The sequence below is a fragment of the Protomyctophum parallelum genome (genome assembly GCF_964188405.1).
Source record: "Protomyctophum parallelum genome assembly, chromosome: 14".
Classification (NCBI taxonomy): Eukaryota; Metazoa; Chordata; class Actinopteri; order Myctophiformes; family Myctophidae; genus Protomyctophum; species Protomyctophum parallelum.
In genome coordinates, this window is record NC_139709.1 from 24,560,560 (window position 1) to 24,704,738 (window position 144,179).

Here is a 144,179-nt window from a genome sequence, read left to right on the forward strand (position 1 = left end):
TAGCACGCCGTTTTTCATCATTTTTGAGGATTTGAAAAAAAATCAAAAATTCAAAAAACATGGGTTATAGCCCATCGTTTTTTGAATTTTTGAAAAAAATGTTATCCTCGTTTTTCATCATTTTTGAACATGGGCTATAGCCCCTACCGTACGGCATACTATAGCACACCGTTTTTCATCATTTTTGAGGATTTGAATTTTTTTTTTTAAACATTGGTTATAGCCCATCGTTTTTTTGAAAATTTGAAAAAAATGTTATCCTCGTTTTTCATCATTTTTGAACATGGGCTATAGCCCCTACCGTACGGAATACTATAGCACGCCGTTTTTCATCATTTTTGAGGATTTGAAAAAAAATCAAAAATTCAAAAACATGGGTTATAGCCCATCGTTTTTTGAATTAAAAAAAAAAATGTTGTCCTCGTTTTTCATAATCTTTTAACATGGGCTATAGCCCCTACCGTACGGCATACTATAGCACGCCGTTTTTCATCATCTTTGAGGATTTGAAAAAAAAATTAAAATTAAAAAAACATGGGTTATAGCCCATCGTTTTTTGAATTTTTGAAAAAAATGTTATCCTCGTTTTTCATCATGTTTGAACATGGGCTATAGCCCCTACCGTACGGCATACTATAGCACGCCGTTTTTCATCATTTTTGAGGATTTGAAAAAAAATCAAAAATTAAAAAAACATGGGTTATAGCCCATCGTTTTTTTAATTTTTGAAAAAAATGTTATCTTCGTTTTTCATCATTTTTGAACATGGGCTATAGCCCCTACCGTACGGCATACTATAGCACACCGTTTTTCATCATTTTTGAGGATTTGAAAAAAATTCAAAAATTCAAAAAACATGGGTTATAGCCCATCGTTTTTTTGAAATTTTGAAAAAAATGTTATCCTCGTTTTTCATCATCTTTGAACATGGGCTATAGCCCCTACCGTACGGCATACTATAGCACGCCGTTTTTCATAATTTTTGAAGATTTGAAATTTTTAAAAAAATTCAAAAAACATGGGTTATAGCCCATCGTTTTTTTGAGATTTTGAAAAAAATGTTATCCTCGTTTTTCATCATCTTTGAACATGGGCTATAGCCCCTACCGTACGGCATACTATAGCACGCCGTTTTTCATAATTTTTGAAGATTTGAAAAAAAAAAAAAAATCAAAAAACATGGGTTATAGCCCATCGTTTTTTAAATTTTTGAAAAAAATGTTATCCTCGTTTTTCATCATTTTTTAACATGGGCTATAGCCCCTACCGTACGGCATACTATAGCACGCCATTTTTCATAATTTTTGAGGATTTGAAAAAAATTCAAAAATTCAAAAACATGGGTTATAGCCCATCGTTTTTTGAATTTTTGAAAAAAATGTTATTCTCGTTTTTCATCATTTTTGAACATGGGCTATAGCCCCTACCGTACGGCATACTATAGCACGCCATTTTTCATCATTTTTGAGGATTTGAAAAAAAAAAAAAAAAAAAAAAACATGGGTTATAGCCCTTCGTTTTTTGAATTTTTGAAAATAATGTTATCCTCGTTTTTTATCATTTTTGAACATGGGCTATAGCCCCTATCGTACGGCATACTATAGCATGCCGTTTTTCATCATTTTTGAGGATTTGAAAAAAAATTAAAAATTCAAAAACATGGGTTATAGCCCATCGTTTTTTTAATTTTTGAAAAAAATGTTATCCTCGTTTTTCATCATTTTTGAACATGGGCTATAGCCCCTACCGTACGGCATACTATAGCACACCGTTTTTCATCATTTTTGAGGATTTGAATTTTTTTTTTAAAACATGGGTTATAGCCCATCGTTTTTTTGAAAATTTGAAAAAAATGTTATCCTCGTTTTTCATCATCTTTGAACATGGGCTATAGCCCCTACCGTACGGCATACTATAGCACGCCGTTTTTCATCATCTTTGAGGATTTGAAAAAAAAAATTTAATTAAAAAAACATGGGTTATACCCCATCGTTTTTTGAATTTTTGAAAAAAATGTTATCCTCGTTTTTCATCATTTTTGAACATGGGCTATAGCCCCTACCGTACGGCATACTATAGCACGCCGTTTTTCATCATTTTTGAGGATTTGAAAAAAAAATCAAAAATTCAAAAAACATGGGTTATAGCCCATCGTTTTTTTTATTTTTGAAAAAAATGTTATCCTCGTTTTTCATCATTTTTGAACATGGGCTATAGCCCCTACCGTACGGCATACTATAGCACACCGTTTTTCATCATTTTTGAGGATTTGAAAAAAATTCAAAAATTCAAAAAACATGGGTTATAGCCCATCGTTTTTTTGAAAATTTGAAAAAAATGTTATCCTCGTTTTTCATCATCTTTGAACATGGGCTATAGCCCCTACCGTACGGCATACTATAGCACGCCGTTTTTCATCATTTTTGAAGATTTGAATTTTTTTTTTTAATTAAAAAAACATGGGTTATAGCCCATCGTTTTTTTGAAATTTTGAAAAAAATGTTATCCTCGTTTTTCATCATCTTTGAACATGGGCTATAGCCCCTACCGTACGGCATACTATAGCACGCCGTTTTTCATCATTTTTGAAGATTTGAAAAAAAAAAAAAAAATCAAAAAACATGGGTTATAGCCCATCGTTTTTTAAATTTTTGAAAAAAATGTTATCCTCGTTTTTCATCATTTTTTAACATGGGCTATAGCCCCTACCGTACGGCATACTATAGCACGCCGTTTTTCATCATTTTTGAGGATTTGAAAAAAAATCAAAAATTCAAAAAACATGGGTTATAGCCCATCGTTTTTTGAATTTTTGAAAAAAATGTTATCCTCGTTTTTCATCATTTTTGAACATGGGCTATAGCCCCTACCGTACGGCATACTATAGCACGCCGTTTTTCATCATTTTTGAGGATTTGAAAAAAAAATCAAAAATTAAAAAACATGGGTTATAGCCCATCGTTTTTTGAATTTTTGAAAAAAATGTTATCCTCGTTTTTCATCATTTTTGAACATGGGCTATAGCCCCTACCGTACGGCATACTATAGCACGCCGTTTTTCATAATTTTTGAGGATTTGAAAAAAATTAAAAAATTCAAAAACATGGGTTATAGCCCATCGTTTTTTGAATTTTTGAAAAAAATGTTATCCTCGTTTTTCATCATTTTTGAACATGGGCTATAGCCCCTACCGTACGGCATACTATAGCAGGCCATTTTTCATCATTTTTGAGGATTTGAAAAAAAAAAAAAAAAAAAAAAACATGGGTTATAGCCCATCGTTTTTTGAATTTTTGAAAATAATGTTATCCTCGTTTTTTATCATTTTTGAACATGGGCTATAGCCCCTATCGTACGGCATACTATAGCATGCCGTTTTTCATCATTTTTGAGGATTTGAAAAAAAAAAAAAAATTCAAAAACATGGGTTATAGCCCATCGTTTTTTTAATTTTTGAAAAAAATGTTATCCTCGTTTTTCATCATTTTTGAACATGGGCTATAGCCCCTACCGTACGGCATAGCCTACTATAGCACACCGTTTTTCATCATTTTTGAGGATTTGAATTTTTTTTTTTAAACATGGGTTATAGCCCATCGTTTTTTTAATTTTTGAAAAAAAGTGTTATGCTCGTTTTTCATCATTTTTGAACATGGGCTATAGCCCCTACCGTACGGCATACTATAGCACGCCGTTTTTCATCATTTTTGGGGATTTGAAAAAAAATCAAAAATTCAAAAACATGGGTTATAGCCCATCGTTTTTTGAATTTTTGAAAAAAATGTTGTCCTCGTTTTTCATAATCTTTTAATATGGGCTATAGCCCCTACCGTACGGCATACTATAGCACGCCGTTTTTCATCATTTTTGAGGATTTGAAAAAAAAATTAAAATAAAAAAAACATGGGTTATAGCCCATCGTTTTTTGAATTTTTGAAAAAAATGTTATCCTCGTTTTTCATCATTTTTGAACATGGGCTATAGCCCCTACCGTACGGCATACTATAGCACGCCGTTTTTCATCATTTTTGAGGATTTGAAAAAAAATCAAAAATTCAAAAAACATGGGTTATAGCCCATCGTTTTTTTAATTTTTGAAAAAAATGTTATCCTCGTTTTTCATCATTTTTGAACATGGGCTATAGCCCCTACCGTACGGCATACTATAGCACGCCGTTTTTCATCATTTTTGAGGATTTGAAAAAAAATAAAAAATAAAAAAAACATGGGTTATAGCCCATCGTTTTTTGAATTTTTGAAAAGAATGTTATCCTCGTTTTTCATCATTTTTTTACATGGGCTATAGCCCCTACCGTACGGCATACTATAGCATGCCGTTTTTCATCATTTTTGAGGATTTGAAAAAAAAAAAAAATTCAAAAACATGGGTTATAGCCCATCGTTTTTTTAATTTTTGAAAAAAATGTTATCCTCGTTTTTCATCATTTTTGAACATGGGCTATAGCCCCTACCGTACGGCATACTATAGCACACCGTTTTTCATCATTTTTGAGGATTTTAATTTTTTTTTTAAACATGGGTTATAGCCCATCGTTTTTTTGAAAATTTGAAAAAAATGTTATCCTCGTTTTTCATCATCTTTGAACATGGGCTATAGCCCCTACCGTACGGCATACTATAGCACGCCGTTTTTCATCATTTTTGAGGATTTGAATTTTTTTTTTTAATTTAAAAAACATGGGTTATAGCCCATCGTTTTTTGAATTTTTGAAAAAAATGTTATCCTCGTTTTTCATCATTTTTGAACATGGGCTATAGCCCCTACCGTACGGCATACTATAGCACGCCGTTTTTCATCATTTTTGAGGATTTGAAAAAAATTAAAAAATTAAAAAACATGGGTTATAGCCCATCGTTTTTTGAATTTTTGTAAAAAAATGTTATCCTCGTTTTTCATCATTTTTTAACATGGGCTATAGCCCCTACCGTACGACATACTATAGCACGCCGTTTTTCATAATTTTTGGGGATTTGAAAAAAATTAAAAAATTAAAAAACATGGGTTATAGCCCATCGTTTTTTTAATTTTTGAAAAAAATGTTATCCTCGTTTTTCATCATTTTTTAACATGGGCTATAGCCCCTACCGTACGGCATACTATAGCACGCCGTTTTTCATCATTTTTGAGGATTTGAAAAAAAAAAAAAAAACATGGGTTATAGCCCATCGTTTTTTTTATTTTTGAAAAAAAGTGTTATGCTCGTTTTTCATCATTTTTGAACATGGGCTATAGCCCCTACCGTACGGCATACTATAGCACGCCGTTTTTCATCATTTTTGGGGATTTGAAAAAAATTAAAAAATTAAAAAAACATGGGTTATAGCCCATCGTTTTTTGAAATTTTGAAAAAAATGTTATCCTCGTTTTTCATCATTTTTGAACATGGGCTATAGCCCCTACCGTACGGAATACTATAGCACGCCGTTTTTCATCATTTTTGAGGATTTGAAAAAAAATCAAAAATTCAAAAACATGGGTTATAGCCCATCGTTTTTTGAATTAAAAAAAAAAATGTTGTCCTCGTTTTTCATAATCTTTTAACATGGGCTATAGCCCCTACCGTACGGCATACTATAGCACGCCGTTTTTCATCATCTTTGAGGATTTGAAAAAAAAATTAAAATTAAAAAAACATGGGTTATAGCCCATCGTTTTTTGAATTTTTGAAAAAAATGTTATCCTCGTTTTTCATCATGTTTGAACATGGGCTATAGCCCCTACCGTACGGCATACTATAGCACGCCGTTTTTCATCATTTTTGAGGATTTGAAAAAAAATCAAAAATTCAAAAAACATGGGTTATAGCCCATCGTTTTTTTAATTTTTGAAAAAAATGTTATCCTCGTTTTTCATCATTTTTGAACATGGGCTATAGCCCCTACCGTACGGCATACTATAGCACACCGTTTTTCATCATTTTTGAGGATTTGAAAAAAATTCAAAAATTCAAAAAACATGGGTTATAGCCCATCGTTTTTTTGAAATTTTGAAAAAAATGTTATCCTCGTTTTTCATCATCTTTGAACATGGGCTATAGCCCCTACCGTACGGCATACTATAGCACGCCGTTTTTCATCATTTTTGAAGATTTGAAATTTTTAAAAAAATTCAAAAAACATGGGTTATAGCCCATCGTTTTTTTGAGATTTTGAAAAAAATGTTATCCTCGTTTTTCATCATCTTTGAACATGGGCTATAGCCCCTACCGTACGGCATACTATAGCACGCCGTTTTTCATAATTTTTGAAGATTTGAAAAAAAAAAAAAAAATCAAAAAACATGGGTTATAGCCCATCGTTTTTTGAATTTTTGAAAGAAATGTTATCCTCGTTTTTCATCATTTTTGAACATGGGCTATAGCCCCTACCGTACGGCATACTATAGCACGCCGTTTTTCATCATTTTTGAGGATTTGAAAAAAAAATCAAAAATTAAAAAACATGGGTTATAGCCCATCGTTTTTTGAATTTTTGAAAAAAATGTTATCCTCGTTTTTCATCATTTTTGAACATGGGCTATAGCCCCTACCGTACGGCATACTATAGCACGCCGTTTTTCATCATTTTTGAGGATTTGAAAAAAATTAAAAAATTAAAAAACATGGGTTATAGCCCATCGTTTTTTGAATTTTTGTAAAAAAATGTTATCCTCGTTTTTCATCATTTTTTAACATGGGCTATAGCCCCTACCGTACGGCATACTATAGCACGCCGTTTTTCATCATTTTTGAGGATTTGAAAAAAATTAAAAAAACATGGGTTATAGCCCATCGTTTTTTTAATTTTTTAAAAAAAGTGTTATGCTCGTTTTTCATCATTTTTGAACATGGGCTATAGCCCCTACCGTACGGCATACTATAGCACGCCGTTTTTCATCATTTTTGGGGATTTGAAAAAAATTAAAAAATTAAAAAAACATGGGTTATAGCCCATCGTTTTTTGAAATTTTGAAAAAAATGTTATCCTCGTTTTTCATCATTTTTGAACATGGGCTATAGCCCCTACCGTACGGAATACTATAGCACGCCGTTTTTCATCATTTTTGAGGATTTGAAAAAAAAACTAAAATTCAAAAACATGGGTTATAGCCGATCGTTTTTTGAATTTAAAAAAAAAATGTTGTACTCGTTTTTCATAATCTTTTAACATGGGCTATAGCCCCTACCGTACGGCATACTATAGCACGCCGTTTTTCATCATCTTTGAGGATTTGAAAAAAAAATTAAAATTAAAAAAACATGGGTTATAGCCCATCGTTTTTTGAATTTTTGAAAAAAATGTTATCCTCGTTTTTCATCATTTTTGAACATGGGCTATAGCCCCTACCGTACGGCATACTATAGCACGCCGTTTTTCATCATTTTTGAGGATTTGAAAAAAAATCTAAAATTCAAAAAACATGGGTTATAGCCCATCGTTTTTTTAATTTTTGAAAAAATTGTTATCCTCGTTTTTCATCATTTTTGAACATGGGCTATAGCCCCTACCGTACGGCATACTATAGCACGCCGTTTTTCATCATTTTTGAGGATTTGAAAAAAATTCAAAAATTCAAAAACATGGGTTATAGCCCATCGTTTTTTGAATTTTTGAAAAAAATGTTATCCTCGTTTTTCATCATTTTTGAACATGGGCTATAGCCCCTACCGTACGGCATACTATAGCACGCCGTTTTTCATCATTTTTGAGGATTTGAAAAAAAAAAAAAAATTCAAAAACATGGGTTATAGCCCATCGTTTTTTTAATTTTTGAAAAAAATGTTATCCTCGTTTTTAATCATTTTTGAACATGGGCTATAGCCCCTACCGTACGGCATACTATAGCACGCCGTTTTTCATCATTTTTGAGGATTTGAAAAAAATTAAAAAAACATGGGTTATAGCCCATCGTTTTTTGAATTAAAAAAAAAAATGTTGTCCTCGTTTTTCATAATCTTTTAACATGGGCTATAGCCCCTACCGTACGGCATACTATAGCACGCCGTTTTTCATCATTTTTGAGGATTTGAAAAAAAATCAAAAATTCAAAAAACATGGGTTATAGCCCATCGTTTTTTTAATTTTTGAAAAAAATGTTATCCTCGTTTTTCATCATTTTTGAACATGGGCTATAGCCCCTACCGTACGGCATACTATAGCACACCGTTTTTCATCATTTTTGAGGATTTGAAAAAAATTCAAAAATTCAAAAAACATGGGTTATAGCCCATCGTTTTTTTGAAATTTTGAAAAAAATGTTATCCTCGTTTTTCATCATCTTTGAACATGGGCTATAGCCCCTACCGTACGGCATACTATAGCACGCCGTTTTTCATCATTTTTGAAGATTTGAAATTTTTAAAAAAATTCAAAAAACATGGGTTATAGCCCATCGTTTTTTTGAGATTTTGAAAAAAATGTTATCCTCGTTTTTCATCATCTTTGAACATGGGCTATAGCCCCTACCGTACGGCATACTATAGCACGCCGTTTTTCATAATTTTTGAAGATTTGAAAAAAAATAAAAAAATAAAAAAACATGGGTTATAGCCCATCGTTTTTTTAATTTTTGAAAAAAATGTTATCCTCGTTTTTCATCATTTTTTAACATGGGCTATAGCCCCTACCGTACGGCATACTATAGCACGCCGTTTTTCATCATTTTTGAGGATTTGAAAAAAAATCAAAAATTCAAAAAACATGGGTTATAGCCCATCGTTTTTTGAATTTTGGAAAAAATGTTATCCTCGTTTTTCATCATTTTTGAACATGGGCTATAGCCCCTATCGTACGGCATACTATAGCATGCCGTTTTTCATCATTTTTGAGGATTTGAAAAAAAATTAAAAATTCAAAAACATGGGTTATAGCCCATCGTTTTTTTAATTTTTGAAAAAAATGTTATCCTCGTTTTTCATCATTTTTGAACATGGGCTATAGCCCCTACCGTACGGCATACTATAGCACACCGTTTTTCATCATTTTTGAGGATTTGAATTTTTTTTTTAAAACATGGGTTATAGCCCATCGTTTTTTTGAAAATTTGAAAAAAATGTTATCCTCGTTTTTCATCATCTTTGAACATGGGCTATAGCCCCTACCGTACGGCATACTATAGCACGCCGTTTTTCATCATCTTTGAGGATTTGAAAAAAAAAAACAAAAAAAAAAACATGGGTTATAGCCCTTCGTTTTTTGAATTTTTGAAAATAATGTTATCCTCGTTTTTTATCATTTTTGAACATGGGCTATAGCCCCTATCGTACGGCATACTATAGCATGCCGTTTTTCATCATTTTTGAGGATTTGAAAAAAAATTAAAAATTCAAAAACATGGGTTATAGCCCATCGTTTTTTTAATTTTTGAAAAAAATGTTATCCTCGTTTTTCATCATTTTTGAACATGGGCTATAGCCCCTACCGTACGGCATACTATAGCACACCGTTTTTCATCATTTTTGAGGATTTGAATTTTTTTTTTAAAACATGGGTTATAGCCCATCGTTTTTTTGAAAATTTGAAAAAAATGTTATCCTCGTTTTTCATCATCTTTGAACATGGGCTATAGCCCCTACCGTACGGCATACTATAGCACGCCGTTTTTCATCATCTTTGAGGATTTGAAAAAAAAAATTAAATTAAAAAAACATGGGTTATACCCCATCGTTTTTTGAATTTTTGAAAAAAATGTTATCCTCGTTTTTCATCATTTTTGAACATGGGCTATAGCCCCTACCGTACGGCATACTATAGCACGCCGTTTTTCATCATCTTTGAGGATTTGAAAAAAAATCAAAAATTCAAAAAACATGGGTTATAGCCCATCGTTTTTTTAATTTTTGAAAAAAATGTTATCCTCGTTTTTCATCATTTTTGAACATGGGCTATAGCCCCTACCGTACGGCATACTATAGCACACCGTTTTTCATCATTTTTGAGGATTTGAAAAAAATTCAAAAATTCAAAAAACATGGGTTATAGCCCATCGTTTTTTTGAAATTTTGAAAAAAATGTTATCCTCGTTTTTCATCATCTTTGAACATGGGCTATAGCCCCTACCGTACGGCATACTATAGCACGCCGTTTTTCATCATTTTTGAAGATTTGAATTTTTTTTTTTAATTAAAAAAACATGGGTTATAGCCCATCGTTTTTTTGAAATTTTGAAAAAAATGTTATCCTCGTTTTTCATCATCTTTGAACATGGGCTATAGCCCCTACCGTACGGCATACTATAGCACGCCGTTTTTCATCATTTTTGAAGATTTGAAAAAAAAAAAAAAAATCAAAAAACATGGGTTATAGCCCATCGTTTTTTAAATTTTTGAAAAAAATGTTATCCTCGTTTTTCATCATTTTTTAACATGGGCTATAGCCCCTACCGTACGGCATACTATAGCACGCCGTTTTTCATCATTTTTGAGGATTTGAAAAAAAATCAAAAATTCAAAAAACATGGGTTATAGCCCATCGTTTTTTGAATTTTTGAAAAAAATGTTATCCTCGTTTTTCATCATTTTTGAACATGGGCTATAGCCCCTACCGTACGGCATACTATAGCACACCGTTTTTCATCATTTTTGAGGATTTGATTTTTTTTTTTTAAACATTGGTTATAGCCCATCGTTTTTTTGAAAATTTGAAAAAAATGTTATCCTCGTTTTTCATCATTTTTGAACATGGGCTATAGCCCCTACCGTACGGAATACTATAGCACGCCGTTTTTCATCATTTTTGAGGATTTGAAAAAAAATCAAAAATTCAAAAACATGGGTTATAGCCCATCGTTTTTTGAATTAAAAAAAAAAATGTTGTCCTCGTTTTTCATAATCTTTTAACATGGGCTATAGCCCCTACCGTACGGCATACTATAGCACGCCGTTTTTCATCATCTTTGAGGATTTGAAAAAAAAATTAAAATTAAAAAAACATGGGTTATAGCCCATCGTTTTTTGAATTTTTGAAAAAAATGTTATCCTCGTTTTTCATCATGTTTGAACATGGGCTATAGCCCCTACCGTACGGCATACTATAGCACGCCGTTTTTCATCATTTTTGAGGATTTGAAAAAAAATCAAAAATTAAAAAAACATGGGTTATAGCCCATCGTTTTTTTAATTTTTGAAAAAAATGTTATCTTCGTTTTTCATCATTTTTGAACATGGGCTATAGCCCCTACCGTACGGCATACTATAGCACACCGTTTTTCATCATTTTTGAGGATTTGAAAAAAATTCAAAAATTCAAAAAACATGGGTTATAGCCCATCGTTTTTTTGAAATTTTGAAAAAAATGTTATCCTCGTTTTTCATCATCTTTGAACATGGGCTATAGCCCCTACCGTACGGCATACTATAGCACGCCGTTTTTCATAATTTTTGAAGATTTGAAATTTTTAAAAAAATTCAAAAAACATGGGTTATAGCCCATCGTTTTTTTGAGATTTTGAAAAAAATGTTATCCTCGTTTTTCATCATCTTTGAACATGGGCTATAGCCCCTACCGTACGGCATACTATAGCACGCCGTTTTTCATAATTTTTGAAGATTTGAAAAAAAAAAAAAAATCAAAAAACATGGGTTATAGCCCATCGTTTTTTAAATTTTTGAAAAAAATGTTATCCTCGTTTTTCATCATTTTTTAACATGGGCTATAGCCCCTACCGTACGGCATACTATAGCACGCCATTTTTCATAATTTTTGAGGATTTGAAAAAAATTCAAAAATTCAAAAACATGGGTTATAGCCCATTGTTTTTTGAATTTTTGAAAAAAATGTTATCCTCGTTTTTCATCATTTTTGAACATGGGCTATAGCCCCTACCGTACGGCATACTATAGCACGCCATTTTTCATCATTTTTGAGGATTTGAAAAAAAAAAAAAAAAAAAAAAACATGGGTTATAGCCCTTCGTTTTTTGAATTTTTGAAAATAATGTTATCCTCGTTTTTTATCATTTTTGAACATGGGCTATAGCCCCTATCGTACGGCATACTATAGCATGCCGTTTTTCATCATTTTTGAGGATTTGAAAAAAAATTAAAAATTCAAAAACATGGGTTATAGCCCATCGTTTTTTTAATTTTTGAAAAAAATGTTATCCTCGTTTTTCATCATTTTTGAACATGGGCTATAGCCCCTACCGTACGGCATACTATAGCACACCGTTTTTCATCATTTTTGAGGATTTGAATTTTTTTTTAAAAACATGGGTTATAGCCCATCGTTTTTTTGAAAATTTGAAAAAAATGTTATCCTCGTTTTTCATCATCTTTGAACATGGGCTATAGCCCCTACCGTACGGCATACTATAGCACGCCGTTTTTCATCATCTTTGAGGATTTGAAAAAAAAAATTTAATTAAAAAAACATGGGTTATACCCCATCGTTTTTTGAATTTTTGAAAAAAATGTTATCCTCGTTTTTCATCATTTTTGAACATGGGCTATAGCCCCTACCGTACGGCATACTATAGCACGCCGTTTTTCATCATTTTTGAGGATTTGAAAAAAAAATCAAAAATTCAAAAAACATGGGTTATAGCCCATCGTTTTTTTTATTTTTGAAAAAAATGTTATCCTCGTTTTTCATCATTTTTGAACATGGGCTATAGCCCCTACCGTACGGCATACTATAGCACACCGTTTTTCATCATTTTTGAGGATTTGAAAAAAATTCAAAAATTCAAAAAACATGGGTTATAGCCCATCGTTTTTTTGAAAATTTGAAAAAAATGTTATCCTCGTTTTTCATCATCTTTGAACATGGGCTATAGCCCCTACCGTACGGCATACTATAGCACGCCGTTTTTCATCATTTTTGAAGATTTGAATTTTTTTTTTTAATTAAAAAAACATGGGTTATAGCCCATCGTTTTTTTGAAATTTTGAAAAAAATGTTATCCTCGTTTTTCATCATCTTTGAACATGGGCTATAGCCCCTACCGTACGGCATACTATAGCACGCCGTTTTTCATCATTTTTGAAGATTTGAAAAAAAAAAAAAAAATCAAAAAACATGGGTTATAGCCCATCGTTTTTTAAATTTTTGAAAAAAATGTTATCCTCGTTTTTCATCATTTTTTAACATGGGCTATAGCCCCTACCGTACGGCATACTATAGCACGCCGTTTTTCATCATTTTTGAGGATTTGAAAAAAAATCAAAAATTCAAAAAACATGGGTTATAGCCCATCGTTTTTTGAATTTTTGAAAAAAATGTTATCCTCGTTTTTCATCATTTTTGAACATGGGCTATAGCCCCTACCGTACGGCATACTATAGCACGCCGTTTTTCATCATTTTTGAGGATTTGAAAAAAAAATCAAAAATTAAAAAACATGGGTTATAGCCCATCGTTTTTTGAATTTTTGAAAAAAATGTTATCCTCGTTTTTCATCATTTTTGAACATGGGCTATAGCCCCTACCGTACGGCATACTATAGCACGCCGTTTTTCATAATTTTTGAGGATTTGAAAAAAATTTAAAAATTCAAAAACATGGGTTATAGCCCATCGTTTTTTGAATTTTTGAAAAAAATGTTATCCTCGTTTTTCATCATTTTTGAACATGGGCTATAGCCCCTACCGTACGGCATACTATAGCAGGCCATTTTTCATCATTTTTGAGGATTTGAAAAAAAAAAAAAAAAAAAAAAACATGGGTTATAGCCCATCGTTTTTTGAATTTTTGAAAATAATGTTATCCTCGTTTTTTATCATTTTTGAACATGGGCTATAGCCCCTATCGTACGGCATACTATAGCATGCCGTTTTTCATCATTTTTGAGGATTTGAAAAAAAAAAAAAAATTCAAAAACATGGGTTATAGCCCATCGTTTTTTTAATTTTTGAAAAAAATGTTATCCTCGTTTTTCATCATTTTTGAACATGGGCTATAGCCCCTACCGTACGGCATAGCCTACTATAGCACACCGTTTTTCATCATTTTTGAGGATTTGAATTTTTTTTTTTAAACATGGGTTATAGCCCATCGTTTTTTTTATTTTTGAAAAAAAGTGTTATGCTCGTTTTTCATCATTTTTGAACATGGGCTATAGCCCCTACCGTACGGCATACTATAGCACGCCGTTTTTCATCATTTTTGGGGATTTGAAAAAAATTCAAAAATTCAAAAAACATGGGTTATAGCCCATCGTTTTTTTGAAAATTTGAAAAAAATGTTATCCTCGTTTTTCATCATCTTTGAACATGGGCTATAGCCCCTACCGTACGGCATACTATAGCACGCCGTTTTTCATCATTTTTGAAGATTTGAATTTTTTTTTTTAATTAAAAAAACATGGGTTATAGCCCATCGTTTTTTTGAAATTTTGAAAAAAATGTTATCCTCGTTTTTCATCATCTTTGAACATGGGCTATAGCCCCTACCGTACGGCATACTATAGCACGCCGTTTTTCATCATTTTTGAAGATTTGAAAAAAAAAAAAAAAATCAAAAAACATGGGTTATAGCCCATCGTTTTTTAAATTTTTGAAAAAAATGTTATCCTCGTTTTTCATCATTTTTTAACATGGGCTATAGCCCCTACCGTACGGCATACTATAGCACGCCGTTTTTCATCATTTTTGAGGATTTGAAAAAAAATCAAAAATTCAAAAAACATGGGTTATAGCCCATCGTTTTTTGAATTTTTGAAAAAAATGTTATCCTCGTTTTTCATCATTTTTGAACATGGGCTATAGCCCCTACCGTACGGCATACTATAGCACGCCGTTTTTCATCATTTTTGAGGATTTGAAAAAAAAATCAAAAATTAAAAAACATGGGTTATAGCCCATCGTTTTTTGAATTTTTGAAAAAAATGTTATCCTCGTTTTTCATCATTTTTGAACATGGGCTATAGCCCCTACCGTACGGCATACTATAGCACGCCGTTTTTCATAATTTTTGAGGATTTGAAAAAAATTTAAAAATTCAAAAACATGGGTTATAGCCCATCGTTTTTTGAATTTTTGAAAAAAATGTTATCCTCGTTTTTCATCATTTTTGAACATGGGCTATAGCCCCTACCGTACGGCATACTATAGCAGGCCATTTTTCATCATTTTTGAGGATTTGAAAAAAAAAAAAAAAAAAAAAAACATGGGTTATAGCCCATCGTTTTTTGAATTTTTGAAAATAATGTTATCCTCGTTTTTTATCATTTTTGAACATGGGCTATAGCCCCTATCGTACGGCATACTATAGCATGCCGTTTTTCATCATTTTTGAGGATTTGAAAAAAAAAAAAAAATTCAAAAACATGGGTTATAGCCCATCGTTTTTTTAATTTTTGAAAAAAATGTTATCCTCGTTTTTCATCATTTTTGAACATGGGCTATAGCCCCTACCGTACGGCATAGCCTACTATAGCACACCGTTTTTCATCATTTTTGAGGATTTGAATTTTTTTTTTTAAACATGGGTTATAGCCCATCGTTTTTTTTATTTTTGAAAAAAAGTGTTATGCTCGTTTTTCATCATTTTTGAACATGGGCTATAGCCCCTACCGTACGGCATACTATAGCACGCCGTTTTTCATCATTTTTGGGGATTTGAAAAAAAATCAAAAATTCAAAAACATGGGTTATAGCCCATCGTTTTTTGAATTTTTGAAAAAAATGTTGTCCTCGTTTTTCATAATCTTTTAATATGGGCTATAGCCCCTACCGTACGGCATACTATAGCACGCCGTTTTTCATCATTTTTGAGGATTTGAAAAAAAAATTAAAATAAAAAAAACATGGGTTATAGCCCATCGTTTTTTGAATTTTTGAAAAAAATGTTATCCTCGTTTTTCATCATTTTTGAACATGGGCTATAGCCCCTACCGTACGGCATACTATAGCACGCCGTTTTTCATCATTTTTGAGGATTTGAAAAAAAATCAAAAATTCAAAAAACATGGGTTATAGCCCATCGTTTTTTTAATTTTTGAAAAAAATGTTATCCTCGTTTTTCATCATTTTTGAACATGGGCTATAGCCCCTACCGTACGGCATACTATAGCACGCCGTTTTTCATCATTTTTGAGGATTTGAAAAAAAATAAAAAATAAAAAAAACATGGGTTATAGCCCATCGTTTTTTGAATTTTTGAAAAGAATGTTATCCTCGTTTTTCATCATTTTTTTACATGGGCTATAGCCCCTACCGTACGGCATACTATAGCATGCCGTTTTTCATCATTTTTGAGGATTTGAAAAAAAAGAAAAAATTCAAAAACATGGGTTATAGCCCATCGTTTTTTTAATTTTTGAAAAAAATGTTATCCTCGTTTTTCATCATTTTTGAACATGGGCTATAGCCCCTACCGTACGGCATACTATAGCACACCGTTTTTCATCATTTTTGAGGATTTTAATTTTTTTTTTAAACATGGGTTATAGCCCATCGTTTTTTTGAAAATTTGAAAAAAATGTTATCCTCGTTTTTCATCATCTTTGAACATGGGCTATAGCCCCTACCGTACGGCATACTATAGCACGCCGTTTTTCATCATTTTTGAGGATTTGAATTTTTTTTTTAAATTTAAAAAACATGGGTTATAGCCCATCGTTTTTTGAATTTTAGAAAAAAATGTTATCCTCGTTTTTCATCATTTTTTAACATGGGCTATAGCCCCTACCGTACGGCATACTATAGCACGCCATTTTTCATCATTTTTGAGGATTTGAAAAAAAATAAAAAATTCAAAAACATGGGTTTTAGCCCATCGTTTTTTGAATTTTTGAAAAGAATGTTATCCTCGTTTTTCATCATTTTTTAACATGGGCTATAGCCTCTACCGTACGGCATACTATAGCATGCCGTTTTTCATCATTTTTGAGGATTTGAAAAAAAATCAAAAATTCAAAAACATGGGTTTTAGCCCATCGTTTTTTTTATTTTTGAAAAAAATGTTATCCTCGTTTTTCATAATTTTTGAACATGGGCTATAGCCCCTACCGTACGGCATACTATAGCACGCAGTTTTTCATCATTTTTGAGGATTAAAAAAAAAAAAAAAAAACATGGGTTATAGCCCATCGTTTTTTTAATTTTTGAAAAAAAGTGTTATGCTCGTTTTTCATCATTTTTGAACATGGGCTATAGCCCCTACCGTACGGCATACTATAGCACGCCGTTTTTCATCATTTTTGGGGATTTGAAAAAAAATCTAAAATTCAAAAACATGGGTTATAGCCCATCGTTTTTTGAATTTTTGAAAAAAATGTTGTCCTCGTTTTTCATAATCTTTTAACATGGGCTATAGCCCCTACCGTACGGCATACTATAGCACGCCGTTTTTCATCATTTTTGAGGATTTGAAAAAAAATTCGTTTTTTTTTAAATCCTCAAAAATGATGAAAAACGGCGTGCTATAGTATGCCGTACGGTGTGGGCTATAGCCCATGGTCAAAAATGATGAAAAGTTAGGATAAAAAAAAAATCTAAAATTCAAAAAACGATGGGCTATAACCCATCGTTCTTTTTTCATTATTTTCAAATCCTCAAATGATGAAAAATGGCGTGCCATATGATATGGGCTATTAAACGAGCGTCTAAAAATAGGATAAAAACGTCTAAAAATAGACGTCTAAAACACGTCTAAAAATAGACGTAAAAAAAAAAAAAGGCAACACGATGAGCAGAAAATGAAAATGAACCATGTAAATACAACACATTGAGCAGAGCACTGCAGGGACTTGAACCCTGTTCCGGTAAACCAGAAGTACCACAACCAATGCCTTCGTTTTTTATACTATAGCATGCCGTTTTTCATCATTTTTGAGGATTTGAAAAAAATGAAAAAAACATGGGTTATAGCCCATCGTTTTTTGAATTTTTGAAAAAAAAATTATCCTCGTTTTTCATCATTTTTGAACATGGGCTATAGCCCCTACCGTACGGCATACTATAGCACGCCGTTTTTCATCATTTTTGAGGATTTGAAAAAAAATCAAAAATTCAAAAAACATGGGTTATAGCCCATCGTTTTTTTTATTTTTGAAAAAAATGTTATCCTCGTTTTTCATCATTTTTGAACATGGGCTATAGCCCCTACCGTACGGCATACTATAGCACGCCGTTTTTCATCATTTTTGAGGATTTGAAAAAAAATAAAAAATAAAAAAAACATGGGTTATAGCCCATCGTTTTTTTAATTTTTGAAAAGAATGTTATCCTCGTTTTTCATCATTTTTTAACATGGGCTATAGCCCCATCCGTACGGCATACTATAGCATGCCGTTTTTCATCATTTTTGAGGATTTGAAAAAAAAATCAAAAATTCAAAAACATGGGTTTTAGCCCATCGTTTTTTGAAATTTTGAAAAAAATTTAACCTCATTTTTCATCATTTTTGAACATGGGCTATAGCCTCTACCGTAGGGCATACTATAGCACGCCGTTTTTCATCATTTTTGAGGATTTGAAAAAAATTCAAAATTATAGTCCAAAAGGCTCAAGAAGATACAGTATCTGACTGAAATCAAGACAAATGTTGTGGGAGCATTTAAGAGCAGCAAAAAATAAATGGACATTCATTTAGGAAAAAATTAAGTTATAAGTTAAATGTAATCAAAGGATAGCTTACATGCAGGGAATAAAATGGGTTTTTCATCATTTTTGAGGATTTGAAAAAAATGAAAAAAAATGAAAAACGATGGGTTATAGCCCATCGTTTTTTTTTTCTTTCAAATCCTCAAAACGGCTTGCTATAGTATGCCGTACAGTATGGGCTATAGCCCATGGTCAAAAATGGGATAAAAAACGTCTAAAAATAGAAGTCTAAAACACGTCTATTTTTAGACGTGTTTTAGACGTCTGTTTTTAGAAATTTTTATCCCATTTTTAGACGCTCGTCTAATAGCCCATACTGTACGGCATACTATAGCACGCCGTTTTTCATCATTTTTGAGGATTTGAAAAAAAAAACAAAAAAAACAAACGATGGGTTATAGCCCCTACCGTACGGCATACTATAGCACGCCGTTTTTCATCATTTTTGAGGATTTGAAAAAAAATAAAAAATAAAAAAAACATGGGTTATAGCCCATCGTTTTTTTAATTTTTGAAAAGAATGTTATCCTCGTTTTTCATCATTTTTTAACATGGGCTATAGCCCCATCCGTACGGCATACTATAGCATGCCGTTTTTCATCATTTTTGAGGATTTGAAAAAAAATCAAAAATTCAAAAACATGGGTTTTAGCCCATCGTTTTTTTTATTTTTGAAAAAAATGTTATCCTCGTTTTTCATAATTTTTGAACATGGGCTATAGCCCCTACCGTACGGCATACTATAGCACGCAGTTTTTCATCATTTTTGAGGATTAAAAAAAAACAAAAAAAACATGGGTTATAGCCCATCGTTTTTTTAATTTTTGAAAAAAAGTGTTATGCTCGTTTTTCATCATTTTTGAACATGGGCTATAGCCCCTACCGTACGGCATACTATAGCACGCCGTTTTTCATCATTTTTGGGGATTTGAAAAAAAATCTAAAATTCAAAAACATGGGTTATAGCCCATCGTTTTTTGAATTTTTGAAAAAAATGTTGTCCTCGTTTTTCATAATCTTTTAACATGGGCTATAGCCCCTACCGTACGGCATACTATAGCACGCCGTTTTTCATCATTTTTGAGGATTTGAAAAAAAATTCGTTTTTTTTTAAATCCTCAAAAATGATGAAAAACGGCGTGCTATAGTATGCCGTACGGTGTGGGCTATAGCCCATGGTCAAAAATGATGAAAAGTTAGGATAAAAAAAAAATCTAAAATTCAAAAAACGATGGGCTATAACCCATCGTTCTTTTTTCATTATTTTCAAATCCTCAAATGATGAAAAATGGCGTGCCATATGATATGGGCTATTAAACGAGCGTCTAAAAATAGGATAAAAACGTCTAAAAATAGACGTCTAAAACACGTCTAAAAATAGACGTAAAAAAAAAAAAAAGGCAACACGATGAGCAGAAAATGAAAATGAACCATGTAAATACAACACATTGAGCAGAGCACTGCAGGGACTTGAACCCTGTTCCGGTAAACCAGAAGTACCACAACCAATGCCTTCGTTTTTTATACTATAGCATGCCGTTTTTCATCATTTTTGAGGATTTGAAAAAAATGAAAAAAACATGGGTTATAGCCCATCGTTTTTTTAATTTTTGAAAAAAAAATTATCCTCGTTTTTCATCATTTTTGAACATGGGCTATAGCCCCTACCGTACGGCATACTATAGCACGCCGTTTTTCATCATTTTTGAGGATTTGAAAAAAAATCAAAAATTCAAAAAACATGGGTTATAGCCCATCGTTTTTTTAATTTTTGAAAAAAATGTTATCCTCGTTTTTCATCATTTTTGAACATGGGCTATAGCCCCTACCGTACGGCATACTATAGCACGCCGTTTTTCATCATTTTTGAGGATTTGAAAAAAAATAAAAAATAAAAAAAACATGGGTTATAGCCCATCGTTTTTTTAATTTTTGAAAAGAATGTTATCCTCGTTTTTCATCATTTTTTAACATGGGCTATAGCCCCATCCGTACGGCATACTATAGCATGCCGTTTTTCATCATTTTTGAGGATTTGAAAAAAAATCAAAAATTCAAAAACATGGGTTTTAGCCCATCGTTTTTTGAAATTTTGAAAAAAATTTAACCTCATTTTTCATCATTTTTGAACATGGGCTATAGCCTCTACCGTAGGGCATACTATAGCACGCCGTTTTTCATCATTTTTGAGGATTTGAAAAAAATTCAAAATTATAGTCCAAAAGGCTCAAGAAGATACAGTATCTGACTGAAATCAAGACAAATGTTGTGGGAGCATTTAAGAGCAGCAAAAAATAAATGGACATTCATTTAGGAAAAAATTAAGTTATAAGTTAAATGTAATCAAAGGATAGCTTACATGCAGGGAATAAAATGGGTTTTTCATCATTTTTGAGGATTTGAAAAAAATGAAAAAAAATGAAAAACGATGGGTTATAGCCCATCGTTTTTTTTTTCTTTCAAATCCTCAAAACGGCTTGCTATAGTATGCCGTACAGTATGGGCTATAGCCCATGGTCAAAAATGGGATAAAAAACGTCTAAAAATAGAAGTCTAAAACACGTCTATTTTTAGACGTGTTTTAGACGTCTGTTTTTAGAAATTTTTATCCCATTTTTAGACGCTCGTCTAATAGCCCATACTGTACGGCATACTATAGCACGCCGTTTTTCATCATTTTTGAGGATTTGAAAAAAAAAACAAAAAAAACAAACGATGGGTTATAGCCCCTACCGTACGGCATACTATAGCACGCCGTTTTTCATCATTTTTGAGGATTTGAAAAAAAATAAAAAATAAAAAAAACATGGGTTATAGCCCATCGTTTTTTTAATTTTTGAAAAGAATGTTATCCTCGTTTTTCATCATTTTTTAACATGGGCTATAGCCCCATCCGTACGTCATACTATAGCATGCCGTTTTTCATCATTTTTGAGGATTTGAAAAAAAATCAAAAATTCAAAAACATGGGTTTTAGCCCATCGTTTTTTGAAATTTTGAAAAAATTTTAACCTCATTTTTCATCATTTTTGAACATGGGCTATAGCCTCTACCGTAGGGCATACTATAGCACGCCGTTTTTCATCATTTTTGAGGATTTGAAAAAAATTCAAAATTATAGTCCAAAAGGCTCAAGAAGATACAGTATCTGACTGAAATCAAGACAAATGTTGTGGGAGCATTTAAGAGCAGCAAAAAATAAATGGACATTCATTTAGGAAAAAATTAAGTTATAAGTTAAATGTAATCAAAGGATAGCTTACATGCAGGGAATAAAATGGGTTTTTCATCATTTTTGAGGATTTGAAAAAAATGAAAAAAAAATGAAAAACGATGGGTTATAGCCCATCGTTTTTTTTTTCTTTCAAATCCTCAAAACGGCTTGCTATAGTATGCCGTACAGTATGGGCTATAGCCCATGGTCAAAAATGGGATAAAAAACGTCTAAAAATAGAAGTCTAAAACACGTCTATTTTTAGACGTGTTTTAGACGTCTGTTTTTAGAAATTTTTATCCCATTTTTAGACGCTCGTCTAATAGCCCATACTGTACGGCATACTATAGCACGCCGTTTTTCATCATTTTTGAGGATTTGAAAAAAAAAACAAAAAAAACAAACGATGGGTTATAGCCCATCGTTTTTTTTTTTTGTTTTTTTTTCAAATCCTCAAAAATGATGAAAAACGGCTTGCTATAGTATGCCGTACAGTATGGGCTATAGCCCATGGTCAAAAATGGGATAAAAAACGTCTAAAAATAGAAGTCTAAAACACGTCTATTTTTAGACGTGTTTTAGACGTCTATTTTTAGACATTTTTATCCCATTTTTAGACGCACGTCTAATAACCGGCTGGCTATTGCTCAGTGGGATGGTCAAAAAATCAAAAAACGAGGATAAAAAGAATAATAAAAAAATCTAAAAACGATGGGCGATAACCCATCGTTTTTTTTAATCCTCAAAAATGATGAAAAACGGCGTGCTATAGTATGCCGTACGGTGTGGGCTATAGCCCATGGTCAAAAATGATGAAAAGTTAGGATAAAAAAAAATCTAAAATTCAAAAAACGATGGGCTATAACCCATCGTTCTTTTTTCATTATTTTCAAATCCTCAAATGATGAAAAACGGCGTGCCATATGATATGGGCTATTAAACGAGCGTCTAAAAATAGGATAAAAACGTCTAAAAATAGACGTCTAAAACACGTCTAAAAATAGACGTTAAAAAAAAAAAGGCAACACGATGAGCAGAAAATGAAAATGAACCATGTAAATACAACACATTGAGCAGAGCACTGCAGGGACTTGAACCCTGTTCCGGTAAACCAGAAGTACCACAACCAGTGCCTTCGTTTTTTATACTATAGCATGCCGTTTTTCATAATTTTTGAGGATTTGAAAAAAATTAAAAAAACAATGGGTTATAGCCCATCGTTTTTTGAATTTTTGAAAAAAAGAATATCCTCGTTTTTCATCATTTTTGACCATGGGCTATAGCCCATATCGTACGGCATACTATAGTACGCCGTTTTTCATCATGTTTGAGGATTTGAAAAAAATGAAAAAATTAAAAAAATGATGGGTTATAGCCCATCGTTTTTTGAATTTTTGAAAAATAATTAATCCTCGTTTTTCATCATTTATCGTACGGCATACTATAGCACGCCGTTTTTCATCATTTTTGAGGATTTGAAAAAAATGAAAAAATGAAAAAAAAACCCATCGTTTTTTGAATTTTTGAAGAAAAAAAAAATCCTCATTTTTCATCATTTTTGACCATGGGCTATAGCTCATATCGTACGGCATACTATAGCACGCTGTTTTTCATCATTTTTGAGGATTTGAAAAAAATGAAGAAAACAATGGGTTATAGCCCATCGTTTTTTGAATTTTTGAAAAAAAGAATATCCTCGTTTTTCATCATTTTTGACCATGGGCTATAGCCCATATCGTACGGCATACTATAGCACGCCGTTTTTCATCATTTTTGAGGATTTGAAAAAAATGAAAAAATGAAAAAAATGATGTGTTATAGCCCATCGTTTTTTGAATTTTTGAAGAAAAAAAAATATCCTCGTTTTTCATCATTTGTATGTAGGACTAGTAGCATGCCAAAGTTTGTGCTATTGCCATAGAGAATGCATTGGGCTTTTAAGTTAAATAACTCAGAAACTATAAAACATTTCAAAGTAAAAAGTTCCAGCATGTGTCTCCACAGTAAGCTGAATAATAAAAAGTCTGTGTGAAGTTGGCCGACCGGCCAAGGCTCCAAAAAGACAGACGAGTCCAAGAATGCCCTTTTAGGGTTTTTTTTATTCACCTTTCCAGTCCCGTGCAGATTATGGTACAGTGCGGCCTCGGCAAAGACAATGACGAAAAACAAGATTTGGCCAAAATAACAGATGTACAAACAAACACACTTGAAGACAACACTACTGAACAACACCTAAAACAAGGAGAAGCTGTAACAGGCCATACCCTTACTTTCCAAAGGGCCCTGGCAGCTCTCACTTAGGCTGTTACCTGTGTGTCAACCAAGGTCTAACTCCCAAACATCAGCTGCGGTCTCCCCTTTATAGGAGAGAGACATACCAAACCATATCACAGCAAATTGGCAATTCAATTAACTCACCATAAGCATACAAAAGGCCAATGAGTTAACACACCATTACTGAAGGTTTTAACCTGAACTTAAACATGAAATTCCGGAAGTCCATTCATACACAAACTATAGTTTGGTTATAAATAAGATTGCTCTCGAATCAAACACCCCTCCTCCTCCTCTGCAGCACTTGGCACCTTCCCAGTCAACAGGAATGCCACTGCAGAGGGAGAGGTGACTCACAATCAATTCAACTTCACATCAATAAATACCTTTAAAACAATTAGTATCCTTCAGCAATGCATTTCAGTTACAGTATCAATAAATAGAACATAAACTTTACAACTTGAACCGCCACTTCCAAGCCGGCTAATTGATGATAATTAATTGGAAGCAGGTGTAGTAAAGTTTATGCCATGTCCCCAATCATTGTCTGTGTATAGGGCACGGGCTGCCCCGTGACAGTGTGAATGGAGTTTCTAGGTGAAAGTGATTTTTGACGTGCCAATGTCTGCCATTGAGCCCCATTGTAAATTTGAAAGCACTATATTTCTAAAACTATGAAACATTTCAAAGATTCCTTTTCAGGCAAACATGTCCACCGTAAGATGAACCTAAGTAGGCTAGAATGGGGTTGCTAGGTGTAAGTATGTAGGACTAGTAGCATGCCAAAGTTTGTGCTATTGCCATAGAGAATGCATTGGTGATGGGTGTATGAGAATGGGTGTTGCGGAGGATGAGAGGAATGCCTCTCATCCTCCGCAACACCCATTCTCATACACCGCTATACACCGCGAGGATATGGGCTATAGCCCATATCGTACGGCATACTATAGCACGCCGTTTTTCATCATTTTTGAGGATTTGAAAAAAATAAAGAAATAAAAAAAAATGGGTTATAGCCCATCGTTAAAAAAAAAAAAAATTATCCTCGTTTTTCATCATTTTGACCAGGTGCTATAGCCCATACCGTACGGCATACTATAGCACGCCGTTTTTCATCATTTTTGAGGATTTGAAAAAAATGAAAAAAATAAAAAAACGATGGGTTATAGCCCATCGTTTTTTGAATTTTGATTTTTTTTTTTATCCTTGTTTTTCATCATTTTGTATGTAGGACTAGTAGCATGCCAAAGTTTGTGCTATTGCCACAGACTAGAATGCATTGGGCGTTTAAGTTAAATAACTCAGAAACTATAAAACATTTCAAAGTAAAAAGTTCCATCATGTGTCTCCACAGTAAGCTGAATAATAAAAAGTGTGAATGGAGTTTCTAGGTGAAAGTGATTTTTGACGTGCCAATGTCTGCCATTGAGCCCCATTGTGAATTTGAAAGCACTATATTTCTAAAACTATGAACCATTTCAAAGATTCCTTTTCAGGCAAACATGTCCACCGTAAGATGAACCTAAGTAGGCTAGAATGGGGTTGCTAGGTGTAAGTATGTAGGACTAGTAGCATGCCAAAGTTTGTGCTATTGCCATATAGAGAATGCATTGGGCGTTTAAGTTAAATAACTTATAAACTACAAAACATTTCAAAATAAAAAAGTTACAGCATGTGTCTCCACAGTAAGCTCAATAATAAAATGTGTGAATGGAGTTTCTAGGTGAAAGTGACTTTTGACGTGCCTATAGAGCTGCCATTGAGCCCCATGTTAAATGTTTCAAATTTGAAAGCACTATATTTCTAAAACTATGAAACATTTCAAAGATTCCTTTTCAGGCAAACATGTCCACCGTAAGATGAACCTAAGTAGGCTAGAATGGGGTTGCTAGGTGTAAGTATGTAGGACTAGTAGCATGCCAAAGTTTGTGCTATTGCCATAGAGAATGTATTGGGCGTTTAAGTTAAATAACTCATAAACTACTCGCCTACTCTCCTTCTGCCTGACCCCCCCTCGCCTACTCTCCTCCTGCCTGGGGCCCCCTAACGGGCCTAACCTACTCTCCTCCTTCCTGGGGCCCACTCGCCTACTCTCCTCCTGCCTGACCCCCCCCCCCCCCTCAACTTCTCTCCTACTGCCTGAGGCCCCCTAATCTACTCTCCTCCTTCCTGGGGCCCACTCGCCTACTCTCCTCCTGCCTGGGGCCCTCTCTCCTACTGTCCCCCCTCACCTACTCTCCCCCTACTATGAATTCTATGGATATTATCTGATTTATCCACCGGGCCACTTAACGGCATACAGTCCTACTCTAGGTGATGGTGATTTGAACCAGCACCATCCTATGTTGGGTTTGAACCGGCAGACTTCTACTAGGTATTCTATGGATATTATCTGATTTATCCACCAGGGCTCTTAACTGCACACACTCCTACCTACTCAGCACCCTACTAGGAGTATGTGGACGGCATACTTCTACTAGGATATGGATATGGACAGTGTAGGTGATCTATGGATATGAATTATCCACTGTCTGTGATTTGAACCAGCACACTTCTACTAGGTATACTACGGATATCATTTGACTTATCCGTTGGGCCACTGAGGCACACAAACATGGGGGATTTCTGTGCTGCTTTAAAGTTTTCCTTCTGAAAGTCAGTGTGCAAAGCAAAGTGTCACATGTGGGGTTTGAACTATCCATCTCCCGATCATGTGGCAGCGTTCTAACACACTGAGCCAATGGTTCCAGACAATTCACAGTCACACTGCTTTTTTGTTTGTTTTGTTCTCCTGAAATTGGTCTTGAAAGTAAACGCTTGAACTCACCATCTCCCGATCATGTGGCCAATGTTCTAAAAGATCTGTGCTACTTGTCAGTGTGGAAAGTAAAGTGTCACAGTAAAGACTAATGCTGGATTTGAACCCTGGACCTGTGGATCACAGGCACAGCCACTCATCACACTGAGCTAAGTGCTGGTTACTACAAGATCTATAAGGGACGGGTCCATTTGGTTACCAACTCTCCATCATGTAGCTGGGGCCGGAACCCCCTCAAGGACCAGTGGTGGTCCCCAGACCACTGGTTGAAAACCACTGTCCTACAGAAATTCCTCTGCTGCATTGCAAACCTTGCAAGGTTCAGCACTGGAAATGCATGCATGAAATGCAAGGACATTTGAACAGATAGAGCAGTGCCTGGACACTGCTCATCTCCATTGAGCTGACTGATAATGTGTAAACTATTTCATTCTCCCTGCACTTGTGCTAGGAGACTCAATAACGTGTCACCCATGATGAAGTACCCTTCCTTGCAGACCATGTGAGGTAAATACACTTTATTATGACAGTAAAGCTTAATTTCTTTGACGACATCCGTGTGGCCTGATGGGGCAGCTGAAACTGGACTCTGCTACAGACTTGAGTGACATGGCTGTGACTGGTATACACATTACGTGTGGTTAATTAGATTTCCATATGCGATGAGAACCAGGTGTGGAGGGCTAATGGCCTGCCAGCCGTGGCCCTGGTGGTTAAAAAGGACAAAATTATCTGCTACATGTCAAGGACTCCTGGGGGCTGGGGCAGGCAGACAGCTACCTGCCACGTTTTTCCTCTTCTTTTTTTTTGCACTGGCAAGCAGTGGTGAAGTAATTAGGTACCAGGTATTTTTTACTTTACTGGAGTATTTTCAATTTCCAGTACTTCTACTCCACTATAGTATACTAGCTGGCCAGTGTGGCTCAGTGCATGATGGATGCATGGGTTCTGAGGTGGAGCTATAATTCCAGGTCCCTTTTATGAATATGTAGGAAGGTGCAAGTATCACCACATGTGAATGAATATACATGCCCAAACAGTGATAGCCTTTTAGTCCAAGATATAATGGAAGAAGAGATCAGGAGATTCACTTGTGGAATTGTACTGCTGTACTATTTGCAATTTGAAAATAAAGCATTCAACTAATCAATATTGTAGTCTAATAATACATAATAGTATGACGTTTTTCATGGTTTTTGACAATTATCGAAAATGGCCCTTGACTATAGGGCCAATTCATTTCGGCTAGGTGATGATCCAGTCTTCTCCATGTATGGCTATCCAGGGTTTGATGAGGTCAGTGTCGTGATCTTCATATATGGAGACCATAGAGCTATAAAGGATAGATACGGAACTGGAACCTCAATTTTGAGGTCCGGGCTTACGCACGTGACGTCATGAACGTCCGTCCATTAAAGTGCTGCAATTCCACATTTCGCCAAAGTAGGTAGTGGCATCGTCAACGTTGGATAGCCTTGGGGGCTTGATGGAGACGGCCATCTGGTGCCTTGACGTGTCACGAGGTGTGATGTCACAAGGCGACGGCGTGACCATATATGGAGGCAAGTTTTCACAGTAAACTGCGACCTATGGTCACAATAAAATGATGTCATGTTGCGGTGGTAAGTGACTCACCGCTCACCCGAACACATCACTCTGTTTTTCCTAACCACCGTTTTGGTGGTCACACCGTTTTGGTGGTCACCTTATACTGGAGTATGAATAGGCCTTAATTGGTTAACATGGTATTCTGATATAAACCCAAGCTGAGGCTCCATTGTGTAAAATGTACAGAATGGAATTATAGGCTACTTCCTCTCACTGTTGATAAGGACATCATCGGGCAAATAAGAAATTCACAGTTAAGAAAGTCATAGTAGGCCTAAGTAAGAACAGTCTCAATTGCCAAAGATAGACATCCACATCCACACACATCCACTAATTGGGCAATCCTAATTAACTCCAATTAGAAATGCAAATCAAAGAGCCACATCTTTGATTAACAAGCGCCTGAGTTCCTTGTTGGTTTGTGGCCGTCCTCTGTTGACGGGGATAAGAAGAAGAAAGTATAGGGACATTGGAAAACGTTGTAATTAATCTCTGAATGCTTGAAGTGAGATACTTCTAATTACTCCCCAGTCCCCTCCCCTCCCCACTGTGTTGCATCTCTCCACACTTTTGGACTAGCCAACTTCCCCTCGTTAGATTGGTTGCAGAGGAATTACAGCCTAATTACACAGAGAGGGCATTGGGATTCATCGGGCCCTGCGATTTGCATACAGGCTAATTAGCATGGGATGGAACTAATTACTAATAATTTAGCCAATTATACAGACCTCGGGTATCTCATTACAGTCTGTGAAGATACATCGGTATAGGCATATTGACGAGCATTCGCCCATTGTCGCAGTAGACCACCTGCAGTTTAAGAAGTTGATTGATGATTTGGGTTTTCAACTGACAAAGTATGGACTAATTTGACATTCAGTTCGTTTTAACAGAACAAAATGTGAAATACAAAGCACAGATACACAATAGGTTTGTAATACGATGGTATTCTATTCTATCTATTATCATAAAACAATACGGAGGATGAATAGCTTTCTGGATCATCGTCACTTTTGCAATCTTGCATGTCTATACTGCCCTCCTCTGGCGAATGACAACAACGGCACATTTTGGAACATTACAGATGCAGACGAATAATTAATATTTTCAACAGTCTCGGAAGCCCTTTATTAATTAGTTTCCCAACCTCACAACCATCTGAGCACTACATGACCTTTTTACAACATGGCTAACAATTTTTTACAAAATCAGATAAACACGATTATTTACAGGACTGTGCAAACACAAAATAAGGTCTCTCAAATGGACAGATAAATATCTAAAAAGGCATGCATAGGTCAGAGCTTTAGCAAGGTAACAAAAAAAATACTATTTGCATACACTCAAAAGGCTTTGTTTTCTCTCACATAAAAACATTAGCAACTAGGTTATGATTTGTAAATGCCAGTTATAACAGTGTTTCACAGTTCTTAAATACCAAATCCAAAGTTGTAGATATCAAAATGGCAAGTAGGCCTACGTGCCATTTAAAAAGGTAATTTATCCACAATACACAGTAAAAAGGTTGTCAAAGAGTTGTCATCACTATGGCAAAACCGAACACTTTGGCATTTCAGCACAGTCCTGCCCCAGGGGGCAGAGAAATAAAAGAAACACGCCTGGTTTCCAACACTGGTGGAAGATAAAAAACATTGAGAGATTAATTTCCAAAACTTTAGTTCAGACCAAAGATTTGCAACGATGGAACCTGAATTAACCTTAACCGATGTGGAGAGCATGAGATAAGTAGTAAGTACAGTAGTAGCTCACCCCCCAAAACAATGACTTGTTTCATATCAATTACACCTTGAATTCATGGAGATTATTTTATAGTCGCATTTCAGAGCCAATGATTTAATGGCCGGCGGAGTCATCGGTCAATCTCATTACGAGATTTGGTCATAAAATTATTGGCTTAGGAATGCGACATAAAACAATAGAATCTCCATGAATTCAAGGCTTCGTGGGGTGTGTAATGGATAGAAAATAAGTAATGTTTTGGGCGAACTACTCATTTAAGCACTCACAGCTGCTGATTCAGTTGTTGGATACAAAGAAACCATGGAGTGGAGATCACACCGAACATTCTTATTATTCCAGACAGTCTGTCGATTTGTTTTGTTTTGTTTTCTAAAGCTGGAATAAGTTGACTTAGCAGTGTGTAAGAGCTTGGAGGAAGAAAAAAAAACATATTTTGTTCATTCAAACAATTCACTACAGCTCTAATTCAAATAAAACGTGTCTAAAACCTCTGTAGAGATGTTGCATATCTGTTGTAGCTTTACATCTTTGCCTTCATTTGACATTTAAAATCTACACCATCAGCCTTGATACCTTTACACAATAAATTCTATAAACAATATGCCGGTATTTCACATCTCTCTTTTTTATATATATAAATAAATTTGCATATCACACCTTTTTGAGGGCCTGCGTTTTTCTAACAAATATAAATTCAACACCATCAAATGAATCCACACATTTCTTTACACATCAAAAGTCAGAAACTCTTGGCACCAATTAATAACAGCAAATAAGCTGTAATATTATAATATTTGCATAGTGCTAACGCTAACGGCACATATCGTACGTTGTGAATGAGTAATTCAGACCAACAGCAAATTGGAGCGAAGCCAAACAAGGTCTCTATTCACAGGTAGGATGAGGAATCTTGTTATTCTAAAACACCCCTTTTTTCCCCAGCATAAAATTATAGCATCACACTAATGTTTGATGAGATGATCAAAATAGGTGAATATTGAATAAACGTCTTTCTTCGCCTGCACTCCTAGCAGTTTGAATTGGACTGAATAGAGTCCCTGTGCTTCCCAGGTCAAACAATTGGTCATCATATGTATGCTCTTAACCCATTAAAACTGTTAGATGTAAAGGAAAGGAAAGGTACTATGTTTACCCATAGGGTAACTGGACTAAGCTCAATAACTTGTTTACAGCCAGGCCCTGCTCATAGAACATTTCATAGTAGGGGTTCAATGCCTTGTCCAAGGGCACTTCAGCGGTGGTAATTTTAACGTGCCGGTCCGGGGATACGAACTAGCGACCTTCCGATATCAAGACCGCTCCCCAAACCGTTCGGCCACCGCTGCCCCCCATGTTAGCGTTGGCTATTCAAAAAGAGCAGATATACAAGCAGATGTGAGCATATCTGCATTTTTTTTAAATTGGCCTCATGTCTTAATGGATAAAAAAAGAATAACAGTCCGCTCTTGAAGTTACAGTGTGAACACATTGAAGTCACCACTCACAGTCTGTATGCTCATACCATATCTACAGTATGATACCAACACACAGCGTCATCATCGGGTTACTGCACGTCCTTCGTGGTCACTGTCGTCGTTGCGCGCGGGATTCGGCCGTGGCTCCCGCTCAGCTTCTTGCCGTGAGAGCCCGGAGAGCCGGCCGACGCCAAAGTTCTGCCGCCCTTGCTGCCGCCCACCGGACTCACCGACGGGGAAGGAGGGGAGGGGGAGGAGGAAGAGGAGGAGGGGGAGTTTGGGGACAGCGATGAGGAGGTGGAGGGTGAGGAAGAGGAGGAGGTGTAGGATGAGGAGGAGGAGTAGAAGTTGCACTGGGCGTTGTTGCGGGCGTTGGATAGAGTGCAGGTGGTGGTGGTGCTGGTGGGGAGGGTGAGGTGACGCTGGTGGCTGCCGTCGCTGCGGGGGCCGCCACGGGGGCGGGAGGAGGGGCTCGGCAGGGCCCGGGAATCACCGTCGCCGCTAGCGTGGGATGGAGACGAGCCGGGGCTAGATGAGGAGGAGGAGGAGGAGGGGAGGAGACGACTCAGACTGAGAGATGGAATCAGAGACTTGTGAGGAGGCGATGGCGAGCTGACAGGAGGAAGAGGAGATGATGGAGGAGGGAGAGCCTGTTTGGAGTGGCAGGAGGAGGTAGCGGGAGGAGCAGAGGACAGACAGGAAGCAGGAGGCTGAGGAGGCGAGATGGCGTCTTTCCCAGACGAGACGCAGGAGGAGGAATTGGGAGGAGATGCAGAAGAGGGAGCAGGGGAGGAGGAGGGGTTTGGAGGGCAGAGAGGAGCAGACAGACTGGCGGAGGAGGACGACTGTTTTCCAGCACTATGGCACAAGGCTGGGATCTTAGAAGCAGGTAAAGCAAGGAAAGAATGGTTACTATCCCCACCTCTGCTGTTAGCCTGCGGAGAGAGACCGTGGACAGAACAGCCCAAATCAGCACATGGACTCAACATCCCAAAAGGGAAAAGGCAGGAGTTTCCAAACCTTTCCATGCCAAGGCCTCCCGCCCTCCCATATAAAAGAAAATAAAGTCTGCACACTGAAAAGGCTCTGATGTGTTTTTATTGCGTGGTCTACGTTTCGATCAATCAGATCTTCATCATGTCCTGATGTAGATCTTATGTGATCGAAACGTTGACAACGCAATATAAATACTCCAGGTGTCCCTGGTGGAACAAAATATTTCTGAGATGGGGGTCCACCGCCAAATAATCTTTGGGGTTCTTGACATGAAAACGTTTTGAGCACTGATATAGCAACATAATTATGTTTTTCAGAAAACTGTTACATTTCTTTTCCTCTTTTTTTTAGCATCAGCCTCAGGTCTTAATGGGTTAAACATATAAGAGAGGTGGTGGAGAATGATCGTGTTCAACAACTACTGTAGTACTTACGGTTGGTAATTATTAAGTAGTACAGTAGTCTTTACATTTTCACATGCTTATTGAAAAAAGTGACTCGGGGTGAAGTGGACAGTAAAACAGCACAGTGACGGGAAAAGGAAAAGCACAAAAGGAAAGTAAAAGACTTTAGAATGAACACGCCCATCCCGACCAGTGCACACACTGAATGACAATAGACAGCAACAAGTGCAGCAACACAGCACAGTGCATGAGCTGACAGACATTACAACTAGGGCTGGGACTTTAACTGAATTATTTAGATTTTGTTTTTTATATTAATCACACTTAGTTTTTGCACCACAGAACCTTTCTCACTGGACGAAATGAATGAAGAGTGTCGAAAAGGTCCAATGGGAGAAGAAGCAGATCAGACCGCTTTCCTCGGCTCAGTGGATGGGAAATTTATATTTAAAAAAATCACTCGTATACCAAAATCTTGAATTAATTAGATTAGATTTTAATCGAGTCCCAGCCCTAATTACAACTAAACCCTGTAAAGAAAACAGAAAGGTGCAATTCACTGAATAATGACATAAGAATGGACAGACAGGACTGGTATAATCTTCTCTTTGGTACAGAAAGTACCAACGCTCAATGTCACCATCATGTTCTGTTGAAACCAAACCTAACTAAAGTACACTGTGACCAGACAACCAGACTGTTGACAGATATGAACAGAGATTTCTACGTGGTAAATCTGTGATAGGACGGATGCCTTCACTCCTCAGGGTAGAACTATACCTGTCTGAAAGGCCTCTGGGGCTCCTGCAGGCTCTGCTGCTCCTTCTCTGGCGAACCAGAGGAGGAGGGCGAGTGGCGCGACCTGGACCGCTGTCCGGACGAGGGGGCGCGGCCGACGGAGGTCTGGAACAGAGGCAGTTACATGTTGGAAATGGGGAGTGATTATGTCATGTGGTGTGTTCACACGGGCAGATGCAAAGATACAGTCTACCATTCATTGTCAATCGAAGCCAGAGACATGAAGATGCAGATGTATCCGACGTTTATAGCTGCTGCAAAAGCTACAAATTGAAGATGAGCAGGGTTCAACTTCCAGATGCAAAGCTACATGCTGGATTGTTTTTTCTCAATCTCCCCAGCCGAACCGCCACAGACGTCACTTAGGGCCGATTCATACTCCTATTTTAGAGCCGAATAAAAGTCGGTTCGGCGCTGTAGAGCCTACAATGTGTCGTCATTTGAGGTTCGGGGGGGCGGGTACCGTCCTAAAGTTGGCTCTTCGGTGCTACTGAAAATTTCTGACGAGCCTAAATCATTAGTATGAATCGGCCCTAAGTCTATGGATGCACGATTGATGACGTCAACGACTGTGTGAGCAACAGATTTTACAAAGCGACAACGTGACAGATATGCTGTGATCTTTGCATCTTTGCAAATGCCTCATGTGAACAACAATACTGTAGATCAAGTAAAATGCTGCGTTTTGAAACGCACAACAAAGCAGGACTATTCTGTAGCATGCAAGATATGGTCACTATCGGGAGGAAACCTTGCATGTCCAAATCTATTGATGTTCCAATGTAGTTATTTTCTCACTAGCTGTAATATTTTTCATTGGTTAAATATTCATAAAACCCATATACAGATGCATTTTAAACCTGGCGGCCCTATTATTATTATTATTATTATAGGGAAACACTTTCAAATATTGCCAAAAATGTTTGCTACGTTTGTATGAAACTGTCATACAACGATAAAATTGAACATATACAGGTTTCTGCACGACAGCGACAGATTAGGAATACAAGAGAAAGAGGTGAATTGTTATTGTGACCACATAACAATTCATCTCCTAGCAACACCCACATTAGGCACACCGTGCATAAAAACAGACAGACGTTTTCAAAGCCATACATAATTTCTTTTCTACAAGGAAAATAATGAATGCAACATCAAAGTGACAGTTCTCCAATGAGAATGACATTTTGATACAGGTCCATCAGCCAAAGCACCTCCAAGCTATTCAATCTTAGTAGCATCTAGAAGAAAAATCTGTGCAGCAAACTAAATAATTTGTAATATTAAAGGTAACACATAATATTGACAGATTATCACAGATTCATTACATTTATTGAGATTCTACTTAAGTATTTATTTTGACATGAAATACATTTGTCACAATTTAGTGACAAATGCCTGAAAAACGACTATTATTATCATTACATTTCTATTCAGATAGCCAAACATTTGGAACATTTGTTATGTGCCTATGCGATAAGAAGGGACTCACTGATTAAATACACAAATTAATAGAAAGAACAGGAAAAAAATTTAAAACAAAAACACAATTAAAAGCTGTAACGGCTCCAAACTCACAATTAATTTGTGCATCACCGCTAGTAGTAAGATATAATTCATTTCGGGGGGTAAGGTCAATGAATTAAAGGTAGGATACATAGCAGCACAGACAGACAACATACTTGTTGCATTCAGTCAGTAGCAGCAGAGACCCAGCCACCAGCAAGGTTTAAGCAGTTAAGGGAAAAGGAACTTTAGAGCCATCAGACCTGTCTCTTCGCAGATGTAGCCACAGTCTCTTTGGCCTTCTTACTCTGTGGCGGCTTTGGGCCCTTCAAGATCTGAGAACCCGGTCTCTTGGAGGGACTTTTCGACCTTTCTCGCCTTACTCTGTCTGTGGGTTGACACCGGTCTTCTTTAGAAACTTTGGTAGGACTCGGAGAGAGAGGTGGCGAAGAGACGGCAATGTTGTCCACGCTTATTTCCAGCTGTTTGATGGACTCTTCTAGACTAGTTATTGAGTTGTATGCACTCCTGCAGAGCTCTTCTGTCCGAGTTGGTGACTTTGGATGGCTGGTGTTGATAGAAGACATACCGTTATTAAATGTGTCACTTTTCCCTGACTCTGTCTGTTGTTTCATGCTGTTGATCTCAAATCTATTGGTTTCCTTTGACTCCTTTAACTTGTTCTCTGGTGCTAACTCTTCTTCTTCCTCGTAGACCACAACCTCAAGAGTTTTCTTCCCTGATTTTGATGTTCCAGTTCGAATGGCCTGGCTGATGGCCGCTAGTTTGTTTTTGGGAAACTTAAATTTGAACTTCTTCTTGGTTTCTGATTTACAAGGAGAGTCTGATTTACCCTTGTCTTTAGTATTGGGAAATATACTACTATCAAATGTTTTTGGTTTTCTGTTCGCCGTCACCTCAAACTTTGCTTCGCTTGTTTCATTCCAACTCTGCTGACTTTCTTCTTCGCCTTGTTCCTCTTCATACTCAATACTTGCTAATGGTAGAATCTTATCCAGCTCCTCCTCAGACTCAAAAATTGTGGAAAGACGCTTGTATGCAGACTGGATGTCCATGGGCTCATTAAAGATGATGATAATAGGTTTATTGTCATAATCATCATGGTGGTCAGTGTCTTGCTCCCCCTGCTTTACGTTCTGCACCTCTGGGCTGTTGTCCTGGTGCTCAACGTTAGACTGCTCCTTTACTCGGTTCTTTGAGATCCGTAGAGAAAACCTATCAGTTGGGGGTGGGGGAGGGGGAGGACCCTCGTCATCAAACTCAGGACTCAAGCTACATCCTTCATCTGAATAACTCGATTGGTCTCTGGATGTCTGCCGTGGTGCCTCATGGTTCTGCTGTTGATAATTCGGGCTATCGGTGAAACTTGCTGAAGTTGAGGCAACATGTTCCATGTGGGTGGAACTAACAGCTATACACCCCTGACTCGGTTCTGTGTTATCTGACACCAACCCACCAGTTGGAACATTTTCTTTTTGTAAAGTTACTACTACTGTCAAATTTGACTTCTTCCCTTGCAGTGCAGTGTTTGGTGAAGACAACCGTTTATTCTCTACGTCCTCAAGTTTCTCATCAACATTTTGGCCATATTCTTTTGTTTGTAAAGTTATAATTGTTGTTAGCATTACCTTCTTGTCTCGTTGTACTGAGTTCTGGCTCTGTATTTGCTTGACCACTTCCTCCTCAATCCTCTCATCCCGACTCACCGGACTGAGGTCATCAAAAGTTTCTTTTTGTAATGCTACCACTGGTGGTAACTCGACTTTCATTACGCTTGGCACCTGTTGGACAATTTCCTCCTCATTTTTGCTCTGCTCAGGACTCTGCATATTGTCTTCAAGATCATTTTGTGTTTGTAAAGTCACAACTGACACTATGGTCTTCGCAGTTGGTACTGGGTTTGGGGAAGGGACCTTTTCGACACTCTCTTCATCTTCTTGGCAAGGACTCCTCGTGTCAAGAGTAGGATCATTTTCTGATGATGGTAGCTCAACCACTTTCTCTGACATGGCTATGTTTTGTTCAGGCAATTGCTGAACTAAATGTTTCTCTTCCTCAATGTTCTTATCAGGACAACTGGCATGTTTCTCAGGTTGTGTATCCTGCTCCAGAGCAATGTTTTGGACAGGCAATATTTGCTGAATCAAATATGTCTCTTCCGCAATTGTCTGATCGGGAAAACTGGCATCTTTCTCAGCTTCTTCTGTATCCTCCTCCAGAGAAATGTTTTGTTCAGGCAATTGCGGAACTAAATATTTCTCTTCTGCAATTGTCTGATCAGAACAACTGGCATCTTTCTCAGCTTCTTCTGTATCCTGCTCCAGATAAATGTTTTGTTCAGGCAATTGCTGAACTAAATATTTCTCTTCTGCAATTGTCTGATCAGAACAACTGGCATCTTTCTCAGCTTCTTCTGTATCTTCCCCCGGAGCAATGACAGGCAACTGAACCAAATGTTTCTCGTCCTCCATTTCCTGATCAGCACAACTGGCATCTTTCTCTGAATCTTGCTCCGGAGCAATTTTTTGGACAGGCAACTGAACCAAATGTTTCTCTCCTGCAATTGTCTGATCAGAACTGGCATCTTTCTCAGCTTCTTCTGTATCTTCCTCCAGAGCAATGTTTTGGACAGGCAACTGAACCAAATGTTTCTCGTCCTCTATTTTCTTATCAGGACAACTGGCATCTTTCTCAGCTTCTTCTGTATCTTGCTCCGGAGCAATGTTTTGGACAGGCAACTGAACCAAATGTTTCTCTTCCTTCATTTCCTGATCGGGACGACTGGCATCTTTCTCAGCTTTAGAATCTTGCAGTCCAGTTTCCACGGTCTGATTATCAGAGCAACCAACTTGGTCAGCCAACACTACGGGTTCCAGCTCAGAAGCTACCTGGTGGTCAGATGTTATTAGCTCATCAGGATGATGTTTTAGTTCAGGAGGATTTTGATTGGCCACCTGTAAGGGGAGCGGTGCCTTCTCTTCTTCTGGTGCTGGATTGTGGGCGGTCAGCGGTGCAGTGCCAGTGACATAATACATGACCTAAAAAGACCAGGGTAGGAAGGGAGAAATGAGAACTTCATCAGTACAGAATCCTGTTGCTTCTGTTCAAGTCTCAAGATCACAGAGATCTTGAAAGATCGAGTCTACGGTATACAGATTTGAGTCTACGGTAGATGTTTAACATCTACGGTGTACATGTTAAACAGAGGATTTGCTGTCACAATACTAGCTCCACGTAAAATGTTTTAGCTGGGATAATCATTTAGACTAAAGTCATGAAAAATGTACCTGATTGAACAAATGATAACACCACCAATTGAGAGAGGTGGATCCTGTAGTAAGGAAAATAATGTCCCATGACGGTATAATAATGTACATTATCCATCCATTAAAAAGGCAATTTAAGGACAAAAGAGAATTACCGTAGTTTGCTGGCCACATGAACTCTAGCATCCTTGTATACTGTATGTTATATCCAGCAAAAGAGGCAAAGAGATTTGCCCAAATACAGACCCCTGGGTTGCTCAACAAAATATAGGGTTTAAGTGGTTAAAAGATTAGAGCAGTGACTTTGAGCTGGGTAAAATTATTATAGCTTAGAACCCACATTTTACCTTCCCCATTGAGGTGAAGACAATTTAAAGTACTTGGGGAATTTTGTCTCCTGTGGAATTAGCTTTAACTCCTTCAGCGCCACCTGGTGGTCACCAGTTTAGGCTCTGAGTGCCAATTCTCCCATTATTATTATTATTATTATTATTTTTATTTTTAAATACGTCTTTACGGGCATGGCAACCAGTGCATAGTTGATTTAGATACGGGATGACGTCCCTGGCACTTAAACAGTAAAAAAAAAAGGAGAAAAAAAACAAAAAAACTCCTAGAACCATGTTGATTGTAGGGAGGTAGAGGAGATAGGAGGATTGTTCAAAGACTTAGCTTAAATCAGAATTTGCTACTAAAAGTAACACTAAGACTAAGTTGCTAAAATACTGTTAGTCTTACTAGAAATTACTAGGTCAGGTTTCTGGTTTAGGTTTAGGTTTATTCTAAGGGGGGCATGGTGGGGAACATTAGGTACGCTCCCATTTGTACTAGGGAAGAAACAGTGCATCTTACCCGTGGACTGACTGGTGGACCGCTGTTGGCATCTCTGCTGAACAACGGGTTGTCTTTCCAAAGCTGAATCTAATTAGTAGGACAGCATGTTAAAAGATGAACTGGGGTACGAATCACGACGGTTTCAATGAAGGTACTGTACAGCATGCTTTACTGTAGTTATCAAAAGAAGGACAGAGCAGCCAAGGTGGGTTAGATTACCGTGATCTCTTTATTAATCTCCCAACAGGCAGGCGACAGAGAAGTCCACAGGCACAATGGTGGAATGAAAAAACAGTACAGCCAGGAAATCAGCAGTTGAGAGTACAGAGATGAGAAACCGCATGGAATAGTGGAACATGTTCCTGGTTTAGCAGGAATCAGTGTTAACAGGAAGTGGAAGTGAAGATTTCAACAGAAGAACCCACAATCCTTCAGTTTTATCACTGGTTCAGAACCAGAACCATGCTGAACTTTTACTGAAGACGCAGAATGAGAAGCAAATGGTGGAGAAGATAGATGCCATTTACACCTAGTTTGGGAACCAGGGGAAACAGGGGGGGGGAACCAGATCCAACATCGAGGAACCAGAATCGGTTCCATCACGTTTGGAACCGTTTCGGGGACCGGTTTTATCACGTCAGAGCTGGTATGTGGACTTCACGTCTGCTATACATTACAATTACAGTACCGGTGGTTCTCAAGCCTTTACATTTCATGGACTCTGAGAGTGTACAAATGGAACCAAATGGACCCATTTGCTTCCATTTGTACACTCTCAGAGTTACAGACCTGTTACTGTACCCTCTACTGTAGGAATCGTTAAAGGGAACCATAATGGAATTGGACTGAATTGGAACTTTTTCTGAAATGTTGGATTCGGAATCCCAAGTTTTCAATTCACTACAGCGCTGACTTGTTATGTTAACCCGGGAATCCTTACTAGACATGAAAGATGCATAATTTATCCTCTGTGTTAGAAAATTAAGATGCATAAATAGGACAAAAAGAAATGCAGCTTCTTTGAGAGATTAATATACATCTATAAGCAGTCCAAATCAAAAGGACCAAGCATCTCATAGTAACCAATGACAATAACATTCTCAGGCTGAACAGTGTGTGCATGTGTGAGTGATTGCACATGTGTGTGTGTGTGTGTGTGTGTGTGTGTGTGTGTGTGTGTGTGTGTGTGTGTGTGTGTGTGTGTGTGTGTGTGTGTGTGTGTGTGAGAGGAAGCAAAAGAGAGTGCGAACGAGTGGGAGACAGAGAGAGATTGACAGTGAGAGAGAGAAAGAGAGCAATTTATCCGAGTTAAGGTTATTTTTTATTAGAGTTAGTATAAAAAACACAAAACAGGTGAGTATAATCAAACCAGTAATTATGCCTATAATTACTAATTATCGGCATAATTTATTAAATGTTAGATGATAAGCTCATGCTGAATATTAGAATTGTGGTGATTTTTGTTAGTTTTATACTGTTAGTGATTTATGCTCAGTTTAAATTCAGCAGTAAAGGTTCAGCGCAGTTAACAGATTGTCTGTCTTTACCTTGGGGTCAATCTCTCGGCTCTGAGGGTCAGAGGCTGAGAGGTCGACCACACATCTGCTGCCTATTTCTCTCAAAGTGTACTGCTGAAACACCTGGTTGAGAAGGGGTCAAAGGGGCAAAGGTCACTGGGAGCGTGGCGAGGTCGAGGTCCTGTCCTTTGCTACAGTAAGGTTTTTTCTGCGTTCACTTAGTTACTGAACATTTAAATCTCTGGAGTTTGATTAAGAGTAAAGGTCTGATCACACCAAGCACTATAACTAGAACGGTAACTGTGTATTGTTCACCATTGTCTGTGGTGCGGACTCTACAATCCACTTACATTAGAACCACTTTTAAAAACAATGTCATTAGTTCATAGTTAAAGTTATAAAGCCTGGGAGGTGAACGGCACTTTAGCACTTACTGTAGTGTGTGATAAATGTTTCAGGGTTGCAGAATTCTGACATTCCTGCACGGAATGCAGTCATAATCTGATTTATACTCGTGTCCTGTGCTGGAAATAGATGATCTACAAGCCCACAACACGTCAAATTGCGACGTGCTGAAGGCTTGTATAGATCGGCACATGATGGAGAACACATGTGGCATATTGTGGAAGCACTATGAATGGAAGCCTGATGTCTTACACAGACACTCTTAATAACCACCTTTCCTCCAACGTCCCAGCTGTGCTTCGTTATATCCACGTCCATTCACCCTAGAGCACTTCCATCAGACGGCAAAATCCCAAGAGTGAATTTAACACCAGAGAGGGTGTAAATGGACCTACATACTGTAGAAAGAACTGCCGGTCTAGCTCTCAGAGTTAAATTAAGAGATGGGATTAGCCTGGTATATCTTCCACCGGGTTATTTATTTGATTATATATCAGTTTTATCTGAAGGTCAGAGAAGTTAGTGTAGCTGTACGGTACGAATACACATACCTGCAGTTCCTTCATGAAATTGTCCTCCTCCTCTTCCTCCTCTTCTTCTTCGTCTTCCTCTGTGTCGGACGATTCTGTTGCAGGGACAGAGGCGGGGCTGGGGGCTGGGGCCGGGGCTGGAGCCAGGGCTGGGGCCGGGACTGGGGTCGGGACTGGGGTCGGAGCTGTGGTTGGAGCTGTGGTTTGAGCTGTGGTTGGAGCTGTGGTCGGAGCTGTGGCTGGAGCTGTGGCTGGAGCTGAGAGTGAGTGGGGGTTCGGGGGCTTGGGTTTGACTTCTGGGGGCTGCCGTAGGGGTTTGGGCTGGGGAGTCACGACCGTCTCCTTCTCTTCCTCATCCTGGGGGCAAACAGACAAAAACAATAGTTTGAAAAACAAACAATGTTTTTCCACACACACAAAACAATTAGCTTTTTCCCATGCTCTCAGTTGTAATAAATTTCAGTCAGAAACCGTTTATGAGAAAAAGCTTATTGGTCAAGTATGTTAACAAGTATGGTACAAGGGACACGACATGGTACTGTAGGTTGCTTAAACAACACAAGAATAATGTGGGCATATGACTAAAGAAGAAGATCTTATAGCAAAATAAAATAAAATCTCATTCAAAATATATCAGGAAGTGCAAAGATGATTCATTAACATGTTTCTTTTTTTGTTGATTTATTTTAGGAGGAAACAGAAATCCCATAACACCACAGGAATTTCATTAATCTAGTTTGTCTTATCCTGAAACAAATCTGGGACCTTGATCAAGCCCAGCCGGCTTGGTGAAGTACTGCAATATGCACGCCCGCCCGCCCGCCCGTACACGCACACGCCCGCGCCCGCGCCCGCACACACACACACACACACACACACACACACACACACACACACACACACACACACACACACACACACACATACACATACACACACACACACACACACACACACACACACACACACACACACACACACACACACACACACACACACCTGTGCACCAACAGGGTCTTTTCTGGTGAAGATGACCTCTCCTGACCTTCCTGTCGTGAGACCTGTGGAAGGGTAGAACCTAACAGAAGACAACAGCAGCAATAAATGCTGAAATTATTGTATTGTATTAAGTAGAACACTAGAAGCAATAAAACATATCAGTACAGTAAACAGTGGGGGGGGTGGACTACTGTACATTTCTGGTGTTAAGCTTAGACGTTAACAGGACCAGTTACAATTTGCAACATTTACAAGGTGCTCTTTTATGGCAGTTTTGAAGGAGGGTAAGGAGTCAAACTAACTGGTAGGACATGTTGGTGGCATGGAAGCATATACAGTACCTGCGAGGTGGCGGAGGAGGCGGAGACTTCCCAGTCTTGTCAGGACTCTGACTCTGGCGCTCCCTCTCCACACTGGGCCGGCGGGGTTTCTCCACCGGCGGCCTGCCGGCCCGCTCGGTGGCTGCATGGGGGACCGAGGAGGAGGGCTCCACAGGGGCCTCCGCAGGGGCCTCCGCAGGGGCCTCCGCAGGGGCCTCCGCAGGGGCCACGGGAGGCTGAGACACTTCTACTGGGGCTGAAGGAGACAACACACCACAAAATAAATGATATCGCTGTTGTCATAACAGAAACTTCTTATCTCCATACTTTAACTATTTGGCTCTTTTTTTGTAATTTAATTACCTAATTTAATGAACTTGATCATACTACAGTGGCACACAAAAGTAGCAGATCCACATGCTGTTTTGAGCTTGTAGATCTGATACTTTTGTGGAGTGAAGGTCTTTTGTCTTTATTTAAACCCAGTAGCTGACCTTGGATGGAGGGTTTGGACTGGGGGGTGTCCACCTCATCAGGCAGCTTGGCATCCTCATCCTCCAGAGGGTCTGACGATGTCCATGACTCCAGGGGCTGCTGCTCTCTGCTCTCAGTGGGCTGCTGCCCTGGAACTAGGTGAGCATTTGGGCAGAAATAGCATAACATTAGGCAAAAATAGAAGAGCATTCGGCAAACGCGTTGCAACCTGACGTGCCGCGGCAGTGGCTCAGGAGGTACACTGTAGAGAGGACACTACTTCGGAAGCGGAAGTCTCCTCCGTCTGTGTTTCGAAGAATCTTCGAGGACGACACTTCAGAGTGAGCCACCTCTGCAGCAGCACTATCGAGAGCGTTCTCGGGAACAGCACCGCCGGAGGAAGGCAAATCACGGAGTCATGCGAACAACGCAGCACGTCGTAGGAAGGGAGCTTCCCCCCTCCAGGATATACACGAGAGACGTTGTGTGGCTGAAAGCATCATCAGGGACATTCACCACCCCAGCCAGATTCAAACCGGCTGCGCAAGGACTGAGCCTGCACTCTTATCTAGCCCCCAGCGGCCCAGCCCTCATTTTTATACAGTACTCCCTACAACCAATCACAACAAAATGTCATAGTATCAATCGATCAATCAATCAATCAAATTATAACTTACCTTGCGGACTTAGGTCCAAGGCGGGCTCTGGCTCTGTGTCAGTCCCGGAGGAGGAAGGAGGAGGAAGAAGAGGAGGAGGAGAAGGATTATCTCTAGCGACTGATATCTCCAGGTCTGGAATGGAGCTCATCAGGCTGGCCTGGGCTGCTTGGAGGATCTGCTCAAAGTCTGTGCTGGTGCTGGTGGTGGTGAGGGGAGGCTGAGGAGAGGCTGTGGTTGGTTCAGGTTCACTGATGTTTGTGTCATTCTGGATGCTTTGGTTTGGTGTCACCTCACTCTGGTTCCCCTCTGGAGATTGTCTCTCTGTAGACTGTGGAAACACACACACACACAGCAGACAAACAAACAGACGTCCTTAGTGGGGGAAATGTGTAACTAATTCATACAAACAAAGACAATTCAAATATCTCTCACAGTCAAAAACGCAGCGTTAATCTATCCTTCTGAAACTGCTTGACTTTCACGTTGCAAAATACTCAATAGGAAATATTGAGTAGTTCTGCATGTATCAGTATCACTCCATTCTGTTCCATGGATGCAATACGTATGTACAAATCACTTTAAAACACGGCAGATACCGCAAGGGGTAAACTCCGTACAATTCCATGCATTTGCACAACAACTTCCTTGTTTTGCAGTTGCGGGGACTACTTTCTTGCATTAAAACTGTTTTAATTGGGGTATGTCTATGATTTTCATATTTCATTGTTGGCAACCCTTTTAGAAAAGCAATATGCCACGTGAGACCGTGGTTCACCGTGACTTTACAGAAGCTAACCTAAGAACATACATAGCTGTTATCCAACAACAGCCTCTTGTGTTTTAATGCTTTAGTTTATAACTGAGTGTGTACGAGAGGAACCCGATGGACCCTTACGGGTCTCTTTAGTTCCCTTTGTGCACTAACGCTAACACAGTGAACATCACACTAACCTCAGTGTCTGTCACTGTGTGCTTGTTGATGCTGGGCTCTTCTACTGACAGTGTCAGTGTTGTCTGGCTGTCTGCTGGTTCCGTGCTGTAGCATTCTGCAGAGGGCTTCCTCTTCTGCAGTGCAGGGCTGTTCTCTCTGCTACGTGGGCTCACCTTTGCACAGCCAAAACACCACTGGTGAAATATTTCCCCACAAATGAATGCTTATTGACGGGCAAGATAATAATGTTCATATACAAGGCAATGTGGGACCACTGACCAGTAGTCTAAACCAGTGGTTCCCAAACGTTTTATCGAGAATCAAAAGAGAAAATGTGATGTCACCACGACCCAAAGTAGTGAAAACAGTAAATCTACAAGCTCGTAGATCGAATCAAGAGTAGATCGGCTGACTTCTTAAGATTTTTCTTTGATTTCTTCATGAAATTACTGGTAAAATCATATATATCACAACCCAGTGGTTGTTGGATCATTAATACCTTGGCCACGGTGGGGGAGTCTCGCCCCCGGGTGGGGGTCAGCGGTGGGCTCGGGTGGTGGTTGCATGACTGAATGACGGCCGCTGCGGTTCGCACCTGGTGAGGCGTGGCGGGAGAGGCCGGGCCGGCCAACCGGCCTTCAGCCTGCGTCCCGGAGGAGGAGGGCACGGGGCTGGCGAGAAGCGGCCTGACCGAGGATCGAGGTTGGGGCTTGGGGGAGTTTTGAGGAGTCGGGCTCCTGATAAGACCCTGTTCTGGTTCCCCTGGGACGGGTCTGGCGGTGGTGGACTCAGGGAGGTGGGGGTGGCTCTCTGTCACATGCCTGAAGGAGGGGTTGAAAAGTGGAGAACATAGATTGTAAGGGTGGGATTTCCGGGTTTTTTCTTTTCTTTTTTGACAGAGAAAAAATAATTGATACGTATTCACAAGCGGGTGAGGGTGAAGACTGTTTGCACTTGAGCAGGCTCGAAACAGCAGTAATTTGTCAGATTTTAAACAGTTTAAACAGTTTTGACCTTGGTTATGGTGACCTATTTCATTCTGTGTCCCGACTGTCCAGAGTCTTAAATACTTTACAAAGATTTGCAGGAAACAAGTGTTGCACGGAGGCAGATATGTAGCGATAGTTTGTTTTTGCATTCTCTATTTCTTGCTAACTCCCCCAGATGTTGCTTAAACGGTTGTCGTTTCAGTTTAATCTGTCATATGGCTTCCGGTTCATTGCACAAGATAAAATGCTTAAAACATTACAGAAATTCAGTATAAATATGTGAAGACGAAAGTAGCAAGTGACAATATTATTATTGCTAGCATTTTCGGTGCACAACACAATGCACAACCAAGTCTAACGCAAGGACAGCGTAAGCAACACTAAACCAGTTTAGTGAAGTGTGTGTTTACATCCGGAGGCCACTGAGGGCCTCTAAGTGTGTGTTTACCTGCGGAGGCCACTGAGGGCCTCTGTGAGGGCCTTAACCCTCTTCAACATGCTGTCCATCCTGTGAGGCTCCTCCTTCAGGAAGCGCACCGCCTCCACCTCCACCCGCAACACCGAACGCATCTTCAGCTGCAACTCTGGAAACTCACCTGGAGATGAGGAGGAGGGAGGGACGGCGAGAAGTTAGCAGTGTTCATTTTGAAGGCAGATTTTGATGTCTTTTGAATAAAATTCCATTTAGTTTTAGTCATATTTTTGTCATCTGAAATGCTTTAAGTTTTACTCTAGTTTTAGTTGACTATTAAATATCATATCATCATCAGATTTTAGTCAACTAAATCTAGAGTTGTCTAAAATGCATTTTGACGGGCCATGATGGTGTCGTAATGCCTGATTTGTAGACCGCAAGCTACGGAAAATACCTGATCTACAACGTGTTGTGAGCTTGTAGATCGACTACTTACGTTGTGCAACACCCGCACACAAGTTGCACAACCAAGCATAGAATGAATTTTCTTAGTTCTACTAGATCTCTTCTCCACTAGTCCCTCTATAATATATTAGTCTAGTTTTTATTTGTAGACAAAATTGTCAATATAATTTAGTCATAGTAAATTCGTCATTTGTCAGTGAGAAAAAAGGTTCTAATAGCTTTAGTTGACGGCATTAACATTGGATGGAAGGATTGGGGGGGTGGGTTTGGACAAGGCAGGGTGAAGGAGGGACGTTTAGATGTAGGAAAAGACAAGAATGAGGGCATTACATTTTGCTTACGAAATTTTGTAACATATTTTAAACTGAATTGTAAAATATAGTTGACTGCATTTAATCCATCAAGGGATGGATTCAATGCAGTCAACTCTATTTTACAATTCAGTTATACTGAATGTACAGTAGTATGTACATGTGAATGTGAAGAATAGAGAAGAGCCCATTTCAGCAGAGTATAAAGAGATAATAGAGTAAATAAAAAGTGAATGATGCAAACACAGAAAATCACAAAGCAAAAGCAAGACAAACTGACTTTTGAGTGAAGCTAGGGCCTCCCCGACTCTCCTGAGATTGACTGCTCCCTCCTCCACATCCCTCAAGGTAACTGACGGCCTAGACTCCTGTTTCAAATGCTCCACGTAGCCCTCCAACTCACTGGGGGGGGGGGGGGGGAGAGAGAGAGAGAGAGAGAGAGAGAGAGAGAGAGAGAGAGAGAGAGAGAGAGAGAGAGAGAGAGAGAGGGGGGGGGGGGGGGGACGACAAATACAGACAGAGAAAGGTTAAATAAATTGCATCCCTATTCTGCATTCAGCATGTCTTAACAGTTTGACTGTTTTTTACGATTAACCCGCATTTTAATCAACCCCCCTTCACTGCCGAGATTGTTGTATTACCTTTAGAGCATACGCTGAATTATTTGGGCTTTTAATCCGCGAAAATCCATCAAAAAAAGCTCCCGTGGTTTGTTATGATCTGTGTGTAGCATCCACCATCTTGGTGCACCCGGAAGACGCACACAAGATTGGTTTCAATGAGGCGTTGCACCCAATGCATTTCCATTGGCCTCAATTTCCCAGAAGCCCTAGCAGCCCACAGCATGTGACGATTTCCGGTTTCGTCATCACAGCGAAGGCATCCAGTCTCATACTCCGCGACGAAGACGGATTTTCTTTTGATTCATTACATTACGGCGGATTAAACACATAAAACAAAAGGCGGGTATGTCCGATACGGCAGCGACATTAACCTGGAGTAATCCATTCCCGGCACGGAAACTGTTAATGGGCCTGAGCTTGTAGGATCAGTTATTTTTGGCAGACAGATTATATTTAACGAAAAAATCCTCCCCTGGTCAACAATGTATATAGGATTGAAGTGGTTAAGCAAGTGTGACTAGAGTTTGAATGATATTTAATACACTGTAATACCCATTTATTAACATAAGATGGCAGCAGGTATTTTAGGTGAACTGTTTAGGTGAAAAATTCTGCTGAGGCAAGATAGGAAAACTTGCAACACATGCTTTTATGTTTTTTGATTGCTTCCAGGGATTTCCTAATTATCCAAGCTTTCAGTTTTAGGAAACCCATTCAAAAAATCCATTGCATTTTTGCTTACTGCATCAGTCTGAAAACAAAATTGTCTACAAACATGGAATGTAAACTTTTCTGACACCTTTTCAGCAGAGAGCAGCAAAATGAATATAAGCTAGGTACTGTAGGTACAGTATGTGAGTGATACCTGAGGCTTACTGCATGTTATATCCCAGTGTTCTCCAAAGAGTTTGACTCAGAACCTAAATGTGGATCACGGGCAGATTAAAATGGGTCTCCATACTTTTTAAAGAATCATCACATGGTCAGTAAACGCACTGGAAATGTAGATGACCTAGTCCGTGATTGGCTCCCGCTAGTCATGATTGGCTGCCCCTAAGCCAATGGGATACTCTGAAACGGCGCCTAAGCCAATGGGAGTCTGAACCACTCGTGTAGCCAATCGCATAGTAGCGACCTAGTCATGATTGGCTGCCTGTATTAGCGACCACAGCATCTGACAAGTCAGCGGCTAATGTTATGAGCTAACTGGACACAGTGGACAGCAGGAAAGCCATAACAAAACACAGTGATTGAACAGACAACAGAACATCAGAAACTAACGAAAACCACAGCCACAAGCATAGAGCATAGCGGCCCATGACGTTGTGTTTAAACAATCAAGACAAGAGGCGATCAAGAAATAAATGTAATCACCCATGCCGACACAAACATGTCGGTCTAAACGTGTATTGATACGGGCGCTGCCCGGGTAAACAAAATTACGCGTTTTAAAGTGACTGTACACATTTTATTGGTCAATTGCCTTCCGTAACTTAGAAAAATACTGTAATTGAAGGCCTTAGTAAAAGATACTGGTTCTGTTCGGAATGTATTGTCTCCCGTCTTTCCACAAAATAATGGCTCGATAAGCCTGATTGATAAGGTGCTAGGTATCAATAAAAAAAATAACGAGCTCCATCCCTATATATAATGCCATTTAGGTCGACATCATGCTTGTGTTAATGTGTTGTGATAATAATATAGCAGCAGCAGCCTACTATAATATCATCATAGCAGCAGCCTACTATTATATCATCATAGCAGCAGCCTACTATAATATCATCATAGCAGCAGCCTACTATAATATCATCATAGCAGCAGCCTACTATAATATCATCATAGCAGCAGCCTACTATAATATCATCATAGCAGCAGCCTACTATAATATCATCATAGCAGCAGCCTACTATAATATCATCATAGCAGCAGCCTACTATAATATCATCATAGCAGCAGCCTACTATAATATCATCATAGCAGCAGCCTACTATACTATTCCAGTCAACTGTCTTCCTTCCGCCGCAGATATAAAAGCAGCTGGTATGACTACATGACACGTACAGTATGTCATCATTTATTGTTTTATGTACTGTAGCTCACCTTATAAAGTGTCAGGCTCAACTGTAGCTTTGGTCATAGTAGAATTGGGCAAATGTTGGTAGATCAGTCTATTCAGTTAACTATAACTTAACTTTGGTGAGGAAAATAACCTAATTTGAAAGTGTGAGTCTCCTAAACACGTAATTTGAAAGGTGCCATTCCTTCTAGTCCTGAGGTAAGATGACAGTGCCATTTGATCTGATGCAGAAACTAAAACTCGTTTTTATTATGGTGAATTGTCACTGTGTCGTCTGTAGTAGGCTCTGTGGTTAGTGAGACCAAAACATCGTAAAAACAAGTAAGTTGAAGAACCAGATCAGGGCTCATGCTATCCCTTCCAAGAATACTCAAGAGTATTGTGAGGTGCTGCGTTGACATACCACCAGGCAAACCAGTTTGACTACAGTATGTCTGTGTTTGAGTCTGAGAATTTTGTGTGTCTCTGTCTGTGTGCGCCTACTGCCTATGTGTTCAGAGTACAACCTTGGACACACACCTCAGGAGAAATGTGTGGGCTTTAAGCCTACAGTATGCTTTTATCTTACACTCACTCTATTGTTGATAGTGTGTATTTAGTATGCAGATTAGCGTTACTGAATACCATTTGAATACTTTAAAAATTTATATTTGTTTTCATTAGTTCCAGTATTAAGTTTGACTTTCAGTATGTCAGGGGCAACATGTAAGAATAGGTATGGTATAATTAGGGGTGGGTCCCGAATCTCGGGACCAAGTATGTACCGAACCGAACGTGCCTGGGTACCGGGTACCCATTACAATAATTCAATGTCGGTTCTCTCTATCGGTTCCCACAGACACTTGCAGAGGTGGAGCCATCTCTCTGCATGGAGTTAGTTGTCGAGGAGTCTAGAGACAGTGACACGCGCTGTGCCTGGCACTGAGGCAACATCATTATTAAAGTTTCTTAAACGTAATTTTCAAGTGAAGTTTATGGGAGGAAACTTTTAAGAGGGGACAGGAATCTTGCGTCTTCACTGCATATGTGCGCAGCACGCTGGCTGCGCAGCATTGAATCAACATGAGACAAGGAGAGAAAGCGTTGGTGCACTCACTTCGAGTGCGCACCTGTGTGTGTGTGTGTGTGTGTGATCACGGCGTAGGGTCCAGATACCCAGTCTAACTTCGAGAGGTGGCGAAAAAACAACAAAATATAGCCTACTTTGGGCAGCACTACGTGTGCATGTGCATGCACATTTCTGTTAGTAGCAAACCACAGCATGCAAGCCGCCTTTGTTTTCAATGATCCCCCATTGATGCGCTGCCCCCTCCCCTCCCCTCCCCTTCATTAGCGATGCTGATTTACACAGTCAATCGTGTGTGTGTTGCTCTCAGATCTCAGACATGCTTTTATTTGTTATTGGTAATAAGAGAAGTAGCCTACAACACTATTGCCCTGGGTAAATACAGAATCGATATTATATAGATACATTTAAAAGAATCACTATATTATCCACAAATGGCTCAATAAAGGAGAAGATGTTATACTATTCATTATACATGTCTTTAGTATACAGTATACACTCTGCTCTGACATGCCATGCAGACTGTGCACCACATGAGACTACATGAGACTATCTTTTTATTTTTTTCTAGATTTCTGACTTTGTGTTGCAGTGATGTGTTGCAGTGATGTTTATGTTGTGTAGTCTCTCAGGCATATTTGTTGTCATTGTCAGTAGTAGTAAGAGGTAACTGTAGTATCCACAAATGGCTCAACTGTTAAAGGAAAGGATGTTGGTCTATACTCTATTCATCCGTCTTAAATCAAAGTTTTAAAAATAAAAGCTTTGTGAAAAACAATTTACCTTAAGTTTATACCATTTATTTTTGTACTATATTATCCACAAATGGCTCAACTGAATGAGGAGGAAGAGGATGTTACACTATTTATTCATTACATGTCTTAAATTGACATTGAGCTTTTTTGTTAAACATTTGACCTCTTTTATATCATTTTGGAACCGAAATAGGGAACCGTTAAGAACCGGAATCGATAAGCAGAACCGGAATCGGTACCGGACTCGAAAAAATCCTAACGATACCCATCCCTAGGTATAATACAGTAGCAGTAACTCGGCCGTGCCATCTAAAACATATATATTGACAAGAAGGGGATGGAGGAGAAAATGGTCAAATTAAAATGTAATATGATAACGGTGCTTTCCCGGTTTTAATACGTAAACACAAAATGCATGTGCCTTGCCTGTTTAGTAGCCTATACCTTAGTGAAGCCAAAGGCTAATTTCCCATGTACTGTATGGTTGATAAAGTTTCTCTTCTCTTCTAAAATCAAACCTGACCTACTGCAGTGAGGAAATGTCTAATGGCCACAAATATTTCAGTCCGCAAATCAACTTTTCTTTTCTTTAACAGTTATTAGGACAGCAGCATGAGAAAGGTAACATCCAGGAAAAACAGAGGGACTGTGTTGAATCCCAAACCCCCACAGAGACAACCAGCAAGCAGCCACATGTCTTCTCTCTCACTCACACACACGTCTCACTCTCTCTCTCTCTCACACACACACACACACACACACACACACACACACACACACACACACACACACACACACACACACACACACACACACACACACACACACACACACACACACACACACACACACACACACACACACACACACACACACACACACACACACACACACACACACACAGTTTGAATATGGGAAGGCAAGCGTGGGAAAGAATGGAAAACAAAACAAAACAAAAAGTCGTCAACCAGAACATCTACACCGCGGCTCCCAAGCTGTGGGTCGGGGGCCACTGGGGCACCACACTGGGGGGACCACTGATCCATGCTATAAAATCCTGAGTGTTTCCTCAGGAAATACTGTATACTTTACAGGCCTTTACCGTTCATTCCATATCAAACTAGCACGCTGCACCACGTTAATGCTACAATCTACAAGTTTAACTCAGCATCCATATTACATATGGGGAACATTAGCAACAACAACAAAAACTAGCGGCGAGAGGCGATGCGTTGTACATTTGTAGATGTATTTATTTATTTGTATTATATTTATTTTTATAGTTTGGGTCCTGGGCAAAATGTCTAATCTCTCTTTTGGGTCTCGACCTGAAAAGTTTGGGAAGCACTTTGTCTAGAGGGTTTAAGTGGTTAAATGGCATCATATCCAATGATGAGGAATACATTAGATCAAGGTGACAAGTCAAGACTAAGTGAGCTTCATAAGAGCTGATACCATGTTGTTATAATACACGATGCATTCAATGTCTCTTGGCCAAAGTCCATCATTTACATGTAATTATGGTAAGATATCTCCCCACCGGGGAATTTCCAATATTCCAAATGTGGTTTAACACGGTTAATCTTATGTTGTTTATGGTTGCATGGGAAAGGGAAGCTCTGTGCCTGGAACCACTCTGGATAATAATTGGTCGAAGATGGATGGATGGATGGATGGATGGATGGATGGATGGGTGGTTGTTGAATGTGACTATAAACGTTCCAGTCAGTATGCACTAAGTAAATGTTCTTAATTGTGATTATAGTACGGGTGCTTTGGTGCATTTCTTATTAGAACACAGATATATGACTTTCAAGTGTTGTAACATTTTATGGACGGAACATCCCCCTCAAAAAAGGAGGATATTTATTTGCAGGTTGCGACCCATTAAAAGGGGTTCCGTGGCCCAAATTGGGTCATGGTGACCCTATGTTTTGTAAACCCTGCGGTACATTCCGGTTAACTCCCCCACCGTCCCTTCCTTCCACAGGGCTGTCTGTCTACATCAGTGGTTCCCAAACATTTTAGACCGTGACCCAAAAGAGAAGTTTGCTGTCTCTCCGGGACCCAAACTAGGGAAAATAGCAGATCAGCTATATTTTCACTACTACTTAAACATTGGGTCGCGAGACGTGGCCAAAGCATTTCCGGGGGTCCCCAGCCAAAAGCATTGAGAACCCCTGCTCTACATGATCCTCTCCACACAGGCAGAGACATGTGAAGCCCATTAGGATCCACTTACATGGACGTAATGTACATGCTGACAAGACACGTGCTGGCAGGCAGCCAGGCTCATGCTAAGCCTTGCAGTGTAAAGTACTTGTATACTGTGGAGGTACACCACACAATACCATACTGTATATATGCCAGTGTTTGTCAACCATTTGAATTTCAAGGACCCCCAGTTTTATATGCATTTACAACACGGACCCTCGTCTTTTTTGGGGGGGGGGGGGGGGGGGTGGAGATTGGGGGTGGACCCCAATCTACACCGTAAAATGATCCGTGTTCATTTGAAGGAGTAGTTCAGCCCGAAATGTTCTTATTTTCTATCAATTACACACCAAACACACCCTATGAAGCCTCCTCAATTCACTGGCTCAGGAATGCACACACAAGAAATCCCCATGAATTCAAGGCTTCACAGGGTGTGTAATTGATCGAAAATAAGTAATTTTTTTTGGGTGCGCAGAGAATGTACAATAATGTGTACACTCTCTGACACGTAAAGGTCCACTTGGACCCCTGGAGGTCCCCTGGACCCTGTGTTGAGAACCAGTGCCAGATCCAGCATGTTGCATAGTGAGTGAGAGCTAATTGAAATCCACTCAACTTCATTGGTTCATTATAAAAAAAGGAAATTGCATTAGTTGGTTGACTAACAGTTAATATGATTATTTCAGTGGAAACAGACATGCCAAGCTGGGTTCCTGTTTAGGAGAGGGGGTCTTGGAGGTGTAGGGGTCTCTTGGAGCACGGCAAATTCAGTTGTGCTTCACTTCATTGAAGTATTTCAGCCTTATTATGCATTAGATAGCTGTTAATGTTGAGACAGGCTAGAGCAGGGGTTATCAACCTGGGGGTCGCGACCCCTCAGCGGGTCGCCAAATTATTTTGGGGGCTCTCCATATTATTATTATTTTTTAAAGCAAGAAAACATTTTTTTTTTGCAACTGAATGGCTGGAAAATGGAAATTAAGAGTTTATATACAGTAGTACACATAGTAGATGCATAAACCTTCCTTAATGATTATATCTGGTTTCAGTATTTATTTAGGTTATGATGTATTTTCTCTATTGTAGCGGTCAATTTGCATTGGGGGTGGGGAGGGGGGGGTCGTGAGACATGGCCAAAGCATTTCCGGGGGTTAATTCCCAGCCAAAGATGTTGAGAACCCCTGGGCTAGAGAAACAGAAGGAGATTCAAATCCACTACGGTCTCAAGGTTTTGTGACACATGTGTGGTGCTGGTGCTAACTCATTAGCCATCAGGTCATACCAAGCCCATCAGTTCCGCTTGGTCCTCATCATGTTAGTGGATAATTATCTATGTCTTTGTATATACAGGGTTTTATTTTTAACAATTTCATGACCCCAGTTTGACTTTCATTAGCCCCCGTTTCAAATGATTCTGTCCTAGGGACAGAATCATTCCTTTTAAATTAATTTGATTGAATTAATTGGTCAAAATGTCATATTGGTAAAATGTCACAGAGGTGAAATTGAAACGTATTACGACAGGAGAGAAATCATGCACAAAGTCTGTGGCGCTATATTAATAATATTTTGTGTGGTTGCTGTAGGCAGCTAAAGTAAACCTGTTTTTTGTTAACCTTTTTTGTTTATTAAGTTCAACGGATGTTTTTTGTAACCTTTTCTGTAACCCCAAAAGTCCATTTTCTGTCCCAACACAGGAGTGACATCACAATATGTACAAGACAATGGCAAGACAGAATTCATCAAGAACAGAACTTTCTAGTATAAACCCATGAATTACAAATGTGCAAATGGCTTCACACATGAAGAACGAATACATGAAGAATTCAAGACAGAATTAATTTCCCAGCGGATTCCTCGCAGCTCACGTCAGTGCAACCACCCTTGCAATTTCCTCAAATTGCACCGTTCTAGTATAATAAGTATGAATTATTATTATCATTATTAGTTTTGTGTGTGCGCGCTTGGATGTTGAAACCCAATAGCCACTCATAAATGTAAGTGTATTTAATTGTACTCATTGAAAACCACTGGAACTGATAACGGTGTGATTATTCCTGACAACCCGAGTACATATTATACTACAGCTGCTATAGATTAGGAAACATCTACTCTAAACTGCAAGTGCTGCAACTGCCAGTGGATACCCATTTGCAAGCTCCAACGCAGTCGGACAAAACAATGAATTCATTATCTGGTCAAGCACATCATGTATGTAAGAGCCGACTCGTAGAGCAGCCTGCAAATTCAATGTATGTACACTCAATGATTTAATTAAATTGTTAAACAAGACTGATGATGATGATTTAATGATCACAACTTCCTACTGTAGTGCTGGATAAATGCCAGACTTCCTTCGCAAGGAGTCCGCCCCCTAGTCGACATGGAACGGCCTAGCGTGATCTCTCCTCAAACCCCAATCACTTGAAATCACGTCGGCCTCCCGTTGCCCTCCGTCTAACGACTCTAATTATATATCATCATATTAACTGTATGCTGTAAGACGCTGCCTCGCTAGTTTAACCTCATTACCGGTCAAACCATTTACCGCTTGGGATGAACTGTGAAGTGTGCGAGTGCTGAAAAGGCTAAATCGTTATTTTGATCATTATGCAAAGATAATATTATTAGATAATATCAAGATAATATCATTATTACGATCTTTGTCTTACAGTATATGGAGAGAGATGGTAGACATATTTCAGTAGAAGGGAAACCGTGTCAAGCCTATGTTGTACAATTATTTATTTATTTTTATTTATCTTTTATTTTATTTTTATTTTATTTTTTCCATTTCCTTAAGTAATTCTCTCTTTGAACATAATTTGGGGTGTTTTATTTCATTATGCCTTAAAATTGTATACCCAACTTATTGATTTTATACGTGTATTTTTTATATAATATAATATATATAATATATTTTTTATCCCACGATTTTTTAACCCATTTTTCACCCCTGTGTCAATCATCTAATGTGATCCTGGGCTCTACACACCCTCCACCAACCTAGTCCCCATATATGGGGGACAAGGGACTTGAACTCATGCTACCTTCATGCCTGAGTGTCCAAGTTGCTCCTTTACACCTGACAGGGGGGAGTTTCCCTGGTTGGACGTAGCTCGTGGAAGGTACACGTTATTCCGTATTTTATACGTATATAATGTTGTTTGTTAGTCCGGCCTCATGGGGAAGATGGTGGGTGGATGGGGAGGGGTGGAAGGGATTTGTGGGAGAAAATATAAAAACAAGGGGTGTTTTAAAAAAGACAGATGTTGTACTGTATGTACTGTACTACGATGTCATTGTAGTATCTCGTAACTGCACTCCAAATGTAAACAAAAATAATCCCTACCACCTAAAGTCCAAATCAGAATGTTTATAAACAAATGGGTAGGGGTGGATATGATGCATCCGTCCAGCAATCCTTGAACAAAACATTGTCAATTATGCTGTGTTTGGGAATTTAAAACCACATGCTCTGTATGTAATGAATTAGGCTTGGCACTTTCCGTTTTCCTGCTTTGATGTCTAAACACATACATGGGCTATTGTAAGTGTAAAATGGGCTTAGGTAATCGATCGCAAATTTCCATCCTTGAAGAAGACACTACTGTCAGCCGTCAATGACTGAAATGTCCTTGTACAGAGTATGCCAAGTATGCATCATACTTGGCATAGTGTAGTGACTGTGAGCGTTGTGTACCTGAGCTGTGAGAGTACTCTCTCCTGCAGGTTGAGGTAGTGGAGTCTCTCCTGGTCCATCTGTACTCTGTGTCTGTATGCGGTCTGCTCACAGTGAGCCAGCCTCTCACACATCAGCGCTGCCAGCTCCCGTCCTGCCATCTGAAACATGGAGCTCATACTCTCCTGGTACTCCACCTGGGAGAACACCATTTAGCATTAGTTTCAACCCATTAAGACCTGAGGCCGGTCTATCTAAAATCAATAGTTCTTACACTTTCAAGATATTAAAAAATAAATAAAAAAATAGCAGATTAGTAGAATAGTAGAAGCTCTCAGCGCTGCACCAAGTGACATGCTGTAGGCTTGTAAATCTGTTTTTGAATAGCCAACACTATGAATCTGAAATTACACTGATTCTTCCCAGTTTGAATGGGTTAAGAGCATTCAATAAGGAATGTCACAAAAAGTTAAATATCAGTAGTAAAAACACTCTCTTTCTTTCCTTCTTTCCCTTTTCTTTCTTTCTTTCTCTTTCACTCAATAACCCTGCATGGTGCTCTGTGACTACTAGTACAGCACTGCTGGTTTTCATTGCATTTCATCATTGCATTCATCCTTACATCATAACATTGCTCTATAGTACAGATGTATACCTGTAGGTTTCTGAGCTGGCAGACTTGCAGTCTCAGCTCAGACACGCTGCTCCTGGCCACGGTTAGCCTCTGATGAAGCCCCGCGGCGGGGGCGGGGCCCGCAGCGATGGCCAGCGGAGCGGGACTGTAGCCGTCGACCAGACGACCTGCCGTGGATCTGGACCCTGGAAATTATAGAGCATTTGTGGCTGAGTTCTTCAACAACACAAGTTAATCTGTGTCTGTGTTTGTGAACGGAGTACGGACTCGTCACCTGCAGGACCCTTTTCAGCCAATAGGAATAGAAAGGTTGATCAATGGTGGATATTTAAGCTTCTTCAGCTGTACAAATACAGTAATAACTAATGATAATAACAACAATATAAATAATACTTATTACAATGTAATAATACTTTAAGGTTCAGAGGTTCAGTGGATTCAATTATACTGCATAATCATCAAACCGTATTGGCACAGATTATGTTGTGTGTAGAATAGACGTGTACCATAGTGACTGAGTCAAGAAATGTAAATATATTTAATATTCCTTTTAATTTATTTAAGATTACATTAGGTAAATTATTGATTAGGTAAGTGAGGCTGTGAGGTTAAAGGAAAGTGTTTCTCACCTGGTCCGTTGTTGAGGAGGCTTTTCCCATCACTCTCACTGAAAACACAATTGTAGTTATTAAAACATACCGTAAACATTCACTTAACGTATGGGAAATGGGCGCGTGTTTGTACTCTCGTTAAAACCAAGAGATATTTGATCAATCTTTTCATTGAATTACACATATTTATTCAAACATATAATAATCAACGTCAAATCTAACCACGTACAAAAGGCTGCTAACTGAATGCTTGGCATAACCTGAATTACTCTGTAATCTGATTATTAATCTGCATATCGTGTCAAGCACTGTGTAAAATGCTGCCAACGGTGTGAAAGAAAATATTAAGGTGTTTTTTACAGTTTGTATACGGAATGTCAGAGTGTTGACAAACTGATATGCTATTCACAGAGATGGCACCCACCTGACCATATTGATGCCAGGGATATGTGTCCCCATAGTCAGCGCTTGTTGCACCAGCCCAGTTAGACTGGCTATCTGTTGCTCCATTGCTTTAATTCTCTCTCTGAAAAATAGAAACAAAGCAATAATGATTATTAACAATTTAGTCCCCATTGGTGGCCATTATTCTTGCCACTGTATATTTGCACATCCTAACTATTAGGAGCAACGGGCACTATTCATGGAGTGCCCAGGGAGCAGTTATGTTAAGTGTCATGCTCAGGGCCGGGGCACGAACCGGTGGCCTTCTGTTTCCCAGAAGGCCTCTCTATCTATTCCGCTGTGTATTTGTATTCAATACAAATTACCAAAAATGTGGCATGATTTAACAATTGAGTAGGATATTACTATGACACCATGCCAAATTACATGTGCATCATGTGAAATGTCTTTCATCTTGGAAATTACACATACATGTACATTGTGTATGTAGTACGGTATGTACACACATGTGCATCATGCGTATTGTCAGCATGGACCCAAACCACTGTAGCAATGCAAGGCATTAAATGTAAATGAGCAAGGCAGAGAGAGAGACGTGCAGGAACCGGGATGAAAAGGGTCAAAGTTGACTCACGCTTGGGGGTCGCTGCCGGCGCTCACGTGACCCTGAAACAGCCGACCGTCGGGCGGGCCGCGAGGAGAGTCGACGAAGACCGAGGAGGAAGAGGAGGACGACGCACTCCCCCTGCTGCGGCTCACCACCTCCACCATCGCCCCGTTGCTCTCCCGCCGCAGGGAGCGGCGGACGGGAGACATCCTCTCGGAGTTCACCATGGCCACGCCTCTGATGATCTGCCCGTCCGACGTCCTGACTTCGTTCACTCGGTGCGGAGAAGGGGGCGGAGTCTTGCTGCCTAACAGAGGCAGCTGGCCGTCGCCATACTTCCTCATGCTCTGCCTGCGGATTGGACGGATTGAACGAGCAACAGGTGAGAGACGTGAAACCATGGTGGAACTGCTGCAGCGTTACAATTCATTATGAGTGTCCTTGACATGAAAAGGTTTGAGAACCACTGGTATAGGCAAGTTTTTCAGAAAGTTAGGTTTTAGATGGCATTTGTAGAATGCCTCAGTTCTTAGTTCTATGAGTTAAATAAAACCAATGACACCAATAACCAATGACATTGCATCTTAATATACAACTTGAAAATCTGGAAAGCGTCCACGGCCCATCCATCTAACCACTTAACATGGCTGCTGTGTTAAGTACTTCAATACAGATGGGTGGGCCGCAAGCGCTTTCCAGATTTTCAAGTGGGCCCTGATCCACAAACTACTGATATATTGACAGCATATGCCGTTAACCCTTTTACTGCTGCCATTTATTGAGAAATTAGGACCTAATTCATGCCAGCATTTTTTTAATTTGAGCTCTTATTTTGAAAAGCCACATTTTGCCTCAACCGGAAGTGAGCTTATCCCTGCCAGCTTTACGTTGCCAAGACAACCTTTGTTTACATGATCGAAAAATGCCGGTACATTTTTGCACTCCACAACGTCGGCTCGTGCCGTCAAAGAAACGCTGTTTTGACCAAAAATGCCATCTGGGACAAGGAATAGGAGATACAGGCGATTGAAAGAAACGGATAGAATGGATTCTTATGGCGACGGTGAATTAATATGAACGATCCAGTGCAGTGCTAACAACAGTGCTAGCTAACCGGCTAACGTGAGTAGCATTATGGCTTGATCAATCATATGCACTAATAAAGGGCAATTGCCGAAGGGCTTCGGCAATGGCAGCAAGCGTTAATATCAAATTAATGCTTCAATTGCCGAAGGGCTTCGGCAATGGCAGGAAGACGGTTAAAGTACTGTAAAACAGCGGTATTCTGTGCGGCCGTACCTGTGCTCCGCGCTGTCTCCGTAGGTTACCAAGGGCCTAATGGTGGCCCGGTACTGAGGCAGGCCTGCGTGACCCCCCCCGCCTCCTCCCCCACCCCCGGCGTCCACCGCGTCCGACATGAGCGAGGCAGGAGCGCTGCCCAGCGAGGAGGCCATGCTCAGGCGACCTCCGTCCTGCAGCGAGGAGTAGGAGTCCTGGTATCGTACTGGGCCTCCGTCTCCACGGACCACCAGGGCCATGCTCTTTATGCTGCCTGACATGTCCTCGTCTAACAGAAGGGACAGATTTAGGAACAGGTTAAAGGAAGAAATAAGACTCACAGCCTTGTTATGGGTGGGACATTTGTGACACCCACCCCAAAGGGTGGTTTGCCTGCGGCAAAGTGGTGTGGTGGGTTAGATTAGGCTGAATTATATTATCAGTGAGTCTGTCGCAGGTGGACTCAATCATGATCACTTTCCATTACCTCTTTCTGCTCATACTGTGCTCAGCACAATAGTATACATGTAATTCTCAGCACGCAGTACATTTTCGTTTTCAGGAAGTAATTAAAATTTAATTTTATGGACTTTTTATATAAAAAATGTTGCCATTTTTTTGGCATCCATTGTTAGGTATGCCCATACGATGACCACAGATGTGGTCTAAAAACGTGTGAAAACGTGTTTTTCACACGTTTTACGTCTTTAATATGTCTGACAGTGGTCCTATGAGAAGCATTTCTCAGAAGTTCTCAGTTTAAGCTCAGTTCATAAGCACAATATAAATTCACAAAATAGACAGCTGACAGGTGACCGCAAAATGACCGCTGTGCCGACCTCCTACAGTAAGCGGACATCTGGTCAGGGTTGGCCCTGGGTCTCCACGGACATACTGTAAAGCAGACCCTGAGCAGAAGCTATTTTTTTGTGTCCGTACTCCATATGTACTTAATGTCCGTGTGACCTGTCCATGAGTAATGTTGTCTATACAAAATGGGGCTAGTACACTTTGAGTACACTGGACTGTGAAAGGCAAAAGTCTGTTGACAGACCACTGGACTGGTGTCTGCTGCCTGTTTCAAACATTACCATGAGTATGTTAAGAAATGGTTCAATTATGCAATTTTGGAGACGTCTATCTGGGTACAAAATGATTTCAAGATTCTAAGCATAAAAAATACATTCATCACAATTAATAACATTTGCTGAGAAGCATTAGAACTATACTATATAATAAGAATTCAAATTTTATGTTTTAATTTAAATTATTAGATATAAGCTGAATAAACATGATGGGGGGGATGGCATTTTAGCATACCTCTAGTCTACTCAGAACAAAGGGATTATTTATATTTGACGACAAAGAAGTCAAGTAATGGTCGATGTGTAGGCCAGACAGAGATATATGTGTCTGTCTCTCTTTATAAATGAAGCTATTGAGGGACAGGATAGGGTAAAGGTGTTTCCTCTCACCAGGCTTAACGTCTCTCCTCTCCAGTATGGCACTGCTGTTGTTGCAGACATTCACCGATCGTCCCGCCCCTCCAGACATCAGTTCTCGTGGCAACGTTGCGCTGGCCGGCCTGACCAGTCCGGGCCTCGCGCCCCCAGGGTACACCAACCTGGAGGGGGACGAGGGCATGGAGCGCACCATGGGTGGAGACATGGACCCCTGGAGGTTGTGGAGGTTGCGAGGGGAAGAGGGCAGGGAGTGGACCGCGCCGGGGTTGCCGTACAAAAGCTCCTTGGATATCTGGGAGACAAGAAAGACGACCGTGTTGGTACTGTGTGCCATGCAAACGTTGTTGATACAACAATATAGTGAGGCCAGCCGGACTGAGGAAGTCAGACAGTGAAAAGTGGTCTTAGCATGGGAGAGTGTTGGTGTAAAAGTAACCGTAATGAGAAAATAAAGGACAGTAAGGTTCTCTGTGCATGGCAGTGGCTCAATGGTGTCCAAAAACAACGTTTGAAATGAAATGAATATTCAGTTTCACACCTGACTATATAATCATAGATTATAATCTCCATGATAAATGGGAACGTGGTCATGCTTTTATTAGACCTACTTTTAGATTGTTTGTTTAAATTGTTAAACGATGGTCTCACATTAATTTTGTTTAATTACATTATAACACGAATGTGCCTCTGAGGAAAACAGAATGTTCAAACAAAGTGTACACTGAAATGTAAGCATTATAAACCCATTCTGGGCGGGAACCCCTATTGGTATCTTACCCCCTCAGGCCGGGCACCCATATTTGGGTTCTGTACAGTATGTACAGTATTCAAAAATGTAAAGATTTTGATGCTGCTATATAAATATTTGAAGTTTTTCAGAAACCTTAGGTCAGGATTTAGAGGCGTTTTTAGAATCGGCCTTAGGCCTAAATGGGTTAAATATTTTTGACATGCGCCAGTGTTTTCCCTGTACTCTAGTCTATATGTATTATGCGGTATATGTAGTGGTTGGGCCCCCACCATAAAATAATAGATATAACAAATATAAATGTCCCTCTCCGACTACAGGAGACCCTTTATTAGGTTTTGGTCTAATTGGGTTAAATGTGTAATACCTTTGCCACCAGATCTTTTAGAGGCAAGGATTGAATGACAGAAAATGCTAGCTTACTCATGTGACCAATTTTAATTAATGCTCACAACTTTATGTACTGTACTCTCTCATGTATTTGTCTTTGTATGAAAAAATAATATATATACAAAGCTAAGGACAACCAAAGAAATGTCAATCGAAAAACATCATGGATGTCCTTAAATAAAGAATATATGTAAAAAAGGAAAATGAGAATAACAAAACTTGCTGAGAATAACAGGGCTTTTCTGTTCTTTCTTTCTTTTCTTTTTTAACAAGACCACACACACTGCCACCTGCATGTAATGAGAACCGGAATAAAGGCAGGACTGAGAGAGAGCTGAGAAACAACAATGGGTGAATGCTCTGGGATGGTAAACATAACATACCACTGGCTGCTCTGAACCTGCCTTTAAAGCTCTGTTGTTGTTGTTGTGCGTGCGTGCGTGCGTGCGTCACGCACACAGGTGGTCGCACGGAATAGATGGCACAAAGACCCCAAAAACTAAATGCAAAAAACGTTATACAAAGTTTTCTTCTTTTTCCTGACTAAATCACAGAACAATAACATGTCTTTGACATTCACCAGGTCACTGTCCGCCACAGATTAAAACACATGACCACAAACTTGAACTGTATATTTTGCATGCTCTGCACTGCAGCTCTCCTGCCCTAGTTCATTTTACGTCAAACAATTAATTGTTGACAAACAGCACTGTACACAGTACTGTAATTCATACGCTGCAGTGTATACTATATATTCACTGTTGATTCTGCACATATATTCATTCATATGACAAACTATACTGTATACATGTGCACTGTATTGTTCACTGTTGATAGACTGTACATTTATACCTATATAGAGACCCAGTGCAGTTGTCTAGAGTCAGGATCTAAGTCCACTATGTATTTTAATTTTTTTAATGAATGTGTATTCTTCACTAGTCTGGTTCGTTTGTTTGTTCTTGACTCTTACACTGTACCTCTCCTGTGTTTCATTCTTACTGCTGTTGCTGCTATAATCAATAAAGGTTTATCTTATCTTTTCTTTATCTTATAAATCTCATAACACACACACCCACTCTGCAAATACTAAGGTCTATGTGGAATAATACTAAGTGAGTGAGCAGTGACAGACAGTATAGTAAATTATTTATTTCTTTATTTCTTTCTTTCTTTCTCTGCAAATCCCTCAAAAGTCAGGAAGTGTCTTTTTCCTTTACACGTTTGGGACAGCAAACAGAAGCCTCAATGGCATGTTCTGCTAATAATGCACATCGAAATAATTCCTGATTTATTTGAAAACATTATATGTGCTGTGCAAAGCTACTGATATCACTGACACTGACATGAGTTTTAGTCGAATACCTTCTTCTAACTTTGGGACACAAACGGTGTGTAGCTACTGTACAGTATCGCTGACTATTGTGTGCATCAGCTAAGAAGTCTATTCCAACCAAAATATGATTTCACCAAGGCTGATCTTATGCATATACAACTCTACAGCCTGATATACAACATCTAGATTCTGCATGCTTTCAAGCAAAGAGCAGCTGTCCACAGTATGTCCATATGGCTTGTTGACATATTGCTCATACTCTCTCCATAAATGCATGCATACATCTATCTGCACTGCTGCGCATACTAAGCGGAACTTGACAAACTATGTACTCATTTGCTAATGCTGTTGCACACTGCATACCTGTATACCTACTGTACAATCATATACTGTAGTGTTTTGTACTTGTTGATGACATGTATTGTTGTGTTATTGTTTATGCTGATGAATTGAATACATAAGACCACAATGGAAACAAGTCCCCAGGACTATTGTGTTCATCTTTTTAAGTACCCATTTGTGAGTCACTGCAATGTGCATCGTATCCATTCTGCATCTCTACAGCTGTGCAAAAACAGCGCTGCAAATGCACAATGTGCAAAGCGACCACATTTCTTTTTCAAAATGTCTTTAGACTCACCTGGCCATGAACACGTTCAGCAGCACTGCGGTTGATGTTAGAGAGGTGTGTGACTGTGTGCTTGTGTGAGCGAGATACATCTTATTTATATAAACACTTCAGATTCAGAAGGGCGTCGGCACATCTCCCTCTCTGCTTTATCGACAAGCGAGTCCGAATCCGGCGAGTGGTACATAAAGCCAGCGAGTCATGACACATAAATGCCTGAGGTTGCATTAGTCATCACAATACAATAAGTATGTTTAAAGCTTTGTCATTTACATGTTGTTAAATCCCCTACAGGCAAACGGCTTGACCTGTTGTGCAGGGAAGGCAAGCTGTCAATCAGGTTGATGTGTTGACACAAAATTCACCACACCACCACACGTTTGTTCAGAATATCATTACGATTTACAATGATTAGTTTGGACTTCTGGTTTAAAGTATCCTTTCCTCTTAGTGCAACAGTATATATTCTCCTCTGTGGTTCAAAGCAGCAACCTCCAGAAATCCAATAAACAAGTTCAAATCAATCATCAGAAGCCAAGACACTATTCAATAAAAAAGAGATCACCTTCCAAAGGATTTATCTTTCACTAGGCTTTAGAACATCGTAGCCATCCTTGTTTTTTCAGTTGAGATATTCAGTGTGTGCGACAGCACAATAACACAAATATTTGCTCATACCGCATAAGGTAAAGTCTGTGCACGCCCAGAGCAACCTTTGCAGTAGCTCTGTAGAGTTCCACATTCACCCATTTGTACAGGAGTAATCCATCTCAGCTGTGTCACAACACACCCACTTGTACAAAGACAACGTGGGTGCGTAGAAGTTTAAATCTCACTAGGTTGTGAACAGCAGCAGCAGTAGTAGCATAATGGCTCTATAAATGCATTCTCTTTTTTTTTTTTTTTTTTTTTTTTTTTATCCCACGATTTTGTAACTATTTTTCACCCCTGTGTCAATCTTCTAATGTGATCCTGGGCTCTACACACCCTCCGCCAACCTGGTGAGAGCAACAGACTTAACTCATGCTTCCTTCATGCTTGAGTGTCCAAGTTGCTCCTTTACACCTGACAGGGGGGAGTTTCCCTGGTTGGACGTAGCGCATGGAAGGAACACGTTATTCCAACCAGTTCATTTCCCCTCCATCAGGCGCCCCGGCTGGCCAGGGGGAGGCAGTTTAGAGACCAGGATTACTGCATGTTTATGTTTTTGTGTACCCTAGGGGACACGGGGAGAACATGCAAACTCCACACAGAAAGGCCCTTTCGCCAACCCCGCCTTCGGGTATGGGCGCTGATGACGCGGAGGAGGAAACACGCCGCCAGCACCCACAGCACCCCGAGCGGGAATCGAACACAGGACCTTCTAGCTGTGAGGCGACAGCACTACCAACTGTGCCACCGTGCCCCCTCTATAAATGCATTCTATGACCATGAATCAGCACAGTAATAATATGCCAGATTTATTTATTTTAGGTTACTTGATGGCAAATGAAGCAATCTACATGTAAAAGCTCACAACAAGTTGCATCATGCTGTGAGGATGTCTTCGCTATACTATGCAAGTTAACTAGCCTCGGGAACCAACGGCTCCTGTCTCCCGTGTCTGTAGCGTGTCTGTAGCGTGTCTGAAGCATGTGGCCCATAGGGCAGGAGCCTGTCTCCTGTGTCTGTAGCGTGTCTGTAGCGTGTCTGAAGCACGTGGCCCATAGGGCAGGAGCCTGTCTCCCGTGTCTGTAGTGTGTCTGTAGCATGTGGCCCATAGAGCAGGAGCCTGTCTCCTGTGTCTGTAGCGTGTCTGAAGCATGTGGCCCATAGGGCAGGAGCCTGTCTCCTGTGTCTGTAGCGTGTCTGTAGCATGTGGCCCATAGAGCAGGAGCCTGTCTCCCGTGTCTGTAGCGTGTCTGTAGCGTGTCTGTAGCATGTGGCCCATAGGGCAGGAGCCTGTCTCCCGTGTCTGTAGCGTGTCTGAAGCATGTGGCCCATAGAGCAGGAGCCTGTCTCCTGTGTCTGTAGCGTGTCTGTAGCATGTGGCCCATAGAGCAGGAGCCTGTCTCCTGTGTCTGTAGCGTGTCTGTAGCATGTGGCCCATAGAGCAGGAGCCTGTCTCCCGTGTCTGTAGCGTGTCTGTAGCGTGTCTGTAGCATGTGGCCCATAGGGCAGGAGCCTGTCTCCCGTGTCTGTAGCGTGTCTGAAGCATGTGGCCCATAGAGCAGGAGCCTGTCTCCTGTGTCTGTAGCGTGTCTGAAGCATGTGGCCCATAGAGCAGGAGCCTGTCTCCTGTGTCTGTAGCGTGTCTGTAGCATGTGGCCCATAGAGCAGGAGCCTGTCTCCTGTGTCTGTAGCGTGTCTGTAGCATGTGGCCCATAGGGCAGGAGCCTGTCTCCCGTGTCTGTAGCGTGTCTGTAGCATGTGGCCCATAGAGCAGGAGCCTGTCTCCTGTGTCTGTAGCGTGTCTGTAGCACGTGGCCCATAGGGCAGGAGCCTGTCTCCCGTGTCTGTAGCGTGTCTGAAGCATGTGGCCCATAGGGCAGGAGCCTGTCTCCTGTGTCTGTAGCGTGTCTGTAGCATGTGGCCCATAGGGCAGGAGCCTGTCTCCTGTGTCTGTAGCGTGTCTGTAGCATGTGGCCCATAGGGCAGGAGCCTGTCTCCCGTGTCTGTAGCGTGTCTGTAGCATGTGGCCCATAGAGCAGGAGCCTGTCTCCCGTGTCTGTAGCGTGTCTGTAGCATGTGGCCCATAGAGCAGGAGCCTGTCTCCTGTGTCTGTAGCGTGTCTGAAGCATGTGGCCCATAGGGCAGGAGCCTGTCTCCTGTGTCTGTAGCGTGTCTGAAGCATGTGGCCCATAGAGCAGGAGCCTGTCTCCTGTGTCTGTAGCGTGTCTGTAGCGTGTCTGTAGCATGTGGCCCATAGGGCAGGAGCCTGTCTCCCGTGTCTGTAGCGTGTCTGTAGCATGTGGCCCATAGAGCAGGAGCCTGTCTCCCGTGTCTGTAGCGTGTCTGTAGCGTGTCTGTAGCATGTGGCCCATAGAGCAGGAGCCTGTCTCCCGTGTCTGTAGCGTGTCTGTAGCATGTGGCCCATAGGGCAGGAGCCTGTCTCCCGTGTCTGTAGCGCGAGGTGGCTGAATATACATATAACTATACCCCATGGACATGTCACATGATGATAGTATGTCGCAGGGATTTGATGATAGTATTCGGTCAGTTCAAAGGAATGCTCCAGAACATTTTTCACCGTGATTGCTCCTGCTTCAATTGATTTATTTTACTGACTGGTCTTCTTTTTACTGTATTTTGTGTATTGTAACCTCGGCTACATTGAAAATGAGGGCTTGCCCTCAACTGTATTTCCGAGTATAAATAAAGGTGATGATGATGTCCCAGGGACTTACCCAAATCCAACCCTTGATGTTCAGTGTCAAGCATGGAGGCATTGGGTCCCATTTCTATAGTCTCATGGTATGACCCCCAACCCCAACCTCCCAATTTGAGACTGCAAGGCCACTGAGCTGGTCAAGCTCAGCTACTATTTAAACTGGGTGATTTTCTCTTTAGGAGAGCACACACCTACAGTAGTATTAATAAAAAACCGAACACATTAAACAGTGTTAACTTTTTTTTAAATATATATATATCGCCGTACAATGGCATCATGCAAAGATTGTGAAAATAGCCACACTGAAACGTGTTGACACATTGTCACAATGATTCTGAAACTTTTCTCCTACAATGACATGCCTACTGTACAATCGCAGTCAATTTATTAAATGTTCGATTAGCGATTCATACATTCATACATTTTAGTAGTTTGATTAACTGTTGCACTTTGCTAATTCCTGGTGCACATTATACTGAAATGTAACACCAATGAGCATGCTGTAGTAACTTATTTCAAACACCGGTGTCATGTAGGTGACAGAATTTGCTCTAGCTAGAAGAATATCACGTGAGGGTGAGCACTGAGTAAATGCATTCAACTAGACCAGTCCCAAAGCTCACAACGTGTAGCTTCGCACCGCGTTGTGAGCTTTTAGATAAGTCTATTCCTTGGTTTTCCATGTGCCGTAATCAGACTCAACCCCCTGACGACCTCCATGAAATGCTCCCAGAAATTGCTATAACTGCATGATTTCAACACTACACATCTTAATAGACAAAGGTATCTGTATACTGTGCATGCGGAGGGACATGTTATCAGTACACTGTTGGCGCATGGACTGTGTCATTGATAGGGAAACCTCTCTCCTACTGTAGAATGTTGCATCCTGCTTCCTGTGCTGTCTGGGTTCTAGAGCTGCATGGAGATACCATCTCCAGAAGCCAGAAAAAATGTTCCTCCTACATACATAGCAGAAGTATTTGTTAACAAGATGTCTTCTATCTATGGTGATTTCCTTGAGTTAGATGATTATGATTTTAATTTTTTTATGTTTTGTTAAAGGAGCTTTTGTTGTGGCAGATTTCATTTGTCAAGCTTGGGAGAGTAACACAGAATGCTCTGTATAACTCTGGGCTGAAATTCAATGTCTTATGAATATAATGTAAACATGCTGCAAATGTAAATGTAGAATGGTGTCTTATAAACCCACGAGGGGGCACTTTGTGTGCAGGACACAGAAGTAAAATAATTAATCAATCAATAAATCAATCAATCAAAACTTCCCAGGGGTAGAAAGTCCATAAACATGGTTTCTTGAATGATAAACGGAGAAAGTATCGACATTGTTCATTAAGGGTCGAGTATGTCACCAATACTGTTTTTTCCACAATACATTTTACTGTGCTCTATGCTATGCATTTCTTTGCACAGAAAACGTACCACACCGTTATCCACAAACGGAGTTACACAGCAAAGTGTGAGTTTTTGAAGTGCTGCACCCCTACAGTACGCCATACCAGACAGAGATACACAGCACAGCTGTAATACGTCTCAGTGCCACATAACAGGACTTTCTGGTCAGTCCAAAGACAGGACAGCCTCTGTCTTGTGTTGTTTCTAACCTGACGATCATAAGTGATTCTAAAAGTACTCACAGACACCTGCATATATGCCGCTGCAGTTCATTACTGGTCGTTGACCATTACACCCTTTTCTTTTGAAGGCCAGGCAGAATTGAGAATATTGTCAGAATATTTCCTTTTGGGTCCAGACCCCGTATACATTTACACTCTTCCCCAATGGCTATATAAACGGTTGCCAGTGTGTAGAAATCCTTTCTACACTTTTTCCAATATTTCTCAGAAAATGCCACACAAAAAAAAACATGTGTTACAGTGGGCTACAACCTTGAAACGGTCCCAATAGCATTCCCTCACAAAGCTTACATTATGAAGAGTGCCGCAGAAAACGAAACAATCAGCACCAAGAAGGCATGAACTCCCTCGAGGCATTCCCACGCAATCCCAAGGATGATAAGAGCTGTAGGCCTTGAAAGCTTTGAAGATATTCCAGGGATAAGACTTGGCAATATGTGGTACGTTTTGGTCTTTATAGCTGTGACACCACAGCAAGGATGAGTTAGACGGCACACCACAACCTACAGTAAGTCCATGACCGGGAGTTGACCTCACAGCTCACGCCTGCGGTATCACGGCTAAAGAGGAAGTTCAGTGAGTGTGTGTGTGTGTGTGTGTGTGTGTGTGTGTGTGTGTGTGTGCTTGTGTCCGTGCGTGTGTGCATGAACGCGCGTCCCGATACATCACTCACTGTTCTAACATCTCCATCAACAGAACAAGAGCTTAGGAGGCTCTGTACATCTCAACACCAGACTCACGCTGCAGTCCTTTTATCCCTCAACAAAACCAAACCACAGCAAGCCTGCAATCCTGATAAGAACCGACTTCCAGCATTCCCCAACACGCAGCTTAGGAATGTCAAGACACAGCGAAACAGAGTGGATAGAATAGTCCCCACTAGCATTATGGGAATTGTAGTCCAGGAAGGAAGTAAGCCCAGTTAGTCCATGACATCAGAGACACTGGGCTCACTGCAAAAAACTAAAATATCTAAAACCACATATTACACACATAGCGACCCCCAGGAAAGTGTTCTAAATCTTTTAAATTACATTAACATATATTTATTTGCAAAAAGGGTGAAGTGTCCCTTTAACCAGTGTAAAATGTAGTTCATTGGGAGGTAAAGGGTTATAGTGAAGGCCCCTTCACGGCGCCCGCAGGAAAGAGAGTGTTTAAACTGGGCTGCTTACTGACTGGTTATAGTACAGACGAATTTGCTCCGGTGTTTTGATTCTTTGAACAGTCAAAACAACACATAAAAGAACCACACTGACACTTTCAAAGGAGAGGGCAAGATAGATGGAGTAAAGGTGGCATTGGAAATGTAACCACAACAACACTAAGCAAAAACACAACAGCTCCATCCACACTAAGTGGAGGTGAGTGAAGTCGCATGCCGGTGAAAGACAACAACAACTTAATCAACTTTCCTGAATCCCGAAGCTGTCCCATTCATTGTCACAGCCACAGACGGCAGGCACGACTATGTGAGTAGCAGCCTACAGCCCACAATATTTCGATTAGCTTTCGTTTGGAACGGTTACGGAGCAATATTTCGACATGTAACGTGTTTTACAACAATGCAACCTGTGAGACTACAGTATGTATAATCATTGCTTCAGGTATGCTGCAGCTGAGCCACGTTGAGGGTTTTAGTCTGAAGTGGTATTTACGGTTCCGTTTGGCGTTCACCGTGGGGTGGGGGCCTGGGATGTCAATCTCGCTTTGGGGCCCGAGGAACATAGTAGCCGCTACTGTAGTACCTATAACACTAGGGACTTTAAGCAACAACGGCTATGACGCAATCGACGTACTGTAGCTGTCAAAATCGTTAAGCAAACAGCCGTTGGCGACGGCGACATTGGTTCCCATGGTGACGCGTCTATGCAGCATGTGTCAAACATAATTACATAAACACATTCTTTTTAGACAAAAGGTATCCTTCCTCCAAGTAGTACTGCTTGTCAAAAATGTGAATTGCAGACTTGAAAAGAAAAGAATCCAAGGCACTCCGTCTTTGGTGAAAAATTAAATAATTTATTTGGAAATGAGCAAGGCAAATAAATAACAGGACCAACACGTTTCGACCAGAAGGTCTTCGTCAGGGTCTATCTATCACAGATCACAGATCACCAAAGACGGAGTGCCTTGGATTCTTTTCTTTTCAAGTCTGCAATTCACATTTTTGACAAGCAGTACTACTTGGAGGAAGGATACCTTTTGTCTATATGGTTTTACCTGTATCACCAAAGAGCACCCATCTAAGAGCCACTAACAGATCCCTGCAGCGCTTCCATTCCTCTATTTACACATTTTTTTTTGTCACATTATGTATATGCACATAGGTGAAATTTGTCCTCTGCATTTACCCATCCTATAACAACTAGGAGCAGTGAGCAGCCTCTCTATGGCGCTCGCGCTCTGGGAGCAATTCGGGGGTTAAGAGTCTTGCTCAGGGACACACATCACCGGCCTGACCTGGAATTGTACCTGGGACAACCAGGGGCTCCGTCTGGCTCCCCAGACAGGCTCACTAACCAACAGTGTTGTACCCCAACCCGTTCAAAGAACCATTGTTCACAAACTCGTTCATATTTTGGGTGAACGTGAACTGAACGTACTGTATTTCTGCTTGAACTTCATTGTGAACGCGTTCATTTCTGGCGTGTGTGAACGTCACTTTCTCACGTTCAACTTCGTTCAAGAGAGTGAGTGTTTCGGCCCAGGCCGTAGCGTAACGGTCTGGGCACTGGACTGGTGATCCAGTCGCGGTGTGCCGCGGGTTCGACTCCCGGACCCGACACGGCCTTTACCGCATGTCATCCCCCCATCTCTCTCCCGTTTCCTGTCAGCCTACTTTCTATCCCTTAAAAAATCAATAAAAGGCGTAAGCCGCAAAAAAATATATATATAAAAAAAAAAAAGAGAGTGAGTGTTTCCATAGAGCCTTCCAGGCGAAATCAACCGGTGCTAAAACACACCCTAAACATGCCTTAATATCCAGTGGAAAACCAACCAATAAGTCCTTATCCGACACAGATTAACTAATCTTTCTCAGCCGTCACTGGAGCGCGCAGCGCATGATGATCCACTCATGCACGCAGCACGCAGAATTATGACAGCAGACACTGTCCCAACTCCCAACACAAACACTGAGTAAACTTGTTGTTTGATTAAACATAATGTGCCACGAAAAATAGCTTCATATAGCTTAATTGGTTATTTTTGCATCGAGCAGGTACGTGTCCTGGTGTCCATAATATCGCCACGAATGGCCAACAAAAGACATCTCTCTCTTCACTCAGTGAGTGAAGTGCAGTGATGCCAGATTTATTCGTACTTGTGTTCCGTGCTGAAAATAGCTGATCTACAAGCTCACAACGCGTCGCGGATGCGCGTTGCAGAGATATGCAGGCTCTGCGAACTTTCAGAAACTTTTGCCTTCACAATAAAATAATGCAGATTTCACAAGTGTGCCCATAAAGACAAGGAAAATAATTAAGAATTCTGTGGCATTTCACATTGCAAAAGAGCAATTTTTGTAAAATGTAAAAAAATTAAAAAAAATTAAGGAATTCATTTGGATAATGGTAATGGAGATATTGTAAAAGTTGTCACTTTATTAATCCCAAAGTAGTTTTTTAAGGTTTGGACTTGGAATAAAGTCTGCTGTTTTATATGGCTATGGGCTGTGGCAATAATAATAAATAAATAAAAACTATAATAGTTCCTTTTTTGGAACGATGAGACAGACAGAGACAGATTGATTGATTTGACGGAAAGATTTGAGGGAAAGATGGAACGAGATTGAAGGTAAGTGAGAGGTAAAGAGATGAATTATAGTAGACATGAAACAAGTCTACACAAGCCTACTGCCAGACCCAGTGGACCCAGTGGATTGTAATGTCATGTAAATGTATTCCACTGTTTGACTGTCTGTTTTTCCGTTTTGTGTTTCCTGTGAGGACTGCGGATGAAAATTAGCAACTGTGCTATATCCGGTGTATTTACGTCCATGTGACATGTCCATTAATATGCATTGTCCTGTCCAAATAAACAAATAAAGTAATGCTACAGCCAATTGAGCTCTTTAACCACATGAACCCCTGGCATCACTATAATAGGCAAACATTTGGCAAAGATAGGCCAATATTCAGTGAAAATAGCTCACAACACAGTGCAAAGGCCAATTTATGCTTTGCGTCAAGTGTCTCACAACGTTCTGTATACTGTGATCGCCACTAAATGTAAACAAGAAAGTGAATGTGGTCTTGTGCATCTCCGTGGTAACAGAGCTTACTGCGTCCTCTCAACCAAGTAGAGTATACACAACATTTTATGAAGTGTCTGTAACCATTCTAATGAGAGCGCAAAATCTGTCTTGGAAGAGCCACCTATCGACTGATCCAATATACGGCAACCTTCCCCGTGTTTCTTCACTAGTCCAATTCAGAAGAACACAGTTTGCCTCAAAGCAGACCAGAGGTAGAAAACTGTCGTACCCTGATGTCATCGCTAGGGACACATGCATCAGTAAGCAGGAACTGGGGATGGTATTGAAGGACCGGGAAGTCTGGCGTGGCATTGCGAAATCCATGATCTCGAAAATGATGATGAAGATGTGAGCTTGTAGATCAACAATTATTTTGCCGTTGTATAATGTGGTTACATTTTGAAGTTGTATTATGTACTGCAGTTTGCGTGTGCACAGAGCAAGTTTGGAAGATACACAGAGATACACTGATGGGTGGAATTTAAGGACTAGCCCACGGAGCTACAGTAGTAGGGTACAATTTCGACTAAGTATTTTAGTTATTATCCCACGAATGATTACAGTATATTCAAATATTCAGTTCAAATGCATAGACTATAATGTCTGGGAACACCACTTCCTCTCCCAGGAGGAAGTTGCTAATGTTGCTCTGGAAATCTCTGTTGGAACCGTTACCCCCGCGACGCGAATCCGGATAAGTGGTTGAAGATGGATGGATATAATGTAATGCACATACAATTTGGCCTATATATAAAAATACATATTTTCTGTCTGGTACAATTCATTCAATGGGCTTTCTGAACAACTCTCACACACTGATGCAGGGGTCATGTCCTTATCAATGGCTTGGTGTTTATACTGTATGTGAGCTGTACAGTGTCATATTGTCAGCAGACAGCCTCCCAGACTTCCGGCTGTCACAAAGTGATCCTTATGAAGAAGAAAGAATGCTACCATACAGCAGCATGCCGTCACCAGGGTCAAAGGTAAATAAACTTTACAGCAGAGCCAGAGCGCGTGGAAGCATTCTTTCAATTCCACTTGACCAATAGTATACCCAGCGATGGGAGAAGACACATTGTTTTACTTAACTATCTTTACCGCTAGCTGTTAGCATAAACCCCAGGGGCCAGCATACACGTTTACTTTAAAAGACGGTGTCTGCAAAAGGATAAAGAAAGAGAGACATAGACAGAGAGGGAGAGAGAGCAAGAGAGAGGCTCACCCTTGGATCACTGTTGCTAGGTCTGGCGCGACGGTTGAAGACGTGTGCTGCATCTTTGTGGTAAACCTTCAGGCAGGAGCGGGAGGCGATGTTTCTACAAGACGAGACAAAACAAAATCAATGGAACTGACACAGTTTATAATCTATAATAACAAGAAAATAACTCAATCCACACATCCAACGCCCCATAGCTGTTATAAAATCACTGTAAACCATGGCCTCTTGGGGCTCATTGGTTTAACACGTTCATCTGATAGCCTTGATTTCAAGGATGCAGTCCGGAAAGCCAAATCCCTTTGAAGCTTTTATCTGTTAACACGTGTGAGCGCATACAGCCTAGTAGTGGGATATTCACCCATGCTCAGCGAATACTAGTGTAAATAGACCCTTTCTTTCAAACACAATAAATATGGGGTGTACAGTTTATTTCTTGTTGCAGTGTTTGTGAATATCAGTGGCTGACTAAACTTGGACCCAGGCTGTTCCCTAGCAATTATACTTTTTCAACATGTTATGTCAGACAACAATCAGTTTCAGTCACTCTTCTTGCGTCCTAGCTCTTACAGCAGGTCTTCATGTCATTGGTTTCGTTTCAACCACTGGTTCTACAACCTGATGTGAATCTGAAAATGTTTTGTGCCAGCTAACCCCAAGAAGAGAAGGGCTGTGTTAAAAGATGTTTTTAGAATCGGCCTCAGTTCTAAATGGGTTAGAAACGTACGTTGCCATTATGGCAAAAATGTAAAATGCACACAGAGGCTTTATTCTCGGTTCAGTGCCCACCTAACGTCTTCCAGCTCGTAGTAGACGTTGTGGCCGGTGTCTCTGATGTAGATGGCCACGTTGGGAGACTCCAGCATCTTGATGCTGAGCTGCTGGGGAAAGGCACTGACAAACAGAGCCCTCAGCGTGTCCAGGCCTGTCAGCTCACTGGGCAGCGCAACCTGCTTGGTGTCGTCCCCATACTGCAGGTACAACACACCTAACAGAGAGAAGGAGAGAGAGATGGTTGTAAATAATAAATAAATACAAACTAATTGACTAGGTTGACTGCTTTGAAACGTTTGAAATACCTGAATATCCATGTCATCGCTAGATGTATTCAGTGTGTTTGCACGTGCGTGTGTGTGTGTGAGTGCATGTGGGTAGGACACGTACGTGTGCGTGTGTGTGTGTGTGTGTGTGTGTGTGTGTGTGTGTGTTAGCCTCACGTAGCGACACTAATATCACTGCGTGGATATTAGTCTCGTCACTCTCAGTGAATCTTAGAATCTTTTTTCGCAATGTCCCGCCCCAAATTTGAATACTGGGCCTGGTTGGTTATAGCCTGGTTTTAGACGAATCTGGTTGGCCCAGCCATCACCATCATCATTTTGGTCGCCAAGCCCATAGGGCCTTTTTGAAACTAGCTTCTCACCACTCGCTCTACACACTTGGTTTGAATAATAGAGACGGTCCACGATGGGAGGGGAATTCCGGTGCCGTCTCTATTATTTATATATCTATGCTCAAACCGAGTGCAAGTGCATAGGGTGAGTGGCGAGGAGCTAGTTTCAAAAAGGGGGATAGAGTTATAAAGGATAGAGTGCGGATGGGGAGCGACAGCCCCGCCCCCTGCTATTCATTTCAATGGAGGTTGCTCAATGGCATTTTGAAGCAGCCGGAAGAACGCTCTACTTCCGCATTTGACCACCAACAGTTGGTGGTCAAATGCAGAAGTGCAAACGAGCGCTCAATGTTAAACGCCTGCAGCTGCGCAGGGTTTCCTCATGCTAAATGCAGGGGCCCGTCTGCAGTTCCAGCTTTGACCAGTAGGCTTGACGGCTTCAACATTGGCCAGGCATTCTGGGGGCTTTGCGAAGCCCTCCCACAATTGAGAGGGGCCAGACTTAATCTGCCTGGGGCAATATGCATTGCAAAGGCAGATGGAAGGCTGGCAAGGTGAGGCTACGTGTGTGTATTGGTGTTTACCTATTGGCCTGTCCCTGGTCTGACTGGCAGAGCGAGCCACAGGCAGGCTGGCGCGGGCTTTGGAGCCCCTGGTGAAGGGGGCGGTAGCGGGCAGCACCTCTCCCTCAGACATGGTGGCTTCCAGGGACTCCAGCGAGGCCACAGAGAGGGGATCCTGCGTCTCCACCAAGCCCAGGACACCTGCACCGGCAGGGGGGCCCGCAGAGGGCCGGGGGCTCCTCACCTACAGGGCACATAGATGAGATCCTTTCAATCAGTGGTTCCCAAACTTTTTCACGTCAAGGACCCCCAAATTGACACTAATCAGCCCGTGGACCCCTATTTGAAAAGATATGTCAGGGACCCCCATAAGACAAGATTTTTACAGCTCTAGCGGTGCTCTAGCCTGACAGCGAGTCGCGTGTTCGAGTCCCATTCATGACGACCTTTGCTGCATGCTTTCCTGTCGGTTTTCATTTGTACTATCTAATAAATAAAGGCAGAAAAGCCCCTTCTATAAACAGCTTTTGTCCCCACACATCTCAAGATTTGCCATTGACAATGAAAGGGGAATTCCGGTCAAATGCCCGATAAATCTTGTCCCCGCCCGTCTCAATATTTGCCATTGACAATGAACGGAGAAATGACGTCAGAATTCCGCTAAATATGACATAAATTAAACATCAAAACATTAAATGGCATTGACACAAAGGGAAAATGTACGAGCAAATCAACCAACCAATCACAGGCAACAGGCATTCTGATTGGCAAGTATGAGATGATTCATGCTGATGTATGATAAGAGCTGATAATTCCACTAAATATGACGTAAATTAAACATCAAAACATTAAACGGTTATGCCATTGACATTGAAGGGAAAACTTACGTCATATGTAAACGAGCAAATCGCCTAACCCATCACATATTGGTGGGAGCACTTGGCCAATAAGGGACCACCTTATGTAGCTTATGAAGTAATGTCAAATGTCCGATAACATAATTGATGTACGATGACAAGAGCGCCCCTCATTTCACACAGGTGTGATTTTTAAATAGCCAATCTACGAGGTCACAACGCGATGTAAGGTGATCTTGTAGATTGGCTATATTTGCTACTTTAGTATGACGAAGTAGGGCATTAATTGACAAAAAAACTAAAACATTGAAATATCGAGATACAAGGTTTCTGCCCGACATCAATGCTAAGATTCTTATCCTGTGATTCTTATCCTGTCAATCTGTATTGTAATCTTATTGTATTGTAATTTTCTATATTTTATAAAGATGCTCTACTCTGAGTTGCCTCAGAGATGGTTTGGGGGAATCAGAATTTCAGTGCATCACCCTTGAGGTCATTCACACCTCAACCAAAGTGAGAGCCCTGCATCTAGTACAGTCCAGCGTGTTTAAGAATGTGAACGATAATGTGTGCCAGCTGTTGTCCTAGTAGTGTGTACGTACATGTATACGTCAAGCTAATAATGTCACGTGTATGAATACCTGAACTTTTCTTTTGCAGTGAGGAAAGGAAAGAAAGGAACTCGATGAGATGAGAGATGAGTGCAGAGCATCCATGTGCCTCACAATCTCAGTGACAGTGTTTACCCTACATACTGTAGGTGTCGGACGGTGACGTTACACAGTATATGACGGACTCATCATAACACTCAAACAACACAGTGGGTAACATACTGTGTCTTTCTAATCCAGGCCAACCTAGATGACTGAGTGCACGTTTGCACACACACACACACACACACACACACACACACAAACCTCATTTAACACCATGTTTACTCAGCCTGCCATTACAGCTTTCAACCAATACAAACACACACCCACTACAACCACACATGATGAAAGCACTCAAACAACACAGTGGGTAACATACTGTGTCTTTCTAATCCAGGCCAACCTAGATGACTGAGTACACACACACACACACACACACACACACACACACACACACACACACACACACACACACACACACACACACACACACACACACACACACACACACACACACACACACACACACACACACACACACACACACACACACACACACACACACACACACACACACACACACACACACACACACACACACACACACACACACACACACACACACACACACACACACACACACACACACACACACACACACACACACACAAATTGTGCACCCTAGCAGGAGCGTCGTGTAAGTTCCCAGTTCCCACAGTAGCCAAGGTACAACCAGGACTCACTTTATATAACAAGTGTCCACATGTCTTCACATCACTTAACAGGACTGTCACATCAGACAGGAAAGGAAGCTCTGACAAGAGTTCCAGTCAACACAGTAACTGACAAGAGTAAAGTTCCTGTCAAAACAGTAACTGTCAAGGGCTGTGTGCTTGTTCATGAGTTCGCAACGCATTCTCACTCCCAAGGCGGCAAACGGATGACGGCAATGGACTTTGCAACGATCAGCTCCCTCACCGGTGCCTCTCATGGCCTTGTTTGCTTTTAGACAACGCGTCTACATCTTTTTAACTTTTCTTTCATGCTCATTGAAACTCATTGAGTTTTGAGTTGCATTGGTGTGGTTTACCTTAAAAAACGTTTTGTCCCAACCTAACTCTTTGGTGTGGTTTGGGCTTCACGTCTTGGGTTTAAGAACGGCACTTCTTAAACCGGATGTGACTGGGAAGTCCACAAGCTGACATTTGGTCACATTTGTTCCAAGAAGTCACTATAGGACATTTTGGAAATGAGAGAGTGTTTGCTGCATACTGTACTGCTGGCAGTACAGTATTTATTTATTTAAAAAAAAAATCATTCTTGAGGGTATGCGTGTGACATCATCATCATCATACCTGGAAGTTATGCGGGAATGTCTACTGAGTGGCAAAAAACTACTTTCTGGCCTTGACAGCCCATTCATCCAAACCTATTTGATGGCATTAAATTACTTTAACACGAGTGGCGCGCTACAAGCTTGTAGGTCTGCTATTTTTGAAAAATCGAAGAACGACTGACATAGAAACATAGCTTTTTCAGAAAACTGTCAGGATGTAGAAGACATTTTTAGAATCTGATCTCAGGTCAAAATGGGTTAAACAACATTAAATTCACTTTGTCACTGACTTTGCCACTCAATCTGCCATTCACTTTATGCATGTGCATACCCTCTATCACCACTACTGGCCTGCTGCAGTCCCCTGTCCCTGCTGACCACTACAGGTCGGTTCGTTGGGAGGGAGGGTGTAGACCAGCATGCATCTCTTCGGACACCTCACAGTGAGGGGTTTCCCCGGGAGGAGGAAACGCACATGGAGGAATACTGGACAAGCCCTTATTGGCACTGCAGAGGAAGCACACCCCTGTCTATGTGATGGTGGGCAACTTTACTCCTGCACCACCCCCCAAGCGCACAATTACAATTATTTTCAAATTGGTGAACAACTACGTTATTAAAAAAAAAGGATAATCACAGCGACATTGTCCCTCCAGGTTACACGGTATAAGCATCTGGCTACTAGCCAATGCTCCTGTGCCTTTGGGTTATGGGGTGGGTTTTCATCAATAGGACGTTGGTAGCGCCGTCGAATCACAGCTAGAAGGTCCTGGGTTCGATTCTCACCGGGATGCTGTGGGTGCCCGGGGGCGTGTTCTCCGTCTCCTCCGCGTCATCGGTGCCCATACCCGAAGGCGGGGTTGGCGAAAGGGCCTTTCTGTGTGGAGTTTGCATGTTCTCCCCGTGTCCCCTAGGGTAAGTACCCTAACAAAACACATGCAGTGATCCTGGTCTCTAAACTACCTCCCCCCGGCCAGCCGGGGCGCCTGATGGAGGGGAAAGGAAGTAAGGAACTGGTTGGAATAACGTGTTTCTTCCACGTGCTATGAATGTGTGAGAGTGAGAGAGTGAGAGAGTGAGAGAGAGAGAGAGAGAGAGAGAGAGAGAGAGAGAGAGAGAGAGAGAGAGAGCACAAAGCCGGGCTGTACTGTCTGGCTAACCAGAGCCCTGCTAGTTGACAGGGCAGAGGAGGATGATTTTGATTTAATTTCGGGGCGGCACATCATCAGGCCCCTGCCATGTGTGTATGTGTGTGTCACTGTGTATGCGTGCATCACCGCGTGCGTGTGATGAGGGGCTGATCTCTGTACACCATTTATTTGATGTTCGCGACCTGACATATGCGTCCAAATATAGTACCCACACACAAAGAAAAAAGTGAGGGCAGAGACACATGCAATGCATACAAAAACACACTCACACAAACACAGAGTCATTATTAGTTAATGACAGGGTATGGGCCCTTCTCGAGATGCTATGTGACACACTCCACTGAATCGGGCCCCAGGGCAACTTAGGCAAGTAACCCAAACATTCAAACTGTCTCTGCTATGCCGGGCTATGCTGTTCCGCAGTGGTGGAAAGTAACAAATTACATTTACTCAAGTACTGTTACGTGAGTATAATCTTGAGGTACTTGAATATTTTCCAATTTTCAATACTTTTACTTCTACTCCACTGCAATTATTTGAAAACGTACTACTTTGTAGATTTTGATTTATTATCATTACAAAACATACATTAACCATGTGACTTCAGCCCTACAATGCATCACATAATTGATTTTGATATATTTTAAACATTTGAAAGCTTGTGAAATGGGACACTGGGAAAATGGGACATTATCACTGCATAATGACTGCTTTCTACTTTTGGTACTTTAAGTACATTTTGATACCAATACTTTTGTACTTTTACTCAAGTACATTTTGAATGAAGGACTTTTACATGTCAATGTTAAAATGTTACAATGTTAATGTAGAAGTTTCTACATTGAAGTATTCATACTTTTACTTACAGTAAGTAAAACAATAGATGATGTCATCCAACATTATGTTTTGGCTTCACCACTGAACACATGCATTGTGATCTGTTAGGCCTCGCTCACTGCACACAAAGTAATTATGAATTGATTGCTAAAGGTGATACAGTGAGGCCACACCGTTATTAGAGTCTTGTTTTCTAAACATGGGGATTTCCTTTCAGTGCAGCCACTGTCTAGCCACCCGACCAATGTCAACATGGACTTGTCAGGACGTGCTGCATCTACCAAAACATTTTAGAAAAGCATCAAGTCTCATCAAGAGAGTATCAACTTGCGGTGACTGGGTTAGAGACTCAATATTTTGCCATCAAAATAACACATCTAAAATCTAGTTACAGTATCATTATAATGCAATTGAAAACCCTCTTTAAAAACAACAACAACATTGACCTGAGTCACTGACTGGGAGGGGAGAACGTCATGTTTCCAATGTGCGACATTCTTATTTGTAAAACAATGTTAAGTATTTCCAACACATAAAAGGCATTTACTGACTTGAAAGAGGCACATTAGTGTTTAGGGCTGGCACCTCAAAGCATGCTACTGTAATTACTGTCTTGAAGACAGTTTACTATCAAGCCCATGAATGACTGACAAATGCACTATAGGCTCAGATGAAAGGGTGATTATGGTTTGAAGCGCTGCTGCATGTAACAATAACATATTGTAGGAGTGTAGGTGGTTCCAAGTTCCAACCACAAAACACAAGGAATCCGTAGAATTTGAAAATACTTTGGTTCACATTGGGATCATAAAGGCATATCTAAAGCCCAAACAGCACTATGTGGTTGGCAACTGGTGTGGTTTGGGTTAAGACCCATTGACAAGTTGGTCTGATAGATCTGAATCTGATAGATCCCTTTTAGCCTAAGGCCAGTGGTTTAAACTCTTTTCATATCAAGGCCCATTATTTTGGGGGGATTTGAGTCACGGACCACCATTTGATGAGATTCAGCCTTGTAGAACAAAAACTAAAGAATATGTTGTTATCGTTGGATAACAACATATTATATTCCATGCTGTATTGATGTTCGTACCGTAGGAGAGAAAACAGGCAAATGTTGACCAAAATAACAATTCTTATTCTTCTACATTGTATAATTGTGTAGACTTCTTGCAATGCATGATGTTTAACAATAATTGTACTCTTGAGTGTAAAATGAAACGAAAGCGTGAAATGAAACCAAATGGTTGAGTTAAAATGTATAAAACATATAAAACTAACATTGTCAGTATGCAGGTATTGCAACACTGAAAATAACATTCAAGCAGCTAAAACGATCATCTGAGAAGTTAGTCCTTGTCAATTTAATACATTGTATGTATTGTACACTGTACTGTAGTGTAATACAATAGTTATTCAATTCCAGTTTATGGCCAATGGCCTTGCATCCAGACAACCCACTCTATTCACTTAAAGACAGCATAAACCCATGCAGTAGCCACATGCCAATTACAATGGAAACCATGGGGTGCCACTGCCTGTCATAGGAAACATACATAAGTTCACAAAATAGCATTCTTGCTTACAGTACATGGCGTGCCAAGGGTATATTTGAGGAGCCACTGACCTGCGTGCCAGTGTCCTTTTAGGTTCACATCATTTAATGCAAGCCCTTGTGTACTGTACAATTTAGGAAAGTCAGTTGAGCCACATACTGTACTATTAAGGACTAAGGATCTGAGAATACAAGCTAAAAATGTGAGTTTACCAGCAACAACAGTGACAAACAAGAATGGAAAATCGAATCCCTAGACCAGGGACCTTCAACGGGGGGTCCGGGACCCCTAGGGGGTCCTCCGAGTTACTACATGGGGTCCGCCAAATCTTTGTGTTATTGGAACTTTTTTTTACACCAACCACTTGAACCTTTGCATGACTACAGTATATTGATGGGAACATTAGCTGAAAGTAGCAGATCTACAAGCACACAACGCCTCACGCTGCAAGTTGTAAGAGCTTGTAGATCGGCTGAGGGGGAAGCGTATACTGTTGAGTGAAAGTTTATTAAGTAGTTACTAGTAAGTATTACTGTAAGTGGTTAAATGTCTGAAAATACACATGAATCCAACACAACAGTTTTACACACCGACAGGTTTTAGAACTCATGAGTTAAGACAGAAACACCATCCATTGCCGTCTACTCAGACATAAGAGGAAGCATTGATCCTCATTATACTACCAGCTAATATTGGATTACTTTGATTCCGGTATCTATTGATAAGAAGTCAAACGGACAATCTGTTTCCACTCATGTAATTTTCATAGCTAGACGTGAACTGTCACTTTGCAAGTTTTACAACCCGTTAAACATGCACCACCTGTAGCATGACAACACCACAATTATACTGTAAATGAACCGGTTATGTAATGTGGTGTTGAGGTTATAGCCATTGACGTGTCCTTTGGCAACACAGCTTGTTCATATTAAAGTTATTTTTCAAACAAATCAGTGGGCTTTCTTAAACCTGACAAAGCTACAGTATCTTGTACGTCTCCTAAAGATGACCCACACACTGTATTATATCAGTCATCTTCATCCCAGTCACAACAATTGTCAACATTGTATCATTTTAGCGTGACAAAATTGTTTGTCGCATAATAGCGCCTCGGGTCGTTCTGTGTGGCACGGTCATACTAGCCATTCCACACCGTCATAGGCTATGCTATGGCATGGGCCATGGCTTTTGGGCCATGTTCGTGCAGTGTGCCCCGGTGCTTCGACTACTGTAGTGTCAACATGGGAGCACACACAGCAGCTAATATAATACATGTGCAAAATAAATACAGGGACGTTCACTGTTTGTATTAACAGAAATGGCCCCAGGAAATCTTTACTAGAAGATTTACCGGGCAGTTTTACAGATTGCACATGTTAAATGACAGGGAATCCATCACTATAGATCTGCTAGCTTATGTGCAGATGTGTGACTGTCTTTGTGCAGACATTGTTGAATGAAAAACGGTCTGGAGATTATTATTAGCTCCCTTTGAAGAACTGCCAACACTGACTCTTCTGCCAAGTCAGGAATAGGTAACAATGCTGTTTTCTTGAGGTAAAACGTACTGAACATCTCCCTGACACACTTCACCTGACGTAGGGCATACAGTTTGGTTGCACAAGGTGACAGCAGGTAAGACTGAATTCAACTAACCTTAGATGATCACAATTGTCCCTTTTTCACATTGCACAATGTGACATCGTATGATGATAAGACAGCCAAAATTGTGCAGTGTGCAAGCAACTTATGAGGTGCATTGAACTTGCTTTTTAAAACGATTGCATGGTAGAACAGAAGTCACATGCACAGTTGAAAAGAACAAGAGTCATTCCCTAAATAACATAACATACACTCATACAGTATAGTGTGTAATCTAATGAGACAAAACCTGGAGTGACCCCTTCAACTGTGTGAATGAAGTGACACTAACTGAACGTTAATCTGTTTTTCAACCAGAGGGTTGGAACTTGGGACCCCATTAATGGGTCACTCAAAACATCCTGACGGGGTCATGTTTGGGACGGACTTACATGGGTCGAAGCTATGCCAGTCTTGTGTGCCAGGAGAAAAGCATGATGACAGTCTACTTAACAGACTTAATAACAGTGAATGTTGAAACACACACATAGTGAAATAAAGCACAGTAATGGTGTTATGACAGCATTGTCACAGAAAGCCACTCCAGAAAGCTGAGCTTCTTCTTCATTACATCAGAGGGCATGGAGTCTTGGCTCTGCTCCTGGCTTGGGCGAATGCCTTGACAATGTAACCTTCAAACCTCATCATCGTAACCTCACACACTAATCCAAAACAAGATTCAACCCACGTTCAGTTAATTAGATCAATAAAACAAAACAGGTGGCATTGCTTTTCCACACCCAGCTTCAACTCGGTCCAGACAACTTTCAAGTAAAACCAAAGCAAGTGATAAAGGCTGTGATGCAGGCGTAATACCGAATATCAGTTTGTTCCTTTGATCTCCAAAAAGCGGTCAGATGCCAAGTTGAGGGCAAGCAGTGACCATTATACGCCCTGTCAGCTTTGGTAGAGTGCCATGGCTTTGAAATGGACCTGGCACAGGTTGCACAGCGTGAGTATATCCATCTCCTCCGGCACACTACCCCACTAAACACACACGCATGGTTTTATTCATTACAGACAAATGGACAACAGGTGGGGTGAGGAGTTGAAAAGGCGAGGGAGACGAGATGAAAAGCAGCAGGGTAGTGGCAATAAGAAGAATGAAAGAATGAAAGGAACAGGACAGCATATAGCGGTGTGGGGTAGGAGGTGAGTCAACTGAGTGGGCGAGTACAATACATATAGAGCCTTGTTTTTCAGGCTGGGTGTGGTTTTCGTTATCGTATGTGTTCAATGCTTTTTTTTCCCCTCCCGTGATTTACTATTACTACTATTATACCTAATGTTGGTTGGTTTTAGCTTATTTGCAATGCTTAAAGTACAGTGTTTTCACGGTTTGTTTTGGTAGACAGGGCCATTTCTGCAGGGGCAAAACAAACAGTGAAAAACACCAACATACAGCAAGAGAGAAGTGTCTACACACTACTCCAGTGACTGATAACTGCTGGTGTTCTCAACCTTTTCTGGCTGTGACCCCACTGTCCCACAAAATAAATAATCACCAGGCTACCACCACCCTACAAGCACTTGGAATGTAGGAGTTGAGGCATTCAATTTAGTTTGACTCGCAACAAAATAATAATAGAAGATCCACCTGGGGGTCCCAAGTCTCCAGAGTAGACCCACAGGTTGAGAAGGAAATGATGGGTAAAAAAAGTATTTATAGTTTTGTTATATAAACACAGGGCAAATTAAGTTACATACTATGGCAGGGTAAGGGTTAATACTCACTTTGTCACTCACACACGCAGCCCCCCCCCCCCCCCCCCCACACACACACACACACACACACACACACACACACACACGCACACACAAATGCTTATTTCTGGGCCAAAGCCAGCCTCCCCTTCTCTGTGGTTTGCATAGGGGTTATTATGGAGTTAGGTGTAATTACAACCCCCGCTGCTTAAACTAAACTAGCTTAATTATGATGCGGTGAAAGCGCGGTACTGTCTGTGGGCTCCAAAGCAGCAGTCTGCAAACTCTGCATCCCATAGGCTGAAGAGACAGCCGCGCTGACTTGATTGTCACCATGATTGTCACTCACTACCATAGTCTCCCATGACAACCAACTAGCCAATCACATCGCAACAGCCCTTCTTGGCTATGGGATCTATGCTCTTCCCATAAATAATGGAGCCAATAATGCCCCCCGGGATTCTCCTATCAGCGGCGGAGGGGGAAATTACACACTTGCGATAAGTGGAGCGTTAGGAAATGTTCTCTGTTTACATTGGCCCTGTCTGCGCAAACACAATCATATGCACTTTGTAATGTGGGGAATTATATTGTCTACTAGTGTCAAAACCTATTTGAACTTCGTTTCAAAAAAGTTTGCTTTTAAACTGAGTTATTCCACAGAGAATCATTCCAGTATTTGCTCTTACGACGAAATAATTACGACAAAATATACATGTCTAAACATCAGTTTGATGAGCCATCGAGAGCCTACCTGGAGAGAAGTGTGCAAGTCCCCTGTTTACTCAGTCTTCACAAAGTTTCATATTTATATTCCGTGGTCTTGTGCTGGATAGTAGACGCTCTTATCTCTTTGCGTGTGGAAGTTCCAAGTGTGATTCCAAGTTTATTTTGACAGCAGCAGCGCTTCTCTCTCTCTCTCTCTCTCTCTCTCCCTCCCTCTCGCTCTCTCTCTCTCTCTCCTCCCTCAGTCGCCCCTCTCTCTCTGCACCCCTCCCCCTAGTTCAGGACTCCCACACTCTGCATGGATCAGGTGCAATATTAATAAATAAACTCCACCTCTCTCCCTCTCTCTCTCTCTCTCTCTCTCTCTCTCTCTCTCCCTCTCTCTCTCATAACAAACCCCACCTCAGCAAATATGCCTGGTCTTTCCTGTCTGACTTGCTGAGCAGTCCCAGTCCATAATAGCATTGCAAAAGTCACTTATTTACAGAGGGATAGGGCTTCTCCCACATCAACATCAAAATGTAAATAAATAAACAATGTTCATTGTTTACATCAGTGATTCAAACAGATTTATTTTTCTATATGCAAATTGCACTCTCATTGGGATACATGTGAAACATGCGCACTGTACACCTGCGTTGTCTTCACGTGTGCAGACACGCAGTGACGCAGAGGGTCATTTTCATACACCTGTGGTCTTGTGTGCTAGATATTTGCCTTTAAAGTTGAATGGACTATACTAGTTTACTGAGATCCCTAGAGAATAAGAATACTCCAGGGATTCTAGGCTAACAACTATAGGGTCCCTCAAACATGACATAAACTGTATAGGCCTTACACCATTTTTGGGGTATAGCGCCACAGAGTCTTATACACGCAGCACATCTCACCTAATCCCAACAGCCACCATGTGGCCTGTTGCCCTCCACCATGTGGCCTGTTGCCCTCCACCATGTGCCCTGTTGCCCTCCACCATGTGCCCTGTTGCCCTCCACCATGTGCCCTGTTGCCCTCCACCATCCAAAGAAATGTAAAAATCACACCTGTGTGAAATGATTGGCAATTTGGCGCTCTTATTATCATACTTCATACATCATCTCATTGTGGCCAATCACAATTTGCGTCCTTACTTTTCCGTCTCAAACCTTTGTCTTCAATGTTTGTGTTCACACAAACCCGGAAAGCTGGGCATAGGAGGGCTAGCGGCCCCTCAAAAATGTACACTTAAAAGCCCTACTTTGTCCTATGATGACAAATAGAGAAAGTAGCTGATATGCAAGGAAGCTCACAACAATATATGCTGTTCTGCAGAACCTCATGTATAAAATATGTGTGTATAGGTTTGTATTTAAACTGGAACCACCATTGGCGTGTAAGCCTGTATATTAATTTATGATTTTGTTTGGACTATGACTGCCTTAGTTTCATCTTTCAACTGAAGTCTCTTTAGCCCAGCACCCACATGTCAATGTGCGTATTCTACATGCAATCTATATACTGAAAACATCAATCTAGTTGCAGGAGTTTTGTACTGTGCAGACCTACAGTATAAGGGCGCAAGTAGAGAGCCCTGGGTGACCTCGCTCCAGTGTTCATCGCTTACCTTTTTTCACTGAAAAAAACTGGAGGTTATATAATCCAGTGGCCTAGTTACAGTAGGCCTACCCTCACCATGCAGCCATCATCATGGACCATCAGTGGTATACGTGTCTGAACAAATCGACTATGTATATATAATTATCACACAGGTGTGATTTTTGTTTCCAAATGTATTTTTGTACACAAGCAGAGCACGCAAGTACTGCAATCGGCTGGGTATGTACAGTATAGGACCAGGGACCACCGTTCTTGATGATGTAACTAAGGTAGGTATGTCGGGGTAAGAATGGTGGTCCCTTATTGGCAGTTGATGGTGACGTAACCATTCAAGGTTGGTATAAGGTCAATAACGGGTCTAAAGGATTTAGAACAGCAGTTGTAATAGACATTAGTTAATAGCAGTACTTGCACGCTCTGCTTGCGCACAAGTAGGCCATGTATGGCCTTCTAGTGTGCAAGGCGCACATTGGTACATTTCTATTTAATTATTATTTCAAAACATTCCCAAAAAAGCGAAACAACAAAAATAGTTGAAAAAAATTCTTCAGTAACTTCATGAAGAAATAAAATAAAAATCTAAAGAAATTCCATAAATTAGGAAAATTGCAGATCTACAAGCTTGTAGATCTGCTATTTTCACTAGTTTCAGGGTCCTGGTAGAATGTCTAATTAATTAGTGTTTTGGGCACCACTTCTATCTAGGCTATATACCTGCTGTCGGTTGCGTTCCTGGTGGCCCAGGATGATGGCCGCGTGGTGGGGGTACTTGTGCTTCAGGTGGTCCAGGAACACCTCCTTCTTGCGTTCCATCTCCGAGTGCTGCATCGTCATCAGCTCGTCCAGCTGGCCGTCCCTGGAGGAGGAGGTGGAGGAGGCGTGGCGTCGAGGCAGGGTGCTGGGAGAGCGCGGCGGCGCGTTGGAGAGGCCCAGGTCGCTGTTGGAGCGGAAGGTGACGTAGGCTGCCTGTTGCTTCTTCTGGAGCAGACGCTCCGTGCTGCTGCTGTCTGCAGCGGCCGAGGCCACGGAGGAGGGCAGCGACGTTCTGGACAGGGAGATTCCTGGCTCTGGGAGAGAGACAGAGAGAGACTTGTTATTGTAATTACAGGATACCACAGGGAGGCAGCAGGGACAGCACGCGCGCTGATCGGATCCAAAAAATATATATATATATTTTTTATTTAAGAATCCCAGTAGTGATGTAATAGATGGTGGTGGGTGTGTGTGTGTGTGTGTGTGTGTGTGTGTGTGTGTGTGTGTGTGTGTGTGTGTGTGTAGTCAAGGACGTGGGCACAGTGTGCACTGTGCAATAGAAGTCAATATATATATTTTTTTACAATAAGTTTTATCCCACGATTTTGTAACCCATTTTTCACCCCTGTGTCAATTATCTAATGTTATCCTGGGCTCTACACACCCTCCACCAACCTGGGAGAGCAACGGACTTGAACTCATGCTTCCTTCATGCATGAGTGTCCAAGTTGCTAGAAGTCAATATTACAATCACAACATCTCTAGACAGCCGATCATGACCATGAGTAGTAGTCTTTATTAAAAAAAGAAAAGAAGAGTGCACTAAGGCAGACACGATTTTCTTTGCTTCTATTAGATCTTACATTCAGCTCTACAGAGCAACGTATGACAAAGCTTCAATTTAGAGTTCATTCACATTTAGAAGGAACCAACAGTAAAGGGTCATTCCTCTGACCTAAAATGATCACTTAAGAGGGAAGTACCCGTGTAAGAGGAAGGAAGTGGTGTAGAGGAGAGGTTTTCATGTTTCCGATGCAGAAATTATTTGTTAAATGTCACAGGGAGGCCTGGGCCACTGCCGAGCGTTCTTTAGGGTGTAGTTAGCCTACACCACAAGAGAGGGAGCGAGGAGAGCAGGAGAATTACTGGTCAGCAAATGAGGCATATTGTTGAGAATATGCACTGTACATTACATGACACCCTGGCAGAATAGGTCAATGTTGCTTGAATTTCTCTTATACCTCAACAAAATTGCAAGAGAGAGAGCAAGACAGAGATAGAGAGCAATACAGACAAAGGGTGATAGAAATAGACAAGGAGTCTTTGTATAATCTTGTCTCAAGTCCTGTCATCCAGGTATAGCACAGATTACAGTTATCACAAACACACACCTCCTCCATATAATACACGGCAGGCCCACAGTTATGGCACGCAGCTGCATTTTACCTATCATTTATTTCGTTTCTTTCTGTGGAAAAGTGGTGTGGTTGTGGTTAATTGTGGTTTTCGCTTTATGTCATTTTGACCCCTGGTATAATTCTGCTGGAGGTTACAGCCACTGGATTGTTCTTTGCATATTTAGTTTTATGATTAAACAAATGAAATAAAACAGTCAAACATTTCCCCCACCATTTATTAACTTTACGGTAAACAATAATAACTATTCCGGTATATTGCACATATACTGGTATTTATGTGATGTTTCTGCATAACTGTATGTTTAATCAAACTTTACTATAAATGCTGGTGTAGCCATTTAGTTAATTAAAAAGTAAAAAATAAAGCTGATTTTATCTGTACACGGTCATACTCCTTTCCGGACAGAGATAAACAAGAGGTCTTTCATAGAACAGGAGCCCTTTCATTGTTCAAGCCAAGGTCACTTGGGAGAGAGAAACAGTGTTTATGTGAAACACCTTTCAAACACTCTACAAACACGAGAAAAATGTCAAAACAGGAAGAGTGATAACAGAATTCAAAGAAAAATGGACAGAGAACTATGCATTCATCCTATAGGCCTACCCGATTCCTCTATGAAGGGTTGCACCATAGCGCACCTGCAGGCTGAACAATTAATAATTTACAAACTAATATGCCAGGCCAGATATTGTCGCTGGTTAGCCAATTTTGGCCTTTATTGTACAGTATAGGTGGGAGAGAGAAAACCTATGATCTGAATAGTCATTCTAATTTATACGTTCTCACACAAATAATAGCAAAATGAAGCATGAAGACCCTCTCCTCAAGGACCCTTGGCGCTTCACGGACCCCACCTTGAGACACTGCTGTAGGGAGTTCAGAACGCGTCTCACTTATGGGAGCTTTATACTGTACATGGACTCCAGCTATAATGACCACTAGACCATGTCATTGTTCATTGCTTCCTCTTCACTCTCCACTAAGCATTAAGCAACAAAACAAGCACCATGCTGGTGGCCCAAAAACTACTTCACTGTGTAGCACAGTGAATATACCCAGACACACCCATGGTGTCCACACAAAAACACACACTCGATGGGTGTACACTTGTCCCCTTCCAAAAACCTTTATGTCAGTGGTAAACCGAGTCTAAACATGCATCCTGTATTTCTTATGAGCCTGTGAGGATAATGCGGGCCTATCAGCATGTTTTCCTGTCTCCATGCACTAGCTGTTGAGAGAGAGCATGAAATAATACGATTTGAAATAGCATTGTTATGTTATTATTAGTAGAGACACTTTATTTATCCATTTATAACTCTGCAACTCTATACTGTAAGTGTACAAACAGAATGGGTCCATTTGGCACGCACGCATGCACAATACATGCACAATACACTGGTTTGCACATTGTTGAGGGTATTGTTGTACAGCCTAAGTAAGTATGTGGTGGAACTAAATAATGACTATAGTCTAAATGCCAGGCATGTTGTCTGAGGCAGGCTGAGAGAATAGCCCATGCAACTACTATTTATCACTGTGCTGGTGGTGAGTGACGCCAATCACATTATGTGGTGTCTTACACTCATAGAGCTGCAAGCTGAACACGCACACATGCTGACACGCTGCATGCATGCACGCACGCACGCTGAAAAAGTCAACATTTATTTTGCGTTACTGTGTCTATTAAACTGATTTAATTAAAAATGTCCTAAATTTGCAGTAGCAGAATACACAAATTAAATTAGAAATGAATAGTTCTCATATTATTTTCTTCTGTGTCAGCTATGTCACTAAAACAGAATATTTTCAAATCATGTCATCTTTCTTGGTGCACGCAAGCACGTACACACTCCCAGTTCCCCATGCACCAACCCCCTCCTCCACGCATGCCCTGTACATGCACTAACAGCCACACACACACACACACGCACACGCACACGCACACACACACACACACACACACACACACACACACACACACACACACACACACACACACACACACACACACACACACACACACACACACACACACACACACACACACACACACACAGAGCGCTATGTCATCCTGACATTCTGAGTCATCCTGGAGCTACTGTAATGAGGGCATTGTGGCTGGTTGGGTGGAAGATGACGTTCACATGTGTGTGTGCGTGCATGTGCGCGTGTGCGTGCGTGTGTGTGTGTGCATGCGTGCGTGCGCGTGTGTGTGTGTGTGCGCATGTGTGTGTGTCTGCGTGCGTGTATATAACTGTTCTTATAGAGCAATTAAACACAGCCTCACTATTTGCTTTCAGAATGAGACTGTGTTTTATTAGCATAAAGATTGAAGAAAAAAGGTAACCATACGTTCAGCAAAGATAATGTGACGGTAGCGACTCTAGTAACAATGAGCTTTCATAGACAGGCAGGTCAGCCCAGATTATTATTTTAGTGCTGACAGACATTAACACCTTCTTCATGTGGAAAAATGTTGTGCAACCACATGTGACAGGACCTCACACTTGGCCCACTATACCCTTAACAAATCACCCAACGAGACAGTAAATGGTGCATTTATATAGCGTTTAACGCTTAAAGTTTGACAAACTTTAATCCAAAGCACTTTACGTTCATTACATTCACCCATTGACACACATTCATACACCACCATGCCTGGTGTGCATGGAGGAAACCAGGCAAGGCACCAACCTGCTCATCGGGAGCAATTAGGGTTTCAGTGTCCTGCTCAAGGACACTTCAACGCTAACTCTGGGGGAGCCCAGGATCGAACTGGTGACCTTGTGGTTCACATCCGGCTGCTCTACTGGCCACTTGAGCCACTGACCCCACGTTGAACGAGACGAACAATGTCCAGGTGACATAAACGGAAGGGAAACAGCGTCAGTGTAGTGTAGGAAAATAATCCATGATGTCAGACCTTAGGTCAGCGTTGTGACCGCTAGACACCCCATGTGCTCCATCTCAGATCTGGATCAGCCGTTTCCTTCCTTATGGGAACAATGCGTGGGGAAACCCTTTCCTTGGCTGGAACAGGCAGGTGTATCCATAACATTTAACATTGTAAATGGCCCAGGCCGTAGCGTAACGGTCTGGGCACCGGACTGGTAATCCAGTCGCAGTGTGCCGCGGGTTCGACTCCCGGACCCGACACGGCCTTTACTGCATGTCATCCCCCCATCTCTCTCCCGTTTCCTGTCAGCCTACTGTCTGTCCCTTCAAAAATCAATAAAAGGCGTAAGCCGCAAAAAAAAAAAAAAAAAAAAGAAAAAAACATTGTAAATCTTGTATGGGGGTCCCTGGCACCAACTATTTTCAGATGAGTGTCCTCAGCCAAAATGTAGTAGTCATAGCAGAGTAGTCATAGCACTTTATAGTATAGTATATACTGTATGTATAGTTTGTATAGTTTCATTATATAGAGATTCCACTGTTACGTTCTGCTTACACATGTTTCATGAATACTACTTCTTATGTATGTGATGTACAGTATTGCCATGCTTTTTTGTTCTTGCCTAATGTAAGTCGCGTCTGCTAAATGCCAAAATTGTACTAGGCCCTGAACTACAATTACAATTTAGGCATTTAGCAGACACACGCATGCACGCGCACACACACAGTATGCTGTGAGTGTTGTGAAATGCTCTTATACTACACTTACTCGTTTCCTGTGTCAAATGAACGGGAGTTGCCCCCAAAGTTAAAAGTATGAATTAAACTGAAAAATATTAAATAGAATCCCTGAAGCATTATCTTTACAATTCACACAATTCACACAATTGTGTGAATTGTAACCTCGGCTACATTGAAAATGAGGGCTTTCCCTCAACTGTATTTCCGAGCATAAATAAAGGTGATGATGATGATGATCTCTCGCATACACACAGGTAGAACATCTGGGAGATAAAAATGGGAAAAATAGACGAAATAGAGGAGGGTGAGTGAGGTGAAAGAAAGGGAGAGATGAAAGACAAGCTTGAAAGAGGAAAAGCGACAGTGAGAGACTTTCCCAGTCATTACAGAGAGGAACACCCCGGCCTGAACACAAGAGGAAAAGGGAGGACAGTATCTGCACTGGGGTCAAGGTTAGGCTAACGAGGCAGCCACACTCCAGCTGCTCTTACAGTGATGTCACCAGCTTCTTTCTATATCATGATTTACGAGTCATGAATGAATGAATCAGTCAGTCATTTCATAATTTACTAGTTAATTGCATGTTTATGCATAAGATGTATAGACATAGGCCTAACTTCTCTCTCGTTTGATTTCTTCCCAATAGGGAAACGCTCATAACATGGTATGATGAGATAGGAGGTCATGAAACCAACTCTGTCATGTACTGTACAACATGCTGGAAATCCCTGAGTGTGTGTGTGTGTGTGTGTGTGTGTGTGTGTGTGTGTGTGTGCGCGCGCACGGTACGTATATGCGTGTGAGAGAGGGCGAGAGAGATTGAGAGAGAGAGAGAGAGATGGAGAGATTCAACTGCATGGCTGCTTGCATGTAGGTCTATTGGGCCTACATGCAGGTTTGATTCGCTTGGCTTCATATGTTTGTCTGTCTTTGATAGCGGTATTCTGTGTGTCTGAACAGTCCTAACTCTATAGCTAAAATGAAAGAGGAAGTGTGTTGACAAAGATCTTCACACAGACGAGGCAGGGATGATTACAGATGTGATTAGATTTATATAACTCAACTACAGTGCTGGATTCAAAGCTATTTTTACAACCAATTATCTACCGAATGGCTGTGTATTTGCTACATAACACTGGATTCATTTACTCAGACACACATGTGTTATGTTACGAACTTATGACACTTTTTTGCCTCTGTTCAATACAGCTGCATTTTATTTGCAACAGCTGGTATTAAACCAATCCTATAAGGGTGTAAATCGCTCACAGAACCTGTTCACCTCAATGACTCATGGAGCTGAGCTGGTAGAATATACTGTATAAGCCTAATCCACACATTACACACAAGATCATATTTTTATGTCTCCTCCCGGCTGAGCAACATTCTGAATAGACACTTTGAGCTTTTGAGATGTGCCTCTGCTCACACATCTACGTAAGTTGACTGACTAGATGCCAACGTAATTGGGTTCAACTTGTAGTCATATAAGGTATTAATATGTGCAAGGATTGCATAACAACTTCATTTTCAGGAATCTTATATGACTGCCATCCAAACCCAAACAGGAGGCAGTTAGTTAGAATTCTACAGTTTTCTCACATCCTCCATACTGGTATGCTTGTTATGTGAAGGCATAATATCACAATAAACATGCCTCTGGGGTGTAAACTCACGATATCGGATGTTTACTTCACGGGTTACATAGATTATAGTATGTATGTTTATGGTGCACACTGCACAGTGACACATACTCTAGCCTTCCACGGCCATGTTAAAAACAACATATAGTTAAGGTGAGAATAATACAAATTCAAGTGATACTATGTCATTATTAAACTTTGACTCAGTTGAGTGTGAACAATTAGCTGAAAACGTCTTATATATACAATCCTGAACTAAGACCATTGTATTTTTGCATCCTAAATCTGATAATAGTGTTTATTGCCATAATGTTTACAATCCACAGACACCCCAGAGTGCAGCTGAGCCTGGCTCTGTTGCATCCGGTCACAGAACCACCACAGTTTACACTTTCCTTCACTGCCGTCGATAAAACTGCAGGAACACAATGTAAGAAATACACAATCAAACATCACAAGACACGAGGCCAAAATGACATTGCTTCCAATGCAAGTTCACTTTAAAAAGTGTACGTAAATTAAAACCACCTGTCTGAACTCATACTTGGAAGTACATACAGTGGTGAGCAGTTGAGAATGGCAGTGATACCACATGCAGCAATGGCACAACACAGAGCAAAGCATTCAGGCTTTTACAGCAGCTTTGCCTAGCAAATGTTGTGCACGCACACGCACACGCACACGCACACGCACACACACACACACACACACACACACACACACACACACACACACACACACACACACACACACACACACACACACACACACACACACACACACACACACACAGTGTGCCACATAGCATCCTGTACTGTACGTGCCCGGCCCCACAGCGTGCCCAACTATATGATAAGGATCAAGGGATCAATGCAGCACATTGCTGTGCTTTTGTCCAGTGGTATTGTAATTGACCAGTAAAAGCACAATAGACTGGGGCCAGCAGCACAATTCTTTCATATGTCCCAGTTCATTTGGCCCGGGGCATTGTGGGTATGCGTCGCATCATGTCACCCTGTCACAATGACAGCCCAGGTGTTCAATTCAGCTGATAGAGAATAGGTGTCAATCTGTGCTCATTTACAGCCAAACATTCTTGGCCAGTGATTCTGTCTACTGCGCTGTTTGGTTCACAGCTGGTCGTAGTGTTGACACCGATATGACTATACTGTACATTGTACATTCCTGAGGGCTAATTTAACCCATTAAAACCGGGAAAGCATCTGAGTAAATATAGATTTTTGTGTTGGCTATTCAAAAATAGCATAAGCAACGCGCTGTGAGCTTATAGTTATATCATTTTTTTTTTCTTTTTTTTTAACATCTTAAAAGTGTGAATGGCTGATTTTAGAAGGCAGTTGTATAATCGCCGCTCATTATAAGATGGCAGCTGCCAGCTGCCCGCAGAAGAGGAGATAAGAAAACGCCGATGGAGACGGATAGGCCACACCCTACGAAAGCCCGCAAGCACCATCATTAGATAAGCTCTAACATGGAACCCACAGGGCAAGCGGAAGAAACACCTGGCGCAGAGACCTGGAGGCAGACACCAAGACCATGAAGATGACCTGGAACCAGCTGGAGAGAACAGCTCAAGATAGAGATGCCTGGAGATCGCTTGTTGACAGCCTATGCCCCAGAAGGGGTAGTAGGCGTAATTAAGTAAGTAATTATAAGATGGCCCAATTTCCACCTGCCGGTACTCACTCTGTGATCCGTTAATGGCCTATATCAACCTTCAACGTGGTGTACCTATTTCTGGTGTGGTATGCAGGTGAAAACTTTCAAAAATGTTGTAAAATAGCGTGATATAGGTGATCTACAAAGTCAAAACATGATGCAATGCAATGAGTAGATGGCCTATTTTGGTGCAACTGCAACACTATTATATGCCAAAGTATAAAACAGGGCTTACAGTAAGTTGTTAAGCAGCTTTATGATCAGTGATCAGTTACAGGCAAGTTCAATAATAACCACACAATGTCATACAATTAATTCTATTATATCACTTCCCACTTAGAGTATCGATATAAAGATAAGAAAGAATACCTATATCTGATTCAGAAAATCTGAATAGAGACAAACATGCAGATGCAGCTCCTTAATAATAAGGTTTGCAGATTGACAGCAACAGCTAGTGCATATAGGCAAGAAAGCCATCTCCTGCGTTGTAAAGCATCATGTTTGGCGGCTATACATCGAATTACAAAGTAAGTAAATGACAAAGTAAAAAATCACTACTTTGTGATTTTGTACGATTAGTCTGGCATAAATGGTGTGAGCTGAGCTGCAGTGTAAGCGGGATTTGCCCCATTATCTCACCTCCGTCTATGAGCTGCTACTCCCTTCAGAATGCTCCCATGCAGCCCCTCGACTGAACACACAGAAACACTGCACTGACAGAGCACTCATCTCATTGTTCACTGCACTGTGTGTGGCGATGGAGGTCACAACATGGAAAGACATGGTCACCATGCGTGCGTGTGTGCGTGTGTGCGTGCGTGCGTGTGTGCGTGTTTGGAGGGGGTGTTCCTGTGTGTACTTCTGAGGAAGTACTATTGTGGGCCTTCCCTCACTTTTTCCTAGACCCCCCACCCCCACCCTCCTGTTTCCCTCTGTAAATGACACGTGAGGGAATTGGACCATTACATAACAAATAACATGTTGTGATCATTGATTACGGCTCAGGAATCACAATAAAAAGATAAAAGAGCTGTTATTTCATGCAATATCTGCAGCAACTGCAAATACGTTTGGGGGTCTAATAATGGCATGGCTTCATGTGGCGATTCTATGACATAATTTAATCTATGACGTCTATGACATCATTTAATCTATGACGTCAGTAACATGACGACAGTCATCTCCATATTTGGGCAAGCCTTTGACTTCCATTATTTGACCTGGACGTAGAGACTCACACACTCACTCATAAAAACATAGTGGGATATATTTGAAAAAATCACACCTGTGTGAAGTGAGGGGCGCTAATTATTAAAGTCTAACTCATGTTGCTATGATTAGGTGATGTAATGGTGATATAAAACAAACGGTGTCAAAACAAACATTAAATTCTCTTTATTGTTAATGGCATTTAATGTTTGTGTTAGGGACAAGATGACGTAAATTTTACCTTCATTGTCAATGGCGTTTTTAAAACAAACATTGAACTAAAAACAAACATTAAACCTGTACATAGTAGGGGCTAGCGCCCCTCAAAAAAAAAGAAAAAAAAAAGAAATAAGAAGCTCGTAAAGCCTTCTCTACAATGCCATACATAAGTAACAACTATAAAAGCCTTCTAGTAAGGGGAAAATAATCAGCAATAACATTTGACATCATGAAAAATGGCTTTTACTTGTGTAATACCTCAAATAAAGGAAAGAAAGAAAAGAGAAAGACCACTATATCAAAGGTGTTGTGCCACAAGCTCCTCCTCAGCCAGCAGCCAGCACAGGTGGGGCTGATTCCAATCAGCCCAGCTGCTCCACAATCACCATCAAGGACTGCCATTATAAGCTGCTGAGAGCCGGCGCCCGATGCTTAGACGTTGCCTACTGTGGTTAGTGTTGCCTGCAGTTAGAACCAGAGTCATAGCATACCTAGCGTTTGTGCATATTGTAGATCGTCTGTTTTTGTTCTAATTTTGTTCCTCTGTTTTTGTTCCAGGCTCCCTCCACAAAACCAGTGTCTCCCAGCTCCACCCCTCCTTCCAGGACTCCCCTCATGCTCCTACAAATCAAAGTTTGCAATAAATCTCCTTTTGTTCACTCCTGTCTCATTGTCTTGCCTTTGGGGTCCCCGGCACATTTTGGCTACTTAACACTTTGAGCTCAACAGAACGTCTAAGCCAAAATGAGCCAAGCCGGGTCTCCAGGGGCAGAGAAGCAGACACCCCCAGAGCTACGTGACCTAGTGTTTGGCCAGGCTACTGAACTTTCCGTACTTCAGCAAGAATTAAAGAAGGCGTTTCCCACGGTCCAGTCCCAAATTGCTGTTCTAGAGACGACATCAAAAGACACTGTCTTTTCTGTGGCTGCACTTTCTGCCCAGGTTAACTCCATATCAGGGGCCCTGGCAGGCATACAACAGTCTCTGGATGCACTTAGGGCTCAACTCCCTGTCAGCGGAAATCCTAATGTTGTTCTCGGTTCTAGTCCCAGTACTTCCAACCCACCTGCTAACCCTGTTCTTCCTGCCCCCCAGCAACCTCGGCCTGAGCCTGGCTTAGTCGCTCCTAGGCCGTTCAATGGAAATTTTGATCAGAGCAAGGGCTTCTTGGCACAGTGCGAGTTACTGTTTACCCATCAGCCTTCCAAGTACTCCGCAGATGGGTCGAGGATTGCTCTTATCATGTCCCTCTTGGTCGACGATGCCCTCAGCTGGGCTATCGCAGCTGTAGAGAACAATCCTGTTTTTGCCATTGACTACTCACAGTTCAAAAGTGAGTTTAAAGCTGTGTTTGATCACCCTGCAGATGGACAAGATGCGTCCAGCCGTTTGCTAGTTATCCGCCAGGGGTCACGTTCAGTGGCTCAGTACACGCTGCAGTTCCGGATCCTTGCTGCCGAAAGCCGTTGGAATGACCATGCCCTCCTTAGTGTCTTTCGCAAGGGGCTGAGTGATTCTGTTAAAGATCTCATTGTCCGTGACAGCCCGACGACCCTCAACGAGCTCATATCCCTGGCTCTCAAGATGGACACTAGACTTCGGGAGCGCAATGCAGACCGGACCCAACGATCCAGCCGCTCTGCTTCAGTGCCTCCTGTTTCCCCGTCTTTCACAGCAACTCCTAACCCTCAAGTGCTTATGCTTCCACCGACTCCTTCTTTTTCCGGGGCTGGGGAGCCGATGGAGATTGACCGTTCGCGGCTCTCGCGAGCTGAGAGGGATCATAGGAGGAGCAACCAGCTGTGTCTCTACTGTGGAGAGTCAGGACATTTCATTCGAACCTGCCCGACCCGCCCAAAAGATCCAGCTCGCCTGTAGGGGCTATATTGGTGAGCAAAGCAACTTCCCCTGAGCCCAAGAATAGCCCCAACCGTCTTTTCCCCGCTACCCTGGCCTGGGACCAAGAGACACTGTCTGTTAGTGCCCTCATTGATTCTGGTGCGGACGAGAGCCTTATGGACATTTCCTTAGCTCACCAGGCGGGAATCCCTTTAGTTCCCTTAGACCGCACTCTGTCTCCCCGGGCTATCGACGGGCACTCCTTGGGAACCATTTCCTATTCTACTGTGCCTCTCACACTCACTCTTTCCGGTAACCACTCTGAGTCCATCCGCTTTTTCGTTCTTCACGCTCCTACGGCCCCTCTGGTGTTGGGTAGACCCTGGTTGGAGAGGCATGAACCTCACATCTCCTGGGCTTCTGGTCGGATCTTGGGTTGGAGCACAGCATGCCATGCGAACTGTCTGCGCTCCGCCCTGTCTCCTCCCAGTGGTCCTAGGCCCGTGTCCTCTCCTCCTGATATCACGGGTGTCCCCCCTGCTTACCATGACCTTGCCCTGGTGTTTAGTAAGGATAAAGCCCTGTCACTTCCCCCTCACCGGCCATATGATTGTGCTATCGACCTCCTCCCTGGAGCGTCCCATCCAAAGGGGCGGCTCTATAACATCTCCCTTCCGGAGAAGGAGGCGATGCGCAATTATATTGCAGAGTCCCTGCTCTCAGGCATTATAAGACCATCGTCTTCTCCCCTTGGTGCAGGCTTCTTTTTTGTGGCAAAGAAGGATGGCGGCCTGAGGCCTTGTATTGACTTCCGTGGGCTTAATCACATCACGGTGAAGAATACTTATCCACTCCCTCTTATCAGTTCCACTTTTGAGCCACTTACTCACGCCCGGGTGTTCACTAAGCTAGATCTCCGCAACGCCTATCACCTAGTCCGGATCAGGGAGGGCGACGAATGGAAGACGGCCTTCAACACCCATCTCGGCCATTTTGAGTACCTGGTTATGCCTTTTGGCCTCTCCAATGCCCCGGGAGTTTTCCAAGGCCTCGTGAATGATGTGCTGAGAGACATGCTGAACGTCTTTGTGGTGGTTTACCTGGATGACATCCTCATTTTCTCCAGGTCCTTGGACGAACACCACCAGCATGTCCGACTGGTCCTCCAACGGCTGTTGGAGAACCGCCTCTTTGTCAAGGCAGAAAAGTGTGTTTTCCACTCTGACTCTGTGACGTACCTTGGCAACGTTGTGGAAGCTGGTCAGATGCGTGCTGACCCTGCCAAGGTCATGGCAGTGGAGGAGTGGCCACGTCCCACTGACCGGACTCAGCTGAGACGCTTCCTGGGTTTCACCGGCTTTGTGCGTCGCTTCATTAAGGGATTCAGTCAAATCGCTGCCCCCCTCAATGCCCTAACCTCCGTCTCACGCCCCTTTTCCTGGACACCCGAAGCCGATGCAGCCTTCTCCAAGCTCAAGGGCCTGTTCACTACGGCGCCTGTACTCATCCACCCGGATCCGGCGAGGCAATTCATTGTGGAAGTGGATGCTTCAGATACGGGCATTGGGGCCGTCCTCTCCCAGCGGTCTGAGGAGGACCAGAGGGTGCACCCTTGCGCTTATTTCTCTAGAAGCTACGACCCCGCTGAGAGGAATTATGACGTGGGTAACAAGGAGCTGCTGGCAGTCCACGACGCCCTGAGGGAGTGGAGACACTGGTTGGAGGGAGCGAAGCTGCCGTTCATCGTGTGGTCGGACCACAAGAATCTGACCTACTTGAGGACGGCGAAGAGGCTGAACTCCAGACAGGCCCGTTGGGCCCTGTTCCTAAGCCGTTTCGATTTCACTCTCACTTACCGCCCGGGCTCCAAGAACGTCAAGGCTGACGCTCTTTCCCGTCAGTTCCCTGGTGAAAGCCCTGTCCAGGAGAGTTCCGACACCATCCTTCCCCCTGCCCGGGTAGTGGGTGTTGTCACCTGGGCCATCGCCTCGGTGGTGAGAGAGGCCTTACAGGCCCAGCCAGACCCGGGTAATGGCCCTCAGAAGAGGCAGTTTGTTCCTGATGCAGTCCGGCCTCAGGTGTTGGAGTGGGTCACTCCAGTCGTGTTGCCTGTCACCCCGGAGAACGCCGGACAGCAGTGTTCATCGGCCAGAGGTTCTGGTGGCCCACCCTTAAGAAGGATGTCAGGGAGTTTGTAGCCGCCTGCACCGTCTGTGCCCGCAGTAAGGCTTCCCATCGCCCTCCGGCAGGCCTCCTGCAACCCCTTCCCATTCCGAGTCGGCCCTGGTCTCACATAGCCATGGACTTTGTGACAGGGCTCCCCATGTCCCAGGGCTGTGACACCATTCTGACGGTGGTCGACCGGTTCTCTAAGGCGGTCCATTTCGTCTCTCTCCCCAAACTTCCTTCTGCTGCTGAAACGGCAGACCTCCTCACGCTCCATGTCGTTCGCCTTCACGGAATTCCCTCTGACATCGTGTCCGACCGTGGTCCCCAGTTCATCTCCAAGGTGTGGCAGGCCTTTTGCAAGGGAATTGGGGCCACAGCCAGCCTCTCCTCTGGTTACCATCCGCAGTCCAACGGACAGGCGGAGCGTGCCAACCAGGCAGTCGAGGCGGCTCTTCGCTGCGTTGCCGCCAGCAACCCCTCTTCCTGGGCCAAGTACCTAGCTTGGGTGGAGTATTCCCTTAACGCCATGGTGAGCTCTGCCACCGGCATGTCCCCTTTTCAGTGCTCGCTGGGTTACCAACCTCCTCTGTTTCCCCAACAAGAGCTGGAGGTGGCAGTTCCGTCCACCAAGGCACACCTCCGCCGATGTCGTCGCATCTGGAAGGCTGCCCGGGCTGCGCTGCTCCGTGCCTCTGCGCGTACTCAGCGTAGTGCCAACCGACGGAGGGTGCGTGCCCCTGTCTACCAACCGGGCCAGAAAGTTTGGCTGTTGGCCCGGGACCTGCCCCTCCAGACCTCCCAGACGTCTACCCGCAAGTTAAATCCCCGGTTTGTCGGCCCGTACACGGTGAGCCGTATAATCAACCCTGTTGCAGTCCGTCTGGATCTCCCTCCCGCGCTCAAGGTTCATCCTGTGTTCCATGTGTCCCAGCTTAAGCCTGTGGCCTCCAGCACCCTGTCTCCCCCGGCTTCAGCTCCTCCGCCCCCTCGAGTCCTGGCTGATGGTGACCCTGTTTGGACAGTTCGGAAGCTACTTGCAATCCGTCGTCGGGGGAGAGGTTTCCAGTACCTCGTGGACTGGGTGGGCTACGGCCCTGAAGACCGTAGCTGGGTGCCCCGGTCCTACCTTGCGGACCCCTCCCTATTGGATGACTTCTACCGGGACAATCCGGGTGCTCCGGGACGGTCGTCCGGTGCCTCCCCTCAGGGGGGGGGTACTGTTGTGCCACAAGCTCCTCCTCAGCCAGCAGCCAGCACAGGTGGGGCTGATTCCAATCAGCCCAGCTGCTCCACAATCACCATCAAGGACTGCCATTATAAGCTGCTGAGAGCCGGCGCCCGATGCTTAGACGTTGCCTACTGTGGTTAGTGTTGCCTGCAGTTAGAACCAGAGTCATAGCATACCTAGCGTTTGTGCATATTGTAGATCGTCTGTTTTTGTTCTAATTTTGTTCCTCTGTTTTTGTTCCAGGCTCCCTCCACAAAACCAGTGTCTCCCAGCTCCACCCCTCCTTCCAGGACTCCCCTCATGCTCCTACAAATCAAAGTTTGCAATAAATCTCCTTTTGTTCACTCCTGTCTCATTGTCTTGCCTTTGGGGTCCCCGGCACATTTTGGCTACTTAACACTTTGAGCGCAACAAAAGGTAATCAACAAACTACCGGTATACTATAAAAACTGGTCAAACATTGGCCAGATTGTCAAATAAAATAATAAAGATCTACAAGGTGAACTACGGTACTCTCTATCTGCTATTTTCACAATATTTGTGTGTGGAACCTAGAGTCAAACTAAATTGAATGGCTCAATCAGGGTGGGGGGTCCTCAGTTCAAATATGATTCTTTTGGGAGTTCACAGCCTGAAAAGGTTGAGAACCACTGGTGTAAGAGAGCAGACATGTAGCTATCGTACCCTTTCAGGTCCTCATCAACGCTCATGAGAGTTATACCAGTGGGCAGTGGTGACCTTTCTTTTAGCTCGATCTTTTTTTAAAATAATGATATCCTTCTTGTAGGATGCTTGCGACTATACTGTATGTGACCCAGCTTGACTGAGGGACTGCAATTGGATTTTGTAATTTTTATTTTCTCACGTCATATGAAAGCAGGGAAGCTTCAGATTGACATATCGGTTGTTCAATTTGACCCACCAGTTTGTTTTTTGTCTTGCAGAGAAACAGCAAGTTGAACTTGAGAAAACAGGCCTGAAAGGTTCACTTATGTAGACTAACATTACACCTAGCTCCATGTTTAAGCATTTATTTCATATTTGCATTTCGATTTCAGCTCTGACTTTTATTTCAGACATGCTCTAGTACGTGAAAAGTCTGCCTGTGCCATCAACCCATTTTGGATTGAGGAGCACCATTCTATGTCAGTTAATCAGTTAATCTGGTTTCAGAACATCCCACTCCACTGACACATGCCTCCTCTATTTGAGCGACCACATCAAACACGAGGTGGACGCTGGAAAATACTGCGGCATGGTCATGCTGGACCTCCAAAAGGCTTTTGACACCGTGAACCACTCTATACTGGTTAACAAGCTTAAAGCTATTGGTTTTGATAGCACATCAGTGAGCTGGATGCAATCCTACCTGGAGGGGAGAGAACAGATGGTGGAGGTGAACGGAACACTGTCCCCTCCCCTCCCAGTGAGCTGTGGCGTCCCACAAGGAAGCATACTAGGGCCTTTACTGTTCCTAATATATGTTAACGACATGACTTCAGCTTGTGACTGCAGCTTGTTCCTGTTCGCAGATGACTCAGCACTGCTGGTCTCGGACAGGAACAAACTGCAGGTTGAAAAGACCCTCAGCTCTGAACTCGGTAGAATCTGCACCTGGCTCGCTGATAACAAACTATCCTTACACCTGGGAAAAACTGAATCCATCCTCTTCGGATCAAATAGTAATCTCAGCAAGGCAGATGGCTTCTTGGTTAGAGTGGGTGACAATATTATCACACGAAAAGATCAAATTACCTACCTAGGTTCCATCCTGGAGGCCAATCTTTCCGGTGATAAGATGGCCACCAACGTAATCAAAAAAGTCAATCAAAGAACAAGATTCCTTTACAGGATCTCCTCACTGGTCAGCAAAAACACCTTGAAGACCTTAACAGGAGCCCTCGTACAAGGTTTCTTTGACTATGCATCCACCTCTTGGTACCACAGCACCTCAAAGGCCCTTAAAACAAGGCTCCAGACCTCCCAAAACAAACTGGTCAGGCTCCTACTTGGCCTCACCCCCCGAACCCACCTCACCCCTGCCCACTTTGACTGGCTGGGATGGCTTAGGGTCGACGACAGAGTACAGCATCTTGCAATGGGTCTGGTCCACAAGATTCGATACACCACCAAGATACCCATGTACCTGTCTAAATACTTCCTTAATGTAAACGAAGTCCACACCCACAACACCAGAGGGAGTGCAACAAACCATGTACAACCCAGATTCGGCACAAACAAGGGACTAAATTATTTTCGCTCCTATGCCACCAAAATGTGGAACGCCCTACCAACAGTCATTAAGACATGTGAATCCCTTGACTCCTTCAAAACCGCTCTCAAAGGGCACCTACGGATGGCTGCAATTCGAAACTGGCCTCTGTAAAATCTGAATCCCCCCCACCCCCCCACCCCATTTTCCCTCACTGTATATTGTATCTTTTCCCTTTTTTGCTTCCCATATGATGAACTTAGCTACATAGAAATGTCTATTTGTATGTCTCTAAATGTTTGTATGTCTTTAAATGTTTTGATGAATTGAACAATGTGGACCCTGTTGTAAACAAGTGTAATGCTTAATTGGGTCGTCCACTCACAGTTGACAGTCTTTGTATTGAGTTTGTGCTTAAAATGTACTGTAAATTCTACAAACTGTTAATAAATATTTCAATCAATCAATCAAAGTGGTGCTCAACCTTTTTCATGTCAAGGAATTATCTCTATTGGTCCACGGACCCCCATCTCAAAATATGTAGTAGTTCCAGGAACCCCCCAGAAGCAAATATTTTAGTAAAAAATGTTCGCTCTGACATATATATTCAAAGATTTGCGGCCCCATTTTCACGACTTTATAGAAATAGCAGACCTACAAGCTCATAGCGCGCCACTCGGTGGCGCGCTATGAGGTTGTAGAGCTTGTTTCAATAGCTAAAGTATGTCATAATGCTATAAACACCAAGATGGGTTAACTTATTTTGGATTAAAAAAAATGAAAATGCAGTTTTTCTCCTCTGGTGAAAAGCTGGAGGCTGCACAAAGGCAGCCCCTCCGTGAGTCAAGATGGGTCACATGTTGTCAACTTGTCATATTCAATATTGCTCAGACAAAAGGTCAAACAGTGGGCAGGTTTGTCAGTGGTCAGTCGAACAACAATAACCCCCAAACTCAATCAATAAACTAATGTACAGTTATGCACCTCCTGGTGTGTCATTGTTCAGTCGCCTTTGAATGACGATGATACCATTAATTCTGCAATTTACCACCTACATATATCTTCTTTTTAATGGTGTGATTGGTTAAATGTGGTATTCTGTCATCGTGTTTTCCCACAGCGCTAAAGTGCAATGAGAAAAGACATGTGTCATACTCCCAGAATTGAGACAAAGTTGATCTGATGTGTGGTGAAGGAAGGGCGCCCTGGGCAGAGGTGACACCACATAATTGAATGAAAATGAAAGAATTTTGTAGTGCAGAGTTGAGAGGACAAGGAGCCTGCATTTGTCTTTACTTAATACTCTGATACTGTACTATACTCTCATCTCTATTTAATCGTCTCTCTCTGTTTTGCTATAGCTCACTCTCTCCACTACACTTCTCTCACTCCTTATCTGTCTCCATTTCTCACTCTGTCATCCTCTTTCACTCTCATTATTTCCTCCTCCCTTTCCGTCACTCTCTTAATTTCCTTCCCCCCCTCTCTCTCTCTCTATCTCTCTCTCTCTCTCTCTCTCTCCCCCTCCCCCTCGTTGACAAAGCAGACCTGATTGATTTAGTTCAGAAGTACCCTGGAGGTGTATCTCAGCTCTCCTCTCTACTATGCTAGGCTACACGCTTTGCTTCACAGCTTCACAGCCCATTAGCCAATCAGCCTGAAAATCATTCAGTTACAGTCAGCAAGCCAGCCAGCCAGCCAGTCAGTCAGCCAGACAGTCAGTCAGACCAATTGAGTCAGTCAGTTTTCAGTAAAGAATCACTATACTGTGAGCAGACACTAGCTGCCTTGATCCTTGTGTCCTCAAGTAGAAAAATACACAAAAGCAGCTTGATTAATAATTTGACCTTGTTTTGAAATTACTGTAAAGTATAACTGGGATGCAGCATAGGCTATAATACAATGATGCAATCGCAACTCTCAGCGCTACTGGTGCACGCACCGGGAAGTGGGAACAATTACAAACAAACAACACAGGTCAACGTGACAAGTACCTGCAGTGATTATTAGCTGCTGCCAACTAGTGGTAAGTGGACATACAGGATGAGGCTGAATAATTGACAACTCTGATTGGAAGGCTGTGATGCAATGCAATATTACTACTACAGGCCCCTGGAGGCTCGAGGCCTGTTTCAATTGAAACGATTGAAACATATATAAGGCCACCACTGAGTATAGCATGGCTTTTGTATTGTTTATTTACATGTTGTGCAACGGACTGTAGCACTGTGCCCCTTACCCTTATGTACTGCCATTTAGATTTTTATATAACTTGCATGCAAAGTTGACATTTTGGCCAGACGGTGGCACCAGAGGAAAGGTTATGGCCGGGTCACTCAAATAGTTTGGGGTCATTGGCCAGGGAACATGAACCTCTTATCAGGTTTCATGGTGATCTTCCCACTGGAGATGTCTTGTTTGCAAGTGAACTTTTGGTCTTAGGGAGGGTGACACGGATACTAATAAATCAATAAATAATAAGAAGTGGTGAAAATAGCAGATAAACGAGCTCACAACTTGCCGTGAAGTGGCAAGTTGTTCTATCATTTTGAGAACATCATAATTGACAGGCCTCCATGCGAACGATGGATTCGCCCACTAGTTTAGGTTCTCTTTTGTGTCTTGAGCTAAAAAATTGGTCTGTAGAGCTTGAAGGTGATCAGCAAATTCTATGGAAATCCAGGCAAATGCTTTCAAGAGATCTTGTTTGGGACTAAAGTGTTTGTCGGATGGATGATTACCATCATTAGAGTGCTACCACTAGCAGACCTAAAAGCAATTAAGCTTTTCAGTGAACATATTAGAGCAAAGCCAAACATGAGAGCACAGTATGGGGTATAAATTAATACAATTAGAAATAACTTAGGTGCTTCATAGGAAAGGATCAAGGCTGTTTTATGAAGTTTAATTCATCACATGGAATGTGAAACATGCAGATCAACTATTTTACAAATGTGGGAACTTGTCTTCCTTTGTGGAGTGGTTAAAAACATAAGTCAAGAGACTTACCACTTACCACCAGTTACCACTCGCAGAAATGTCCTGGCTATAAAACATATAAGGCTCATGGCCTTATACGTTTTATGGGACAGAAACACCAAATAAGACACGTAACCTTTCAGAGACTTTTGTGCTGTTGTGGTTTAAAGGATCGCCATGAGCCAGGTCGTGCAAAAACCTTTTTGGTATTTATTTCCTGTTTCCTGTTTTTTTTAACATGCAGCCTCAACACACAGTGGTGGTAAAAGTACTCAATTTGTTGTACTTAAATTAAAGTATCAATACTGCAATGTAGAAATTCCTAGTTAAAAGTGAAAGTTATTAAAAATGTAATTGAGTAAAAGTACAAAAGTATTGGTCTCAAAATGTATTGCCAATAGTAAAAGTACCTACCGGTACTCGTTATGTAGACTGTCCGATTTTCCAAGTTTTCTAACGTTTCAAATCTTCGTATATATACAAAATCAAATTGTTTCAAACAGTATACAAATCTATTGAAAATAGCTGATCTACAAGCTCACAATGCAGGCATGCATTACCTCAAAATTGTACTTAAGTACAGTACTTGAGTAAATGTACTTTACACCACTGTCCTACACACACAGATGAATCTATCGTTTGCATGGAGGCCTGTCAATTATGATGTTCTCAAAATGATAGAACCATCAAATGCTGAACTAGCAAAAGCATGAATGACCTTGACCTAATACAACTGCAGGCCAACAGTGTTTTATAACAACAGCTGGAAGCTTATGCACTCCTCCACTTGCATTGCAATTACACTTTTGACCTTAAAAGCAAAACAAAATGAAATTTGTACATTGACTTGCAAGCCGCGAGGCAATGTACAATTTAATTTAGTTTTGCTTTTAAGGTCAAGCAGACTTTGCTGTTAAGGTCAAGCACACTTTGTTTTTAAGGCCAAGCACACATTGGATGCGAGAATAGTATAAGTTCTTTAGCAACATGAACCTTACCTGTTCTGTCTGCCCGTATTTCATAAAGTGTTGGGTCAAATGCCTCAGGTTGGTTCAGTGTGTGTGTGTGTGTGTGTGTGTGTGTGTGTGTGTGTGTGTGTGTGTGTGTGTGTGTGTGTGTGTGTGTGTGTGTGTGTGTGTGTGTGTGTGTGTGTGTGTGTGTGTGTGTGTGTGTGTGTGTGTGTGTGTGTGCGTGCGTGCGTGCGTGCATGCATCATGCGTGACGTGTGTTTGCTTGCACTCAGCAGAGGTCAGCAGACTGCTATCCACACCTCTGAGGCTCTGACTACAGTATTGTTGCTGGGGGGCGGAAACCTTGTACTGAGTGTCCAAAACCGTTACTTTTCAGGAAAGGTAAAACAATAAATGTGTTCCAAATGATCCAACACAGTTATAATTTACTAGTCACAAGGTCTGGCTAATATTTTTCATTGATTACATATTTATAATACCAATAGACGGTTTCCACTTTCACTCAAAAGAGTCAAAATATTTCACGTACACAAAAATACTCTGAGAATTTGGCTACAGTATGTGTGTGTGAGTATGTAGTTCACAGTCAAATGTAGTTCTATTTGTATACTCCTGGAGTCATGTACACTTTTGTACACAGAGTTCAATTTACACTGAGGATTTGTGTGTGTGTGCGTAATGTGGAAACATTTGAGAAAAAGAAGCATCGTAGCTATGAGTCTGCAGCCTTTTTCTTCTTTTTCTATGTTTATCGCCTTAGGCCTTTAGCACCTCACCAATACTGGTATGCGCCCTTCTCCTTTTTCTCTGCCTGAAAAGGTTTAAGAACCACTGATCTACAGTTCACAGTAAAAATGTTTCACTGTATTGCTACAGTTTTTACAGTACGGCTATCAACTAAAATAATAACAGCAGCGTCCCTATTCTATAGTTCAAACAATCCGAAAACAGCAGATCTACAAGCTCACAACTGACACGTTGTGAACAAAGAGAAAAACTTGTTTACATTATATGTAGGGTACAGTTTAACTGGCAACAAATATTCGTTTATTGGTCAAAATGAGTACACCAGATATTAGCATTTCCTGTTTGTGTGTTCAATCCAATATACAAGATTGGAGTAGACACCATTCCTATTTTCAAAGAACTTAAATAGACGCAATCCCGTGATCCAAATTATAGCCTGCTAACGATGTCATATGATTCACATGTACAAAGTGATGAAAATAAACTGCCTGGCGCATCATCAAAAATATACTCTGGGAAAGATTGGCTCCTGAGCCAAGCAGTTGCTCGCAACACAGAGCTCCCATACCACGCTCAACAATGAACACAGTTGCAATTTGTGAGAAGAAAGACAGTTCAAGAAAGAAAATGGCAGAGTATGAGGAAAAAGAGATGGAGAGAAAGTTGTGGGGATTGGGAATCAGACGGACAGGATGGCTGTATGGACGGATGTTTGAGATTAAATTGCACCACTGCAGTCAGAAGGAATCATGAACTGTGCAAATCTGAGAAAGACAGATCCCACTATACTGGCCGCACGCAAAGGAGAGAAAAGCTGAGGCAAGAGGAGAGGAGAGGCAAGAGGAGACATTGAAATGAAGCAACACAGAGAGAGGCAGAGACAGAAGTATAGAAAGGACCGTGGTGTCAGTGGTGTACTGTAGGCTGTAGTATAAGGTTTCTCAAAGTGGGTGCTCTGACACAAGTCCAGCGGTGCCACATGACACTTTGATAATATTTGGAATATATCAATATCACTTCAGTTTAATCACCCTCTATACAGACCTGCACTGTAATTGGTGCATACTTTTTCAATCTACACACACCAATCTCTTTGGGAAAAACGGGATCTACAAGATCTACAACAAGATCTATATTCTATACAACGCGGCACAACATGATACATTAGTCAGCTTGTAGATCGGCTGTTTTTGGTGAATGTCCCCCCAACCATGTCAGATTCACGTATTTACATACCGTAATATGACAAGATACGGTTCAGCCGGGACGCCTGATGGAGGGGAAAGGAACTGGTTGGAATAACGTGTTCCTTCCACGCGCTACGTCCAACCAGGGAAACTCCCCCCTGTCAGGTGTAAAGGAGCAACTTGGACACTCAAGCATGAAGGAAGCATGAGTTAAGTCCGTTGCTCTCCCTAGGTTGGCGGAGGGTGTGTAGAGCCCAGGATCACATCACAGGATGATTGACACAGGGGCGAAAAATGGGTTACAAAATCGTGGGTCAAAAAAAAGGTTTTTACAGGGGTGCCCTATAGCTGAGCCAAAAGAGTTGGAACCACTGGTGTAGTGAATAAGACATTGGTCTGTGAGACCCTCCTCCTCTGACACCATCTCACTAGAAGCGTCCTAAAGCCATTGAAACAAGGGGCACAATCCATCGCCCCCGGTTGGACAAAGCCGTGATTGTGATTGGGTTTTTATAGCGCCTGAGTAAACTCTCAAGAAACGATTCAGAGCTGCACTGCTGCATCTGTCGGCATTCAGAACGTGTGTACGTTGGGGATTAGTGGAATGAAACCCTAAGCGCCTTACCGGAAGAAGAGGGAAGAGGGCCAACATGCTATCCACATTCTATTGGGCTGCGCCCCCCAAAGGCAAATTCAAGGAAACAAATAGAATAGGGCGATGTTTTTTCCTTTTTTGTGGGTGGGTTCCCAGATTGGGGTCAGAATGACCCACCCAAGTATTTTTGCCTTCCCTAGATGTAACCATACTAATCAATTTAGGCTTTATGACAGCCTATAGGAGATATATATAACAGGATAGTCACAGGAGAACATGTGCCGGGTGGATGACGAGAGAGAGGAGACAGGTGGTGAAAAGAAATAAGTAGAAAAGGAAGTGTTATGGATTTAAGAATCCCTGTAGTGCTACAGTATACTGCTGGTGGTCATTGTGCAAATTGAGTTACAGCCTGCCATATTCTGCTCGCACGTGTGTGTGTGTGCAGTGTGCACGCGTGCAAAATGATAGAGATGCATAGCCTGACAGCTGCCGGACAAAGCCAAGACAGCCATGGGAAATGTCATTCTGCTTCTCTGCTTCTGCACACACACACACACACACACACCCACACACCCACACCCACACCCACACCCACACACACACACACACACACACACACACACACACACACACACACACACACACACACACACACACACACACACACACACACACACACACACACACACACACACGGGGATGACATTGCCTGCAGTACGTACTGTGATGAAATACCCAAAATCTTTAGGGGAGCTTTTCAGTTCCAATCCCCCGGGATTTAATGTCTCATGTGGTGGAAGTTCTGAGAAATCCACATTATACCCAGTGTTGTTCTGCCTTCAGGCTTCCATATGCCAAGAAGTCAATCAACTAGAATCCTCCTCTCCACAGAGACCCAGATTACCGTAAATGAGTATGTATAAAGGTTCATGGAGGTAAGTGGGTCCAACCTTAAAGTTGTTTTTGTGGAAGCCTACTATAGCTTTCGATGCTAGCGTCAGCTGAACTGTTATTGCGGGTGACAATGCTATTCAAGCAATTACAGCTTGCCCCAAAACACAGTTGCCCCGGGCGCAGTTGCGTCAATCTTGGAACGGTACCTGGTAGTATTCCTAAACGTTACCTCAGTAAAACTATGCCTAACCCTAAACTTATCAGTAAAACAAATATACAAATATAATACAAGAACCGCCCTATAGTGTGTGCTCGGTAGAAAAGAATGGGGGCGAGTCACGTGTGTTTTGGGGTGAGCCTTCCGGTTACCATTACAGCCTGGTCAGTGAAACGTGCTTGAAACACATTCTGTACACTGTAGATTAGGTCCCCTCAGTTATTACACACTCAGTAATGCATAATCAATCATGTTTTCCAAGTAACCCGCTGCCAGTTGAAGCATGTCCACACTAGATACAGCATATTTCTGCATGTGGTGCATGGAGTCACTTCCACTACAGTGAAGCTCACTTCATTGGACTAATATAAATCAGCTCCTCACCAGAGGGAAGACTGTTTCAGGATGAAATGATTCGATGATTCAATGATTCGAGGAGGAGAGGGTGCTAGTATCAGTATGTATGATTCATCATGTTATTCATGTGTAACACATCCCAGTGATTTTAAATTCACTTCAGTCTCCAGATGACAGTGAATTAAGTGACAATGTAATGACTTTAAAGACCTTTATAATACCTAAGAAGAAACAAACTATTCTATAGAAACATTAAGAAAGAGACAACAATTGTGAAAATACTCAAAATAGCCATTAGCTGTAAAGATCAACACTAGTCTGAAGACACTAATTAAATCCCTGCCCTAAGCCTTTACACAGACATGTGGATATAACGTATATGGTCATGTCTTTATTGCTCATAAGTGGGACGACGTTAGCCTGAAGGCTAGATGGAACCTGTCACCAGAAGTTTGCTGTCATCAGTCTCCAGACTCCAGCCCCCGGGAACAACCTGGGTGAATATAGACCATAACATGCACTCCTGTCCCTCAGCAACCGTCAAAAAGCCCTTTAGCAAGGCACTAATAAAGGCCACCTACGGTACAGCTGCCACACATCACTCACAGTACATGCCTGTGGTTGTACTGGTTGTCGGCTCCCCAATGTGACCGTGCAGTGTGCATATATCTATGCCGTGCTATAGCAAACACTTATATGGCTTGTAGACAAGTGGTAGTCCAATTTATATTTCAATACATATGTTGTTCACTTGCTCACATTATGTTAAGTTAATGAAATGTGTTATTCCATGAGCACAAAAAGACAAAATGTATGCTAATGTAATTTAGACAGTGTTGTTTAGAAAGATGCTATAGGTTTGATGTTTACCTGCCATTGTAGTTTATTTGAATCACTACATTGTTTTACTTCTCTAACTCATCTCTGTACATTTTAAATACAAGTCAGTTACTGTAGCTACCGATTTGAGTATCTGATGATTTTGGAGTAACATATAATGAACTATATTTAATGTTTCTCTAATGTTTCATTTTGTGTTAATTTAGAAATGTTTGACTCAGAAAGTGTAAGAATGTAGGCAGAACACATTTCTATATCAGTGATTGGCTATATCATGTTTCTACAAGCTTGTAGATCTGCTATTTTTGATTAGCCAAAGATACCTAAAATGACACAAAAGATGCTTTCCCCGGTATCAATGGGTTAAAACGACACTGTAGGATTGTACAGCAACAGCCCGACTCTCTTGTCATTGCCCCGCCCTTTCTCCTTTTGTCTCTGTCCCTCACACTGCATGGACGTTTGTCTCTGTCTCTGTGTGTGTCTCTCTTCCGTTACAGTGCAGAGGGCTTTTGAAGTGGACAGCTCGTTGGAGGCAGATTAACTGCTCTATGTGGTGCGTCCGTTGTCGGGAATGTGATGATAGGAGAGGGAATGTATCTAATCAGCAGCGGGGTCAGTCAAAGGGCCCCGCCCCGGCGTATAATCCCCGCGCCCCGCTCCGAGGGACTAGAGGGGACAATACAGCTGGGCGCAGACTCGCGGCTCAGGAATGTATGACAGGACAGAAAAACCTGCACGCACATCCATGGACTGACCGGGCGGGTATACGTGGGTCCAAATGGGGCAGCCCGTCTGATGGGTATATCAGAAGGTCAGCGGTTTGACCCTTGGCCAGACCAGTTCGCCTGCGTGTCAAAGTGTCACTGAGCAAGGCACTTAACCCCTATAACAGCTCCTCCTGTGTGCTCAGCTGCTGAGGCCATCTGAGCAGCCATCTGCTGGCTATAAGGCCGGGGCTCCACTGAGTGCGTTTGGACGGCGTCAAAAAATTAACCGGGGCGAATGGGCAACTCCGTCCAAACGCAACCATCGGCAGTAGAGCAGCCTTCCTTGATTAAAAAGGGAACATTCCCTGCATTGACGATGGCGCGACGCTGACGGATGCCCAATGGCTGCAGTGGAGCTTTGGCGTTACGCCGAAGCTCACCCATTCGCCCCGGTTCTTTTTCTTATGTCGTCCAAACGCAATTTACATCTCAGAATTATTAGTTCTGGCCCCGGACCCGTCCCGGGACAGATCCCGACGACCTTCGCTGCGTGTCACTCCTTGTCTCTCTCTCTTTTCCTGTCTACATACTCTACTATCAATAAAGGCAGAAAAAGCCAACAAAAACTGTATCTTAAATGTCTTTACAACATTGTTAGTTATTCACAAGATATTCTGGGATGCAATTGTGAGAAAAAAACTCATCTCTGTCCAAAGTCTGAATTACGAGGAAAGAAACTATTTCCTCGTGATTTTTGTTGTGTGGGTTTCCATAGTGTAATTGAACAAAGAGGAGGTAATGTGAGGACAAACATTTCGTGGTTGCTGTTTTTCTGAACACCCACAGTATCCATGGCCTAATTGGGTCTTTATGCTTCTGTGTGTGTTCTTAAGCAGCTTTCCTTGTGAGGATGACAGTATTCCTCCCCAAAGTCACGTGTTTATCAGCCACAACTGGCCATTTTAAACTGCAGTAGCCACAGTAAAATTGGGTACAATTTTGTACATTTGTACACTGAGTTATAAATGGATAAATGAACACGGATGATGCGTGCGCACATGTGTTTGTGTATGTTTGTCATGGCGAGTCTACAGTATGATGTGCATCAGATTATGAGAATTATCATTTCATATTTGTTATGCACTAACAAACGTAGCTTTAGGGGCCCTTTAACTCATGGAAGCACATGCTTGTAAGAATAAAGTGAAATGCATTGACTGTACCATTGGGAATAGGATTATTTACCCACGAGAATAACAATATAGCCTGGGACAGCGTGGGCCAGATCTGCCATGTTCTGTTTCATTTTAAAACAGCACATTACTTAGAACATTGTGAATCATACTGAAGATACAGAGCAGGAGAGAGAGAGACACACAGAGAGACAGAGACACACAGAGGACAGAGAGGCAGGAGAGAGAGACAGAGAGACAGAGACACACAGAGAGGCAGGTAGAGAGAGAGACAGAGACACGCAGAGACAGATAGAGAGGCAGGTAGAGAGACACACAGAGAGACAGAGACACACAGAGGACAGAGAGGCAGGTAGAGAGAGAGACGGAGAGACAGAGACACACAGAGACAGATAGAGAGGCAGGTACAGAGACACGCAGAGACAGATAGAGAGAGATACAGAGAGACAGAGACACGCAAAGACAGATAGAGAGGCAGATAGAGAGACAGACAGAGAGACAGAGATAGATAGAGAGACAGACAGAGAGACAGAGACACTGAGATAGAGAGGCAGGTAGAGAGACAGACAGAGAGACAGAGATAGATAGAGAGACAGACAGAGAGACAGAGATAGATAGAGAGACAGACAGAGAGACAGAGACACTGAGATAGAGAGGCAGGTATAGAGACAGACAGAGAGACAGAGATAGATAGATAGACAGACAGAGAGACAGAGACACTGAGATAGAGAGGCAGGTAGAGAGACAGACAGAGAGACAGAGATAGATAGATAGAGAGACAGACAGAGAGACAGAGACAGAGTGGAAGAAAGAGAGAGAGAGAAAGCGGGGGGGGGGGGGTCTGAATGATTGACAGAGATATAGAGGGTGCAAATGAGAGAGGGAATGACTTAGGAACCAAAAGGAGGAGAGAGGGAGAGGAACAAGGATGAGCAAGAGATGTAGAAGAGAGAGAGAGAGAGAGAGAGAGAGAGAGAGAGAGAGAGAGAGAGAGAGAGAGAGCGATAGAGAACTATTTACCAACTCGCACGGTGACAAAACAGTATGCCACACATAGGGTTGGGATCCGGAACCGTCAGTTCAATTACAATACCGCTGGTTCTCAAACTTTTAGGACCACCATAACTCTTGAGAGGGGTCCATTTGGTTCCATCTGTACACTCTCAGAGTTACAGAAACACCTATGAACGGGAACGGGACCCGTTAAGGGATCGGACAGTTGAAAGGGAATCATTAAGGAATCAGAATCGTTAAATCCTAAAGGATCCTAATTGGATTTGTTCTTTTTAGATTTTTGTGTTTATTCACTGTGTACATTTTGTACTGTATATCTTATTATTTGATATTCATGTACAAAGTTTATTATTACATTGTGATAATTGGAAAAATAGCTCAAGGTGGCTCTAGTCACTGCACATCTTTCTCTAGCCAATCACAGCTGCAGCCTGCAGGCTACCTATCCTTCAATAGTACACCCATTTCCTGTTATATTATTCGTGAAGGAATAGTGCTCAAAACGTTGAATTGATAATAAGTGGAGCTCAGTTTCTTTACCAGTGCTGCAGACAATGTTTTCTTCCTAATCCACACAGCCTGGGCCATAAACCACAACACAGCACACAGTAGTAGAGACACAACCAAGGAAAGGACAGAAATAGGACACAGATCTGAAATGTGACATTCAGGTGTTTCCTCTTACAAGCAACTTGTGCAACACTGACCAAATCTATTACACGGAGAGTGAATGGAAATGACAGAATGCAATGCACAGCATAAAAATAGTCTATTGAATTTAGGTGGCTCCCTAATTATTATTATTTATTTATTTTATTTTTATCCCACGATTTTGTAACCCAGTTATCTTTTTCACCCAGTGCCAATTATCTAATGTAATCCTGGGCGCTACACTTCCTCTGCCAACCTGGGGGGGCAGCGGACTGACCTCATGCCTCCTTCTAGGAGTCCAACCTGCTTCTTTTCAACTGACAGAGGGGAATTTCCCCGGCCGGACGTAGCGCGTGGAAGGGACACGTTATTCCGACCAGTTCCTTTCCCCTCCATCAGGCGCCCCGGCTGGCTAGGGGGAGGTAGTTTTAGAGACCAGGATTACGGCATGTTTTTGTGAGGGTATCTACCCTAGGGGTCACGGGGAGAACATGCAAACTCCACACAGAAAGGCCCTATCGCCAACCCCCGCCTCGGGTATGGGCACTGGTGACGCGGAGGAGGGAACACGCCGCCAGTGCCCACTGCGTCCCCAGCGGGAATCGAACCCAGGACCTTCTAGCTGTGAGGCGACAGCACTACCAACTGTGCCACCGTGCCCCTAGCTCCCTAATTATTGTATACAAACAATGGTGTAATTAAATGTCTAGACAGACACAGGAAATTAGGAGAAGTTAGGAGAGTCAATCATCTCCCCAATCCCTACAAATATACCAGAGAACAGAAAGAGAAATGTTGTGATGACCAAGATTTAAAATATTTTTCTTCATTCTTATTGTTTTGGTTCTCATTCAAACCCTACCCCTTTAAAATATGAAGATAGTAAATAAATAAACAACGTCATTGACTCCAAATAAAGGCATTTAAAAAGTGAAAGTTGTTTTCTCCACATACACCATGACAAAGTTATTTTTGTACATGAATACTATACATGTAAAAATGAATGACAGTCAAGCCCCCCCCTTTTACCTTTAGAGGACGGAGTCCCCAAAGCGTCACTGGGTCTCTCCTCCAGGGGCAGTGCTTGTCTCTGCCCGTCTACCGGTGCTGTGCCCGTCGAGCCCTGGCCGTGGTTCTGGGCCGGCCTGGTGCTCTGGACCAGGTTGCCCTCGCTGCCGGCCCTCATCAGCCGCTCCCCGACTCTCAGCATGCAGGAGCGGTTTCCCTGCAGCTCCTTCCGTAGGCTGGCGTTCTTGGAGCTGCTAGGTCGGCCCAGGCGGGAGGACGACGACTTGGACATCTTCCCCGCTGGGCTGAGCAGTGCGCCGCTCAGAAACTCCAGGGTTGTTTCAAAGTTCCTTCCTGTTTTTTTCCTCCCTATACAGTCTCTTACTTTCTTTTCTATTTGGCTTCTCTGCGGTCTCCGTTTTATTGCCTTCTTCTTGTACCCCTCTCTCCTCTGTCCCTGCCCTCCTTTCCAAAGAGAGTTGCTGCTGTAGACACAATTGGTTTCTGTGAGCTCGTTGCCTCCAGCTGTCTTCCTTCCCCCTCAGTGTCTCTCTCTGTTTCTCTGGTGCAACGAGAAGACTTCTCGTACCTGTCAGCTTGTTCTGTCACCTCACTTGTCTTATTTTCTCTCTGTCTCTCTCTCTCTCCTTTTCGTTCTGAGTTTGTGGGCTTTCCTCTGATGTGTCAGGTGATGAAGCAAGTCTTAGGTGCACTTTTTGTCAGCTTCTCCCCTTGACTCAGTGTCTCTCTGTTGTCTCTTCTTCTGCCCGCTCCATCAGCTTTACCATCCCTCTTCTCTAGATCCTATTCATCATCATCTTTTTGCCCCTTCTTCTGCTTCGCCTACACCGACAATTATGTCTGTCTGTGTTGAACCACAACGTGCCGTTGGGCAAAGCAACACTGGCAGGATGCAACCAGAGCCCACAGGCTGTGTTCGTCTTTCTGTCTCCCTAGCGTCAATCCCTCTCTCCAGAGAGTGGCTTCTCTGTGTGAGGCTGGAACTGATCCCTCTTGGGAGCTCTCTCTCTCTCTCTCTCTCTCTCTCTCTCTCTCTCTCTCTCTCTCCCCTCTCTCCCCTCTCTCCCCTCTCTCCCCTCTCTCCCCTCTCTCCTCTCTCTTCTCTCTCTCTCTCTCTCTCTCTCTCTCTCAGCTCCCACCCCTTTCCGCTAACTCCTCTCTCTCTCTGTCCCACTGTGTTCCCTCGTTCTAATCCCCTCCCTGCTCCGTCTAATTTCTATCACTTGTTCTCTCTTCGCACTGTTTCGGTGCTCTGTCCCTTTCATCAATGCCAGACTTTCTTTCCGCTCTCTCGTCCTTTTCTCTCTAACACTCACCCTTTTCACCCCCCCACCCTTTGCAGTTTCTCTCTCTCCCTGAGAGCACACTAACACCCACTTCACACCATCACCAGAATTCCACTTTGTGAGAAAGCCTGTGTGATTCCATGCATGATTCCAAGGAGCAATTTACTGTGACAGGAGGTGGAGCCAGCAGAAAATGGCGCACACAAGTTTAGGAAAGTTGACAAAACGTCTCCTACATCGTGGCTGATTCTGCTTCTCATTTACATAAAGTTGCGCCAAACTCAACGTTTTGATGTTCTCCTCAATGCTGCCAATCACATTGTCCTTGCGCTGGAATGCTGCCCGCTTTATTGAAAATTAATGGGGAGCGCCAAAAAACTGGAAAGAAAGAAACCCGCCATCTGTCCCATTATTGTTTCTCTCAGCATTGGGAAGATCATCTGAGGTTTTCTCTGACCTCTCCGTCTGTCTCTTTCTCTCTCAGACCCAAACTTGTTTGCTAATCTCCCTGCTCACTTGAGATGGGGTAAGATCCCTGATGCCTGTCTCTAAACGTCTGAATGACTCTAGCCTAGAGGAATTCACAGTAGCCGACACCAGTTATAGCTACTATATGTAGCTAAAATTAACTTAAAGATTGTTGGATGGGTGGGGGAGGGCCCAGTGCCCATTTGGTGCAGTTTTTACATAGTTAAATCAACAACGATATGGGAGATAGGAAGAGTGTGAATAACAAGAAGAGGACGTGAGGAGAGAATTGGAGTGGAAAAAGTAGGAGAATATAGATTGTTGCATGAATATACATTAATCATTAGTCATTACCGGAAGTTAAAGGTTAAAACGTACTTACCGAGGCATGGTTTGATAGCTGCTGTCCACGAACAACACAATGGAATAGGTGCAGACACAGCGATGGAGATGTGGGTTCATGCCTCCTGGTGGAGATTTGCACTCCACTGAGCGCCACACTGATCTGTGAAATGCATTTAAATAGTAGTCAGTAGGGTTAGGTGTCGTGTGCAAAATTATATATTTTTCCCCACACAGCACCGAATTTCATTGCATTCCATGTGACGTGAGAGCACTGTGCAGTCTCACCGTTGAATCTGAGGTTCGTCTGGACCCTCCTTCCAGTACCTTGGCATATAAACGTTCCCAGGAGGGCTGAGTAATGTGATGCCTCTGTAATTGGCACACAGAAAAGTGGGACCACCACCCCTGTCTGCCACTCCCTGTCTGCACTGTCCGAATTCTAATGTCTGATTTATATATGACTGTCTGTAATGCACTGTATGTTTTGCACTCCTATTTCAGGATGGCAAAGTCTGACAAACCTTCCAGGCCTTTCCAGCAGGTATGGAAATGAAATTGGTCCATAGTACAAATACAATCTCTTTTATTTTGTCAAGTCTGACAATAACAACCTTTTCAGGACTTTCATTATCTATCTGCTTAAAGCCCCTAATGCATGATGCAAGTGATATGCGGGTTGGGGTATACAGTACAGTAGCAGGGAGTAGAGGGATTTGTTTATTTAGATTTACCAAAGTTCTAGGCCTACTTGTTTATTTGTATTTCTTTGTATTTTATCTGAGTTTTGCTCTTGAGACATGCATCATTAATGTATAACCAGTAAATGTTCTTCAGTTCTTAAAACATTTAGGCTACCTGCATCATTGTACTGTATATCACTATTCTTCCTGCATGGGACCCAAAGTTATGAATTCACCGATTAAGCCCTAATGAAAATAGCCCATTGAAAATATTTTGAAAAATAGGGAAATTAAAACATTTTATTTTTTTGTGGTTATCCATAAAAATTCGTTTTTGATCCAAAAATGCTTCCTGACCCAGTGTTTTGGAAACACTCTCCTCTCCTCTCGGCTGTCTGCACTCCATAAATAAATATGTCTCTGACTACATGACCCCCAGGGAGACAGTGTGTGTTCTTGCTGTCATGATACTCTGAGGCACTGGAATAAAATGGCTGTAATGGGGGTGGGGGGGGATATTTTCAGCTGCACTGAAGGACTTCCCACCTCTCTTCGTGAGCGCGTGCGTATACGTGAGCGTGTGTGCATACGTGTGTGTGTGTGTGTGTGCATACGTGAGTGTGTGTGTGTGTGTGTAGTGTGTGTGTGTGTGCTGCATGCGAAGGATGGGCAGCCTTGGCCGAGGGGGTTTCCTGCAGTAATAGGACTAGAGAGAGAGAGAGAGAGAGAGAGAGAGAGAGAGAGAGAGAGAGAGAGAGAGATGCAGTAGAGGGCAGCATGGATTCGAGAGAAGAGAATCTGAGAGAATATTTTGAACCAGAAGGATTGGATTATAGAGAGGAAGACTCACCTGAGGCCTTATGATGGCACAGAGAGAGAGAGAGAGAGAGAGAGAGATAGAGATATATATATATACTGTGCTGCAGTGTATAAGTCGTTTGAAGGCTTATCATAGCTGGCACTCGGCTGATGTGACACTGATGAACTGTACGTCTGTTTAGTTCTGCTGAATAAGAAGCGAAGTAATACCTGAATAATACAGTACTGGAGAAATAAATAACTACAATGCTGAATAAGTATAGAGTACACTATGACTCAATTGGTATTATGAGTGCTGAATACAACTGGATAATTAGGGCACCACATAAATGGATTAATCTCACTGACTGAATCCTCCCGGCTCCCGGTCCGTCCCAATCCCCCTTGGTTGAGAAACCACCACCCCTACTTACTTACTGATGACTTGGCAGACAGAAAGAGAAAGCAGCTTGGGGTGAACTACTGGCTCAGTAGTTCACTGTGACTCCAGGCACAGGAAAATTCTTCTCTCAGTGATCATTTAAGTTTAACAATTGACCCATAAGGGACCATTTGGGTACACTCTCAGTATAGCCACATTATTAACACGGAGGAGTTTTACTGTTTAGTTCCCTATAGAGTAGGGCACGAACGTTATCTTTGCTTATTGTGACCCAATGTAGTATTTTGAATGAAAATGAATTGAGTAATTGTTTGACTGCTAACAACAGCCATGTGAAACAAATAGGCCTATAGTTAAAACCTACAAATGGGATCATCTTACTGAAATTAACAATCACAGATAAAGCATTAAGCAATTCCTAGATTTGATGTCTTTCAAGGCTTCATCAGTGGGACATGGTGGGGAAGAGAAGGACTGAATGTATTACCAGCTTGTGTATGCACACAAAAGGAAACAAACAATGTAAAATAACACTACAGCAATTAATGCAATAAGTGTATACTATACAGCCACAGGCAAGTGAGACTTGGCATAAATGCTGTCAATGATATGAAAGGCCACCATGAAGAAGATCTGTCTTGTCCAGAAGATCTGTCTTGTCTAGAACCGCCCCAAAAAGGCCTCTGCCCGGGCTTTTAACACATTGTATGCTAGAGTTTTCTATTTGCTCAGGCTTGCTGGTGCTAAGCGATTAACATTGGACTTTTGAACTTTTTAGGGGCCCACAGCGAGGGGCCTCTTATAGCTAGAATCACATCGCATAAATAAAAAGTAGGCCAAACATGTCCACTTCAATTTAAAAAAAAAATTATGATTCTACCATCTTCCATTCTGGAGATATTGACCTTTTTCTAAAACCTGCTTTTGAAGGCACGCTGCTCGCTTGAAAAAACAGCAGAGATATGGAAGGTTGAAGTTGACAGACATTGACAGACAGATATAAAAATGAACACAAATAATATCATATACATACTACACACTGAATGAAAGCCCTGAATGTCTACTTTTAGGAGGAAAACAAATACACATGGTCCCATGTATAGTTTGTCAGTAATTGGCTATTGAATGCAGCTTGCGCCCACCAGAGTGCAACATTGCACTGCTCACTTCACAGGGGTGTGATTTTTATTATTATTACAGTAGAAGTATTTTTCTTATGAAAGCAGAGAGTCTTCTGTTTCATACGGTATATAGTATGTACATGTCGCTATAGGCCTTATTTTGTGAATAATGGTTCTTCAGGTCCATGCATTTTCTGAAATCCTCAGAGTATTTTAGACAAGACAAGGAACTGACAACTAAATATTCACAAAATAAGGCCTATACATACTATATACCGTATGAAACAGAAGACTCTCTGCTTTCATAAGAAAAATACTTCTACTGTAATAATAATGAAAATCACACCCCTGTGAAGTGAGCAGTGCAATGTTGCACTGCTCACTTCACAACATTGCACTGCTCACTTCACATGGGTGTGATTTTTATTATTATTACAGTATTAGTTTTTTTCTTATGAAAGCAGAGAGTCTTCTGTTTCATACGGTATATAGTATGTACATGTCGCTATATGCCTTATTTTGTGAATAATAGTTCTATAGGTCCATGCTTTCTCTAATCAGACCAGTGTGTGTCCAGTGGAAACCTCGTATGAATCTGATCTCAGGTCAGAATGGGCTAAAGTTCTCTCTGAAAAAGAGAATTTTATAAATGAAATGGATTCAATAGTCTAGTATTGACAAACAGTATATGGGATATGTGTATTTTATTTGTTTTCCTCCTAAAATTAGACATTTAGGGCTTTCATTCAGTGTGTAGTTGATACTTTATTTATGTTTATATCTGCCTGTCATGATAACGTCATGATGATGATGATTCTATGCACATATGTGATCATTGTCTCAGTAAACAAAATCAACAGATCGTTTGATAGCATAACAGTGACTTGAGAGGTTGACATGTCTGGACATGAACCACAGGAGCGACTCAACTCGCAGTGGGGGGGGGGGGTTCCACGACATGTCTGGACATGAACCACAGGAGCGATAAGCGTAGCCAGGCTGGCTGTGATTTCGACAAAATGACAGACAACACGATGGCTTCCGCAGCTTAGGATTGTATTAGTTATCCATTACAAACGGGTCGATTACGTCCCAGACGCCTTATCACTGCAATTGGCTGGCGAAGGCGCTATGGCGATTATGGTGATCAACTGCCGAGAATCTTTTTTCCGAGAATGAGAGTAGCATTGCAAACTGCAAAACGATCGATCGCAACTCGCAGTGTGGGGGGGGTTCCACGGTGTGATATCTGCTAGCCTAGTATACTGCTTCTTTGTCCAAACATGGCTGACGCGACGGCGAAAAAAAGACAGTTGGTCAGATGTATACTGCTTCTCCTATGGCGGTCCTTCGAGAATACGTCATTCGTTTCGCGTATACCTGTCCGTGAAATGGCGATCGACCGTTGGAGATTATTATTGGTTTATATACGGGTTTATATTTCCGAGAATGAGGCGGCAGACCGGTGAGTTGTCGTTGGAAAGAATTAGAGAGGGCTGTGTCGGCGGTGCAAGGCGATCGCAAGGCGCAGTGGGGCCTGGGGGGGGGAACTCAAACTGCCAAAGCGATCAAGAGACTCCCCCCACAAAGCTTCCTCGGGAGAAACCATGTAGAAACAGGAGGGGAGGGGGAATCGAGTGTATTCACAGACACTAGAGTATGGGTAACTCCATTTTAGATGCCCTGACATCTGCGTTGGTCTATGCCGTTGCCGTGCAGACCCATACGTGTAATGGAGGCATTGGAGGAGGGAGCGTCTTCGCCACAGACAGACCTCTTTTCAGGAGGGAGGGGCTTTTTACTCCCGGATCACATATTGGAGCTTCCTGGAGACGAAAGCTGTTATTTTCTTCGGTGTCCTGGAGCATAGGACGTTGATGTACAGTAAGCAATAAAAAAACGTATAAAACGTATACATACGCTTCGCGCGTACGGCGTTCGATATTAATAAAGCGTATGGATACGTTTCCAGCATTTTTTGTGTTAAAAAGTGTGAGAACTACAGATTTAAAGGGATTTGTAGAATCGGCCTCAGGTAGGATAGGATAAAGGTACATACTGTAAATAAATACATGTAGGCCTAGCACTAGCTCTGGTCCATAGCTCTAATGCTGACGCTGAGAGCCCCAGAAGTCATCGGTAACATAGCTCTAAATGCAACGGCATTAGAGCTATGGACGTCCAGAGCTAGCCTAGACCAGAGCTAGCCTCTCATGTTTAAAAGTGATAATTTAACTAAAAGTATTTTGCACATAAATTGCATTGCCATTCTAATGTTGCTTGACTAGTTGCAATAGAATAGATATCTCCCATGACCCAAATGTGGTCTAGTGACTGACATTCTGTGTACCACTGCCTTAGAGTAGCCGTTCTCAACCTGTGGGTGGGTGGGGACCCCACGTGATGTTGAAGGTCCCCAAATGACAGTGAAGTGATTCTTAAGCCAAATTCTCAAATAATATTATATATATATTTATATAGCCAATCTACAAGCTCACAACGCCTTGCAAATGTTCAATCAATCAAAAGTATTAACAAAAGCTTAACCAAAAATCAACTAGGTAGGCTACAGTGAATCCATTAACACAGGATATTTTTTCCCCTTTCCTGAAAAAGTAACAGTTTTGGACCCATAGAGTTAGAGACGAATGTGTGGCTGTAATTGTGGGATACATGAGGTCACAGATGCTTTCAACAGTGGATGGCTGCATTAATACCGGTAGTCTCTCATTTTCTGATCCTTTGAAGGATGGACCATCAGAAAGCTGAGGAGGAGTCTCTCTCTCTCTCTCTCTCTCTCTCTCTGTATTCTGGGTCAGGCCAGCATGGCTCTACTAGTACAGTAGCTAACTGCCACTGACAGGCGCTAATGGCACACAATGTGCAGGGATTTTTCAGCACCTCCCTGAAAACATGGAGGTCATCCATCCTCTCTGACACTGAGGTCTGTAGGCCAGTGGTTCCCAACCTTTTCAGGATCAGAGCCCCACTTCCCAAAATCGCCAAAGCGCTTAAACCTGTGTACTGTATTTTATTCCATGTCTGAAAGGTAGAATTCATGGAATTGTTCCCATTTCACTGAGGCCCTCATGTGGCCATAGAGGGTTAAAGGTTGCTGAGGTCATACAGTAGATGCCATAGTAGATGAGTGGTTCTCTAGCCTGCAGGCTTTAGTGGTTCTCAAACCTTTACATTTCAAGGACCCCTTTAACGCTGACAGTATAAACTTGTATAATTTATACAATTTTGCAATTTGAATACTGTTAGAGTTACAGACTTGTAAGGGTCAATTTAGAACCCCCTCAAGGAACCCTGAGTGTCGGATCCTGAACTTTGCGTCTTAGGAAACTTCAGTGCAATCAGTGCAAATTTAGGTAGACACAAAATCTAATTTATAGAGGTTGCACTCTGGGTTGCTAGAAAATGTATTGCAATAACGTGGAAGTCTGACTCCCCCCCACCTATCGCAAGATGGTTCTCAGAATTGAACAGTTGTGTCCCTCTTGAGAAGATTACATATATTTTGAGAAGTTCAAAGGGTTTTGAGACATTTTTGAAGATTTGAATTACATGGAGACTTTGTCCTTACCTGTATCAGTATTGTTATAACTATCTCAGTCTGGATCGATTGTTTCCGGAAACAATTTTCTCTGTATAGTAGATTTGTCTCTTCTTGTTTTGTTTTCTTTAGTTTTTTGTTTGTTTTCCACGTTTTTTGTATAATATTATTGTTATTATGAGTGTTAACTGTGTCAAACCAATCATGTTATTTTTGTTATTTTATTTTTATGTGCATGACTGCATGTATTAAGTAGACTATTAGAGTAAGATTTAATGATTGTCCACCTCTGAATGCAATTATTTTATCTTCTTAATACTTTCATCTCAAGGTTACTTGTCAAATGCACTAGTTATACACGCAGTTCAAATTGTACAATAACCTTTGCCTTTTTCCTTTTATCCTGTTGTTGTGTTCCTAGGTCATCCATAAACAAACCATATGTCAGCCTTATTACTTCCATAAAGCATGTAAATCCCCTTTGGAGCCATTCATTTAATTACTGACATTTATTTGCATAAAGAGGCCAAGAGAAAGGCTTATGGATTGACATCAGTATGGGGTGACATTTGGCACAAAATATTGCCCCCGCTTTAGCTACAATTAGTCTATTGATGATGAACAGATTTTACAGCTCGAAAATTAATCATACAGTGAATAGAGTAGCCTATTAAAGTTTATTCCCCTCTGATTATGCTGTTGTCACTCTGTCCGATCGGCCTCATGCTTTGTTTTGGGATACTATTAAAAAAATGTTTTTGTCCCCATTTTTGGATTGTTGCCTATTTTAATTTGGAGAACCTTGATACTTAGAACTTACAGTCTTGTATTGGGAATGTATGGCTTGGCGACCGAGATTGCATATTTTGTCTGGAAAGAAATGTGTTGATGTAGATCGGCTAGTTGAACAATTTTAATGTTTTTAAAAATAGTAAAAAAGAAATGCAAAAGAAGTTTAGGGATTTAGCACTAATGGAAATAGGGCTCTAGAATAATTTAGATGGAACCCAAGCCTATACATTAGATGAGTTTTGGTTATTTTCTGTTGTCCAATATTTTGTCCATAAGATATCTGGGAGCTTATCTCCACATCTTGTCTGTGTGTTGAATAATTGGCAGAATGCCCACATCTGTCGAGGCTGATTAAAAATGCCCTTTGTTGACCTGCTTTCCAATCTGGAAATAATTACCAGCATTTCATTTTAGACCATAGACTTTTGGAAACGTCTTAGTTGTGGAGTGGACTATTCATGATGTACAATTGTTTTTAAATACTGCAATATTATAAATGCTCCCTCCCCAACCCCACCCAGTCTCTGCCGTGTGTGTGTGTGTGTGTGTGTGTGTGTCACTGTCAGCGGGGGGTGAGGGCATTCAAACATTCATCCAGTCTGCCGGTCCATTCAGTCACACAGCTTAGCCCGTGTTATTGTGTTACGGCTCATGTTGTAACAATAATGAGTATAAAGTACAGCTCTGCTCCATCTGGTGGAACCATATAGGTTGGAACACTGTCACTAATATCAACCCACCTGTACCTTTGTCTAGTGATAAATTGGCATTAAATAATATACAGTACGTATATAGTAGCTCGCTCTCTCACTCACACACACACACACACACACACACACACACACACACACACACACACACACACACACACACACACACACACACACACACACACACACACACACACACACACACACACACACACACACACACACACACACACACACACACACAGCCTTTGGATGACATAAAATTGTCACACTTGACAAAATACGAAGCTCTGTAGTGATTGTTATAGGTCTACACTCAAGTTTAACTTGAATAATAATGCAATGCAGTATTTCTGTGCCTAAGTTGTAAATTGTATTATAACTTCAACAGAGCATATCCACAGTAAGTTGCAGTGCTATCCATGAGTATCCATGAGTTTCCAGTGTCCCATGAGGTGACCTTGTGTGAATTGAGGGCATCACTTCCTGTTGCAGTCAATAATAAAGTGGGAACACAACCTGACCCCCCCCCCCCCCCCCCCCCCAACATTTTATTGTATGGTATTGCCAATAACCATATACGTTTATTAACAACTTTCAACCTGGCATCCCTATGCCAGAGCATTTAAAATATATATATATATATGAAAACCTCTCAAAGAGAATCAATGACAGAGTGGAATACAACATATATTATCATGGATCAGATGCCTGATTGCCTGAATAAACTCAAATGTTCTACCGTGCTACAGCCACCAGAGGGAGACATACAACGACTAATGCACACATGGAAGTGCCTTCAATACCAGTACCACCTCTCTCTCTCTCTCTCTCTCTCTCTCTCTCAATTCAATTTCAAAGGCTTTATTGGCATGATAAATATGTTTTACATTGCCAAAGCGTACATACAACAAAACAAAAGTCAATAAACATCCCAACAATAATGAACAACAAGCAATACAGTAACAATGAAAATAAATTAACAAACATAAACATAACAGCAACTTAATGACCCTGTTCAGACAGATATACCTGTCTCTACTGTCCACTGGCTGTCCCTCAGTTGATGACAACTCCATACATATTTTGCTGCCAAAACTGTGCATTTGGACTGTTCTCCCAGAACATATTGGAGTGATGAGTTATTAATGGTGGATTCAAATTCTTTATATTTTTCTTTAAATTTAGGGAAGAATGATTCTCTGATGTCTTTATACTTGTCGCATTGTAACAGAAAGTGTAGTTCCGTCTCCACCTCCCCTTGAGAGCAGAGTGAACACAGTCTGTCTTCTCTAGGCAGCCAGTTCTGTCTGTGTCTGCCTGTTTCTACTGCCAGGCGGTGGTCGCTGAGTCTGTACATAGTCAACATCTTCCTCAGTTTTGGATCAGTAACAGTGGTCAGGTTGTCACTGTGTATTCTCGGTTGAGGGCCAAATAGCATTCTAATTTACTTTGGGTTTTTGTTGTGTTTTTCCAATATGTGATATAATGTTCTTGTTGCATTTTGATAATTTGGTTAGTGGAGGTTGTTTTAGTCAGGGGAGGGGTGGTGGGGGTAAGACTGAGGACCAGCTGACTGAGGGGACTCCTACTCATGTTCTCCTCTTGGCATTTTAAGGCCTGGTGATGGTAGGAGGTGGGGTCACTATTTTGAAGGTGCTTATGGAATTTGAATGCTCTTTTCTGGATGTTAATTAGGAGAGGGAATTGGCCAAGTTCCGCTCTGCATGCATTATTTGGAGTTTTTCTTTGAGTTTTTAATATATATTTACAAAATTCTGTGTGAATAGTCTCAATTGGATGTTTGTCCCAATTAGAGAATTCCTGATTTGCCAGGGGACCCCACACTTCACTACAAATACAATACAGGGCAATTGGCTCAATAGTTGATTTGAAAATCTTCAGCCAAATTCGAATTGGAATGTTAATTTTGATAGATTTTCTAATCATATAGAAAGCCCTTCTTGATTTTTCCCTCAGGTCATTCACAGCCATGTTAAAATTCCCTGTGGAACTAATTTTTAACCCCAGGTATGTGTATGTGTGTGTGTGTGTTCTATGTTGGTGCAGCCAAGTAAAAATGGGTATCTGCTTCCCTGACATCTGGACCGTTTCTGGAAAACCATGACTTTTGTCTTTTTCATATTGACTTTCAGGGCCCAGGTCTGACAGAAGTGTTGCAAATGATCTAGGAGCTGCTGTAGTCCTTCTGTACAGTTGGACAGCAGCACCAGATCATCTGCAAACAGCAAGCATTTAATCTCTTTGTTCCCGAGGGTAAGGCCAGGTGCTGATGAGTCCTCCAGTGATTTTGCCAATTCATTTATATAAATGTTGAACAGGGTTGGACTTAGATTGTTGCCCTGCATTACTCCTCTACTTTGGGGGAAGAAATCTGTTCTTTTGTTGCCAATTTTTACTGCACATTTATTATTTTGATACATTGTTTTAATAATATCATATGTTTTCCCCCCCACACCACTTTTTAAAATTTGGAATAGCAGGCCCTCATGCCAAATCGAGTCAAATGCCTTTTCAAAATCTACAAAGCAGGAGAACATTTTGGATTTGTTTTGATTAACGTGTTTTTCTACAAGGGTGTGAAGCGTGTAAATGTGGTCGGTGGTTCGGTTTTTTGGTATAAATCCAATTTGGCTTTTTCTCAGGATGTCATGCTCACTGAGGAAGTTCTGTAATCGGTTGTTAATGATTGAACAGAAGATCTTCCCCAGGTTGCTGCTGACACAAATGCCTCTATAATTGTTCGGGTCAAATTTATCACCATTTTTAAAGATGGGCGTCTCTCTCTCTCTCTATCGGTCAGAATTAATCATCTCTGTCATGCGTCTGTGTATAATTATTCACAAACTACTGGTTCTACAGGTATTTGGCTAACTTTGTTTAACCAGCTACTATTTAAGTCAAGAGTTCACCAAGTGAAGAGTGCGGGCGCAGACACCACAAAACAGTTTGCCTATTGTAGCAAGCAACTCTGACAGTAGTACCGTATTACTGCAGACAGCTACCATTTGACCAACGCAAAGCCAAGTAGCCAGGTGCCTATTAGATGGGGGTAGCACCCGCAGTTTCATTAAAGAGGATATTTCCAGAGCACTTAACCTGCCAGTTATAGCTTATAGGTAAAGAAACGTTGAGTATGTGTTTGGTTCCAAAACACCCCATAAAATTACCTGCAGCCTGCAGGAAAGTGAAGGCTCGTTTGAGAAATATTAAAGGACAACTTTAGTTTTTTTCAACCAAGGTTCATGTTGTAGGTTGTTATTAGAGAAAGTAAAAGATTAGTGTTATTTTATTTCCATTTGCTGCTTTCTTTCATTTTAGGGATTTTAGCTGTTTTGTACAGGGCTAAATATGTATTTTTTTTACAAGATATTATGAAGATTTTTTTATTATTTACTATAGCCCTAATAAACCCCAGGAAATTACATCTGGCCACAAATAAATCACAGGATCTACTGAATGTGAAGGTAGCCTACTGGGGGGAAGCCACACTGTGTGTCATAGGCTCAATGTCAGTTTGACACATTCAGTAGATCTCGTGATGTTTTGTGGCCAGATGAAATTTCCAGGGGTTTATTAGGACTATAGTAAATAATTAAAAAAGAAATCGCTATAAAATGTTGTAAAAAAATACATATTTAGCCCCATGCTCGAATGCCCCCCCCCCCCCCCCCTGTCAAAAACAGCTAAAATCCCTAAAACGAAAGAAAGCAGCAAAAAAAAAAGAACACTCATCTTTTAGTTTCTCTAATAACAACCTAAAACATGAACCATGGTTGAAAAAAACTAAAGTTGTCCTCTTTAAGAACAATCAAAGCATTGATGTCCATTAATTGGAAACACCCAAGTTGAGCTCTATGATTAAAGCGCCAAACGGAAAGATAAGGAGGGACTTGGAAGCAAAAGGAATGCCCATAGCAGATGTACCCATCATATTCATAGGGATGGATGCAGTGGAATTAGGAGTCCTAATTGGCGGAGACCAATATTGGTCACAGGAAAAATGGAGAGACTGAATGAAGGACTAGTTGCACTGGAAAGAAAGTGTATTTGGATTGCTGGTGCAAGGAGAAGTCACCACGCTAGTAAATATCATAACTGAAGTTGTGGACATTGAAGTGATACACATCAGCGTCGGAGAGGAACAGGCACTGTCAGATCAGTTACGCAACTTTTGGGAAATCGAATCCCTTGGAATCCACATGAAAGAAATGCATTGTGAGAAGTAAGACATGGCAGTGTATCCCAAGCCGTGCATATCCACGGTTTCCCAAGCCGTGCATATCCACGGCTTCCCAAGCCGTGCATGTGTAACAGACGTGATCTTGCGTTGTGTTATGAAGCACCATAGACCAGGATCTCAGCAGTGAGTAGATTTATTCTGTACAAAAGACAACGAGGCAATCACTGCTCTGCTCTCACTTGTATACGTTTTCCACATTACATTTGCGCTTTCAAAGCCAGTATGAAATAGGTGACAATAAATACAATATGTACCTGTACAAAAGACAACGAGGCAATCACTGCTCTGCTCTCACTTGTATACGTTTTCCACATTACATTTGCTGGAAATAAAGCAGATACAGTACCGTGAAAACACAGTATGTGTCTTAACAACTTTTGTTACATAAAATAATAAAATAATCTGCAGAGCAAAATAAACACAACCTACCGCTTTCTCGCTTTCAAAGCCAGTATGAAATAGGAAGTGCGGTAGGTTACGTCATTTCCTTAAAGGCAACCACCTGAACTCTTAAAGTCACAGAACACTGGATCACAATACAATATAATGCCTGGGCAAGTGGAAGCACTATTAACCACGTTACACATGCCTATTCCCACTATAGGCTGAGGAAGAAATGCCACTTGACAGTTTTCAAATCAGCCTCATGGTGGCGCTACAACAGGCCAAGTTGCCGGATATGCACGGCTTGGGGGATCTTCTCCAAGATCCTGTGCTGTGATGAGTGCTTTTTTTCTACCCTAAAACATGATCATCAGGTATATAATATAACTTAAAAAACATTGCATGGATGCACCTGGGACGTATCCTTAGTGATGTATCCCAAGGCCATCTGGGTTTCGGGTCTGGCAACATCATACCCCTCACTCAGGTGACCCAGCCGGGATGATCAAGTCCCGACTTACGTCCCATACCCTTGATCAGTCCCATTAGGGAAAGACCAAGGCCACACAATCCGTTGCTCCGGAACTACTCTGCCAGGACTGGGAGAACCAGACTCTGTCACGTGGAGGGACTAGGCTCTGTGGGTTGACTCCTATCCGGGCCCCTCCTACAGTACGTCTCACCAGGTCCACTCCTGCTCTCACCAGGCCCAGGACCTGTGCGTTGCACCAGACTCCTAGCACCAGGCACTTCATTCAGGAGTGGTGGATTATATATATTATAATAGTATATTTTTTTCAAAAACGTGTACAGTATTTGTTAAAATAAAAATGTTTTTATGTGGAGATGCCAACCAGTTCATTAAGTATGCCTGGTTTGCCTGGTGGGTGGTGATGGCTGGTGATCCACCTGAACTGAAGCCGCACCCACAGCTGCTGTTGTATGATAAAAGGGGAGGGGATGATATTGTGATGTCACCATATCACTGTTTTTCCCCCCTTTTTTCACGTTTGACTGTCAAGGTTTCAGCCTCCAGGAATAAACTATAAATACAAAGGGAAGACATCATTGCACATAACAACAACACCAGGGGGTCTAATGTAGTATTGTTACCTCAAACAGAAAAATCACGGCACTGCGTCTTTATAGTGACATCATTGGATGGGTGAAGTGCTCATTGTTATGGTCCATTTGGTTCCATTTGTACACTCTCTGGGTTATGGGGGTCTCTGTCGTCACCGTCTATGCAGTTTTTCCTCAATCTTTTCAGGCCAAAACCCTCAAAAAGAATCATATTTGAACACCCTGACAAGCACTTGGAATTGTGGGAGTTAAGGCATTCTACATGTACAACGTCTATTTTCTGCCTCTTTCTAAGGTAATATTTGACCATTTGGCCAATGTTTGACAATTGTTTATAGTATAGCCTGTTGATTTCTTGCATACCAAACTGGAAGTATTGAAATGAAAATGTTTGAGAACCACTAAGATAAAGTGCAGGAACGTATAGCTACATATAATGTAGCATCTAGGTTCCTACTCCTCAGTGCTCTGAGAATATAAGGTAACAGGTTGGCAGTGTTTATATTTCACACCCATTAGAGTAAACATAATCTCTCAAGACAGAATCTGTCAGCACAATATTATATTAGCATATAATAAGTCGACGCCAGCGTCCACTTCCCACATTCATACACCAATGGTGGCAAGCTCACACCGACCAACTCATTGGAGGCAATGTAGGGTTCAGTGTCTTGCTCAAGGACACTTCGACATGTGGACACGAGGAGCCGGGATTCGAACCGCCTACCCAGGGATCATTGGACGACCTGCTCTACCTCCTGAGCCACAGCCGCCCTAGTGCAAAAGCTAGATGCCCTATTGGCCGCTGCAGTTCATTGGAGCAATAACCTGTATCGCGATACAGGTTGCTCCCAAGCCCCCAGCAAGGCTGGCCACAGTGGCCCTACTGCTCAGAGCTGTAACTGCAGGCGGAGCCGTGCATTTATGACGAGGAACCCCTTTGCATCTGCAGGGGTTCAACATGAAATGCAGAAGTAGAGCGTTCTTCCGGGTGCTTCAAAACGCCACTGAGCAACTTCCATTCAAATGAATAGCGGGGGCGGGGCTGTCGCTCCGGTCCGCACTCTATCCTTTATAACGCTATGGTTGCTCCCGTGTAAGGCGGAAGGAAGTCAAACGGAAGTGCGGAAGGCACGTTTCGGCGATGACACTCAAGTGACTACTCAAGCGTGTCTTTTCCGGGACTTAACAATTCAATCCGGAGCTTTATTGGCATGAGAAAACAAATGTTTACATTACCTCTGATTGGCCTATACCGAACAATCCCCTTCTGTGATGCACGTGCGTCACCAAAGCTTGCCTCCTCTCGAGATACAGACGCCCCAGAGCCAAACGAGGCGTCTACCTTTCTATATTGTCTATGGTTGTTAGCAGGAATAAACACAGAAGCACCTGGGAATCGGATGAAGTGGACTAAGAAAGGGCCAAACCAAGTTTGCAGTGCAGTGAGTTTGGTGTCAAATGCACAAAACAATGTTGGAGGAGAAAGGTTTAACCACACTTGACCTGACTTGGGTCCCCCAGGGGTTCTGTACTTGGCCCCCTCTTTTTTTCCCCACTCTATAACAAATATCTACAAGCTTATAATGCATCGCAACCAACCACTACATCGGATAATTTCACCCAATATGACATGCCCCAATTATGATCGGCCTATTATGACACTATGGGTTCAAGTGGTTAATTACATGAACAGTTTGAGAAAACAGCTGTGTGAGCCTACTTATTAAGTAATCTGCGTGCCATGGCCATTCCACTTGTTTCCTTGCATGATGTTGACAATGGAAGAACTTTACTCCAATTATGTCCTGCAGGACAAACAGACATATTGATTGCCTATAATACGCACAGTCTGAGCTTTCGACTCTGTTTGTGGTTTTGAAGGCATTGTGGTGATGTTTTTTGAGATTAGTAAAATATGGCCAATTACAATCAAAGCCTCCAAACATATTGAAACCAATGGATTTGAGATTAGCGGAGAGGATTTACCTTCCAAAACCATCGCTTTTACATCTGTGTGCCATTTGATTGCCCGAAGCTCTCCGTTCTTAATCTCAAAGCTGATTGTTTTCACCCCAACAAAAACCATTTAAAAAAAATACTTTTTAATCTTCCCTCCATGACAGAGTCTGTCATTCGCAGACATAATCTGCCGAAATCTGATTGAGCTGCATAATCCCTGGATGAGGAAATGTATCCCGTCCAGCCACCCCCACTCCCCCCACCCCGGCCCCCCAGCGGCTAGGTAAGTCCCCTCGAACCCCTCCCCCCGTCTATTCGCCCTCTAGCGTAGCTTCTCTACTGTATACGAGTCTGCCCCCAGGGCCATGCAATATGGCACTTCTGTTTTTTTAATTAATCAAAAGCTAAATCTCTCTCTCTCTCTCCGTCTCAGCGTGTCTGTGTTGTATAACAGATCAACAAGGGGCTGATGGAGGATGTGGTAATGTTGTTGTTGTTGTTGTGTTTATTGGGGCTGTTTTCACTTGTTGCATGGAGTAGCACTAATCCTCTACGAGGAGGGGCTTCCTTATTTCCTTCTGTCCGTCCTTCCATTATTTGCATTATTTTGTGGTTTCATCAGGGGTTCCCACATTTTAATTTCAAGGCCCCCCCCCCGTGTAACTTGTACACACTTAAGAGTTACAGACCTGTAAAGGGTCCACTTCGAACCCCCCTCAAGGAACCATGAGGGTCCACGGAGGTCCCGCACTACATCAAACATCCATGCATGTTTCCTCTCTATATAGGTTCACTCATTTCCGTATTCCCTCCCTACTTCTCTCCCTCCCTCTTTCCTCTTTTCCTCTTTCCTCTTCTCTTCTATTTCCTCTCCCTCCCTCTTTCCTCCCTTGATTAATTCCTCTGTGGTCAGTGGGCTACACTGACTCTGAGTCAGATTCCTAGCTTGGCAACGTTAGCCACAGCAGGCTGCGAGGAGGAAGCACAGAGCTGAGGTCAGATCAGATCTATAGGGGTAGGTCCCCCCCGTCCCCCCGCCCCTCTGCACACTGCCGTTGGAAATGCAGTGACGTGGAATTGACTGACAAGCTGGGCGGTTAAAGGAATGAATGGAAGATCAATGACACATATCAACAGACACCTCCCAACCACAGCCCCCCCCCCCCTTCCACACACACACACACACATTTGTATTACTATACTTGTGAGGACGTCGACGTATTAGGAAGGCAATTTTATTAATGTTTTCTTCATACATTTTTGCCATTGTCAAAGCAGAAAATATCAAATCAAAGTTCACAATGCGCCGCACGTTGTCAATCAGCTGGTAGATTGGCTATTTTGGTGTGGGACATCAGCATGCAAAAGATATCTGGCTTAACTCCACACTAACCACTAAACCTAAACTCTAAATGTCTAATCTTAATCCTATAACCACAGCCCGGATCTTATAACTGTAAACCTAATTCTAATCTGTTGTAACCAACTCCTCTTGAGAGGACCAACAAAAAGTGTGTATACACTGGTGGAGACGTTTGGTCCTCACAAGCTGCACGCGTGCACGCACACGCACACGCACACACACACACACACACACACACACACACACACACACACACACACACACACACACACACACACACACACACACACACACACACACACACACACACACACACACACACTTGGAACATTGCATATCAGTGCTGTTTAGATAATGGATTCATTTAATCACATAAACGTAATAATGCATAATGTAATATTGTGGTTTGAAGTGTACAAGGCTGTAAGGCTGTAAGGTTGCTGCTTTGCGGGAGCCAAGTTGTTCATACGCGCTCAGACCACACCGGCACAGAACAATAGGCCATCTGCGAGCAGGAACAATGATTATGTCACAATATTTTAGGGAGAGAGAGAGAGAGAGAGAGAGAGAGAGAGAGAGAGAGAGAGAGAGAGAGAGAGAGAGAGAGAGAGAGCGAGAGAGGGAGTGAGAGAGAGAGGGAGACAGACAGACTTTTTTTTAGCAATTAATCTACAAAAGTGACTCCCTCATCATTTACAGAAATAAAGCACACCTTCATAATCCCACAAACACATCTTAAAAACCTCCAATTCATCCAATTTCTCCTAAACTTTATACTCAAACAAAACTACTTAAATAAGAGGGTCATGTAATCTGCCTTTTTTCTTATTTTTCTTTACATACCTAAAACCAAAATATATTTAAAAAAAAAATTGTACAAACCTCTCCAAAGGCCATCAAATAAGGATTCCAATCTTGCACATAATGCAAAACAGTGAGAAATTTAGAACGGACACAAAGGCATTCACTGCTATAATTCCGTGGTTTGTAAAATGTGCTCCAAGCAGGTATTACATCAAGAGTGTACCTGTTCTCTCCAGGGTGTGTCTATTCCATTTTTGAGTTTTTCCTTGTTTCAGACATTGACACACCCCTGGTAGAGCCTTTTTCCTGCTGACTGATTCCATTTGCATCCATCACTGACTGTCCATTTCCAGCAGGTGACCTTGACAGTCGCCAAGTTGTGGCCTGATGCACAGCCCGGGGTATAAGCATCTGTTTGGTCTTAGTGTTTTTTGTCCACTGTGTTTTTGGTCCATTAGACCACTCCGCCAGCAATGTTCTATCCTGATATGTGAAAGCCATCCTGATCTTGTCCAGCATCCTCCCTACTAATACGATATGTGTCCTCCACTGCATTGTCCATACGCGCTCCAGCCATTTCTAGCAGGTGTTGGACTGTATTTTTGTTTATTAGAGTCCCCTGTCAGCAGTGTAGAAATACTATGTTACAAGTAAAGGTCCAGAATTCAAAATGTAGGCCTACTTGAGTGAAAGTACAAAAGTATTGTACTTCAAGTACTAAAAGTGTAAGTATTCATTATGCATGTCCCATTTCACACATTTTCAAATGTGTATATAGGCTACATTGTATAAATGTATTAGCAAATGCCCGAAATCTATATAGGGCTGAGGTGGGTAAAAATTATCCAAATCTAAAGTATAGTAATACAGTTTTCAAATAATTGTAGTGGAAGAAAAGTACAATATTTGTCTTTGAGAGTAGAAGTAAAAGTACTGAAAATTGGAAATACTCCAGTAAAGTAAAAATAAAAAAATAAAAAAAATCTAAATTGTGCTTAAGTACAGTACTTGAGTAAATGTACTTAGTCACTTCACACCATTGGGCTTATGCTGAATCATAGCACAGCTTCATGGTGGCCTGAACTATTAGTATGTCCTCTTCAGTGACCTTCTACCTTGTTGAAATGATTATGGCCAACAAGCTTGTCAGCAGAACTTAAAATAATAGAAGACGTGTTTTATTCATAGTGTCATGTTCAAATGTAATTAATCTCTTCAGCACTGAATCACCATAGCGGGTGACTTGAGACCACTTGACTCTTTGGGCAGTGAAAAGCGAACGCAGAGAGACAGTGTGGAATGCAAGTGGAGGCTTAGATGATGACTGACACAGTGAATGTGCATTCCACTTGATTTGTTCAGTGATTCAATTCACTGATGGTAGCCCTTTCATCCCATTAGCTCCAAATTCCTATAACTGTGTCTCTAAATGCACAGTCCCCCATATCAGGGCCGGCCCCCCACCGGGAGGGCATATGGGCCGCATTGTTGGCAGGAAGGGAGTGTGTGTGCCGGGTCCGCCAATCGCTGCCCTCGCCTGGGGAGTTAAACAAATTGATTGGCAGGCTGATACTGGCTGGTTATAGAGAGCAGGGTCCCCATTCGTTGCACGACAGACATTTGGGAAAGGGTACCAGCTGAAAGACCCAAACAGTGACACTGAAGCCAGCTCAACCACTTCGACCCTCTCTATACTTGCCTGCTTCTACCCCAAACATAGCTGATTTCACAGTGTACGTCCTTGTGACAAAATCTTGAAATTGATCGACAAACTCACAACGCGTTGCGCGATGCGTTGTATGCTTGTAGATCTGTTATTTGGGGCCGAACGTTCCTGCCAGATTTGGGACGCCGGGTTGCAAGTGGTTAAAATGCAGTAACTGTGCATGTGTCTGTGTGCTCGCCTTTTTTTAATCTGTGTGTCCGTGTGTTATAATGTGGAATCCTTTCCCCTCTTTGCACGATGACAAAAGAAAGTTTCAAATAAATATATCAAACTAAAACCCTATACAACTGGGACGTAATTATGAATGACAAGTCAGTGTGAGCGTGTGGTAGGGGGAGGGAGAGTTTAAATGCTTTTTGGTTGGAGTAAAAGCTAAATGGTCCCAGAACACATGCTGTGTTTTTGTTTGGCAACTTTCTCTGCCATTCTTCCTATAGCGCTCTCTCTCTCTCTCT

General features: G+C 41.8%; 1 protein-coding gene across 1 annotated transcript; it reads right to left on the reverse strand.

Annotated features, from left to right (window-relative positions):
- Positions 1-29,569: 29,569 nt before the first annotated feature.
- Positions 29,570-100,482, reverse strand: LOC310871200 (uncharacterized protein). The gene is given in 27 exon segments (XM_083782691.1): positions 29,570-32,199; positions 32,201-32,223; positions 33,876-33,998; positions 35,663-38,458; positions 39,539-39,607; positions 41,068-41,160; positions 41,994-42,329; positions 42,972-43,050; positions 43,313-43,547; positions 43,786-43,920; positions 44,443-44,752; positions 45,376-45,528; positions 45,855-46,176; positions 46,793-46,940; positions 47,816-47,937; positions 57,977-58,152; positions 58,611-58,774; positions 59,219-59,256; positions 59,625-59,726; positions 60,240-60,563; positions 61,512-61,779; positions 62,966-63,245; positions 76,567-76,660; positions 77,350-77,548; positions 78,538-78,760; positions 91,291-91,643; positions 100,353-100,482. Coding segments are annotated over 26 exon segments (7,341 nt in total). The 5' UTR covers positions 91,405-91,643; positions 100,353-100,482; the 3' UTR covers positions 29,570-31,784.
- Between the last annotated feature and the right edge of the window lie 43,697 nt (positions 100,483-144,179).